General features: G+C 48.5%; 6 protein-coding genes across 7 annotated transcripts; 2 read left to right on the top strand and 4 right to left on the bottom strand.

Moving 5' to 3' along the window:
• The first annotated feature begins 12,524 nt into the window (after positions 1-12,524).
• On the top strand, positions 12,525-19,788 carry LOC122367728 (BCL-6 corepressor-like protein 1). Its single transcript, XM_043341080.1, has 8 exons — positions 12,525-13,713; positions 14,037-14,309; positions 14,582-15,137; positions 15,436-15,589; positions 15,856-15,983; positions 16,542-16,644; positions 16,997-17,196; positions 17,920-19,788. Exons 1-8 carry the CDS (start codon positions 12,558-12,560, stop codon positions 18,023-18,025), a joined length of 2,676 nt encoding a protein of 891 aa, XP_043197015.1. The 5' UTR covers positions 12,525-12,557; the 3' UTR covers positions 18,026-19,788.
• Positions 19,789-33,378: 13,590 nt separating this feature from the next.
• Positions 33,379-36,206, bottom strand: LOC122367721 (zinc finger MYM-type protein 1-like). Its single transcript, XM_043341071.1, has 3 exons — positions 35,598-36,206; positions 34,646-35,176; positions 33,379-33,717 (listed from the first exon to the last, which is right to left on the bottom strand). Exons 1-3 carry the CDS (start codon positions 36,204-36,206, stop codon positions 33,379-33,381), a joined length of 1,479 nt encoding a protein of 492 aa, XP_043197006.1.
• Positions 36,207-40,043: 3,837 nt separating this feature from the next.
• Positions 40,044-57,123, bottom strand: LOC122367725 (MAM and LDL-receptor class A domain-containing protein 1-like). Of its 2 annotated transcripts, none has more exons than XM_043341076.1 (4): positions 52,518-52,638; positions 43,469-43,646; positions 40,806-41,463; positions 40,044-40,315 (listed from the first exon to the last, which is right to left on the bottom strand). In XM_043341076.1, the coding sequence occupies exons 2-4, from the start codon at positions 43,637-43,639 to the stop codon at positions 40,254-40,256; spliced, it is 891 nt and encodes a 296-aa protein (XP_043197011.1). In that variant the 5' UTR covers positions 43,640-43,646; positions 52,518-52,638; the 3' UTR covers positions 40,044-40,253. The 2 variants fall into 2 exon arrangements, with proteins under 2 accessions (XP_043197011.1, XP_043197010.1); XM_043341075.1 differs by lacking the exon at positions 52,518-52,638 and adding an exon at positions 56,942-57,123 and having other exon boundaries at positions 40,075-40,315.
• Positions 51,636-97,533, top strand: LOC122367724 (stimulator of interferon genes protein-like). The gene is made up of 2 exons (XM_043341074.1): positions 51,636-52,395; positions 95,614-97,533. Exons 1-2 carry the CDS (start codon positions 51,682-51,684, stop codon positions 95,980-95,982), a joined length of 1,083 nt encoding a protein of 360 aa, XP_043197009.1. The 5' UTR covers positions 51,636-51,681; the 3' UTR covers positions 95,983-97,533.
• On the bottom strand, positions 97,018-100,105 carry LOC122367720 (MAM and LDL-receptor class A domain-containing protein 1-like). The gene is made up of 4 exons (XM_043341070.1): positions 100,070-100,105; positions 99,572-99,862; positions 98,939-99,070; positions 97,018-97,263 (listed from the first exon to the last, which is right to left on the bottom strand). Exons 1-4 carry the CDS (start codon positions 100,103-100,105, stop codon positions 97,018-97,020), a joined length of 705 nt encoding a protein of 234 aa, XP_043197005.1.
• Positions 100,106-102,230: 2,125 nt separating this feature from the next.
• LOC122367719 lies at positions 102,231-110,267 on the bottom strand. The gene is made up of 5 exons (XM_043341068.1): positions 110,261-110,267; positions 105,745-106,064; positions 103,341-103,374; positions 102,736-102,891; positions 102,231-102,358 (listed from the first exon to the last, which is right to left on the bottom strand). Exons 1-5 carry the CDS (start codon positions 110,265-110,267, stop codon positions 102,231-102,233), a joined length of 645 nt encoding a protein of 214 aa, XP_043197003.1.
• Between the last annotated feature and the right edge of the window lie 32,964 nt (positions 110,268-143,231).

Raw genomic sequence — 143,231 nt, 5'->3', positions numbered from 1 at the left:
CGTGACCAAAAAATTGACCGAAGTGATTTTGTCATTATTTTTTACGCTTTTTCGAACGCCGCCTTCCGCGTATCGCTACGTGGCCCAGGAGCCGAGTTAGAAGGGGGATGTTCAAACACCCCCAGCAGGGCGTGGAAATCCAGGACCCCCAGCCGGGCTCGGGTTAACTTTAGAGCCATTTTTCGGCCGGTTGGAAAAATCATAGAAACGGGAAACTGAGTGAAAACCTTTTTTAGACATTTTACTTCCATTTGCCAGAAGATGAGACTTAGAGCTGATTCAACAAATAAACTACACCTATTTTTGCAAAACCTTGCAAAAACCCGTCTTGCCCCACCCCATGGGGCAAGACGGTCACATGGGTAGGGCAAGACCAGGCGCGTAACCACGATTCTGAAGTTACTGGGGACCACATGGAGGGCCGCGAAGACCAAATATTATATTTCAGGATCAGCCTTCGCCCAAGTGGGGGGGGGGGGGGGGGGAGGGGGTGTTTCTGGCCACACCCGCCAGTTTTTTTTTGCGCGTGTAAGGAAAACCGCGGCGCGCACCGCCGCGAAATTTAGTATGGCTTATGATACCTCAATTTCGCATCATGTGTGAAAATTTTGACACCAGGTCACCTAAGGTCAGGTCACCAGGTAAAGTAAAGTAGCCATGCCTCCAAAAAACTTTATGACTCTGTCATTCCTACAGTTTTATCCCAGAAGTTTGAAACTCGAGCTTTTGCATGAGGAAATCAGTATGAACAATTCGTATATCTCAAAGTTTCACATCGGTGACCTAATGTTTAAAAAAATTTAGTCCGAACCTTCTGATAGGAAGGACTCACAAGGACAGAGCCACCGCTAAGCGAAGCTTGTTGCGGTGACCCTGCCCTCTACCCTCCGATCGCGCAATTCCAGTTCTATGGCAAAATTTAGAGTCCAAAGTTTAACCCTTGCCGGCACAGGGGGGGGGGGGGTTGATTCAACCCCCCCTAAGGTTTTTTGCGAATAACTCGCGTAAAAAGCGGCCGATCGCGACGAAACTTTCAGTACCCTCGCATTGATCAATTTTACACCTACCCTGAAAATTTCATGACCCTGACCCCAATGACCTTTGACCTGTGACCTCTTTGCTGTGACCATGTTTGGCAGAAATCGCGGTACGGCGCATGTCGGCTCGCATTAGCCGCGCGTTTGCAAGCTTTTCGTGGTTTCAAACGTTCAAACATGTGACTTGATGTTGCTCCCATGCATTAGGGTTGGTGTCAAGGTCACCTGAAGGTCAGGTCAGGTCATTGACCTTTGGTGACCTCGGTTGACCTCGGTTCACTTTTTCAAGTTTTACATGTTTCTAGGCTAGTTTTTGGAGCTGAATTCGAATTTAGCAACCATTTGAACATTTACGAAGTAGTTTCGGTGCCTTCGTAACATGTTACGAAGCTGTCCGAGGCGGTTGACACGTATTACGAATACCCGTCACAACCCCTACCGGTTGACCTGACCTGACCTGACCCGACCTGGTCTAAATGCTTAAAGACATCATCTCTGATCAAAACTAACACGATATTCGTGATCAGCACCCCGGAAAACCACATAGCAGCCACACTTTACGACTTTCTAACAGGTCCCGATTTTCCCGGTTTTCGGGTCATTGACCTGACCTGGAAGGTCACCCGATGACCTAGGACCTTAAAATTGGGTATCATCGGCTTCGTCTCGTGACGGGCAACACGCTCGTTTTTTCCGCGAAGCTCTAGCTCAATCAGGGGCCAAACGCGAGGGGGGTCGTACCAACCCCCCCCCCCTTGTGCCGTCGAAGGACTCAAAATGGCCTGTGCCGGCGAGGGTTAACGTGCGCACATAGCCACGCACGGCCGGTCCCCTCACTGACTTCGCCTGGCTACGGCCTGCCACCAACCGCAACCATACCTATCAGGAGGCTAAGGCTTGCACGGAAATTTCACGTGAAATTTTACGGCTCAGTCAGCTGATGCGTTCTTTGCCGACCGCACGGGAATTTCACGGCGTAATTGTCGCAGAGGCTTCATAAATGTAATATGCCCAGATTTGTGAAACATGCATTGAACCAAGGCATTGAACTTAGCGTTGCTTGTATTGTCGGTAAGTTACATGATGCATCTTAAGTGATAAGAGGCAGATGGAGTTTTTATAGAAAAGTCTCTGGTGTGCACACAGCTTGTAAGAATACCTACCGGTTAATATTTCCACACCAGTTTGCTGGTTAGTAACAGCGGAAACAATCCCTAAAAAGGTTTTTGGCAAAAACGGTACCTAACATTTTAGTGACATATTCCGCAAAACCAGTCCATATCATACGCACACATTCACATTCCCTCCTCCACTGGGCGTCGCCATCTTGAAAAAAGCGCTCGGGACAAGCTTTTCCAATTCCCGTATTTCACGTGGAATTCCGCGGGATTTCACGTGAAATTCCGCGTGGAATCGGTAAAGAACGGCTTGACTTCCGATTCCACGTGAACTTTCACGTGAAATGAAATCTGTTCAAAGAACGTCATGGGAACGCGTGCTCTCACCAAGCGGAGTCCCGCGCTCTACCAACTGAGCTACGGAGTCGCAAAATGTCAGGTCAATTTTGCGACATACATTTATAAGTCATTGGGAGAAAATTGAAATGCTTTTCTTTACGCTCTACCAACTGAGCTACGGGGACGCAAAATGTCAGGTCAATTTTGCGACATCCATTATAAGTCATTGGGAGAAAATTGAAATGCTTTTCTTTTGGCCGAAAACACATTCAAACCACGTGACACAGGTAAACATGACAAAATGAATCGGAAAATTGCACCTATGACCCCTTCTATGCCCCTGTGGTCATCTCAGGTCATGAAACATCTCCAACAGTTTTTAACCATAACTTTAGGTAGAAACAAGTGATAGAGCGCTTATAGAACACCATGAATGTGTTCAGCTCAACAATAACTATTGAATGACATGCAACATGACCTTTTTCGTGACCTAGACCAGGGGTCAAATTTTCAAGTTGATCATTCAGGTCAACTTATACCTACTTACCTAGTTCATTCCACCCGTCTCGACGAAACAAACGCGATGCCGGTAAAATCAGCGTCATAACTCATACAAGTTTCAAGTCAAAAGTTATGATACAAAAACCTTTTCCGCAAAAACGCCAACCTGGAAGCTAAACCGTTGACCCTAGGTAAAATCTGAGAACATTACTCAGAAAGGCCTTTGAAAGAGCTATCGAATGCGCTTTCCAGCAGCAGCAGCACTGCAGCTCTACCTATTTGGTTCCTGACTTATGCACCGGTTTGTGAAAAGTTGTCAAAATTGGGAGCAAAGGTTAATTAAAATTTTACTTTTGGTGACCTTCAAAGACCTCAGCGATGGCCTGATCAAAAATGACATAGGTGCCTAATTCTGAAAGATACTGTAGCGAGCTATCTGTTGCTTTTCACCGCGCCTTTCTAGCTTGCTTACTTTCCGAGATAATCTGGTGTGGCCAAAAGCCCCCCCCCCCCCACCGTGGCGAGGTTGGCTGAGAGGCCCACCCGGGCGCTGGCTAAACAAAACATCCATAGTTTTATCTTCCGTTGACTACATATTACTCTTCACGTCGATTTAGAGACAATTGGCTATTTAAGCAAATTCAGGAGGTCGTCGGTTTACTGGGGACGGTCCCCAGTATCCCAAAAGTTACTGGGGACTGGTCCCCAGTGTCCCCAGTGGTGGTTACGCGCCTGGGCAAGACGGCCAGCTTCTTTCACCGACAGCGCAGCTCGCAACAAATGCCCGAGAGTAGCCGCGTTGATACAGTCGCTCGTTGGTCTCAAGTGCTTCGGATAAGGCAGTATACGAGATTCGTGCAGAAGGCGTATGCTCGTATATAGGACCTAGTTCAGAAGTTTTGTAGAGCCGTTTTTCACGTTCATTATTCGAGAATAAACTGTGCCGGAGGAATATTGCTAACATGTCTGTGAGTATCGAAATCGAACATATTCTTAACAGAAATGCTTCCTTTTTTCCTACAGCAACAAAAATATTTTCACCATTACAGACCCATTGGATCCATTGGTCTTACCCCAAACTCAATGTCAGAAGTTCAGCACTATCATCATCATCATCATATTTATTTGACATCCTTTGAGGACAAAACAAGGAGAACATATCTTCATATCTTCACTATATTTTTTTCTATGTGGACAATTTGATGCAGACAAAGCAAATCCGCGGTAAATGAACACTGGTGGCTGATATGTGTGTACCACAAGTCAAGATTACTTTACTACTCCCACAAGTGATTGCGCGTTTTTAACTCTATAGTGCTGCACACAAAAGCTTGCACAACCTCATATGGATGTTTTCAATGAAATGAGTGTTTTTAAAGAAATCAAAATAAAAGATTATTGACTGAACACAAATTCATCAGACTTCAATGGTGGTGTGTAGTGGGAAAGGCAATTCTGGTCCTAATTTTCTCGCTCGTAGTGCTATTGGTTTGGTCTGCAGAAGGGGTGCCCGTCTTACGCTACCCTGACCGCCTTACCCCACTTTCCCCAAGGTATAGAAACTTAACAAACCATGATGTGCGCCGACCCCCGACGCCCCGATGTAGGCCACATGCCTACCTACTCGTAGGCCTGTAGATGCATACTTTCGACGAACCACGCTCCTCTCCTGATATGGTCTCGACTCTCGATGAAGTCATATGTTATGGGCTACGATTCAGGGTCATACCATTTTTTGGTACCGAGTTGATCAGTCGAGCCGAGGGAAGGTACTGGAAGATTTGTCGCTCCCTCTCGCTTTTTTCATGCGAGTATTTTTTTTCATGAAAACCGGACCGTCAATCTGTGATCTTTCCAACTTTCCCCACATAAACCTCTAGCCCTATTCCTGGCAGGGGGGGGGGGGACTTTAAGGCCCCCCTTCAGGTTTTTCTTGTGCCATTGCCAAACGCTGCAAGACTGAAAGCTCATTCTCGGTGACTTTTTCTAAACATTCATTGCGCACATTTTGACAAAAAAAGTTGCCGGGTTAGGTCAGGTCAGGTCACCAGAGGCGGTTTGGTGACCCCACCTCAGAAAAGTTTGCCATCACGCCAGAGCTAGAGTTTTTGACCGATCAATTTCTTCTCTTCAGGTTTTAGTTAGGGTACCAGTATGTGCAATTTGTATATCTCAGAATTTTCATATCTGTGACCTGAGGTCAGGCCAGACTCGTGACCTTTACCTACATTGCAAGCCTATGGGAAAATATTGAAACGCCTCCTGCTTCGTGTAAACGAGTCAAAACCACCCAATTTTTTCAGTATTATGGAAGATTATCTCATCGGTGATGATCCTGGTGCCGCTAATTGACAGGGGCACCGGCAAAGGTCATCTGAGGTCATGTGACGTCATAAATCGTTTTTCTGTCAATAAATCACGACATGATGGTGCTAAAGACTTGTAAGTGGTACCAAACTGCTCGACTGGTCAAGGCGCGTCGTTTGGTATGCAGCATGACCATACCCCACAACCTCATTGATGAATGACCTGACCTTAACCTCAGGTCAAATTTCAAATTGACCTGTGAAGATCATCACATACTTATTTCGCATCGCCTCGGCGAGAGCAGCAAAAAATGTATTGGCTTTATGTCTCTATGTTTCTTAGTTTAAAAGTCATATAGGTAACTAATCCCAAAACATTTTATCGTTGATGACCTCTGGTGACCTCAATATTGACCTGACCTGAAAATGTTTTTTGTAAAAGTTGTGGATCTTTAAACGACCCATCAAACGCCGTTTGCCGTTTGTCGCTGCGATGTGTAGTTTTTGAGATCTGAAGGGGGGCCGATTCGGCCCCCCGCCAGTTTCTTGTCCCGGCGGAGCCCGGCGCCCGCCAGGAATAGGGCTAGGGAAGGCTAGGAAAAAATAGCGGTGATGATTTGATAAACCCATTAATAAAATATTTATCAGCTAAAAATCAATCGGCTCTGACACAATTGAAAATTTACTTCATTTGCCATACATCACTCCAAGGTGTATATGTTACAGGGAGTATGCGATTTCAGTTAGTTTGCAACGACCCTAGGGTGGTTGTAACCTCCCTGAACGATCAGTTTGTTTGCAACGACCCTAGGGACGTTACAAAATAACTGCTCGTTCCGGGACGTTGTAACGAAACTAGGGTCGTTGCAACCTCCCTAGTTAGTATGCAACGAACCTAGGGTTGTTACAAAATAACAAGGGAGTTTAAGAATTCATCGAGTCTTGTTTCACAGGAGGGCCGTCAACAATCTTGACCAATGAAAATCTTGTTCAATCTACATAGTTCAGTTTAAAAGAAAAGGAGAACAAAATTTGAACATTCAGCCAAGGAGTATATGTGGTGCCCGGGACAAAGCACGAAACTGTGATAATTTTGGCTGCATTATATCGCCAGCATATGCTTACATGTAGAAAATATAGTTACTGGGGTAGGTGTGATGGATATCCGTCGCTATCCGTTTGAGGGTTATCCCTCACACTTTTAGGGGTGCGGGTCGGATAAAACCCCTCGTTTTATTTCGCGATTATCTCGCGCTAAAAGCGGCCGATCGTGACGAAACTTTGAGTGTCCTCGAACTTATCTACGTTACTGGTTACACATTCCCTATACAGTTCATGATCCTGAAACCAATGGCATTTGATCTTTGATCTGATTTCTGAGACCATGGCAGACCGAAATTATTTGCCATATATGTTAGCGCACATAAAATTGCGTTTCCGGACTTCTATTGTGATTACATATAAACGTGCCAACATGTGAACTGATGGTTGTCCCATGCATCATGATGGGTTTCAAGTTGAATTGTCAGTTGTCGGCCAGGTCAAGGTCATTGACGTTTGGTGACTTCGGGTGACTGTTTCAAATTTTACGATTTTAAGGGAATTTTTTTAGCTTATTTTGAATCCAGCATTCGTTGAGACATTTGAGAAGTACGTAGGTATAGTTGTAACGCCAATGCAACTTGCTACGAAGCTGTCGCTGGTGGTTTAGGTACACCTGCTAATATAAACAGGTTGTGCGGGTGGGACGCTTCTACTTGACCCAAACTTACCCAACCCAGCCTGGCTTTATCCTCGCCCCCCCCCCCCAAGTTTTTTTTTCGCGATAGCTCCGAACACGCCAGCAACAGAGAGCTGAAACTACGCATACCTGACCTTTGATTCAAGCCAGATCTCGTGATATCAACCAGATTTTCAGGTCAGGTCAGGTTACTGACCTATGACGTCATAAGTGGACGGTCCTCAGATGCCGCAACATCGCAACGCCCTCAGTCCCAGAGGAGTTTTTACAGGGTGATGAAGCTTACAGTACGTGCATCTTCTAGAAGTCTCACATTGTACCTCTAGGATTTTTCCTAAAGATCACATGAGGTCAGGTCGGTCACGTGACCTCACCACTAAAAGTCCATTGAGAAAAATGAAAACTGCTATTCTGGCGCCGGGAACGATCTCAAACTATCTCAAGCACACGGATCGTGATTTAATGCACTCCTTGCAAGGTTAGATGCTTCAATTTTGCATTTTTGACGTTGCATGACGTCATTTATGACGTCACTAGGGTCATACGAGCTTTTCGTCAATAACTCCCGATCAAACTGAGCTAGCGAGACGGTTAAGCCACCGATGGACACAGGAAGACCTGCCGAATCGAATAATATGCAACATGACCTCCTTTGACCAATTTCGCGACCTAGAGGTCTTTGACCTGACCTTGACCCGAGGTCAACACCTCAAGTTGACCTCACCCGAACAAAAAGTATACCATTCGATGTGCGTAAGCAAGGCGAGCACGTTGATGCTAAAATCGCGCTCAGCGACTGTTTTTTAAGAAGTTATTAATCAAAAACCGAACCCGTGTCTTGGGTCACTTGACCTGACGGTCACCGGTTGACCTGAGACCTTAAACTCGGGTACTAGTTGCTGTGTCTCCTAACGGCACACACGCTCGTTTTTTCCGCGACGTTCTAACTCCATCAGGGGTGAAAAACGACGAGAGGGTCGTACCAACCCTCCCCCCGGCCGGCGCGTATGTAGAAAACCAGGTCCTGCGGTGTTAACTCTCGCCCTTATTGGTGTTTTGCTAGCCGCAAACGCACAGGGCGGGGACAGGTTATGGGTTGACCTTCCAGGTCAGGTCAGTGACTCAAAAGTCGGGAAAATCGGGACCTGTTAAAACTTTGGAGAGTTAGGTTGTTTCGAGTTTTTTTTCGGGGCGGTGATCACGAATTTCATATAAGCTTTGATCACCGATAATGTCTTGATGTTTTTAGGCCAGGTCGGGTCAGGTCAGGTCAGGTCAACCAGTAGGTGTCTTGCTAGCTGTCCATAGTAGGTGTCAATCATCACTGGCAGCTTCGTGACATGGTACGAAGGCGCCAAAATTACTTCTTTAATGTTCAAATGGGTGCTAAATTCGAAATCAGCTCCAAAAACTAGCCTAAAAATATATGAACCCAGAAAAAGTGAACTAAGGTCATCAAAGGTCAATGACATTGACCTGACCTTCACGTGACCTTGACACCCACCATAATGCATGGGACCACCATCATTTCACATGTTTGAACGTTCATAATCACAAAAAGACTGGAAACGAGCGGATAATGGCCGTTTTTACGAAGGGCTTCCTGGCGAATGTCCATCTAATTTGCACAAAACTGCACCAACTGTGCACCTAATCTGCACAAAATGTGCACTAGATGGCCGTCGTGAAATACTCCTAAGCTGAATGTTTAAATTTTGTTCTCTTTTTCTTTTAGACTGAACTAGATTAGATTGAACAAGATTTTCATTGGTCAAGATTGTTGACGGCCCTCCTGTAAAACGAGACTCGATGAATTCTTAAACTCCCCAGTTATTTTGTAACAACCCTAGGTTCGTTGCATACTAACTAGGGAGGTTGCAACGACCCTAGTTTCGTTACAACGTCCCGGAACGAGCAGTTATTTTGTAACGTCCCTAGGGTCGTTGCAAACAAACTGATCGTTCAGGGAGGTTACAACCACCCTAGGGTCGTTGCAAACTAACTGAAATCGCATACTCCCTGTAACATATATAAAAACGTTGTTCCTGATAAAAACACTCCTCACTCTAGATTGTTTGTCGTTTTTCATGGTTCCTAAAAAATAGTCACCTCTTTGCGGATTAGAATTATCTTTAGATGAATCCTTGAATTACTGTGAAGAAGGAGGAAAAAAATAGGATGGTAATTTTCTCAGCACTAAAAACCGGTCATTTTGTGGTATTTTCGGCAAAACTAGGCATTTCCAGTTAATTTGAGGTATAACAGGGTCATTTAGCACCTAACCAGTTATAACACCTATTTAAGGGACTTTAGCACTGCTTTCAGTCTAATTCGCAGTACTTTTAGTTTGAATGACACCTAATGGTAGTCATTTCGCACTATTTTTGGTAGATGTTTAGGCATCCCTACTAAATCTAGAATGATTTTAGTATATTATGGAGAAATAAACTACAATACTAGTCTGTACTAGCTACAGATTGTTTGTTGCCAGGTCGATTAGCGTCTGTTTCGGCGCATGCGTTTTGAGAGGACCGATAGGACGCAAGGCGCGCTTCTTGGACGGATTTGGCAAGGAATTTGGATAGATTGATTTACGTACGGCCTCAGCGTGTGCCGATCATCCTGCCTTTTCTTGTCCAAGAGTGAACTGAGCCTACCGTCCGCCCAAGCGTACTGGTCCGCCAGTGCTGCTGTCTTTATTCTGTCAGGTTATCTAACGGCGCTATGGGCATGTAGGTACAGCATTGCAGTAGCAAATGCTTAATCTAAATGTGCGGTGGCATTTTCCCATGCTTAGTAGGAAGCGCTCGACGTCCCTTCCGTACGTGTCGTGGAAGGGACGTGTCTGACTGTTATTGACGCACATCAACTAGATGGATCTTGATTGTAGCATTTCGCAGCAGCGTTTCGTCGTTCAGCGGCCTAACGCCTAGCCAGCTCTCATTTCGAGGGGGTGGTACTTTGCTGAGGAGCATGAGTGGTCACGCTGCATCGTGAGCCAGATGAAGCCGGAGGGCAGACCGTGTACCGTACATTTGCGTACATGATTTTGTCCCAGTTCCCACGAACCTAAGCGATGCGCATTTTTGTCCACAAATTTACCTAATATATACCCAGCATGCCTATTAGTCGTTAGGGGGCAGCACCGGGCGTGGTGTATTGCGTAGAGGGCAGGACCTATGCAACAAAACTTGCTCCAATTCCGTTTTCATCGTGGAAGTAATACGCTGAATGGAGGATCATACTTTGATGTCCAACTTGCGTACAACATAAAAAATAAATACCTCAAGGCTCAAGAATACTGTGAACATAGCAGTAGCTCGTGCTCGGCAGTGAAATCATGAATAGTGCTCATATACCGGATTTAGTGCAAAATGAGCTACCACACACCCATTTATTATGCCAGATCTGGCATCGCCTCTATACTAACTAAAATAGTGCAGAATGACCGGATATACCTGTGTTTGACAGGAATTGCCTGCGAAAAGACGATAGTGCAAACTGAACTTATGATAGTGCAAAATAACTGAAATTTAGGTACTGAAAAAATTATCCCCCAAAAAAATATAGTGAATGATATCTATTATACTTTCAGTCTGTCATTTTCTGCTCATCCTAGTTGGTAAAGCTCATTTAGTTTTGGGTCGTCTGTTTCAGACATACATATGCAAGGGGATTTGGGCTTGGGCTGGGTCGGATGAGTAATGTCTTTTCTGGAGTTCTCAAGGCCCAAGGGTGTAATCGTGATCCATTGCTTTTGCCATTTTTAAATTCCTTATTTTGTTCATGTATATCCATGCAAATATCTTTTGGTAAAAGTATACATTGAGTCCAAACTCCGAGTGACTGTTAAAAGATAAAGTTTTCATATTCTTACATTATTTGACATCCTGAATCCAAAAATGATACTTGTATGTCCTGGAAATAGAAGAATAAACATAATCAAACCTGACCTAACCTTACCTATTTACCTACAACCTACCAACCTACAACCTTCAAACCTACAACCTAACCTAACCTACAAACCTACCAACCTAAAACCTACAAACCTACAACCTAACCTAACCTGAAACCTAAATTTTTTGCTGTTACATATTTGTATCAACAGCGTCACAATTGTCCACTCGGACCTAATATATACTAATACCTATTTTTTGTGGTTAACATAGAGAAGATACAATAACATATTGTTTTAACTTTAGGCCTTGCATTGCGGTTTTTGCTGTATTCTCGCAGGCTAAGGCACATTTTAACATTTACAGGCTCTGATAAATGATGAATTAATTATAAATCATGCTGTGTTCTGATAATTTCTTTTGTTTTTATTAGTTTCCATTCATATTTCATAGCTATTTCACTTTTCAGAGTTGAGAACGAAATCCAATTCAATTCAGATGCCAGCCGCCAGGTTGAGGTGGCATAGTAAAAATGCATTGCTATTTAATTGCATGTCTTTAGGTACCTCATAAATATTGAACTCAGTTTGACTACTAAAAACAATTATACTTGAAATTGATGGTATTATGAAAATTATTTTATGAAACATTTTTACATTATGCTTATGATAGGCATCTTGAATTAACACATGGGAATGTGGCACAGGAGTCAGTATACCTAATCATGAATGTTTTAGATTTTACTTGACTTAACCTACCTAATATTTGGGACAATGATTTTTTGAAAGACAAGGTAAAACTTCATGGGGATCATGTTAAGTTAAGTTATTTACAACTGCTAACAAATATCAATATTGATCAAATATGAGTATCAGTAGAGCAGACATCACACAAAGGTTTCCAACCAGGGAGAGGTGCTATAGGTACCTACCCAGAGATGTTTCTTCCTAACCAAACCTAAACAAACCTCACCCAGCCTGAGCTAACCTAACCTACAACCTTCAAACCTATAAGCTTACAACCTACAACCTAGAAACCTACAGCGCCTCTCCTTGGTTGGAAAATCTATGAGTGATTTCTGCTCTACTAAGGTCCAAATATGGGTACCTACATACCTGATACATGTCCTTTGCATTTCTGTGTACACTCATAAATGAGTTGGTATGTTTTGTTTTCAAAATGAGGCAGGATAATTCTCAGATATAGCCAGTGCAATCAAAGACTATTGCTGTCTTAACAGTTTTTTTCAGGCTTACAACTACCAAGTCTGTCTTACCACTGCCTGACCATTTCAGAATCTTCACTGTCTCAATTCTAAACAAGCCTGAATGCCTCACTGCTTAGAAACTGTGCCATCTAAACCTATCTAGTCACTGCTCACCAGACCTCATTAGTTACTGCTACTCACTGCTCTCTAGTCACTGCTCAACAATTTTTTTTTGTCATACTGCTAAGCAAATAGGTATTCCTCATTACTGGATTACTGCTGTGCAGTCCTGTCTTGCTTCTAAAAAAACTTGGTCACTCCCAACATATTTCACCATAACCCCTGATTATAACAAGTTTTTTTTTACATTTCCCAGGCTTTGCTGTCTCAGAAGTGAAGCAATCAAGTGGCGATGGAATCCCATGGTGACCTGGAGCGCCGCGACTCCATCAGTAACCTGATAGAGCGACTGACTGCGGAGCTCGGACCGGACGGCTCCAGCGACGGCCAGTACTCGCCGTTTGGCTCTGCGAGCACCGGCGCGGCGGCGGCCTGGCAGCCGGCGGCGCCCTCACCGCACCCGCTGTACGGCGGCGACCGGCACCAGCTGCACTTTGGCGGCCCGCCGCCGTCGCCGCCCTACCAGGCCGACCCGGTGGTGGCCGGAGCGGCGGCACCGGACGGTGAGCTGGGCACGGCGCACCTCAGCGACAACCTGGCGGCGCACCTGGCCGGCTTCGACACGCCGCTGTTCGACCCGCTCCAGCCGCCGCCGCCGCCGCCGCCCGGCTCCTTTCTGAGCAGCTGGCTTGGCGGGTGGCTGGGGTACTCGGCCCCGGCGCCGCCAGTCGAGCTCACCCCTCCACCCGTGCCGCACCACCCGCCGGAGCGCTGCTCCCCTGCCAGAACCGCCGAGCCGCCGCCCGCACCGCACTCAGCCGACCCGGCGGCCGCCCCGGTAGTGGCATCGATCACCCCGCCGGCCCGACAGAGTCCATCGCCGGCTCACCCGATCCCGCCGCCGGCCCACCAGGGTGTCCCTTCCTCTCACCAGAATCCGTCGCCGACTCACCATAGTCCCTCGCCGACTCACAGGAGCTCACCTCTGGCGCATCAGAATCCATCAGCTCACCAGAGTCCTCCAGCTCATCAGAACCCTCCAACCACTCACCAGACGCCGCCGTCACCCCAAAACTCACCATCGGTCCAGCAGAATCCATCACCAGCCCCGGCTTCGGCAGCCCCTCCATCGCGGCCCAGCTACTCGGCAGTCCTCGCCAAGCCAGCGCCGGCGACGGGACCTGCGCCGAAACCGGTGGACTCTGCCGCTCGACAAACAACGAGTCGTGGTGACGCTGATACTCCCGGTGGGGGAGGCGGAGGGGGTGGAAGGAGAGGTGGGCGAGGTCGGAGGAGACGCGTCTCAGAGGCTGAGAGTAAGACTACCAAAGAGGAGACGACCCCACAGCCAGCGGTCAGCGATGGGGAGCCGACGCCGCCGGGTCAGGTCGAGCAGGAGCGGGATAATGAGCAGAAGAAGGCCAAGAGCAAGAAACTTACACGAACAGGTGACCACTGGGCAGAGGGCGTTCCTCTAGGTAGGCGAAGGGCTCAGATTGTCTGCCCCAACTGTGACCATGTTGGTTAGCTCATGGATCTGATTATTTCGTGGATATAATGGCTCTTATGGAAGTTATTGTTTGCCTTGTTCTATGCTACTGTGTGAAATTCTGTGCTATCTTGTCAAAGTTTGCCTCTGATTGTTATCTAACCCACATGAGATTACCATTTTAATGACTGTTTCGTCGCGTTGAACTCCTTTCGCCACTGATTTTCTGACCCTCTTCTTGAAAAAGTTTTGATCCTGACCCGCCGCTCCCACCTCCTCCAGTATCCGCCGGAGAGGTGCCCGGCTCTGCCTCTGGCCGGCGGTCCGAGACACTCAACAACAACCCAGACCGGGCGCAGCCGACCGTCCAGCGCCGGCCGCTCAACTACAACAACAACCTGGGCGCCTCATCCACGCTGGGGCCAGCACAGACCCACGTGCACACGCCGCCCGCTGCGGCGACTTCCTCCGACGGAGACACCGCCAAAAAGGTGGACGTCAACGTCGGAAAACAAAAGAACTGCGGCAAAACGTCCAACGAGACCAAGAAAGTCGGTAAGTTCTGTGTGAAGTTAGAAGACCCTGTGAAAACTTTATGGAACACCCCTTAACGTCTTTGTGAGCTACTGGATGAAATCAAGAGATTCTGCATTAAATGATACTCCATGATGTGAACTGTTGCCGCAAAAAATTAGGTAATATGAATCGAGTGACTTTTTCCGTCGTTTTGCTAAGCCAAATTTCTTCTCATACATTAGCTACCTACCATTTTATTCAAACTCTGAACTGTGTGATAGTTTCGCTGAGCATGTTTCTTTTTCCGCCAGACATCACGCTCAACAAGCCGGACAACAAGACACTATCCCAGTCGCGGGGGCCGCCTCCCGTTAACCTGCTGAGTGCCGGCGGCGGGGCCAAGTCAGAGCGCGTGGCCAAGGAGCTGGCGTTCCGTGGCCGCGGGTCGGGCCGGTCGGGGGGCCGCGGCCGGCGCGCCGCCGACGACTCGGGCGCCGGCGGCCGCGGCGGGCAGCTACTGCGCAAGGTGCGCGCGCAGCTGGCGCCGGGCGCGGCGCTGCTGGCCGCGCTGGTCTCCTGGCTGCTGCACCTGGTACTGGACGTGGCCGCCATGTCTGCCGACCTGCTGTGGACGGCCGTGCGCAGCGGCGCCCTCTCTGGTCGGCAGTGGGCGGCGCACTGGGCGGCGGCCGGCCGCGCGGCGCTGTCGGCGCGCCTGGCCGCCGTCCGAGCCTGGCTGGCCCGGCCCGGGAAGGGCGCCGCCTCCTCCGGGCCCCAGCAGGGCCTCCAGGCGAATATCGCGCTGCCGGCCACCGGGGACGAGGCAATGACCAGACTGCTCGCCTGCAAGGACTCCGACCCGTACAGGTACGGATAGCAGACATGATGGGCGATGGCCCGTGGCTGATGAACCGCCGCCGATTATTGCTATTGATCTAAATTTTTACCTCAATTCCCTATATTTATAAGTTTGATTAGTAATATTCAATTCCCACTACTGCCTACCTTGCTCTTTATCTTTACGCTCTCGCCCCTTTTGCACAGTACCAACCAATTTACCTCGTCACCCTGCTTCTGTTCAAATTAACGTCATCTAGCTTGGCTGACGTTTCTCATCATTCTGATGAGAAACAGAGTTTTTACCCCTCCACCGTCATCGCCTCAGCATCCTGGGTGTAACACACGACTGTTCGGACGCCGACATCAAGAAGTACTATCGGCGTCAGGCGCTGCTCGTGCACCCGGACAAGAGCCGCTCGCCGGGCGCCGACGAGGCCTTCAAGATCCTGCAGCGTGCCTTCCAGCTGGTCGGAGAGCCGGTAGGTGGCAGCGAGGGGCGGAGGACGGGGTGTGGACCAATTCTTACGTTTTATGTCTCTTGGGATGAATTTTTTTTTTTTTTGCTCCGATTTATATTTGTCTTGTATAAGGACGGGCTATTTTTTCATCATATTATATTTTTGTGTATTTGTGCGAATTTACAACACAAAACTTTTGTTTTATAACTGTTCTTTGAGGAAGTCGTTTTTCACTATAACAATCAGCTCACACCACCCACTCTTTTCTCCTTTTTCCCGGTAAACAGGAGAAGCGGGCAGAGTTTGATTCTGAGGCGCGAGAAAAGCACGAGGTGAACGAGGCCTTCCGACAGTATATGGACGAGATGATGACACGCCTGCGAGAGAAGATGGAGGAGACGCAGAACACACTCAGGTGAGGATATTGGAGGCTGGGAAACACGTGTGTGAAAATAACTAAGTCATTGATGGGCCTAGCACAGTCAGATGAGGATAGAGGGAGGCTTGGAGACATGTTATTTACTCCGATGAGGCTACGAAAATGCAGTGACACAGATGCTCCGGTTAGAATCATTGGGAAGGCAAAAGACTAGCGACTGGTTACGGGTAACCTCATAACCTGGTACAGTTACGATAAAGTATTTGCGAGCAGTCGGTCCCTTATGCTCCCCGCAGTTGTAACAACTATAACCGCCGTATAGTAACCGTTCCCTTACCCTCATCACAGGTGTAACAACTACCCGCCGTAGTAACCATTGCCTTACTCTACTCTCCTTACAGGTGTAACAACTACCCGACTCTCCCTACAGGTGTAACAACTACCCGGCCGTAGTAACCAATGCATTACTTTACACTCCTTGCAGGTGTAACAACTGTAACCGCCGTAGTAACCATTGCCTTTCTCTACTCTTCTCGCAGGTGTAACAACTGTACCCGCCGTAGTTACCACTGCCTTACTCTACTCTTCTCGCAGGTGTAACAACTGTAACCGCCGCCACCGTCGGACCAGAGTGGACCGGCCCGTGTACGCGGCTCGTAGCTGTGCCTCGTGTCAGATCCGGCACGCAGCGAGGGAGGTGAGAGGAGCGACTGAGGCGGGAGAGAGGGGTGAGAGGGACCGGACGGACGGGGTGGGAGGGCCGGTGGGGGTTGGCAGGAGAGACTAGAGAGGGAGACTCAGGGATGGGAGGGGAGAATTGACGGGAGAGATACGCTGTGCCTGTCTTACTCTGGGCTGTCTTGGTAGCCCTTATCGTTTGAGTGCGGTAATGCATTTGTTGATTGTTCATATGTTTGCATGTCTTATCCTGCTTATCGCCTATGTACCGCTAATGCACTACCTTGATCGGTGGAGTGTTGATTGTTGATTGGTCTGCTGTGATTCCACCACGAATCTGTCCTCACTGTCCTCTTTGTCCCCGATTTCAGGGCGACATTTGGGCGGAGAGCCGGTGGCTGGGCCTGCTCTGGCGCTACTACGCCTGTATGGACGGCGGGGTGTTCGACATCAGCGAGTGGGCCGCCTGCCAGTCGCAGTCGCTCAAACACCTGCAGGCCAACCACCATACGGTTCAGTACCGCATAATATCGGGCGCCAAACGGCACCGGCCGCCCGCCGACGAGCCATCGTGAGTACACAATTACCCCCTACGGGAAGGATGGGGTCTATATGGCTCCGGCCGCCCGCCGACGAGCCATCGTGAGTGTCTGCTCCCTGTCCCTGGCACCGGCCCGCCGACGAACCCTCGTGAGTTTCCCTTTAACATCGGCGGCCGCTGACGAGGCGCCGTGGGTGTCTGGCCACCCTCGTCGAAATATCGCCGGTCGCCCGCCAGTACGAGCCCTTGGTGTCTTTTCTCCCTGGCCCTCCCCTGTCCCAACGGCACGGCGTGATTAATCACCCCAGTTTTGTATGCATATACGGGATGTCTTGGAATTAATTGCCCCTTCAGTCCTCTGCCATAGCATGAAAACAATCACAGATCCACTCACGGTTTATTTCTCGATGAATTCATCACGCCTTCCCACACAGGCCCTCTCGCGCTCGGGGTCTCACGGATTACGCTGCCCAGCGTTCCTGCCGAGTGCTGCACCAGGCCAAGCACACATTTTCAGTGAGGGGTTTCCTCTGGTTAGGAGAAATTAGGCGCCCAGTCTTAACCCGCCCCTCTCGTTCCAGTAGTTTCTCGCTGTGGTTCACCCCTCCCGTTCTGGTGGTTCCCCGCTCTAACCCGCGCCGTTCCGTTGCAGAGACCGAGACCTGGAGGAGCTGCTCAATAACCTGTGCAGCGGTGACTTACGCTTGTCTTTGTTTCTACGGCAGTGCTCTAACCCGCGCCGTTCTGTTGCAGAGACCGAGATCTGGAGGAGCTGCTCAATAACCTGTGCAGCGGCTCCATGTCTGGTGAGCCGGGACAGCATAGTCGGCGGCGCGGCGCCCGGCGGAGACCGCAGTAGCGCGACTCTCCGCTGCCCGTCCGCCCCCTCGGACCGCGGCGCAGCGGACTGGACGGTACGGTGTCCTTTGGTCGGCCGCTGGGTGGATTGGGGGGGGGGGGGGGGCGGAGTGTAGTAGTGTCGCGTCAGGTGGTCGGTGTGTGTGCCTTGTCGAGGCAGCGTGTTAGTGTGGCATAGGGATGTGGGAAGGTTCGTCTTGGGACGTCTCCGGGTGGAAGCAGGAGATGATATCGAGGATGGGGCCTCATGGTGGTTTGCCGAGACCCTGAAATGGATCCCGAACCCTCAGTGCTGATCGGCTTGGCATCTACAAGCAAAGCCCCAGGTTTGGCAAGTCTTGAATATGAAGTTGTTTTTCTCTAGCGCAAGTGCCAGACAGTATCTCACAATATGCATACTAGAAGCGGTGACCGTTATGCATGTGTCTAACTGCAAACTGCCAATGGAGCATGATCTGAATCGCTGCGACGCAGTAGCCTGCCTCGGCCCCCATGGGGCCTCAAGGAGGGGGAGTCCCGGGCTCCCGAATCGGCTTCGACAAGCCGCGCTATCGCTGCGGCGCTCGGCGGCGACTTCCTGGCGCCCGGTATCTCTCGCCTTCCTGACTAAACGACTGATGTCAGACACTCACTTATCAATGGCGAGCTGCGCAGAACTGGGGGCTTTTTATGACACAGGCGCTTAGCTAAAAAAGGCTTATCTACCGGTCGTAGTGACTTGAGCCCTGAGGCATTCGTTGAAAACTGCTCCTCAGTATTTTGAGGTATTGAAGATGGAAATGGAGAAGAGGATGCTTCATGAGCTGTGCCTTCTCGTTGTATGAAGAGCGAACAGTTAAACGTGTTGCTGTTTGCTATCGCTATTTAACCAAACTATCAGATTAATGCGCTATTTGAAGATATAAGTGCTCGTGTAGGATTTCGAGCTTCGTTCAGAAGCTGCGATTGTTGGAGGCTTACGAAGTGGAGTTCGTGATCTTGACCAAGCAGTGGGCGTACTCGTTATACATGATATCGTCTCTATTGACCTGTTGCGTGTTTAAGCCGCCTATGGGGACTGATGTGATAACAATAACATACGTGGCTGCTGGTGTCCGCGTTATGGGGATACGCCTGCTGTGTTCAGTGGCGCCGCTGCCTAAGCCCGTGTTTTACCCGCTGGCGACTGTGTCTGCCCGATGGGAAGGGCAGGGCGCGGCTCAAAGGGGAGGGGGAGAGCTGTCTGTCGGTCAGGGCGGTCAGTTCAGCCGGGGACGACGGCCCACCGATCTGAGCCCTGTGGTTGTTTGGGCTGACTCGTCGGTAGTGATTTGACCTTCGGGCAGGGCGCGGGACAGACTACGTTATCTGCTGTGCAGGTTCACAAATATAGGGTATTCTGTGCCTGATATTGTCTATCGTTTCGGATTGCAGCCGCTTTTTGCAGTCGTACTTTACATAGCTGTCGTGTAATGCAATGCCCTGGGCGTCCTTTTATTGGGGTCTATTGTGTTGTTTCATTTTGCTACTTATAACGCGTGACGCGATGACAGCTGCTTCCAAAACTTCCAATAGACTGGTATGCTAATGTGTTTGTGTACTTTGAACAGGTCGCAAGGGTGCTGTCAGCTGGGACGAGGTGTCAATTTGTGGCCAAATAAGTGGTGGCGTAGCGGCACCACGATGCAACAAATTTCATTAGAAACTTGCATCGAAAATGCTTCAATATCGTCCTATATCGATTGTTCATGGGTCGAAGTGTCCAACTATTAGTATGTTGTCTACTGTAGGAGGGGCATTGCTCGACCGAACTTGACTTACCAACCTACGGCGACATTCCGACCTCCTTCTATCGTGGCTTGTCGACTTGACCCACTGTGGCTCCTCCTTCTGCCGTGCCGTTGACCTACCGTGACCTCTGGATCTGTTATAACCGTCGAACCGCCACACAGGTCAGCTCGGCATACCCCCTGTACCACATATCCGAGTCTGGGCTGGTCATTCTATCGACAGTAGTCACTCAGCACAATCGCCTGAGCCGTTTTATCAAATCTGTGTTGACTCAACAGAGGCTTAGCCGATAAAGGCATTTGTTGGTCATTGGGCGGCTCCGGACTACAGAAACGACTGTCCGCTACACTGTATTTCGGTAGGCGACAGTGTATGTACTGTTTGGGTTACTGTATTACAAGCGGCGACAATCTACCGTATAAAGGAGACAGTCGATTGCGTAATCGCTAGTGGCAATCTTTTGCATAATGCTAGCGAAAGTTTTTTTTTTTTTGCATTATTGCGAGCGTCGTTGGCAAACAATTGTTCATGCTGGATTATGCTGAGTGCCACGATAGGTTATCAGCCGGCCCCCGCAGGGGGCTGACCGTGGTCAGAGCCGTTGCTTGGCCGGGACCATTGGGCTCTGGCCTCGCGGCGGCTGTGACTTCGGCCAGTAAGGGGAGTAGCGCCCCCTCGGCCCCAGCTTGACTTGCGTTCGACCTCGGCTCTGATTTGATTGTCGGATGGATTTTCTGCAAGATTGGCCCCGCAGGGGGCTGGCGGTGGCCTGGGTTCCTTGGGCCCGCGTCCTGCAGCGGCCCTGACCTCCGCCAGCAAGGGGAGTAGCGCCCCCTCGGCCCCAGCTTGACTCATGCTCGATTACAACCGGACTCGACCCTGGATTGATAGACGACAAGTCAGACCTTTCTTGGTTTCTCTTTTCCCTTTGTTTCTGATGAGTGTCTTTTTTGCGCCCGGTTCCGCTCCTTCCGGGTGTTTCTTTTCACTGCCAGCTTATACTGCCTTGCCGTCTTCTCACGTGGTTTGCACTAAGTTTTTGCACTTGTCTGTTGCCCAGCTTTCTTGCGAGCATTTTCATTGGTTGCCTTTTCTGCATTCTCACGCACCGCACGGGCACACTCGGGTGAAGTGGAATAGCGCCCCCCCCCCCTCAGCCCTAGATACACATATGTGTGATCTTGACTTTGCCCACATTTGCTGGATTTGATGTTTGCACAATGCCATTGCCAGTCGGCCGCGTTGCCGTCTTCTCACGCGAATTTCTCCTGGCTGGTTTGCACTCATTTGGTTGCCTACCTCATCGGTTTCGCACGCTTCCCAGTTTTTTTTAACACTTGCTCATCTTCTCTGTGCACGATTCCATTGCATAATGCGATTCCAGTCTCTAATCGTGCCATCTTTTCACGTGAATTGCTCTTGGTCGTCTTGTACCCGTTTGTTGCCCATATTTCTTTTGCGGTCACTGGCATTGGCTGCGTTTTCAGTCTTCTTGCGCTGTACCGGTCTTGCAGGCTGCTTGCCTCACCGGTTCCGCACGCTTCCCCAGTTTTTTTTTACACTTGCTTATCTTCCTTGTGCACGATTCCATTGCCAGTTTGCTGCATTGCACTCTTTTCACGTGAATTGCTCTTGGTTGTTTTGTACCTGTCTGTTGCCTTTTTTGCGGATACTCGCGTTGATTGCCATATGTGTGATCTTGACTTTGCCCACATTTGCTGGATTTGATGTTTGCCCAATGCCACTGCCAGTCGGCCGCGTTGCCGTCTTCTCACCTGGCTGGTTTGCTCTCATTTGGTTGCCTACCTCATCGGTTTCGCACGCTTCCCAGTTTTTTTTTAACACTTGCTCATCTTCTCTGTGCACGATTCCATTGCATAATGCGATTCCAGTCTCTAATCGTGCCATCTTCTCACGTGAATTGCTCTTGGTCGTCTTGTACCCGTTTGTTGCCCATATTTCTTTTGCGGTCACTGGCATTGGCTGCGTTTTCAGTCTTCTTGCGCTGTACCGGTCTTGCAGGCTGCTTGCCTCACCGGTTCCGCACGCTTCCCCAGTTTTTTTTTTACACTTGCTTATCTTCCTTGTGCACGATTCCATTGCCAGTTTGCTGCATTGCACTCTTTTCACGTGAATTGCTCTTGGTTGTTTTGTACCTGTCTGTTGCCTTTTTTGCGGATACTCGCGTTGATTGCGTTTTCAGTTTTCCTACGCTGTACCGGTCTTGCAGGCTGCTTGCCTCATCGGTTTCGAACGCTCCCCCATTTTTTTTATTTTTTTTTATTTTTTGCACTCGCTCATCTTCTTTGTTCTCTGGTTCCCCTGGTTTTATCGGTCTAGCCGTACCTTCGGCCCAAAGACCGGGGAGAGGATGTCTGGGCGTTGAGGGGGCTGCCCTGCGGGTTAGTCGGGGCAGCCTTCCAACACATGCCTTTGGCGCCAATCCCCGGATCTGCGGGATGCCCCATGTTGGCCTCGCATGAGGGAAATCGGCCGGTCAGGCGTCGCCCTGTGCGGCACTGGCTAATCGGGGTCAAGGGGGCTGGGCGACGGGTATGCGGGGGGTTGCCGCCGGGTGCAGGGGCCGCCTGATTCCTTCAGCGCGGGGCTTAGCGCCACCGTATCCATGTCCGCGCGCGGGATCAGGTCCGGTCCCGTGCCCCATGGCTCTGCGGCGGCCGCGGCACACGCGGCCCCGTACCCGGCGGCTTCGTCTTGCTGCTTTTGGCGTCCCGGCCCCCGTATAGTCCTGCAGTACTCCTGGCGGACCACCACCCTACGGGGGAGTGTGGCCGTCCCCCAGTTGGGCTCCGAGGTGGGTGGGAGGCTGCGGGACCGAAACAATTACACTTTCCATGGATTCTCACTTGGCACCCCCACGGACCACAGCCTCGGCTGAACCCCTTGCACCTAGTGCAGTCGGTGGAGCACGACCAAAAGTTCTTATATTCACATCCGACGAACGAAAACTCGCGTCGCTGTCTCCCTTTCAGAGACGAGAGGGCTGTGACAGATTTGGTAAGATTGCGAGGTGTGAAAAACTTAGAGACGGAGGCATCGAAGTAGAGTTTGTTGACGATAGAGAGGCGGAAAGGGCCCTGAAAGCTACTCACTTCACATACACAGTTAAGGATCAGCAGAGCAGGAAGGAAGTAAACCTTTCGGTCAGCGTTTCGCCGCATCGCACGAAAAATTCCAGCCGAGGGGTCATTTTTTGCGACGATCTGGAGGGCATGCAAAACGACGAGATCGCCGAAGGCCTGTCACAGTTTGGGGTCTCCGCCGCCCGCCGCATCTACACCAAGAGAAGTGGCGCTCTCGCACCCACGCACAGTATCATTCTGACTTTCAACTCGCTGGAACTGCCGAGGGAGGTGATGATAGGATATCTGTCCGTGAAAGTTCGACCATATGTCCCGAGTCCCATGCGTTGTTTTCAGTGTCTTCGATTCGGTCACACTCGAGACAGCTGCCGGAACAGACCGGCATGCGGGAGATGTGCAGAGGTGAATAAAACTCAAAAGCTGTCACCTACGCGATGTCTAGCTGTCACCAATTTTTTACAAGTAATCTTGAAACAGAAAGTACTTTTTTGACGTTTTCTCATCGCCTTTTTAGGCCTAAAAATTTAAAATGAGGCTAGAATGTTAGAAAGAAACTGACCTTTCAAATTTCGGCCTCTGGGCATTACAACGCATCACCACATTTCAGTGACACAACAACAAAAATAAATCACTACCATCCAACTTACCTATAGGTCTGATCGACGTCCAAGCTCGTCCTGGCTTCCTGATCCAGTTCAATCAGAACTCACGAAAGGATTGTCAGTAGTCACTTATTCACTTGCCTTTACTTCAGAAGTCAGAACCAATTATCAACGCTCCTACCAAGTTTCTGGGACCGATGGTCATGGACCTCACCCCAGTTGTGGCCCAGATGTGAAGTCCCCCGTCCCAGTCGCCCGGTCCTTCCCTACTCCGGCGGCGGCCAAGGCCGCGCCGGCCGCGCCGGTCCCCGCCGCCGTTCAACCGGCGACGAGCGGAGACGAGCTGTCGCGCTGTCGCCGTTTTTCCTCCGTTGTCTATGGCGCTTCACAACGCACCGGCCGTCGCACCGGCGGGATTTTTCAGCCCCAGCTGTCTACGAAGAGATGACGCTGTTAAATTTTTGTGCCGTGGTCCATAGTGGCCCTCTATGGGAAGACAGCTCTGATTTGAGCGGAAACGGCTTGTTATCTATTTTAAATGCATTAACTGAGATGCTCGAATCTGTCTCTTTATTCCTATGGCTGTCACCTACGCACGCAGGCGAGTAGCAGGGTTTTTTCACCTCTGGAGATGTGCGGCAACTGATCACAGCAGTGCCGATTGCTCGTCGTCTGAGTTGAGATGCGTCAATTGTGACGACTCTCAGACTCCACATTCCTCGTTTGATGGGCGATGCCCGGCCTTCCAGAGAGAAAAAGAAATAATGTCTCTGAAGGTCACCGAAAGGCTGTCATTTCGTCAGGCCCGAGACCGCTTTGCTGCCCTCCATCCCAAGCGGTCTTATGCTAGTGTGGCCAACGGTTCTAGACAGCGCTGCCCCACTGAAACTGATGCCAACAACAGCATCGGTCAGCTAATAGCGATTCTGAAGTCATTCGGCTTTTGTTTTGTCCCAGATGCCAACAGTCACAGCAACTCATCAGTTCAACAGGAGCCCTCTAAAGCGTCGTCGTGCACCGCCACACAGACGTCACCAAGCAGGAAGCAGGAGGAGGAGTGGACCCTCGCCCGGGGTCGTCGCCGGGGCCCGGTCTCGCCGCTGCGCTCCGCTGAGCGGGCCCCGGGCACGTCTGCTGAAGTGCACCGACCCCCGCCAAGGGAGACTGCAGTGATGGCTGCGCTGCGCCGCGGTCAGGAGGAACGGTTAGAGCAGGACGCCAGACGGGAACGCCGGATTGCCCAGGCTCTTGAGGAGCGTCGAGTGTCTTCGGCCCATAGAGGCTCTGATGCCCCGGGGGCGGCCCCGTCGCCTCTGCTGGGACCTCCCCCTACTCCTCCGCCCCCTCCTCCACCTCCGCCTCCTCCACCTCCGCCCCCACCTCCCCCACCACCCCCTCCACTTCCTCCGTTCCCACCCCCCACTGCCCCCCTCACAGCGTCCCTCCGGTGCCCCTCCGGCGCCCTCCACGGGCGAGGTGTCGGGGTCTCGGCCTCCTCCGTGCACGCCACCTTCGGAACCGAGACCGGCGGGGCCGCCGCCCGCCCCAGGCCGCCCCACGAAGCGCACACTTCCGTGGGAGCTATCGCCGACAAACGACGGTAGCCCCCGCTCGCGGCTGAAGTTTCAACCGGGAGCTACCGGCCGTCCTAGGTCTGCCGATGGAAGGCTCCGCGAGGGCCGTCCAAAGGTGGTCTTTGGTGGTAGCTCGGGCCCCGGCGGCGAGGAGCGTTTTTAAGTCCTCGCCCTCTTTTAACACAAGCCAAAGTCTACAGTTTTAGACACCTTTCGCTTACCTAAGTGCTCAAAACTACAGCTATAGCACATTTTATCCTGCAGTGGAATTGTAGAGGTTTAAAACCAAACTTCCAGGACTTGCAATCGGTCATACGTGGGCGCAACCCCTTCATAATCTGTCTCCAGGAGACCAAGCTGGCGCCAACTATGACTTGCACCATCAGGGGCTATGCCGTCTTCCGCAGGGACCTGCATTCGGACACTATAGCACATGGTGGTGTCCTCATAGCAGTGCACCACAGTCTGCCAGTCACACCGCTCCTTCTGAACTCTCCTCTGCAAGCAGTAGCTGTGAGAGTGCACCTATACCACCGGGAAGTCACAGTCTGTTCGCTATACCTCCCTCCTGGTACAGCTTTCCCGGAGGCAGAACTGCGCCACCTTCTCTGTGAGCTCCCGGCACCAGTCCTTGTGGTGGGCGACTTCAACGCTCATAGCACGGTATGGGGATGTGATCACATCGGCCCACGTGGTCGTGCCTTAGAAAGTTTTATTTGCGATGAGTCGCTTTGTATTTTAAATACAGGGCAGCGAACCCATTTTACTCTGCCTTCCGGCCAAACATCGGCGCTTGACCTGAGTTTGGCAAGTCCGCTTCTAGCTCACCTCTTTACTTGGTCTGTACATGACGACCCACTCGGCAGTGACCACTTTCCGGTGTGGATTGCGTACCAGGATACCCCGACACTGGGGAAGCGCCCACAACGGTGGAACCTGCATAAAGCCGACTGGGCCGAGTTTTCCGTTTTGATGGAAACCTCGTTGTCCAGTGCCGACGGCTGTATTCCATCGGCGGAAGCTTTTACGTCTTTACTTTTAAGCTCCGCCGAAGCGTGCATCCCTAAGACATCAGGACAGCCCCACCGCACTCCCGTCCCTTGGTGGACGGAAGAGTGTAGGAACGCAATCCGAGCACGGAAACGCGCCTTCAAGCAGTTTAACCGAAACAGCACCATGGAGAACCTCATCGCTTTCAAAAAAGCGCGGGCTTTTGCACGACGCACAATCAAAGAGGCAAAGGTCAGATCATGGCGCACCTACGTTAATTCTTTAAACCGGTTTACTCCGACGAGCCAGGTGTGGTCACGCATAAAGCGCATCTCGGGACGGCTCAGCTCTTCTCCACTTCCGACTCTGAGTAGACAGGCATAACGCTGATATACCTGTGTGTCTCTGTTTCAGATGTGTGCCCAGCATGCAATACATTAATACATGACTGAAATGTGCAACTTGCCTATCAATGCTGGGCACACACCACAGGCGCAGGTGGGATATCAAGCATCGGTGGTTGCTGTGAGGGCGGGCTGCCGGACACCTCCCGCATCGGCGGTCGAGCGCGCTGCTGGTTTTGCGGGGACGCGGGGGAACGCGATGGGGGGCGAGGTGTGCGCACTGGGGCCGGAGACGGAGACTGCGTCGGTGATGAAGGTGTCGGCTCCATCTGAGGGGCGGCCGTCGGCCGCACGGGTGACTCCACCCGCGGAACCAGTGTCGGCGACGAGGGCGTCGTTGCCGTCCGGGGGGCATCAGGCAGCCGCGCAGGGGGTAGCTGACTTCGTTGTAGGCTGTCAAGTAGATCATCGAGACGAGCGCCGCGGCTGGGGATGACGGGGCTGTATCTCCGGAGAAACTGGCGGTTTCGCAGAGTGACCCGACCGCTCCCGTCGACACGCACGACGTACTGGTTGTGTTGACCGACCTCGATGATGCGCCCTGTTTTATCCCACTTTTTGGGATCTCGTCCAGTCTGGTTCTGTAAGCGAACTGGGTCGCCGACCTTGAGAGGAGGGAGTCGTTTGGTGTGTTCAGACCAGCGCTCGTGTGAGCGCATGTGCCGATTCCTCAGGGCCTCTTCGCGGGCGAGTAGAGTCTCTCTCCAGGTAGGATGAGGAAGGTACTGGCCTGGGTGGATGGGGATGAAATCTCGCACCGGGCGCCCGAACACGCATTGTGCCGGCGATAGTTTAGTGGAAGGATCGGGGGCGTTGCGGTACGTTAGTATCGCCCGTTGGAACTTATCCACGTCCAGCTCGCCGCTGTTGCCGGTGTTGCCCACAATGAGGCGTTTAATCGTCTTCACTCCGACTTCGGCCCGACAGTTGGCGTGAGGAAATGCCACAGAGGATAGTCGATGACGCACTCCCCAGGCTTCCAGGAAAGCCTCAGTCTCCTTTGCCGTGAATTCAGGGCCGCCGTCACTGGTGAGTTCGTCGGCGATGCCGAAGGTGGAGAACGTCCGTCGGAGACAGGCGATAAGTTGCCCGCTGGCAGTGACACTCAACGGTCCGCTGACCGTCCCACTTCCACGGCATGCTAGCTGGAAGCGCCCTCCTCTGCCCGCTAGCAGTGACACTCAACTGTCCACTGACCGTCCCACTTCCACGGCCCGCTGACTGGAAGCGCCCTCCTCTGCCCGCTGGGTCTGACCTTCCCTTCCCTTTGCTGACAAACCATCACAGAGGGAACATCTTTCCCCACCTCCTCCCCACTCCCCCACTATTACATTATCTTCCCTCCCAACCCATTGTCTCCTCCTTTCATCAGTCCGTCTCGTCTTTCAGCGGGAAATCACGGCACTGACCCTATGCAGGACGCTGATCGACAGAGGGCGTGAAAGGAGTCGAGACCGAGTCGCGCCAAAAGAAAATTTGTATATGAAGGTTACGCGTACGTGGTGAACAACTCTGATATAATACATCCTTTTGATGTCGCGGAGGCTATAGCTAGAACACTCTCAGAGCGCTGCCGGGGTGACGCTCCCTCGCAGCCCGCACTAGGGCGAGCCCGGCCCCAGCTTGGCTTGGCGGATTTTTCCACTGACGAACATATAGAATATAACGAGCCTTTTACAATGACTGAACTGAAGCACGCCATATCCTCGCTTCGAAGTGTCGCCGAGGGCCCAGACGCCATTCACAATTCCATGTTGAAGCACCTTCCTTCTATCGCCCTGGAAACACTGTTAGCGATATTTAACTCGCTATGGGAGAGCGGTTTGTTTCCTGCAGCATGGCAAGAGGCCACGGTGATCCCCATTTTAAAGCCTGGCAAGTCGGGACTTGACCCACTTCACTACCGTCCTATCTCATTGACCTCTGCCCTTTGCAAGTTAATGGAGAAGATGGTGAATGCTCGCTTGAGTTGGTTTCTGGAACATAACGACATTTTTACGGACGCGCAGTGTGGTTTCAGGAAACACCGCAGTTCAGTTGACCATATCTTAGCTCTTGACACCGAAGTGAGGACAGCTTTTACCGAAAAGAAACACCTTGGGGCTATCTTTTTTGATATTGAGGCTGCTTACGACACAGTTTTACGGCAGATCATCTTGAGGAAGCTTCTCAGCTATGGTATCCGTGGCTGTATGGGCTTTTTCATTTGCAACTTTTTATCTTATCGCACCTTTCGTGTCAGGGTTGGAAACCACTTGTCCAGCTCCCACCTTCAGGAGAATGGTATTCCACAGGGAGGCGTCTTGAGTGTGGCACTTTTTGCTATCATGATTAATGACATTGGCGACAGACTCCCAACGGCTATAGGGAGATCCCTTTTTGTTGACGATTTGGCGGTATGGTTCTCCGCCTCAAGTGTGCGGCACACGTCGCGACAACTTCAGCTTGCTGTGACGCGTTTAGAAAAGTGGAGCAAGGATAATGGCCTTAAGTTCTCAACTTCAAAGACTGTGGCTGTTCACTTTTGCCGCCGCCGCTGCCACGATCCTGATCTTGGAATCCGCCTCATACGGGCGAAATATCCCCACGCAGCCGGTTGCAAAGTTTCTTGGTGTTGTTTTGGACAGACGTCTGACGTACAACGAGCATTTTAAAACTCTTCGTGAGAGATGTTTTAAAACTCTAAATATTTTAAAATGTGTATCACGTACGTCGTATGGAGCTGACCGACGAACCTTGCTTTTACTTTACCGCTCTCTGGTACGTTCAAAGCTCGACTACGCAAGTTTCATTTATGACAGCGCCAGCGAGTCGCGTAAGAAAATGCTTGACACCATTCACCATGCCTCACTTCGCGTTGCTACGGGTGCTTTCCGTACTTCGCCAACAAGCAGCGTTCTGGCTGAGGCTGACGAGCCACCGCTATCTTTCCGTCGCCAGATGTTGGGCATGCGGTATGTTTTAAAACTTCGTCAATTTCCCTCGCACCCGGCATACCCGTATGTCTTCTCGCGAGAGATCAGTCGGTCTGACAGAGTGGCTGGTCGATCGACTTCCTTCGGTGGACGTATGCAAGCTCTCTTCTCAAAAGCAAACATTTCTCTTCGCGGCGTGAGGCGCACATGGAGCGCGCCCTCGCCGCCCTGGAGAAATGCGTATCCACGAATCGATCTTTTACTGACAGACATCAGGAAGGACGATCAGCCGCCATGCACACTACGAGCACGGGCGCTGGAACACATTGCCTCATATGATGGTTTTACCTCGGTTTTTACAGACGGCTCGAAAACAGAACATGGTGTCGGCTGCGCTTTTGTGACTGGTCATGACACACGCACATTCTCTTTGCCAACTTCTGCCTCTGTTTTTTCTTCCGAGCTCGTTGCGATTGAGAAGGCTTTGTGTTTTATCGAGGTGTCTGACAGCTCCTGCTATCTGATCTTGTCAGACTCCCTTAGCAGCCTCTTATCTTTACGGAGTTTTAATCCAGACAACCCGATAGTACAAGACATTTTATCTCGTCTTACGTCGGTGGAAAGAGCAGGTAAATTCATCCAGTTCTGCTGGATACCGAGCCATGTAGGCATAAGAGGCAACGAGCTTGCCGACGCGGCCGCAAGACGCGCGGCCGCGGCCCCCTGCCTCCGTCGTTTGCCTCTGCCGGCTCACGATTTTTACCCAGCCGTTCGATCTTTTACGACGTTTAGCTGGCAGACAGAGTGGCGTCTCCATGGATCCGAGAAGCTACGAAAGGTGAAACCTACTCTGGAGCCCTGGCAGTCCTGCTTTCAAGGCAAAAGACACCATGAAGTGGTCCTCTGCAGACTACGGATAGGGCATACGTATGCAACGCATGGCTATCTCCTCCGTGGAGATAATCAACCAACATGTAACCATTGTGCGGTGCCGCTCACAGTCACTCACATTCTCTTAAGTTGCCCGCACCTCGAACCAAACCGGACACGCTGCCTCGGCCGCATTGCCCCAGGCACCACCATTCGCCACCTGCTGGGTGATGACTCACCCTGGGTTTTATCCGGCAGCATCTTTTCTTATATTCAATCCATCAGTTTTCCTGTGATATACTCGTTTTACTAGTATAACGTATCTCAGGTAGTCCTAGTCTTCTTCAGTTCGTCAGTTCTCTGTTGACATATCCGCTTTACCAGTACAGCGTTATGGGCGCAAAATGACCACCGCAGTCGACGCGCCCGTAAACCCCAATGAACGAACGAAGGTTATCAGCCGGCTTCTGGCATGCTGCATAGATTGTCTTGTCAGCCCCTCACTTGCTATCATTGTCTGGTTATGTCTCCTATGAGTTGGTCTGCTCGAACAATTATGATCGTTATATGTGCTTGCTGTGACATGAGGTGGGCTCACACAAATAACGAGCAAGAAGGTAGTCGATTTTCGTAACTTTGTCGGCAATCTGATGGCTTTGTTTCTTTCGGAGACTGGATAAAGACAGGACAAGGTAAACAAGCAAAGAAAACATAATACGCAAGACTGTTTCGCATTGCAAAACACCTGTCGGATAACGCCTTTATTATTGGACCTTGCATTACACCAAACGTACGCTTAACCCTCGCCCGCACATGCCATTTTCCCATCCTAGAACGCACATGGGGGGGGGGGGGGGGGTTGCCACCCCCCCGCGCCATTTCGTTCCTGTTGGAAATAGAGCTTCGCGGTAAAGACCAAAAAGATTCTTTGGGAAGAGACGAATCTAATGATACCCAGTTTTACCTTCTCAGGTCAGTCATTGACCTTCCAGGTCAGGTCAAACTAAAAATGTTGCTGTTTTGGGTCACCGTTGGATATCAAGTGCGCTGCTTATCATATACCGATGACGATGCCGCTTTCTGGTGCCAAGCCAGCTAGAACCTCTTCGTTTCACTACCTGACCAGGTTTTTGCTGCTGAGGTCATTTCAGGTCAAGTTAGGTCAAGGTCAATGATATGTGTTTGTATGTCTGTGTGTGTCTGTGTGTATACTGATGTGTGCACCGATTGTTTATGTGTCCATATTACATGAAATCATGATCTCAGAAGCTCTTACCAAAAATGCATTCAAAAAACTTCACGAAAAGTAAATTTATCTTGCCTTAAACGCAATTATCTTAGATGAGCTAGGTTGACCTTGACCCTGACCTTGACACCTGTACATCGTCGAACAACATGTTCCATGATAGGTTGGAGGTAAGATTGGCCAAAAAGGCCGAAATCAAGGTGTCAAAAGCTCACAAGGCCCATAGCCAACGCAAGATGTTGAGAATTGGTCATTTGGGTCATGACATGACCTGAAAAACAAGGTCATATCTCCGAAACAAAAAACCACAGAAACTTGAAATTTTCAGTGGACATCAAGAAAGGATAGAGGAGCAGCTATACGAAAAATCAGGCTTCAAGCTCTAAAAATGTTGAGTGCAGAGCAGAAAGACTACCTGGGGGGTGGCAACCCCCCATGTGCGGGCGAGGGTTAACCTTCGCCCCAGTGGGGGGGGGCATATGATACCACCCTGTCGCGTTTTTTGCGTGTGAATAAAAAACCGCGGCGCTACGCGCCGCGCCGCTTGGAGTAGCTTTTTGCACATCAATTTTTGACAATGTGTGAAATTTTTGACCCCAGGTCAGGTCAGGTCACCAGGTCAAGTTAACTGACCAAGCCTAAAAAAGTTTGCAATCATGTCCAGCCTGCAGTGTTTGTCAGAGAGGTTTTAAACTTGTTGGATTGCATGATGTTATGGGTGCCTACAATTTGTACATATATCTCGGATTTTTTATATGCGTGACCTAAGGTCAGGTCAGTGGCGTGACCTTTCCATTACAAGGCAATGGAGAAAAATGAAAATGCCTCTAGATCCGTGTGTACGCATCGGAACAGTCCAAATATTTCAGAAGCACAATGATTTGGACCACCCGTGACGACCAAGGTGTCTTTTTTGCTGATAGCCTCTGGAAAGGTCATCCGAGGTCATTTGAGGCTACAAACAGTTTTTTTTGCCAATAACTCTCGATTGGAAAAAGGTAGAACGCTGGGGTTGGCCTTATTGTGTTTGTCTTGCCGAGACGCATCGATTGATACGCAACATGACCTTTTCCGGTCAGGTCATGACCTTGACCTGAGGTCAAATTTTGAAGTTGACCTTTCAAGGTCAAATTATAGTTCATTCGACGCGTCTCGGAGAGAGGAACATGAATCTGGCAATAGAAATGTCCTAGTTTTTTTGGTCAAAAGTTATTGTCGAAAAACACTTCGTAAAAACAGCTATTTTTTTAGTTTTTGCCCTCTGGAGGCTAAACCGTTGACCTGAGGTCATTTTTGACTATTACCTTATCAGAAGAAGAGTTCAAAAGCTATCGATTGCTTTTCCATGCGTTTTTCTAGCTATCATAGTTCCTGAGATAATGGCATGTTTTCTGAAAAATATAATGACAATCGGCAAATTTTGACCTTTGATGACCTCTGGTGACCCCAATATTGTTCTAAGATGAAAAATGACCGAAATACTTCCAAACAGCGGCGTAGCCAGGAATCAGCAAAAGGGGGGGCCATAGTGCTCGAGGGGGGCGACTTTTTCCCACGAGAGGGGCGCCATTGTCAGCTATCGAGAGGGCCGCGTCAATTCAAAAGGAACAGTCACGTCGTGTTTTTGCATGACTTACTAGGTGCTCCAAAATACGAGTATGAGACCAGATTCGCTGGGTTCTCATAAAACAAAATCCAGTAAAAACACCTTGCAACACAGTGTATTTTCCATGGGTTGATCTCGACTATTTGGCTACTTAGGATACAAGCTCAGGATGCGTCATGTGAACACTCATAAAACGCATCAATGCGACTTCTTCGAACTGACCGTTGGCCTGTCGGCTGTCGCTGGTCGGCGCGACGGCGGGTAGAGCCATGCCTAAAACCTCAGGCGCCGGTTTCCGGAGGCAAATCTGTTCAGCACGGCCTCACCGTCTAGAGGTATGTCTCGGTGGACATAGAGCATGGCCAGGCCGTTGAGGCGATCCTCCGTCAATGTGGACCGCAGGTACGTTTTCAGCCGTTTGAGCGCGCTGAACGACCGCTCGCTGGTCGCCGTCGTCACAGGCAGCGTGGCGAAGATGTGAAGGAGCCTGGCGATCACTGGGAACGACCCAGCCGTCCTCGCTTCTGCCAGAGCCTCGAGCACTGTTCGGGGCCGTTCGTGCGCTTCACAGCGCAGCCAGCGCTTTTGCCACAGGCGGAACTCTGCCTCCACCTTCGAGGACAGGGGGAAGTGCGATGTGAAAGGGAAGACAGGAAGGGGATTGGGAACGTATCGGACCTAATAAGATCTCGGAATCATGTGAGAATTGCTTCCATGGCAGATGAAAAGGAATTTAGAAGTAAAATCATAATAATAAGTAGCCCCCCCCCCCCACACACACACAAATAACGCACGCATTAAGGCACAGGCCACTGGCCACAGCATACACACACGCACTGCATACACGCGTGCACACAAACACACACAGGTGGTTTGCTTGCATTATTGGCTAGCCACGATTTAGTGCAGAGGAGGGGGTTAGGGTAAGTCCAGGTGCGGCATGGTTCCCTTAGCACGCAAACAACTCGCTAGTTTGAACCATGCCTAAAAATTTTAATGGTTGTTTGTTTTGTTGGTTAGGCTCTTTCAGTCTGACAAGACCATTTCAGAACCGGAAGGATGATAGGAACTAGGGAGAGACATTGGTCTGGGCGGGTACCCTTGTGAGTCACCGGGGCTGAACCCGTCCAAATGGATAGACCGGCCAGCCGGCAAGCGGCAGCCCCCCCCCCCCCCCCAAGTACTCACTGCACCCGGCTACGGGTGTACTCTCCTGGGAGCAGCGGTGCCACTCCAAGGAAGCAGCCTGCATGAGATAAAGTTGCCTGTCCAGCCCGGACCGAGGGATGCGGCGTGGAGGAGAAGGATTTGTTTGTCCTGAGGATGGAAACGACGGACGGGGTGAAATAATTGCTAATTTGTCTACATTACATTCGTAACGAATTCGGGCATTCAAACCGAATAGACAAACTGCGAACATTTGAGCACATTTCAATTCTAAAGAACTTTCATGCGATTTTAACTGGAAGTGGGAGCATCTTCTGGAGGTTCTCGCTCGGCTGAGCAAATGATAAGTTTTAGTCTCGTTGATCTGCCTGACCTGGTCGCTGCTGCAGTCAAGCAGACGGGAGTACATATCCACCGCTGGCCGGAGCTCCTCGAAGCTGGTCCTGGACTTGGTGCACACTGTCGGTAGCAGCGCGCTCAGGCGCACACCACGGCTGAGGTGGGAGCGGAACCTCTCGTTAATCTGTCCGAGGCAAGTGTCGATGAACGCCAAGTAGACGTTTATGCGGTAGTACTCGCGGGCGCAGTTGTTTCTCGTGCTCGCCACTTTAGCCCATCGAGGCATCGGCACGTCACCCACGGCCTCCTCCACACCGTCGAATAGCGAGTGGAACTTCTCGCTGTCTTCCCTGAGGCTTTGAAGTACTTCAACGGCGTCGGTGACACTGTCCAGAGCCTGCAGAAAGTCCTGGTTGGGGGACTGAAGACGGGCTGATAGCGGTTTGGTGACGCCGAGCACCACACACAGGATCTCCAGGCTCAGGCGGAAGCTGGGGGCGCTGACAGAGTCCAGGAGTGACGCCGCTTTGCCGGCCACAGAGCCGTCACGACTTTCGGCCAGAGTCTGCGAAACACAGCGCATAAGAAATGTAAACCGGACCATAAGAACAGCGTCATAATCACGCGGTAGTGGGTTAATTACATAGTTAAGGCGATAAATAACTAATATTTCCAAAGGACTTTAATCATGGGCCATGCACAGCCTGTACCGTTTACTTTATTGTTTAAATAATATGGTGTCAAAATACATTATCAGTGGTAAAAAAGTCACAAAATGCAACGGCAGTAGCCAGTAGCTCCGCAGTAGATCGGAACTATAATGAAAAACCGCTATATCGCATAAAGCCATCAACGAATATTGCCAACTAATTTTGATTGAACTCATTAAAAAAGATGTTATATTTAACGCTCACGTTAGTACATATTAACTCAAAGCTCTTACATTTATGGCATAATTAAGCGTAAAATCATCCATGTCAACTAACCGTGAGGGCGTGAGTTACAGCTGGCATCAGCTCTTTGAAGACCTCAGTCGCCTCCTGGTTCTCGACCCATCGGGTCTCGCATCGCTTCTTGAGCCGTGATCTTGAACTCTCGGGGCACTTCTCAGCGATACCGGCTTGCAGCGTCAGAAGCCGTTTGTTGGACTCGTTGAAGAAGTTTGTAACCGCATTCATGATGGTCACCGCTGCCCTCAACTCCTTAACTTCGGTCGCTTTGACGAGGCACAGGTTGAGAACATGCGACATGCAGTGAGTGTATGCGGCTGTGGGCACCTCTTTGCTGATGTGATGCTGCACGCCCTTTTCTTTTCCAGACATGGCGGCCGCACCATCGTACCCCTGGCCGACCATCTTGTCCTTGTCGATGTTGTGCTTGGCCAGGACGCCAAGAAGCTGCGACGCGAGACCTGCTCCGGTCAGGTCCGGTGCTTCCTCGAAGCATAGCAGCCGCTCGCGCACGCAGCTGCTGTCTGGCTGAACATAGCGCAGACAGACGCTCAGCTGTTCCTTGGAGCTGATGTCGGTCGTTTCATCGGCCAGCAGCGAGAAAAACTCGGCAGCCTGAACCTCACGGACGACTGCGTCCTTCATCACTGCATCCACGCAGCCGATCAGCTCGTTTTGAATGTGCGGTGATAGGTAAGTAGCATTCCGCCCCGCCTTGGCGAGATGCCGCTGGATGGTCTGGTCACCGCAGTCAGCCATCAGTTGAAGCGTGGCCCTGAAAGCTCCTTGCTCGTAAGCAGGAGCAGCGCCGCCGGCTGGTGGCTGGCCGCTGTCCCGGTGACCGCGAAGAGGCTGGCCGAGCCGACCCATGTGCTCGATGCATCGAAGCAGCCGCATAAGGACCCGGCGGTTGTTGTTACGCTCAGACGCCGCCGCTTTGTCTTGGATATCAGCGACATCGACTCCGGCCGCGAACTGCTTGCGGAAGATCCCAGCTCTCTCGGTGTTGGTGATGTGGTACAGCTGCTTCAGGTGATTTGTGAGGCTGCCGCTGCTTTCACTTGTCAGGTCTTGGTAGTGGGTGAGCGGAGTCCGTACTAGCTGTCCTGGGCCGATTCCCCGCGCCGCTGGCGTGCCAAACAGCACGCACACCTTGCAATACAGGCCTTGTTTTTCTGGCGAGAAGGAGAAACACTCAAACTTGCCAGAAAGATGTTGTGGACCGAGGTAGTTCCGCCGTTGTTTGCCTGAACACGTCCTCTCGGTGTATGGCCACTTGAATCCTGCAGGTGCTTCCCACGGCTTCAGAAGCGCCATGACATTAGCGCTGGAGAGGGTGGCGGCCCGACCGACCGCTTCGCCGATATCAGTTGTCCACGATGATGATACTCCGTGGAAGGTCCCAGGCTCAGGAGTGGCAATCCTGCAAACGATTTCCCTTCATTATCCAAGCGTGTTCAGATAGTGATTTCGCATTCACTAAATGCCTTGAACACAGTTCATATTGTGGTAATGAAATACTCTTTTTTTACAGCCATACAGCGGTAAGACATTAGGGCCGGGTTAAAAACGAGCGAATCAGTACATTAATTGTCCTCCCACGTGCAAGTACCGCTTCTAAATTATACGTCTTTTTATGGACATGTGAAAATTGCAGACCAGTTCGTGGCACAGCAGCCGAGCTAGAAGGTGTTAAACCATCAACCCTATCCTATCCCCTAGCAGTGCGTGGGAATCCAGGAGCCCCAGAGGGGCACCGGCCGGCTCTCGGCGCCTATCGCGCCAGGCCGGGAGCTGCAGTCCCTTCTAACTCGACACCTGGGCAACGTAGCTACACGCGGTAAGCGGCATCCGAAAGAGCGGCACTTGAAAAAGCGACGAATAAAAAGATCGAAAGAGGTCATTTCATAAAAGTCGTGCCGTCTCAAGGGCAGACTTACCCCGAGGAGCCGGCCTCTGTCAGGTCCGGCGAGTCTGGATCGGCGTCCAATGCCGCGCTCGGCGAGGTCATGGCCGCTGAGGACGGGTCGGACGGACCGCATCGGTCGGTCGGGGAGTCGGTCGACGCAGGCCCGGCCGGGACCGAGGATCGGGATAAAGGCCTGGGAAAAGTTGGTACAGTTAAGAAGACGTCAACTAGAATCATGATCTTTTCAGGCAGTTCCAGGGAGGCATACATGATGGCTGAATGCTGATGCAAATTAACAACGCTCAGCCGCCACCGTATCCGCGATGTTCGATGGGGATGAAATCAACTCACGATGATGAAAAATATGCGATAATACTTGTATATACCTATAATTGACATTCGGCCATTGCAACTCTCTCACAAGAGTGCGATTAGATAAACATTCATGCCTGGCGTTTCTTCATGCCCAACAAAAAGTTCGAAAACGCACAAATAATGCCAGCTGACTGACACACACCAAACCGCCGTTCTGGCCTAACATGGCCTCCAGAGAAACGTCACACGTCAAAAGTCATTCGGGTTCGGTTCGGGCCAGGAAATGATGAAGAATAATTGATTAGCTCTAGTCTAGGGTACCTGCTGAAGGTTCCTTTGCCATCAGCAGCTTTTAATTCGCAAAAAGGAGTCCACGTGCTACCCTCCCCCCTCCCCCCGACCACCTACAATGCGAGAACAACAAGTCTCGCTTCCTCCCACTGAAGTTCAAATTCGCCATTCTGCTCAATTATATTTAAATGATCGTTTTCACCTACCTTGCGAAATCCAAAATTGAGCGGTTCATGGACAGCAGCCGGGCGAGGCTACTGCTCTTCGCCTCTGCCCGCCGCTCCGCGCCAGATTTCTTCTTTCGCTTCGATGGCGGTCCGTCCATCACGCTTCACCAGTAGCGCCCAACGATATACGGCCTCGAACTAACGACAGAGCTCTGGACTCCACGTGCTTGGCTTGGTGCTTCGCAGCTCACTCGCAGTGGGACAAGCGGCTTTCGGCAGGGTGCCGCATGGCGCATTTGCCCGGTTACCATGGCAACCAGACGCAGGCGTCCTCAGAGTCGTGGCTACTAATTATTTTGCTCCCACTCTTGCCGGGCGGCCTCTACCTGCTTTGCTTCACATAGCCTCGACGACGTCTTAAGTCTTCCATAAACACATAAAGTCTTCCTTCCGTAAACGCATTCTGGTAGGTAAATACAAAGATCCTTGATGGCAGTGACGGGCTGCGGGGAGCCAATGATCTTATGGATTGGACGTCTGTGACTGCGCCGGTTTTAGTCAGTACTCGTGACTCTTGAGAGCTCGCCGTCAATTGTCAATTACGGATGTGGCGGATACGGTCTTCAGAAGGGTGACGATGGCTCTTGAGGGGGCGCTGTTGGATCTTGAGGGGGCGCCGTTGGCTCGAGGGGGCGCCATCGACCTAGATGTGGCGGCTGATGCGGGGCGTTCAGAACGGCGTTGTAGGGGTGCCACTTAACACAAATAGGAGCGCCCAGAAAGATGGTGCAGGGGCGCCACTTAACACGAATAGGGGCCGGGGCGCCCAAAAAGACGGCGCAGGGGCGCCACTTAGCATGAATAGGGGGCCACATCGCAAGCGGGGCTGTTCTGAAATGTTGCGCAGGGCAGGGCTGCCACCATAGGTGAAGCTCTTCTAAGTAAGACTGGTGGGAAAAGCCCTCATAATATTATGTTGTAAGCAGGGGCGTACCGAAACCACACTCAATAGAGTGGTGCGGAGGCGGACAAACTGCCAAAGGGGGGCGTCATCCTTCAAGAGGCACCCGCACCTGAGTGAGGGGATAAAAGAGGGGCGACTGCATGCGTAAGAGGGGCGCCTCAATGCGAAAGAGGGGCGCCCTTGATGTCTAAAGGGGCGCCTGTGGGGTCATAAGGGCGCCTTCACGCGAAAAAGGGGCGCATTTGAGGCATTTAGAAGCGTCTCTGATGCCTTTTGCACATGTAGGCGCCCATATGCAAAAAAGGGGCGCCTAATGAAAGCCATTATGGGGCGCCTCCAACGTCGTAACGTGGAAACGCGTTGCGGGATAAGGGTTATCCGAAGGGTCATGGCATTAAGGTAAGTGCGGTAAGGTGCGTTTACTCGCATTTCATCTTTTACTCATGTTCCCAATGGAATCACCTTGTTGGCGCTACTTTATTTTAGTTAGCGCTACTTGGGGCGCCATCGGGGCGGCTGGGCGGAAAGGGGGGGGCCATGGCCCCCATGGCCCCCCCCTGTCTACGCCACTGCTTCCAAACGTACTCATCAAGAGCTATCGACTGCTTTTTACTGCGTCTTTCTAGCCCCCTTAGTTTTTGAGTTAGAGGTGGGTGGTAACATATGCCCCCCCCCCCCCCACCACCACCACTAGGGCGAAGTTGGCTGAGACCGCCACTGGGGCGCGGGTTAATCAAAAAGACAACACAGTCTTATACATATAGAAGAGGCCACATCATAACATTTCGCATGAAAACACGCATCTCCTAAACAATGAAAGCATACCCATGTGATTCATATTTATCTTATCGGCGCCACATCTACAGGAACTGTAGCGTGTATGTATAGCGCTCACACCGGCCTCGCGCCGCGGCTGCCGGTCTCGGTACATTTTGCCCGTGTCGCGCTGCTGTCCTTGCGTTCTGCGGCGGTATCACGATGCCACGCCGCCCGTGACGGTACGTTTTGCCCCGAGTGCTCAGAAGAACTGTCTCGAAGGGGCAACGTCAGCGGATGAGCGAGCGCTGTTCCCGTGCCCCTTCATTTGGGGCGGCATTGCTCGGTCGAACTGGGAACAGAGCGAAACACGGGGGGTGATAGTCGGGCCAGAGGGCTCTGCATTGTGCAGCGTGCATGCAACTGCACAGCGCAGATATAGTTGTGAGTCAGTAACAGTAGATATCCTGCAGTCGTCGGTTAACGGCGGAAAGCGGGGACCGTGCAGGATATCACGGCGCGGATTTAGCCTGCAGCCGCTCAGCGTGACATAATCTGATGACATAGCTCCGGAGCGGTCAGGGTGCATCATGCAACAACCTCCGTCGGATGTGTTTTGTCGGCGCGATATCGTGCAGGGCGTCGCTTCCGGAACCAGCATCCTGCCTGTGGCTCAGTGACATCAAGACTGAGACTCGAGAATGTGAACGAGAAAAAATGCAGTGATTGCCGCACCCCTTTCTCCCCCATGAGACTCGAACAACTCTAAATGGTGGCAGTAAATGAAACAGTATTCCATAGTCACGAGTGTAGCCCGTAGCGCACCGGTCGGCTCAGCTTACCTTCGCAGTCGCCGGAGGTAAACGTGATGTCGTCCAGCGCGAAGCCGTACTTGCTGGCGTCGCCTTCGAACGTGACGCGGTAGCTCTGCGTCGCCCTGAAGCCGGCCTGGCCGTAGAGCCAGGTGAGCCGGCGGGCGCCGGTCTCCGAGGCACGCACCGACCACAGCACGGTCGGCTCGCCGAACTGAGCCTCATCCCCGACACCGGAGGTGACCACCTCGAGCAGCACGCGCAGCTGGGTCGGCTCAGAGGGAGACAGGTGCGCCAGCCAGAAAGCCACGCACGCGCCGCCGCCGCCGCCGCTGGTGGCAGCGGGCTCCAGCAGCGGCGACACCATGCGCAGCTGCTCGCGCCGGTCCTGCGGGCTGAACAGGTCGAAGTAGATGTAGCCGCCGGCGTCCCTGAACGTGTGGTCGGTGAGGAGGATGCGCGGCGCCTGCGCGGCCAGCGGCGCGGCCAGCCGCCACCGCTGCTGCCGCCGCTCGTCCGTCGTTGAGTTGCTCCAGCCGCACGCGTCGTGGGTGAAGTCGCAGTCGCCGGCGGCGGGCCGGCTCTGCGGCGGCGCCGGCGTGCAGTCCCCATCCAGCAGCACGATGTCGTCTACGGCGATGACGCCGTGCCGACCGGCGCCAGCGGCCCACGAGCCCTCCAACTCCAGCTGCCGGACAGGGAACGAGACAACGGGGCCATGACATAGATATTTGCAACGTACAATTACACATAAAGCAAGCACAGCGCACGCTTACACACACAAACACACATAAAGACAGTCCGTGATTCATCACTATGATCTCACTGGCGGATCCAGGCTTGCGTTTTGGGGGGGGGGGGCCAACTCATGCAGGAGCCAAACCTAGGGTACCCCCAAATCCTGTTTCTCATCGGATTTAGGCCACTTATTTTTCGTCACAGCCCTGACACTATGAATATTTTTTTTTTTAACTAAAAAGAAAAAATATATAAATGGTAGCCCACCCGAGCCATGCCTTTATATTACTTTGTAAACACTTACCATTGCTTTTGTCGACCAGTTAACCCGCTTCGAGTCAGTGCTTGGGTGCCTTTGCGGGCCGGGAGGTGGTAAAACACCCCCTGTCTAACTCGGCTCCTGGGCCACGCACTGATTGATCTATGTTTCATTATCGTTTGGGGGAGGGGGCAAACGGGACACTTTAGGCCTCTGGGAAGGGGGCATGACCCTCAATGCCCCCTCCCTGGATCCGCCAGTGTAAGAGACCATTGGAGCTGCATTTGGGTACCTCAGACGTCAGGGTACGCCCTCAGATGTATAGGACTCGCGTGGAGACCTCTTATGCTATAGTGGACTGAAAGGACCCAAAGGAGCCCGTCTAGGGCTCCCGGAAATAGACGTGGGCCCTCAGGAGCCCGCCAGAGCCCCCAATGAGGGATAAGTGAGGGATACCAAGTGCCTGCAATTGCATATTGCATAAGCCATAACGTATCAGTGGCAGATCCAAGGGGGGCCACATGGGTCATGACCCCCTTGGTGCCCGGGGGCACCACAGGCCTGTCAGGGGCACCACCGACCTAGCAGGGGCACCGGGCACCACCAGCCCGCCAGGGGCACCACAGGCCTAGCAAGGGCACCACGGGCCTGTGAGGGGCCCCACAGGCTTGTCAGGGGCACCCCAGGTCTGTCAGGGACACCGGAGACCTGCCAGGGGCACCACCGGCCTCGCAGGGGCACCATGGGTCTGTCAGGGGCACCAGAGGCCTAGCAGGGGTACCATAGGCCTTACAGGGGCACCATAGTCCTGTCAGGGCCCAGGGGCACCAGCGGCCTAGCAGGGGCATCACAGGCCTGCCAGGGGCACCACCGGTCTAGCAGGGGCACCACGGGCCTCGCAGGGGCACCATGGGCCTGTCAGGGGCCCCACCGGCCTCGCAGGCATCACGGCATCACGCAGGGGCACCTTGGGCCTGTCGGGGGCATCACGGGTCTGTTGGGGGCACTTTAGGCTTGTCAGGGGCACCACAGTCCTGTCAGGTCCCAGGGGCATCAGCAGCCTAGCAGGGGCACCCTAGGCCCGCCAGAGGCACCACAGGCCTGCCAGGGTCCAGGGGCACCACAGGCTTAGCAAGGGCACCACGGGCCTGCTGTCAGGGGCACCTCAGGCTCCCGTGCCCCCCCCCCCCCCCCTGGATCCGCCAGTGATGCCACACCACGCGAAACACCGCCAACTACCAGCTGCCGCGCCATAAACACGTGCCAACCACAGTCTTTTTTTTAAGGTGGCGACTCCGCTCGCGCAACTTTTGACTGACCCTCACTGCTACCATATTGCCTCCATATTATGCTGTGGAAAGCTTTACTTCACCAAGTGGCTAAAAACCTCCATCAAGGTATATTTTCTTAGCAATTTTTCTGACGTTTTGGGGGGGGGCCAAACAGGCCACTTTAGGCCTTTGGGGGGGGGGGGGCCATGGCCCTAAATGCCCCCCCCCCCCTGGATCCGCCAGTGTATGATCTGACCGCATTCTATTATGAATCACCCGTGACGCGTGAATCATCATCTGTATCACGCCTACCTGTCGCATATCTGCCTCCCACTGTCGCACTTCTGCAGGCTTTCTCGTGTTACTCATATTGGCAACCACCCCTCGCATGCACCTGGGGCTGGGAAGATCCCTTCCTGTCCTACCTGTACTCCGTCTGCGTTTTGTATAGGTGCCCGGGCCAGCCGCCAGCCGGCGCCCTGTGCGTTCACCAGTCGCCAGATGAGTTGACGCTCCCGCTGGGGCGAGTCGCGCTCTGTCCAGACGCGCAGGCCGCCGAGACGACCGCCAGAGCTGCCCACCACGCCCTGGTCCATGTAGTACCTGCAACACAATTACACACCGACAGTGGTAACCAGCAACCGTCAGCACATTAGGCGTAATGAACGAATTGATGCAATTTAGGAATTTTTACAGGTGCTTATTACGTATTTAGTGCTCCTTTTCTCTTAGAGGAGAACCGTGCAAAACGCCCCCCTTAACCCGCGCGGGGCTGGGGTCTCCAGCCGAACGCGCGGGGCTGGGGGGGGGGGTAAATTTTACCCCCCCCCCTGTTATCTCCCTAACTAATGGTCCGATTTGGAAAATTCAAACGCCAATCGAAAGATCTCATCACGAACAACTAAAAACATGTACTTAATTTAAAGTTTGAGGTCAAGGTCAGGTCAAGGGTACAAATTGCAAATGTCTACAGTATCGGCCTTGCACCGTAGTTGCCGGTTAGTTGCCGAAGAATGGAGTCATGGACTGAGACTGATTGCCCAAAACGTGTTCTTAGGCTACCAAGACAATATTCCTTGCATATGTTACCCATTTCATTAACATTCAGAGGTCAAGGTCAAGGTCTGGTCAGGTCAGGTCACCAAAAACAAAATATAGAAAAGGGCATGTGCGACACATGTTTTATGGGTCATTTTATTCATAGAATTCAATAGGCACACTCAATAGGTAATATGGACCACATCTGGTTGAATTTCAGGTCGAGGTCAGGTCAAGGTCAGGTCAAGTGAGGCCAAATTTTGAAGTTGGTTGTTAAGGCCTAAAAAGGTGTCTATGTGATGCAGTTTTTCACGGCGAATCGAATGGTGCTATTCTTGTTTCCGTACGAGGTCTAGAACTTCAAAAAAAAAATCATTTTTCAAAAAATTTGCTTGTCGTGACGACATAAAATTTTAAATAACTCCCACATTTTTTAACCGATTCTTCTAAAAATTGATATGCATGTGCACATGGAATACTTCTCTGACATATATGGGGTTTTTTTCGATACACGCAAAATTTTGGATTTTATAATTGTTTTCCCAAAAAAGTCAGTTTTCTTAAGAAAAAAAATTGGGCCAAAATCAAAAATTTTCAAAAAACCAAGACAGCCATTTGATAGACAAAGTAGAATCACGTATAACCTTTTTTGTTACGTCTTGATTCCCTTAAAAATGAAGATGTTAGCGGCGTTTGAAATTTTGCCGTTTTTGAGGCGAAAATGGCGAACATAACATCACTAAAACGTCATTTTCTCAAAAAATTTCCGAAGGATTTCGCTCAAATTTTCAGGGAACGTGTCTAATTGATGTAAGAAAAGGTACTGAAAGTTTGGCGGCGCTGCGCGCCGCCGTTTTTAGATATTGCAAAAATTCGCGAGGGGGTAAAATTTACCCTCCCCCAGCCCCGCGCGGGTTAACCCGCGCCCCAGTGTCAGTCTGGATTTTCCACGACCTGGTGTGTGGGGGGGGGGGGTGTTTGAACACCCCCCTTCTAGCTCGGCTCCTGGGCCACGTAGCGACACGCGGTAAGCGGCAATCGAAAGGACGTCAAAAATAAGGACGAAAACACTTAGGTCACTTTTTGGGTCAGGTCAAAGGTCAGGTCACCAGAGGTCACTTAAGGTAAAATGTTGACTATTTCAACATTTTGGAAACTGCCAACGGCTATCTCGGGAACCGATAGAGCTACAGCGCCGCGGAAAAGCGCATTCGATAGCCATTTTACAGACCTTTCTGAGCAATGTTCTCAGATTTGACCTCAGGTCAACGGTTTAGCCTCCAGAGGGCAAAAACTCCAAAAATAGCAGTTTTTACGAAAATCGTTTTTTCGGCGATAACTTTTGACTCAAAAGAGCCATGACATTACTTTTGCCAGCATCGTGTTCCTCTCGTCGAGACGCGTCGAATGAACTATAAGTTGACCTTGAATGGTCAACTTGAAAATTTGACCTTAGGTCAAGGTCATGACCTGACCGGAAAAGGTCATGTTGCATATCAGCCGATCCGCAACGTCGAGCCGAACACATATAAGGCGTTTTCAGCCCTCTAGCACGCCTCTATCAGAAGTTATTAGCGAAAAACTGTTCGATTTTGTTCGTGACCTGAGATGACCTCGGGGACATAACGAGGGGTCACAGTTGCCATTTTCCGGTTCAGTGTGTCAATTTTACCTACATCTCGATGTTTGAGATTGTCTAGAATGGCGTTCGTGCAAAACAGACGCTTTTCAATTTTCTCCCATTGACTTATAATGGAGAGGCCGCAAAATTGACCTGACCTTAGGTCACCGATATAAAAATTCCGAGATATACATTTTATAGATACTGTTACCCTCATCAATCGCTGAAAGTTTCAAAGTGATCGGTCACTCGGTGTAGCTATGGCAGACATTGAAACTTTTTATGAGGTGAGGTCACGTCAAGTGACCTGGTGACCTGACCTTGAATGACCTTGGTCTGAAATTTTCACAAAATGTGTAGAATCGATGTATGATAAGGTGTACCAAAAACGGCGGCGCTCCGCGCCGCCGTTTTTGAGATATCTGCGAAAAACCGAAAGGGGGGTGTTCAAACACCCCCCACACTTGGGCGCGGGTTAAAGAAAAACGGTGTGTCACCTCTAAACTGGTTATTTCACCATGCGTCATTAGGTATTATGTTAAAGTCTTATCTTCCGACTTAAAGGGACCCTCCCACCTTAACATTAGTTTTGAGTTGAGATAGCCAAGTTTGCGGCCAGGCTCAGAAACCACCATTTATCCTGGTCGCAACCCCCGCAGCTTTATGGTGTTCAAGAAATTTCTTCCCTTTACTTGCAGGGTGGGACCAGCGTGGTCCCTACCTCTTAACCATTACGGGAATCTGATGACGTCATCAGGCTTTCGAACGTCCGTTAAATGTTTGACTAAAACGTTTTGTAGCACGCGGTGGTATATGCTGCTTTGCGCGCAACAAATGCCGCACTTTCAAATAAAGTCGCTAGGAACAGCGGGGATCCCAAAAAGTAAACAAAAGTAAAAGTCTAATATCTTGAAAACCGGTGAATATTTTTCGATGAAATTTGGTAGATATTCGTTTTTGCTCTTTCTGAACCGAGCGACATCACTTTCATGCCAATTCATTAACTTTTTTGAAGGTGGGAGGGTCCCTTTAATTGAACCAGTATAACGCCTTTTGGGGCGACTAACGGAGCGAGCGAGAGGATAAGCCTTGCACGTGCGGAATTTCGAGGGGGTACCTCCAACTGACTTGTGCACGGCGCCCAACTAAGCGGTCTCTAGCGATGTGCCAAATTTGAGCACAATCGGTCCAGCCGTTCTCGAGATCTGGAAGCGGCACCCTGCACGTGCGCACGTGCAAAATGGGTCCCATCTGACTTTTGCACGGCACCCTACTAACTGGTCCCTAACCGTGTACCAAATTTGAGCGCCATCGGTCCAGCCGTTCCCGAGATCTGGAAACGACCCCGCACGTGCGCACGTGCAGCAGCACCCCAACTCTGGCATATGGATATATGCATTGCCTATTGGTTTCCTATCTACATGCCAACTTTGAGCGCAATCGGCCAAGTAGTTACCGAGATATTGCAACAATTATAAAACTGACACCTCTTCGTTTTGCACGTGGCACGTGCATAAGGGGTCACCCACATGCATCGGGAATAGTCCAATGCTTGGTAGAAGGAATGAAGCTACCCTACACAAATTACCGCATGTAAATCGGTCAAGTGGCTGCTGAGATATACCCAAGCCTCGCGAAAGCGTCCGCACGGCCGGCCGGCCGGCCGGCCGCTCATACTCAGAAATTTCCGTTAATCTAAGGAAAGACTCCGCTCGCTTCGCTCGCTCCATAACAAAATAATACGCAAGGCACTCGGATGTTGCATTCCAGCAAGAATGAGCTTTTGCAATACCTCTGCAAACAAGACGGTTGTTGTAAAACGCCCCACTTTGGTTGTGACCTGTTGATGAATTTCGTTTGCATAGACAATGCATTTAATATTCCGTTTTCACTTCAGCCGTACTACTCTATTGTTTAGGTAAATAGAAACGCAATAAGGTCGCGCATGGTCTTAGGAGCATCGAATTAGATGGAGTACCGTTTCGAAAACAAACGATACTTCAGCAATTGCAAGCAAAGTTGGCTGGCTCAATAAACTGACCCATTGCAAAAAATCACTGTTTGCAATGTTTTTGTCACCTCTTTACCCGACGGCAACAATACATCGCAATTAACCCACTTTTGAAATGTAAGACATTTTTACATGTGAAAATGGTATGGGCGTTTTACAAACCAGGTGCCTGGGCGTTTTGTGAATTTTACAATACCTGTGTTAAGCGGCATATCTAATCAGCAAACATTTCGCAAGCAAGCAGTCATTTCGCACTGCTTTTGGTAGACAATAGACTAGCCTTGCTTACCGAAAGCATCTCAGATCAAAGTGACGACTGAATAGTGAATAAATGTCGTTTAATTATGTCGTATTAATTAATGTCGTATTAATTATCTGTCGTATTAATTATCTATCGAACACCGTTTAAATTTTGAAAATAGGTCGGTAACTTTCCGAGATCTTAGGGGAGGGGCGAAACGCACCCCACCCCCATCCCCCACCCCCACGGATGGCAGGGCCCGCCGATAGCCCTACGGGGCGCGGGTTAACTGGGATAGCTCCGCCTGACAGCTTCGTATGACAGTTCCATCTGACAGGTGGGATAGATCCGTCTGCGGTCTGACAGTAATCAGACAGCTCCTTCTAACAAAGTGCACTTTACAGAGTGCAATGGCCTCTGGAGACAGTGCTCAGGGGGTGTGCTACCCCTGAAACGTTATTCTTATCGGGTTATCGGCAACTTTGCCCGCCGGATGCAGGTGTGCCTACGCCCTGCAGCGCCGGGGCGCTCACCTGGAGCACATTGTGGAGCGTCCGTAAAACACACACTGTACTAAAAGTATTTGTAGTGAAGACTTGAAACTTGGTGGATGTCTGCTACATAGGTGTGACCTAAAGTGGCCGAAGTTTGGTGATGATCTGAATAAAACTTCCGAAGTTATTCGAATTTTGGTGATGACCGCTTTTTTGTGTCACCCTGTAGTAGGACTGCTCCGTCGTAGTGGGACAGCTCCGTCTGACAGTAGTAGGACAGCTCCGTCTGACGGTATGGTGGGACAGCTCCGTCTGACAGTAGTGGGACAGCTCCGTCTGACAGTGTAGGACTGCTCCGTCTGACAGTAGTGGGACAGCTCCGTCTGACAGTAATGGGACAGCTCCGTCTGACAGTATAGTAGGACAGCTCCGTCTGACAGGTGGGATAGCTCCGTCTGACAGTGTAGGACTGCTCCGTCTGACAGTAGTGGGACAGCTCCGTCTGACAGTAGTGGGACAGCTCCGTCTGACAGTATAGTAGGATAGCTCCGTCTGACAGGTGGGATAGCTCCGTCTGACGGTATGGTGGGACAGCTCCGTCTGACAGTGTAGGACTGCTCCGTCTGACAGTAGTGGGACAGCTCCGTCTGACAGTAGTGGGACAGCTCCGTCTGACAGTATAGTAGGATAGCTCCGTCTGACAGGCGGGATAGCTCCGTCTGACGGTATGGTGGGACAGCTCCGTCTGACAGTGTAGGACTGCTCCGTCTGACAGTAGTGGGACAGCTCCGTCTGACAGTAGTGGGACAGCTCCGTCTGACAGTAGTGGGACAGCTCCGTCTGACAGTATAGTAGGATAGCTCCGTCTGACAGGTGGGATAGCTCCGTCTGACGGTATGGTGGGACAGCTCCGTCTGACAGTAGTGGGACAGCTCCGTCTGACAGCTAGTGGGACTTCTCCGACAGTAATGGGATAGCTCATCTGTTGATGGGGGTTAGTAGATATGTGTTACAGCGTATAGATATGTGTGTACAGCAAAAAATTGGTGGATCCAGAAACTTTGACGCTGCGGGGTGGGGGCATACTTCCAAGTTTCTCGAAATTAACCCGCGCCCCGCTGGGCTATTCAGCCATACGCGCCCTGCTGGGGGGGGGGGGGGCAGATTCTGCCCCCCCCCTGTCTAACTTCCGAACCGATGGTCGTAGAAAGACGGGGAAAACGGCAATCGGAAGCTCTCAACGAGGCGGATCTTAAGAGCCCAATTTTTTTGCTTAAGTAGGTCAGAGGTCAGGTCAAGGTCAGGTCAAGGGTACAAAATGCAAGTTTCTACAGTATCGGCCTTGCACCGTAGTTGCCGAAGAATGGACTGAGACTGATTGTCCAAAACGTGTTCTTAGACTACCAAGACAATATTCGTTGCATACAATGTCATTCAAAGGTCAAGGTCAAGGTCAGGTCAGGTCAGGTTAGGTCACCAAAAACAAAATATAGAAAAGGGCATGTGCGACACATGTTTTATGGGTCATTTTACTCATAGAATTAAATAGGCACACTCAATAGGTAATATGGACCACATCTGGTTGAATTTCAGGTCGAGGTCAGGTCAAGGTCAGGTCAAGTGAGGTCAAATTTTGAAGTTGGTTGTTAAGGCCTAAAAAGGTGTCTATCTGATGCAGTTTTTCACGGCAAATCGAATGGTGCTATTTTTGTTTCCGTATGAGGCCTAGAACTTCCAAAAAATCATTTTTCAAAAATTTTGTTTGTCGTGACGTCATAAAATTTTGAATAACTCCCACATTTTTGAACCGATTCTTCTAAAAATTGGTATGTAGGTGCACTTAGACCACTTCTTTGACATGTATTCCGGTTTTTTCGATAAACTCAAAATTTTGTATTTTATAAATATTTTCCCAAAAGTCAGTTTTTTGAAAAAAAAATTGGGCCAAAATCCAAAATTTTCAAAAAACCGAGATAGCCATTTGATAGACAAAGTAAAATCACGTATAATCTTTTTTGTTACGTCTTGATTCCTTACAAAATGAAGATGTTAGCGGCGTTTGAAATTTTGCCGTTTTTGAGGCGAAAATGACGAACATGACGTCACTAAAACGTCAATTTCTTAAAAATTTTCCGACGGATTTCGCTCAAATTTTCAGGAAACGTGTCAAATTGATGTATGATAAGGTACTGAAAGTTTGACGTTGCTGGCGTAACGCGTTTAGAAGTTATTGGCGAAAAACGGGAGGGGGGCAGATTCTGCCCCCCCCCCCAGCGGGGCGCGGGTTAAAAAACTCATTGATCTTCGATTCGTTATGAAATTCTGTGCGGTTTAACACAAACTTTTTTCATGAAAATGATTATGTTTTCGTTATATTCTCAAAACCTCAAATTTTCGTCGATTTCGGGCGCTGCGTGCTTATTTGCCCCAAATGCAATCCGCCCCTGGATCCGCCATGGGTACAAACCAAACGGGAAATGTAACTGTTCCGTCTGGTAGGTATGTGTAACGGTCAAAGCAACTCTTTTTTCAAAGGTCAAAGCAACTCGAGTAGGTAATAGGGATGTCATCGCTAACGGCTGTTGCGGATGACGATAACGTATCATATGACCAGCATGGGATGGGTGACTGCTGGCAGCCTTCCCGAGTGTATCCGTGCATGATAAGCAATCAGTGTCTTGCAGCTTACACTCTTGCCTATACCGTCGGCCGTCGCCTATACCCTTGCTTGCCATTGCTGCAATCAAATGTCCCTCTGACGTTCGACAGCGTATAGGCTACCGCGAGTCATCCATCCGGCATGACTCACGAGAGGGCCAGGGAGACGGGGGTGACCCGCCACCCGTGTCCCGTCCAACGGAACCACACTGCATATTGTATGCAGACACCACGAACGGGACTCTCATCCGAGAGGGGGCAGCATTTGACACGCACGGGTCTACCGCACAGCAGTGTACAAATAAACCACTGCACACTTAGTCCCGTACCGCGTCTCTTTGCCCTTGTCTCTGCCATTGAGCATCGCGATAAACATCTCACGGCGTCAGTTGATGAACACGAAGGCCAAGCAACCCCACCAACGATTAGAAGCATGATGTCATCAGAACTCGACACTCGCCGGCCGCCCCATGCTGATTCGCCAGGGCGCTATCGCCGCGCCACGCGGTCGGAGCGGACGGCCACTCCGTGTCGAGCCGAGCCGCACGCCGGGCGCCGGGAGGCGAGCTCCAGCCATGCCGTCGACTGAGGAGAGCTGCGGCTCGCTAATGAGCAAGCGGTGTTTCTGGCCGGGGGCGGTGGCTGTGCCTGTGTACGCCATATGGAGCTTTAATTACGGCCTGTGGCTCGCGTTCACTCAAGTGTGCCTGTGCGGTCTCTGCCTGACCGGCGCTCGCCTCCTTGTCTCGACCGGCGCTCGCCTCCTTGTCTCGAAGGGTGGCGAGTGGAAAGTGTGGCAGTGTTTGGGCCTCCCGACGGGCGCCGGGAGCCACGGCCTCCAAGAGCTTGACAAGCACACTTTCCTGGCGCTTCTGGGGATCGTTATTGTTCAGCTTGTGGTGTCGTCGGAGGTGCTATGGCTGATGCTCAGCCACTGGTTCCTGGTGCTGATCGCCCCGATACTGGCAGTGACTCTTAACTATGTCGGTACGCCGAAGGTTCTCCTGGAAGAGGTTTTGGAAAGCTCGCAAATCAGCTATGCCCAGGGCGCTGCTTGGGCCTTCTACATGGGCTATCTGACGAAGACACTGGACTACGACAACAGATCGGAGGCTAGCTTCAAAGAGCGCATGAATGACTATTTGACGAGCAATGAGCTGCAGGATGATACTCGAGCTTACACATCGAAAAATCGAATGCTGATAGTGGTGCCCATGAAGCGGGAAGCGTTGTTGAGTGATAGGGGGCTCACGGATCACGATCGCCATGGCCTTCTTACTCCGGAGAAGGTAAGCAATATACATAGCATAAGCAATTAGCACCTTGTACTTTGTAGGTAGCACCTTGTACTTTGTAGGTAGGATCTTCCTACATGGGTGGTACTGGTAGGGATTCGTGAAAATGGACTTACTGTTGACGTCACACCCCTTGAGACCCTACTTTTTTCGCGATCATTTTTGAATGAGTGGAAGAATTTCAACCGACTTTAGAAAACGGCCGCTTCAGGACCTGCCGAAGCTTTTACAATTAAGCAGGGGTGTAACTTTATGATATTGTCAGGGGGGGGGGGGGGGGGGGGCTCAGCAGTCAGCAGCAAAACTTTCCATATTTGGGATGTCTGTACGTACCTACCTACGGGTTTTCGACAGGAGGGACGGATCGGCCGGCTAAAAACTTAAACCTATAGATATTGTTACTGTTCTTTGTCAGGCCGATGCACTATATGTCTAATGGTATGGGTCAAATGCCTACACAGTACAGTCTGAAGTCCGTTTCCATTTGACATCGTTAATGGTAAAGCCTTTTGTCTTCTACGAGGTATACATAACAATTACATGTGCCACCGCAGTCTGATAGGTAATGCCATAGACCACTATATACGTATATACGATATATAGTGGTCTATGGTAATGCATATACATGCCTGCGTCTGCGTGTGAGGGTGCTTAATCACATGCTTGATGAGGGTGCTTAACGAGGGTTACAACTCCCGATCTGTTTTTGACTCGAGTATGAATTGGCGGCGCGAAGCGCCGCGAAAATTGGCAAAATCACTTGGCAAAACAGCTCTAAAACATGACTTTTGCAGCCTGTGTAACAAGTTTGATGCCAGAGGCAGAGCACCTAAGATCTGATCACCAAGTCAAGTGGCCTTGCATATAAAAAACTGAGGCCCTTTCAACCGTATAGCTTATATCCTAGAAGTTTGAGTTTGTTTTAAACTGCTCAGCACTTAGCAGTGCGTAAGGAATCGAAATCCGGCGAGTTTTTGGAAATTGGAGAAACTTTTTATGGATATCCCCAATCTGTAGCGTCCAGGACCGCTTTCTGGATCCGCCACTGGTCAAGAAACATTCAGTCAAAAGAAAAAGGCTCATAGGTACCACAATTCAGTTTTACCGTGCTGTGGGTTTTAGGAGCATATCTGTTGTCAATGGTACAGAAAGAGTCGATCAATCGACTCTGCAGCACTGCACAGTAATGTAAAGGTAACGGCGCAAGCAATTCGTGTAATTCGGATTTTATATCTGTGATCTTACGAAGGGACAATGGAGAAGTAAGCAGGACATACAAAAATTGGCCTAGGCATTGTTGGAGGGACCCATTTGTTTGGAGCAGTCGATCGCTTTTTACGAATCTTTTTATCTTAGCCTCTGAAATAATTGAAATAATGGGACGCCCTGCACGACGGTGAAGCTGACTGGAACTCAGAGACCCAGGCGCAGGTTTAACCACCGATCCACATCTACCCAGTAGCGGCGGAACACTTTCATTTAAGGGGGGGGGGAGCACTGCCGACTTTTGGTCCCATTCTTTCCATGCAACGCCCATGGGGCTCATGTTAACCCTCGCCCGTATGGGGGGGGGGGGGGTCGACAGGACGAAGCGAACCCTTCGTTTTTTTTTGCGAATACTCGCGTAAACAGCGGCAGATCGCGACGAAACTTTCAGTATACTCGCGTTAATCAATTTTACACCTACCCTGAAAATTTCATGACCCTTGTCCAAATGACCTTTGACCTGTGACCTGCTTTTCGAGACCATGTTTGGCCGGAATCGCAATTCGGCGCATGTCGACTCGCATTAGCCGCGCGTTTGCAGTCTTTTCGTGGTTTTAAGCGTTCAACATGGGATGTAATGTGGCTCCCATGCATTAGGGTGGATGTCAAGGTCACCGGAAGATCAAGTCAGGTCATTGACCTTTGATGACCTCGGTTCACTTTTTTCGAGTTTTACATGGTTCTAGACTAGATGCATTTAGGCTAGGTCGGGTCGGGTCAGGTCAGGTCAAGTGAAGTCAACCAGTAGGGGTCCTGCCAGGTATTCATAGTAGGTGTCAACCACCTCTGACAGCTTCGTAACCTATTAGGAGGGCACCAAAACTACTTCGTAAATGTCCATATGGTTGCCAAATTCCAATTCAGCTCCAAAAACTAGCCTAGAAACATGTAAAACTCGAAAAAGTGAACCGAGGTCATCAAAGGTCAATGACCTGACCTGACCTTCAGGTGACCTTCACACCCACCTTAATGCATTGGGAGCAACATCATATCACATGTTTGAAACCACGAAAAGACTGCAAACGCGCGGCTAATGCGAGCAGACATACGCCGAATCGCGATTCCGATTTACGACCAAGCATGATCTCGAAAAGTAGGTCACAGGTCAAAGGTCATTTGAGTCAGGGTCATGAAATTTTCGGGGTAGGTGTGAAATTGAATCACGCGAGGGTACTCAAAGTTTTGTTGCGATCGGACGCTTTTTACGCGAGTTATTCGCGAAAACCGAGGGGGGCGGGTCCGTTCGACCCCCTCCCCCTATATACGGGCGAGGGTGTTTACAAGTCCATGATCATCCCCCAACCTGGAAACTCATGTGTATGGTGGAAAATGGGGAAATTGGATGTTAGTGTCTTGCTATTTGTGTGTGTTTTGTCAAGAATTAAAAATTAATCAAGGGGGGCTCTAAGCTTCCCAAGAGGGGCTCAGTTCAGCACAGGGGGACTCAAGCCCCCCAAAGAGATATAAAGTTACGCCCCTGCAATTAAGATATTTTGTTGTCATTTCAATAGTTCAGGCACCTCTCAGTTCTCATTAACCCGCACCCCACTGGGGTCTGCGTATAATGATAGCCCCGGAAAACTGTCGATCGGAACCTAATTTCATTGACCTCGAGGTCACCGATGACGTCACAGGTCAGGTCAAAGTAAAAGTTATCGACAATTTGCTTGTTCACATTTTGGGCTCTGGTCACCGTCTTACAAGTCAGATCGGGCTCATTTTCGGTTTACATACTCGTGAGTAGATGCTTTAGATACCCTAAGGGTATCTAGTTTGGTATACCAAACTTGAACTTTGATTTTCAGGTCAGGGTCAGGTCATCACAGGTCACGGAAATCTAATGTCTTGCATCGGTCACGTGACACATGTTTTATGGTTCATTTAGGCCATAGATTTCTAATTCGATGTTGTTTATGTCATTCGAGGTCATTTTGAGTTGAATTTAGCTTAGGTCAGACCATTTTTAGGTAAAAAAGATTAAATTTTAAAGTTGAAAATTTTTAAGAAAAAAGTGTCTATCGTATGCAGTTGGGGCTTAGGAACACGATGGTGCTATTTATATTGGTGTACGATGTCAAATACGCACACAAAAAAAATATTAACACCGTTAGCGGTGTAATTGCACAGTACATATCTGAGCACTTGAGGAAGGTTAATTTAGTCCCTTCCCCGCTTAAATTACTCGCATTGGCTTCTAAATGAGCACCAAGAAGAAGCTAATAGAACACTGTTAGGAGGGTTGGGTGTTTTACTACACCATGATGTAACGTTAACGGTGTTAACTTACCCTGAAGCTTTTTTAAAAGTATGCTATTACCCCTACGTTACCCCATTTACGCGGTTACAAAACACCCTAGAAGACCTTTTCAACAAATAGTACATATCTGCACACAGAAAAATATTGACACCGTTAGCGGTGTAATTGCACAGTACATATCTGAGCACTTGAGGAAAGTTAATTTAGTCCCTTCCCCGCTTAAATTACTCGCGCTTCCAAATGAACACCAGGAAGAAGGTAATAGAACACTGTTAGGAGGGTTGGGTGTTTTACTACATGTAGCAAAACACCCAACCCTCCTAACAGTGTTCTATTACCTTCTTCCTGGTGTTCATTTGGAAGCGCGAGTAATTTAAGCGGGGAAGGGACTAAATTAACTTTCCTCAAGTGCTCAGATATGTACTGTGCAATTACACCGCTAACGGTGTCAATATTTTTCTGTGTGATCTACGAAAACACTCATCTACTAAAAATATACTTGTACGATTCTATTAATACAATCTTTTTACTTTTATAAACCATATTATAGCTATCAAAACACGTGCATATTAAAATAATACCGTTGACTAATCTTAATATTTCAGGATACATAACATCCGTAGCTTCCTGCAAATGTCCAAACAAAGTGCCTCAACGAATACAAGACATGTTTATTCGCATGTTTCAAACACTGGTGTCGTAAACCAAGTGTAGCCGCTCCCCGGTGCTCCACCAAAAAAGGACGTGCTCCGCGACTGGCTGTATTGCACAACGCCAACACTCGATATAGGTACTCGCCAACACACGCCTTTGCGCGACAATACTTGCCGTTGCTGCGAAAGAACAACATCGTTCAACGCCATGACACTGAAAACGACAACGAACATCCCTAAAACATCGTTTCTGAATTTTACGTAAATAAATAGCTAAATCGATCGGTCTGGCTCAAACTTTCTAACATTGAAACATCGAACATCAATATCAATCAAAAACTTATCAGTACAGATAGATTCTTACCGGCAATTGCGCCCTCGAATGATATACTGGAACTCCAGCTGCACTCGGTGAAGCGGCTCAACGCTCTCCCGTTCGTCACCTCTCTCGTCACTTATCGAGCGCTCTCCCGTGCACTCTCCCGTTCGTTGTGCGCTCACACTCGCTACGGGCCGTATAGCTCTCCCGCTCGCCACTCAGACCAGACTGGCCCCTGGCCGCCGCCGCTCTCCCTCACCGCACTGACCCGGTCCATCGCTCCCGGGCACAGACACCACGTGACCTAGCCTGAGGTCACAGACAGAAACTAAACTAGAGCGCGCAAACAAAGAGCCAGACCGAAACCAAAGAGCAGAACAGGGAAGGATAGGGCACGGTAAAGGAAACGAAAAGAAAGAAAGGAACAAAAACATAATAACGTAGTCGGCGGCTACACTCCCCCCTTGACCGCCAGAAGCGGTCAACTATCGCCGCCGCCGAGGTCTCTCCGACATATGCACACCTACAAGTTACAACTTCTCGGATCTTACCACTAAGTACTGCGCCATCTAACAGTTCCAGCTCACGCAGGCGAGCCCACCCGTGAGCCCACGCTCACAAGGACACACTCGTGAGCCCACACCCGTGAGCACACACCCGTGAGCACACACCTGAGCCCACACCCGTGAGCCCCCGCCTGTGAGCGCAATGTCGCGACCGCGCACCTATTTCTCACGCTTGTGAGTCCCTAAACACCTATACTTACCGATAACTAAATGAAAACTTCCGACTGAACTTCCGAATCGTCACACGACTCACCTGCTACAAGTCTGTGTTTGGCAGTATCACTACCAGTTTGTGAATCGGTCTGAGGAGCAAAGAGCTCGCAGTCTTTACTGCGACCTTTCTGACCAGATTGTCACTGCTCGGGAAAACTCTCTGTACTCTACCCATCAGCCACTGGCCTCTGGGCACATCTCGGTCAACCACCAGCACTACATCTCCTGGTGCCAGGTTCCTCGAAACATCTGTCCATCTTTGCCTAACTTAGAGCGTCGGTACGAATTCCCGGGTCCACCTGAGCCAAAATTGATCGGCCAAATACTGAACGCGTCGCCACTGACGCTGCGAAACTGAGTCGGCATCAGAACATGAGCGTCTCCACCTCTCCCTGCTTGATCTGAGCTCCCATCCTCTCGCAATCACTGCTCTACAGAAAGATCCTCTCCGGACGCACTCGGAAAACTTCTGAAACCATGCTACCGCCCTCTTCAGTGTCAGAAAGCTCGAATGACACTCGATCATCCTGTCGCTGGGAGATTTCACTGCAAGCTCTTCCACTGCAGTGCAGACAGGAGACTGACCCTTTATCCCGTCTGTCGGAACATCGGGTCGCTCGGAGGGCTCACTCGGCCAACAATCGAAATCCTGCTTTAGGAAGATGAGCCGATCAGACACATCTCGCCCAGCTCGCTCGGCGAGCAGCCCCAAGAGCCCGCATCTACAGGGTTTGACTCCGACGACACGTGAGCTCGCTCGGACTCCTTCGAATTAGAGGGAACAAACTCTGATCGCTCTGTACAGTATATCTAAAAAGTATGTCCCCTGGTTTGGCTCTCCCACAGGAGGCGAATCGGTAACTTGGCTGAATCCCAGTTGCGGCACCCGGCCGCCAGGGCCGCTGCCGCGCGAGCGGCCTTGACCGCTCGCATGTCATTGGCAGTTCGGTCCCTCCCCATCTATACCGAGGTGGGGAGGGGGGAAGAGGGGAAGAGAGGGGAGGGAGCGGCTTTCGCTCGGCACCTGGCTGACCCCGCGCTCCCTCGCTGACCTTTGTCCTGCCCTCAGGCGAAGACCGACTTCCTGGCCTGTAGCGGCCCAGCGGAAAACCGAGCTCGCGGGGCGCGACTCCATTGGCCCAATCTTATAAATGGAATGCTGTCGTATTCACGGCATTAGATAATATTAATAGTGATACCAGCAGTGGATGTGGTAAAATACAGTCCAAAATAAACGAAAGCACACGATTCGTGCATAATGCGCCCTCCCATCCAAATAAGCCCGCCCACTTCGATAGATGGTGTAGTTTCTTAGGGCGTAAAAGATGCAAAACACTACCGATTTTTTTTAGCTCGGCCACTGGGACCGACAATATACAATTGACTGAAATGCATGAAAACCATTTTGCATTTAGGTAATAGCCGTTTTCTGCACCCAAACTTTAGCCAGTGACACCCTGTCCATTCTAAAGCGTTTATAAGATTGGTCCCAGCACCCGATTTTACACGTATATGAGGAAGTCGTTTAAAAAGCATCTTATTTCTAACGAATTTATTATTATGGCCACTTTTTCAGGACGTCTATAGAGCTTTGACTTTCACATTTCTTCCTCGTTCAGGAGAAACGTTTTAACCCTCACCGGACCTTCAGGTTTTCTGAATACCGAGGGGACGTTGGGGGTTGGAAGTGAGGAAACAACCCCCTTCGGCGATTCGCCCCTAATTGAGCTAGAGCCTCACGAAAGAAACGATCGTGCATCGTTACGAAATGCAGCGATTGGTCTCCGATTTAAGGACCAGGGTCAGCCGATGACTTCGGAGGTCAGGTCAAGTGGCCCAATGCACAGGTTCGGTTTTTGGTAAATAACTTCGCTAAAATGATCGCAGATCCGCGATTTTAGCAGCATCGTGTTTGTCTAGCTCAGGCGTGTCGAATGGTATACTTTTTCTTCGGGTGAGATCAACTTAACCCTCGCCCGTATAGAGGGGGGGGGGGGGGTCGAACGGACCCCTTCCCTCGGTTTTTTCGCGAATAACTCGCGTAAAAAGCGGCCGATCGCGACGAAACTTTCAGTACCCTCGCGTTAATCAATTTTACACCCACCCTTAAATTGTCATGACCCTGACCCTAATGACCTTTGACCTGCGACCTACTTTTCGAGACCATGTTTGGCCGGAATCGCGATTCGGCGTATGTCGGCTCGCATTAGCGGCGCGTTTGCAGTCTTTTCGTGGTTTTAAGCGTTCAAACATGGGATATGATCTTGCTTCCATGCATTAGGGTGGGTGTCAAGGTCACCGGAAAGTCAGGTCAGGTCATTGACCTTTGATGACCTCGGTTCACTTTTTCGAGTTTTACATGTTTCTAGGCCAGTTTTAGGAGCTGAATTCGAATTTAGCAGCCATATGAACATTTACGAAGTAGTTTTGGTGCCCTCGTAACATGTTGCGAAGCTGTCAGAGGCGCTTGCCACCTACTACGAATACCCTTACTGGTTGACCTGACCCGACCTGGCCTAAATGCATGAAGACATCATCTGTGATCAAAACTAACATGATATTCGTGATCAGCACCCCGAAAACCCCATAGCAGCCACGCTTTACGACTTTCTAACAGGTCCCGATTTCCCCGACTTTTGGGTCATTGACCTGACCTGGAAAGTCAACCGATGACCTAGGACCTTAAAATTGGGTATCATCGACTTCCTCTCGTCACGGCCAACACGCTCGTTTTTTCCGCGAAGCTCTAGCTCGATCAGGGGCGAAACGGCAAGGGGGGGGTCCAACGGACCCTTATACGTTTGAGGCTGGAAAAACACCAATACGGGCGAGAGTTAAGGTGTTAACCTCGGGTCAAGGTCAGGTCACAGCCCGTCAGGTCACGAAGCTGGTCAAAGGAGGCCATATTGCATATCAATCGATTCGGCAGGTCTTTTCATGTCCATTAGTGGCTTTATCGACTCGGTAGCTTTAGTTGATCGGGAGTTATTGACGAAAAACTGATAGCCTTAGTTACGTGATAAATGACGTCACGCAAGATCAACAAAGCAAAATTGAAGCATCAGACCTTGCAAGGAGCGCATGAAATCACGATTCCGTGTGCTTGAGAATTTGAGATAGTTGTATATCATTTCCGGACCAAACTAGCAATTTCCATATTCCCCTGACTTTTAATGGTGAGAGACTGACCTGATCTCAGGCGACCCTTCAGAAAATCCGATATATACATTTATACAAGTTGTGAGACCTCTCGATCATATAACTATAAGATCCTGTAAGTTTTATCTCCCTATGAAAGCTCTGTACTGAGGGTGTTGCGAAGTTGGGACATTTTAGCACAGTCCTTAAATGTTCATTTTAGGACAGTTTAGGACAGTTTCACACAGTTCATTTTAGGACTGCTCATTTATGACGTCATAGATCAGTGACCTGACTTGACTTGAAAATGCGGTTGGCGTAAAAAAATCCGACTTATCAAATCCCGACTAAAAAAAATCGACTTATAATCCGGTTAATCAAATCCCGACCATGTTTTTACCTGGCCATTAATGTTCTAGCCTTACAGGTGATTGTTTGAACGCGGAAGGTGCTGAATCTTGGTTAACCCCATACTTATCGTATGATAAAGAACGTCAGTGTTAGAAAGTTAATTAACAATTTTATTTAGGATAGTTTAATTCAAGTGGGTATAATCCGACTTGACAATTTACTAGGAGGGTTTTGCAGCGCTATTAGTTCGGCATTTGATTATAAATCATTGCTAATTTCGATCCGGATATCGTTATTAAATGCTGGCCTTTGCGTCCTCAGAAAAGTTGTTTATAGTTATGAAGGCTTGCATTGACCCACACTTTCCATTTTTCAGCACCATTATTCGCCGTAGTTGACCAGATGTTTTTCTTCAGCTCTCCCCTGAATCCTTTGGCTTAGACCTGGCGTATCACCCGTGCATCGCAAGACGCACCTACCACACACAAGTTCATGATCCCCACGAACCCACATCAGCGTCCGTTCGCTTGGTGTGTGACCCCTTGACCTTTGGCCGCGACAACTGCCAGCTTGCTGGAGCACCCCTCCCTACACGCGCTGCCCCGCCCGCTCCCCTCCCTCCCCCCCCCCCCGGGGTCGTGTCACGAAGGTTCGGGCTTACGCTACTACCGGCCGCTGCGCAGCTGTCACCTAGCGCTTGGGAATGTGTGGTCTGGTGCGGATTCAGCCAACTACCGGCTCGCGACACCAGCGCCACGTAGTGGCGACGGTACATTCTTTTTAGACACACTGTACAGCTCACCGAAGGCCCCTCACAGTCATCGACAGCATCCTCGACCTCCTGATCAGGCCTCCCATGAATCGCGTCAATTCCCGAACACTCACCGGTCTCCTCCGGCTTCGAGTCACGTGACCCGATCTGACCCACTGACCCCTGAACCATCAAGAAATTTACCAGGTGACCCGATTTTCGACCTTCTCCCTCCACAGAGTCCATGAAGTACCACCCGAGTACGGTACGGATCCCGTACGGACCGACACCATCCGGGGGCGTCCTGACATCCGTTGCCACGTGTAGGTGGGGCGCATTTACCCCGATCAGCAGCTCGACCGGAGCAGTCACCTGCTGAGTCTGGACATCTGACAAATGAGCCCACTTTCGCACCTCCTCAATTGGACACCGATCCTCGACAGTGACCGGCAGGCTCTGCAGCGTGAACACCGTGGGAACAGGGGCGGCGCTGACCTATTGAAAGTAGGTAGGCACTTGGTAGGTGAGACAGAAAAGCTGAATACAGAATAGGTAAAAGGGAGGAAAAGACAGCCTTTTGCTCAGTCGGGATGCGTCAAGCAGCGACAGCAGCGTCATCTACAAAAACCATTAACTTAACTAGAGCTTACACGTCTGCCGCCAGAGGGAAGCTAGTGTCCCAGTAGGAGTCTAGTTCGTCCCATATAATTTTTAAGAAACAATAGAATAACACAATAGGCATAACAACGCTAGGTTCCCTAAGCTAATGATAAAAATTGATAACGTAAAATGTGTTTTATTCTATGATAAATGGACTTGATAAAAAGTTCAGTTTGAAAGCTAGAAGGTAGCACCTAGTCGATGTGCCGACCATCTAAACTTTTTCTACCAAAAGGCTCAATAGCCTCAACATGGCAATAGTCGATAATCTAGTAGGACGAGGTAGGCACAATTAGGCAAAGGTTTTTGTCAACTTGTTGTTATAATACGATCTTTGATCGATGTTTTTGAGAAGTTTAGGCAATTTTCTTTCGTTTCAACCCATTTTGAAACACGGAAAGCAAAAGATATTTAACAAAAGCAATCAAATAATCAAAAGCCACAGTCTAGTGAGGGTGTAGACGCAGGGGAGACGACAAATGACGTAGGCACTGCCTACCTTGCCTATATGGGAGAACCGCCCCTGCGTGGGAAGCTGGTGCCACGACTCTCCGCCCAGACCAGACACCTGAACATTGTCCAACATGGACGACTCGACAACCTGTCTCTGGCCACAGACTGTGTCTACAGACACTGTGGTCTGTTCCACACGAGCTCCCAGCTTCCCAGCAAGCGCTTCCGTCCCAAAGCAGCTGCTAGAGCCTCCATCCAAAAATGCGTTACAGACTACCACCTTACCCGACGGCGCCTTCAGCTTCACTGCCACGACAGGCATAAATGCCTGGCGGTCACTACCGCCCACCGCGACACCCGCAGTCACCACTGAGGGGCTCCCAGCTGGTTGCACCGCAACCTGCTGCCCCGTGGGAGCAGACAGCGCCGGCGCAGAGCGTGCAGACGGTGACAGCACAGAGCGCCCAGATGGCGCTGGCTCCGACCGCGCAGGTGGCGCTGGCGTCGACGGAGCGACCACACCCGCACCAGCGCGCACGGACGTTAAATCAGTCGGCGACCTATGCAGTAAGGTCGGGTGGGGTCTCTTACAAATCGTGCACGTCAGACGCTTCTTACACGACCTGATCAAGTGACCACTGCGCAGACAGCCCAAACAGAGCCTCCTGCTCCTGACATGGTCGTCTCGCACGTGAAACGGCTGAAATCGCAGCTGCTCGCAGTAAGCCACAAAATGATCACCATTGCAGAACGTGCAAGGCTGTCTCCCTGTCACACCGGTAACTGCATTTACCTTGTGACTCGGGAAACCAGAACCAGACGCACCGCGCTTGCCATCTGGTTTGACGGGATGAGTGTCCTCAACCTTACTGGAACCGAACAGGAGGTTCCTGTTAACCCTCACCTCGGTTTCCAAAAACTCTACTACATCAGCGAGTGTCACCCGTGAATCCTTCATCCTCTGCTGCCTGGAGTCCACCTGTCTCAGAAATCTGTCGTGCAGAGCCGAAGGAAACTTACCGAGAATCGACCTAATCGTCATCGGATGCTCGAACTCTGAACCGTTTACACCGCTCACGACGTTCGATATCTCCCGCAGAAAGAGCAGCAAGCGGTCCCACGACGAGACGTCATCAGCATGAAGCCGAGGCCATTCCCTCAGCCTCTTGGAATACTCATCCATGACCCGATACAAATCCCCATAGCGTTCCTCAAGAAGTTTGCGAGCCTGCTGGTAACCGTCCGATTTCAAAAACATGCACCCGCGCACCAACTGGTTCGGAACACCGCACGTGAACTGATCGAGATAATGGAGCTTCTCACTAGCATCCCCAATTTTTGAGTCAATGCGAGCGTCAAAGGCACTGATCCACAGACGGTACTTGACTGTCTCCCGAAAACTTTTTTAGCTCGTTGGGAGGGAGTGACATCCTCTGCAAATGAGAACTCATGAGCCCAGACTGTTCCGGGCTCATGTCAGACGCTGAGTTGGTCTGAATCTGCGTGAACTTCAGTGAGTCCAGATCAAACTCTCCCCCCGTGACCTCAGCAAGCTGCAGCTCCAAATCAATTTGCTCTGATCTAAAATTGACCCTCAATTTCTCCTGCTCTATCTCCTGCTTCTCTTTGAGAAGTTTAAGTTTAGTGACCAAAAACTGGGCTGATGGAGCCGGCTCATGAATTGCTCCTGCTTCGCCACCCTGATCGACCTTAGACTCAGCCATGTCCCCAGAAATTGACTCCCAAAGGCGCTCTACCAACTCTGGCTTTTTGCCCACAGTGCTGAGGCTACGACCCTCTAACTGACTCTGCAAGTCTGACGTTTTAAGTTTGGACAAATCTTCCTTGGTCGCCATGGCAAAAAGTTCAATTTAAAGCGCAAAATTATAAATTCACAACTCGAACTCACCGTCAGCTGGTAAGGCTGTGAACGAAGACGTCTGACTGTTGGTCGCCTAACCAATTACCTGTGTCCTGCTATAGGTACCTGAAGCCCTGACCTAATGACCGAGTAGAAATGAAACCGCGGGATCTGCTCTCAAAGGGAAGGAGTAGGACAGCCCTCTCGCCCCGACCTAAACAAATAACCTAGCGAACAATCGACCAGCCCCACGGTATCACAATCACAGTTCAAACACCCTACAATCGAGCACAACCCTTAAACACCACACAAATAAACAAACACACAACACAGGCCCCGATTGTCTCGCTTACTTTTGTGAAGGTTGTCCCGCACGCACTCAACACCTGGCCCGGCAGAAGTCCGTTGAGGTCCCGCAGCCGGCGGGCCGATGCTCCCGCGCCACGGGCGGGCCGATGCTCCCGCGCGCCACGGGCGGGCCGATGCTCCCGCGCGCCACGGGCGGGCCGATGCTCCCGCGCGCCACGGGCGGGCCGATGCTCCCGCGCCACGGGCGGGCCGATGTTCCCGCGCCACAGGCGGGCCGATGCTCCCGCGCGCCACGGGCGGGCCGATGCTCCCGCGCCACGGGCGGGCCGATGCTCCCGCGCCACGGGCGGGCCGATGCTCCCGCGCCACAGGCGGACTGATGCTCCCGCGCCACAGGCGGGCTGATGCTCCCGCGCCGAAGGCGGGCCGATGATTATCGCGACAGGCGATCAGCTTGGCCGCTACCGGAGCTAGTCGGGCAGGCCACCCGGCAGTAGACTCCGCCGCAGCCTCCGAGAAGTGCGTCTCGTTGCAACTGCGGCCGGGATGCAGGCCACACGGCAGAAGGTGGCCGCTGCAACTGCGGCCGGGCTTGCCGCTACTGGTCGGGCAGGCCACCCGGCGGAAGGCTTTGCCGCAACTGTAGCCGCTCCCCGGTGCTCCACCAAAAAGGACGTGCTCCGCGACTGGCTGTATTGCACAACGCCAACACTCGATATAGGTACAGGGACCCGCAGTTGCTATTGTACACATATATTACCAATTCAGAGTTGTGCTATTATTTGCTAAGTGCTGGCCATTGGAGAAAGGAAATGTAGCGGAAAGTATGGAGGAATAACACATGTTTGCTCATAGGACGAATGTTTTGCCTAATTCCTCTAACCCGCAACAGATATTCTTCCAAAACTAAAATCGTGCTATTTTTCTGTGCCGGTTGCCTCCCCAGAGCCCGTCCTTGGTATCGCCACTAGCTCCCGCTCCCGCTACGTGAATGAAAGTCACGTGACTACTACACGTTTGCGCTCAGTACTAACACACCTAGCCCGAGGGCCGGTCCGTAGCGGGGAGGGGTAGAACGCCAGAGCTCCAGCGCAGTGGAGGTGGTGGTGGCCCGTATCATAAAGAGGCAACCGTAAGCAGAACTACAATTACCGCAGTATAAGATTATGATAAAGTTTTCTTTAAATTTGTTGATTGACAAGAAAGTGCAATGCTTATGCGATATAATAAAACGGTGTCCAAGGCCTTGGAAGAACTGAAGAACATATTCAGGAACAGGAACTTTTCAGGAATTTATGATACAGGCCGTGACCTTTCACCTTGCCTCCGGGGAGGACCGCTCAGGAATCCACATACCGAACGAATCGAGGCCTCGCAGCGCGGCGGCAGACGGGGTGGATAAACCATCGCCAGATCTTTCGGTTACTTATGTTTCCAGAAAGAGGGGGGGGGGTGAGGGCTGTTTTCAACCCACTCACCAATCCTTTCCTTATTAAGTTATAGCTAACCGAAAAAAAATGCTTACCGAAACAAAGGTGGCCGTCACGAGTTGTAGCGAATAGTGCCTCAGCCACACCGGTTTTGAGTAAACCTTGAGCATTGGAATTCAGGCCAGTGATCCCGAATTATTATTCTATTTTTGTCGTACATAAGCTGGGATGACGTGGGTTAAGTTAATTGCGAAGAACGGTTTAGTTTCAGAACATTTTTGAGGCTGATCGCGCCAAATAGTATACGTTTGTGGCAAATTAGTATATGCCGTCCGGTGCATTCACCGATAATTTTCCGTTTACAAATTCGAAGGTTGCCGTGCACAAAGTTAAATTTGTAAACGGCTCGAGATATTTCGCCAGGCGAGCGAAAAGCGTTTCTCGAGCTGCTCTTATTGTGCCTGCTTTACTCGTCCAGTACACATTGACGGACAATATAATTAATCTGGAATATTTAGTACGTAGTGCAATATCAACATATTTATTCGTTAGCGTCCATGATGTCTCTGTCTGAAGCCAGAGAATGATGATATTTAGCTCCCAACTTGACCACAGTATGCTAAGCGAAATAGAGAAAGAGGCAGAACAAGGGCGGATAAATCAGGCGACAGCGTGGGTATTGGAACAAGTTCGACAACAGGTGATATGCTCGCGGGTATACCTACTGTATAATATTTTACAGTCCCCCAAAAAAACTTCATGCCCCTTTTTCTTCCCTCTCCCCAAAATGAGCCCTTCTAAACACATGGGAAAGCACGATAGAAGGCACCGGATGCTATATACTAATAGTTTTTGTAAATGACTTAGAGTGCATAAAGCACATTGATGCACTCGTCGGCTAATTTAAGCACTCGTGCATAAGTAGACTCGATGCGCTCGTCTTTTTGTGCACTCGTGCTTAAATTAGCCTGACTCGTGCATCAATATGCTTTATACACTCCGGGCCATTTACAAATATATCCCTCGCCCTGGCAGGGCATTTTTCATAACACGGCCTGGCAGGTCGATGCGACCCCCCCCCCCCCCTCGCGATTGGCTCCTATGGCACCTAGAAACACCTAATTTGGTAGGTAGGTGGCCCCCTGGAGTTCTCGCCCCTGTGCAACTTTGGTTGCTCTAGGTCAATATTTAGGGGGGTTTTGGGGGGTATAAACGTAAAAATTTCGCTAAAAACAGGTCAAAAGTTTTTCGCTTTTAACTTTTGATCTAAGTAAGATAGAGCAAAAAGAAAAGCACCAGTGAAACTCAGCACGTCAAGGCGCGTCGAATGATATACTTTTTAGCTTGCTTACGTGTACTTAAAGTTTTTCTTAAATTTTTAAGTTAACTTAAATTAATAAATTAAGTTCAAGTTAACCAAATTGCATCATATCGCATATCATTCGATTCGGCTGATCACCAGGAACACAATGATACCATTTTTTAAGCTCTAGCGTCATTATGTGCCAAGTTATTGGCAAAAACGTCATTTGACCTCAGTTGACCTCAATTGACCTGACCCATGGATAAGTACACCAAACAAAGAAGCACCAAGTGATCTGCTGTTAAGTACCGTGGTTTCAAAGCACAAAAGTGATAGAACGAAGCAGATATCTCCAGTATTTTCCGAATTTAGTATTTTCCCATAGGCTTAACATTACGACGTAATGACCTCTAACTGACCTCAGGTCAGTGACCTCAAAAAAGCCGGACTATATGTTATACAACTCGGTGAACTTAGCACATCCTGAAAGTTTGAAGGGAATCAGTCGAAAACTGCGAGCTGGACAGGTGCAAAAAGAAAATTGAAATTTGACCATGACCTTGTACCGGTTTTTTTGACCTGGTGACCTGACCCAAGGTCACTCGGACCTGAAATTTTCAGGTTATATGTAAAAAGCTTGCCCAATAGGCTGTGCCAAATTTGGCGCAGCGCCGCCGTTTTTACGCTATCTTCGAAAAACCTTAGGGGGGGTCGCATCGACCCCCCCCCCTGCCAGGGCGAGGGATATATTGTCAAATAGAATGTTGACATGCTATCCAGATGATGGAATGTATACCGACACAAGAAGTCAAAAAATGGCATCGTTAGTCATGCTGCATGCCTACAAATCGATTCGTCACCTCGGTTCGAACTCAATAGTTCTTTTTGCGGATGATCGGTTCGTTTTTTTTTTTGGGGGGGGGGGGGAGTTTATGAGCCAGCAACCACCCTCCCCAGTCCTCCCCCTCCCCCAACAACAATTGTTGATAAATAATGTGATGGCCTAAAATGCTCTCAATTGTGTTACGTATTTGGGGCTCTCAACTTTGATTTGTTTAAGCATAGATATCATGAATCATGATTCATGTTATCTATGGTTTACGTTATTGGTCTATTCATTATAAGAGCTGTCAAATTTGCCGTATCATTAAACTTTTATTGGGTTTGTATTTCACACTTATGTAAAATGAGCATTTTTATCGCTGGATTCTTATTTCTTTTATAAATGGATGGTCGCATGAATGAACGAATGAATAGATCTACATCATTTGAGCATCAGATGAAATCAATCCTAAAATTTGATCTACCAGTCTGCTACGAAAATGTTTAAAAACCAGTGCAACTTAAGTGCAATTTGTAATTATGCCGTTTTTTATTAAGTGTCTCACAGCTCCTCAATCCTGAACCGCTTCTCTCACGATTCATTTTATGTGATGCTTACATTGTTCATGAAGTTATTATATTCGAGCTCGTTGGTCTTAAAAACTGCTATCGAAGTAAATTAAAGTGCTTCGGCACTTAAAAACCAATCGATATTTAACCCTCACACATTTAGGCTTTTTCATCGCCTTACATGTAGCGGAGAGGCGTAGAAATCCCCAGTCGTTCGGCCCTTGATAATAGAGCCAGAGCTTCGCTGAAAAAGCAAAAAGAAAAAAAAAAGAAAGAAAAAAGAGCGTGCTGCTTGTGACGAGAGAAATCCGGTGATTTTGGAGTCCTGGTCATCGGTGACGATAAAAAGCCCATTACTTTTATGTCCTGGTCAATGTTGAGATCCTAGGTCATTGGTTGACCTCCCAGATCAAGTTAATAACCTAAAAGCACGGAAAATTGGGTCCTGCTAGAATTTCTCCAAGTGAACTTTGCTGGGACTTGGCTTGCTCCTGACTTCGAATATGCACTTGCTTTGATCAAAGATGATGTATCAAAGCATTTCGGGTTGGACGGGTCACGCCAGATCATCCATTAGGCGTTCCGCCGGCTATCCATAGAATGTTAACCAGCACTGACAGCCCTGCAACATGTTGCATAGGCACTATGTATAACTGATACCTAACATTACCTAGTTTTCGAACGCTAAAATGGGTGCTAAATTTCGAAGCAACACTACCTAAAAGCCACAGTAAAAAGGTGTAAATTTAAGGAAGTTAACCGAGATCATTTCAAGTAAATGACCTTAACCTTTCAGTTCCACGAGTTTCACGTGATCTTGGCACCCACAGCAATCAATCAAACATTTGATATTATATTTCACATGTTGTCACGTCCCTAATTACGAAGACTATGGAAACACACGGAAGATGTGCGCTGACTGACTCAATCGCTATTCTGGCCTGGCATGATCTTGAGAAAAATAATCACAGGTCAAAGATAATTTGGTTCAGGGATTTAAAATTTTCGGGAAAGGTGCAAAAATGATAAGGGCTATTTAACTTTCTGGGAAGTTGTAAAATTGATTAGCTCCAGGGCACCAAAGAATCGTCGCAATCCTTCGCTTTTTCGCGATTTATTGGTGTAAAATAGAGGCGGGGTCTACTTACCTCTCCTTGTATGTGTGGTGAGGTTTAATATTCATTTTATCTGTGTTGATGAATGTGCGACAATTTTTACATGAACTGAGACCAGTCCATATGAGTATGTTTTTCTCAAGGACAATGGCAATACAATAGCAATGTGAATAAAATCATTTTAATATGTGAGATGGTGCTTTTTGCCATGGCGAATAGATATAAATATGCATAAATGATCAATAACATGGCAGAAATGTAAAACTTTTATTGTAAAATAGGCCAAATATGAGAATGAGCTTTCGCTTTACAGCATCATCAGATTCATTCGGTAAGTGTAAAGCGAAAGCTCATTCTCATATTTGGCCTATTTTACAATAAAAGTTTTACATTTCTGCCATGTTATTGATCATTTATGCATATTTATGAATAAAATCAGACGTTTCGGAAAACAACGTGCCTTCGTCAGTGAAGAAAAATAAGTGTAGGTTTAACATTGATGAGAACTATAGGTATGCGGCACCGTCTCGGTCTGGCCAGCCGGGTCGCCGATAAAATACACAAATGTTTATATACTTCCATGCAGGGCTGCTGAGTCGGAGTCGGAGTCGGAGTCGGAGTCGGTCGGAGTCGACAGTTGTGACCGGAGTCGGAGTCGGAGTCGATTTTAGAAACCCGAGCCGGAGTCGGAGTCGGAGTCACCGAAAATCTGTCGACTCCGCAGCCCTGCTAGGTCTGCGGAGTCGGAGTCGGGAGTTGGAGTCGGTCGGAGTCGACAATTCTGCCCGGAGTCGGAGTCGGAGTCGGTGCTGGTTTTTGAAAGCCGGAGTCGGAGTCGGAGTCGGAGTCGCCGAAAATCCATCGACTCCGCAGCCCTGCTTCCATGATGTGCTTAAAAACTGCTGAAAATATATCTTTGAAAAAACAAAGCTAGCTTCTTCCTCGATATCATCGAAAGATAACACCTATGCCTAGTTACTTATTTCTTGCCACTGACGAAGGCACTTTGTTGTGCGAAACGTCTGGTTTTATTCGTATTGTTATTGTATTGTGATTCCCTGTGAGAAAAAAAAGTATAACTCTTCCGTTCTAACCATAACAGTGAATCGGCTTAATGTAACACTTCACTGTGTATACGAAACCTATAGGTCCCTAAAAATAATCCTATTTACAGCTTTTAAAAAGATACAGCTTATACAGCGTAGGCATACATTTTTTTCTGCAACAAGACAATATTCATTTATCTCCACAGAATATGTTAAAATAGTGCTGCTGAAGTTCGCTTTCGAAGCGTCTCCTCCAGGCATTCCACAGCTCTCTAGTGCCATTTTGGATCACGGAACATGGCTGGGCGCGGGACAGGTCATGTGCGAGCTTGGACGGACCACGTGACCGCCTCCTCCCCTCCCCCTCACCCCCGTCCCCTTCCCCAGCAGGGCGTCCGATCTAACCGCGCCCCAGGCAGTCGGCTCGGTCCGACCCTCACTGGTCGGGCCGCGGTGCCGCCTGAGTTAGTGCCGGGTGCAAAACTGGAGCAATAACTAGCGCCGGAACTAGTAATCAGCACGACCATCGTCAGATGGCAGGAGTGAATGGAATAAGCGGTTCCAGGTTTCAGAAGGAATGGGGCAGGAAAAAGCGCTGAAAACAATGTTTTGCTGATACAGCCATAAAAAGTTCATTGAATTAGGAGAGCAGCACATCAGTTTAAAGCCCTTCAGATGGTGGTTTTAATAAGCGCACAATCATTTCCCAATTCGCCTCCCATGGTGTAACAGGCCAAGAATACGCTGCAATACTAGTGTGTACAGAAGCAACTGCGGGTCCCTGTACTCGCCAACACACGCCTTTGCGTGACAATACTTGCCGTTGCTGCGAAAGAACAACATCGTTCAACGCCATGACACTGAAAACGACAACGAACATCCCTAAAACATCGTTTCTGAATTTTACGTAAATAAATAGCTAAATCGATCGGTCTGGCTCAAACTTTCTAACATTGAAACATCGAACATCAATATCAATCAAAAACTTATCAGTACAGATAGATTCTTACCGGCAATTGCGCCCTCGAATGATATACTGGAACTCCAGCTGCACTCGGTGAAGCGGCTCAACGCTCTCCCGTTCGTCACCTCTCTCGTCACTTATCGAGCGCGCTCTCCCGTGCACTCTCCCGTTCGTTGTGCGCTCACACTCGCTACGGGCCGTAGCTCTCCCGCTCGCCACTCAGACCAGACTGGCCCCTGGCCGCCGCCGCTCTCCCTCACCGCACTGACCCGGTCCATCGCTCCCGGGCACAGACACCACGTGACCTAGCCTGAGGTCACAGACAGAAACTAAACTAGAGCGCGCAAACAAAGAGCCAGACCGAAACCAAAGAGCAGGGCAGGGAAGGATAGGGCACGGTAAAGGAAACGAAAAGAAAGAAAGGAACAAAAACATAATAACGTAGTCGGCGGCTACACCAAGTATAACGAAATCGAAAATCACTATTTATGGCTAAGTTAGCACTTTTGCATCTCGAGATGCACAAGCTTAAGGTTTGATTATTTTGCAAAATAAGACATCCGCTAATAAACACAAAACAATTTGTCACCTATTGTAGGAGTTGGAACAGAACGTAGAACAAGTGGAACAGAACATGTGTATTCGTAATTCGAATGCCTTAAACAAAGGGTACGTCAAAAACTTAACCCGCGCCCCGCTGGGCTATTCAGCCATACGCGCCCTGCTGGGGGGGGGGCAGATTCTGCCCCCCCTGTCTAACTTCCGAACCGATGGTCGTAGAAAGACGGGGAAAACGGCAATCGAAAGCTCTCAACAAGGCGGATCTTAAGAGCCCAAATTTTTTGCTTAAGTAGGTCAGAGGTCAGGTCAAGGTCAGGTCAAGGGTACAAAATGCAAGTTTCTACAGTATCGGCCTTGCACCGTAGTTGCCGAAGAATGGACTGAGACTGATTGCCCAAAACGTGTTATTAGACTACCAAGACAATATTCGTTGCACACAATGTCATTCAAAGGTCAAGGTCAAGGTCAGGTCAGGTCACCAAAAACAAAATATAGAAAAGGGCATGTGCGACACATGTTTTATGGGTCATTTTACTCATGGAATTCAATAGGCACACTCAATAAGTGATATGGACCACCTCTGGATGAATTTCAGGTCGAGGTCAGGTCAAGGTCAGGTCAAGTGAGGTCAAATTTTGAAGTTGGTTGTTAAGGCCTAAAAAGGTGTCTATCCGATGCAGTTTTTCACGGCGAATCGAATGGTGCTATTTTTGTTTCCGTACGAGGTCTAGAACTTCTAAAAAAATCATTTTTCAAAAAATTTGTGTGTCGTGACGTCATAAAATTTTGAATAACTCCCACATTTTTGAACCGATTCTTCTCAAAATTGGTATGTAGGTGCACATAGACCACTTCTTTGACATATATTCCGGTTTTTTCGATAAACTCAAAATTTTGGATTTTATAAATATTTTCCCAAAAAAGTCAGTTTTTTGGAAAAAATTTGGCCAAAATCCAAAATTTTCAAAAAACCGAGATAGCCATTTGATAGACAAAGTAGAATCACGTATAACCTTTTTTGTTACGTCTTGATTCCTTTAAAAATGAAGAAGTTAGCGGCGTTTGAAATTTTGCCGTTTTTGAGGCGAAAATGGCGAACATGACGTCACTAAAACGTCAATTTCTCAAAAATTTTCCGACGGATTTCGCTCAAATTTTCAGGGAACGTGTCAAATTGATGTATGATAAGGTACTGAAAGTTTGACGTCGCTGGCGTAACGCGTTTAGAAGTTATTGGCGAAAAACGGGAGGGGGGGCAGATTCTGCCCCCCCCCCAGCGGGGCGCGGGTTAAGCAGCAGCAACGCGTGGAACACACTCAATGAGGTGGAAACATCCAACACCCGATACATAATCAAATCAAATTCTACTGTCTCAGTGATCCCCTAACCCGTTAATCCCACAGCAATTTCCTGTGCTTAATGACTCGCACTGCGGCACTGGTGTAGTCAACCTATACGAAACAGGAAATCACCATGGTACTACTGCAAACAAAGATCTTGTTATCGTGACAACGGCTTTTAAGAAGTGCGGCACAGCTTTTGAAAGTTTTCAGAAAATTCAGGGTTGCTTTTTCAACAGAAAAACACAACTCTAACCAAGTGCGTCCGCATTATTGTCCCTTATGGGATTATTATCCTGTATCAATCACTTCGACGCCGTCTCGTTGGAGTTCGCCACTGTTTGGCTGGCCGTGATCACTACAGCCCAAAGTCCACGAAGTGTCCCACAGCTTTGGCTGACTCTGAAACAAGCCAGAAGACCCGCGCTCATTTAACGATCCTTCATGCAATCCCTATTTAAAGGGACCCTCCCACCTTAACATTAGATTTGAGTTGAGATAGCCAAAATGGGGTCCCTGGCTCACAATTACCGGTTTCGGCACTCACAACATCGAGAAATGCCTTAAATCGGAAATATTGAATTTCAAAATTGCAGCGTTTTGATTCAGAGGGGCTAATGCATAGGAATACCCCTCTGAATGTGTGACGTCAGCGCAGATATCTAACGATTTTTAAATCTTTTACTAAAACGTTTGGTAGCACGTGGTGGTATATGCTGCTTTACGCGCAACAAATGCCGCACTTTCAAATAAAGTCGCTAGGAACAGCGGAGATCCCAAAAAGTAAACAAAAGTAAAAGTCTAATATCTTGAAAACTGGTGAATATCTTTCGATGAAATTTGGTAGATATTCGTTTTCGCTCTTTCTGAACCGAGCGACATCACTTCCATGCCAATTCGTTAACTTTTTTGAAGGTGGGAGGGTCCCTTTAAGTACTTCGTTCAGTTATTCGATACTTAATTCGCAATTTACTTTCATACCCTCCGAAAATAAAAGCACAGTCTTGACAGGTATAAAGCCTATTCCGGGCCTTTTCGGCCCTCCTCAGGTTTTTCTTGTTTCATTGCCAAACGCCTCAAGATATTCAGCTCTTCTTGGCGACTTTTCCTAAAATTCATTACACAAATTTCCGCAAAAAAAAATCCAGTTAAGGTCAGGTCAGGTCACCAGAGCGGTTTTTTACCCCACCTCAGAAAAGTTTGCAATCACGTCAGAGCTAGAGTTTTTCACGGAGCGATTTCCTCTCTTCAGGTCTTCATTACAGTACCTACCAGTATGTGTAATTTGCATATATCATAATTTGTATATCTGTGACCTGAGGCCAGGTTAGAGTCGTGATCTTTACATTACAAGCCCATGTGAAAATATTGAAATGCGTCCTGCTTCGAGTAAACGAGTCAAAACCATCCAATCATTTGGGGATTATGACAGATTATCTGATCTGTAATGACTCAGGTGCCTTTTACTGACAGGGGTACCGGGCAGGGTCATCTGAGGTCATGTGACGTCATCAATGATTTTTAGCTAATAAATCACGATATGATGGTGCTAAAGACTTGTAAATGCACCAAACCGTTTGCCTGGTCATGGCGCGTTGATTGGTATCCAGCATGATCTTCTTAGGCCCAATTTTGAAGTTGACCTATTAAAGGTCATGCAAGTGTAGCGTGTGCTCACCGGGAAAGAAAGCGAGAACCTAGACCAAGATACATGTATGTACAATAACGATAATGAGATAAGCGAAAGCAAATAGACAGTCCCTAGACAGAGAACCAAGAGCCAACGCAGCGAGCCGGCCGCAGACCCCGTCCGTCCGACTCCGCGCTCCCGCTCATTCTACTCGCCGCCGCGCAGCGCACCCCGTCCGCCCGACCGCCCGGTCACGTGACCAGTGGGCGGCCTCAGGCGGTGGCCGTTCAACGGTCGGCCGGCCGGCCGGTGGACTGCACCAGCTGGCCACCGCCGCGGCTAGCGACGCGACACTAACACTACACAAGTACCTGTTTCAAACAATCTATTTTTTATGACCTCTGGTGACCTCAATATTGACCGGACCCCCCAAAAGTATTTATAAAAGTTGCAGGCCTTTTAACGAACTATCAAACGCCGTTTACCATTTGTCGCTCCGATTAGTGGTTTTCGATATCTGAAGGGGGTCGAAAAGGCCCGATTCCGAACCTTTCAGAGTCCACCCGGAGTAGGGTTATAACTTACCTTCGCGACAAGCCTCCGCCAGTAACGTCTCAATGTTTCCGCCTCATCCTGTTACTGCTGTATCTGCAGTCTGCAACCACCACTTTACATCTATTCTCCACTTTCCACAATATGCACCGCACAATTCGATAAACATCACTGATTCTTTATGATCTGAGCACTGCCAATGCGCTCCACGCCTGAGCCGACCAGACTGAGAAAAATGGCGGCGAACGCTCACGCGCATTCGACCTTTTGCGCATGCGCGAAAGGAAACCCCCGTAAGCTACTTTGAGAACACCTCCACGGATATTTTACACACACAGAAAAATATTAACACCGTTAGCGGTGTAATTGCACAGTACATATCTGCACACAGAAAAATATTGACACCGTTAGCGGTGTAATTGCACAGTACATATCTGAGCACTTGAGGAAAGTTAATTTAGTCCCTTCCCCGCTTAAATTACTCGCGCTTCCAAATGAACACCAGGAAGAAGGTAATAGAACACTGTTAGGAGGGTTGGGTGTTTTACTACATGTAGCAAAACACCCAACCCTCCTAACAGTGTTCTATTACCTTCTTCCTGGTGTTCATTTGGAAGCGCGAGTAATTTAAGCGGGGAAGGGACTAAATTAACTTTCCTCAAGTGCTCAGATATGTACTGTGCAATTACACCGCTAACGGTGTTAATATTTTTCTGTGTGGGCACTTAGCGGTGTAATTGCACAGTACATATCTGAGCACTTGAGGAAAGTTAATTTAGTCCCTTCCCCGCTTAAATTACTCGCGCTTCCAAATGAACACCAGGAAGAAGGTAATAGAACACTGTTAGGAGGGTTGGGTGTTTTACTACATGTAGCAAAACACCCAACCCTCCTAACAGTGTTCTATTACCTTCTTCCTGGTGTTCATTTGGAAGCGCGAGTAATTTAAACGGGGAAGGGACTAAATTAACTTTCCTCAAGTGCTCAGATATGTACTGTGCAATTACACCGCTAACGGTGTTAATATTTTTCTGTGTGCAGAAAAGTTAATTTAGTCCCTTCCCCGCTTAAATTACTCGCGCTTCTAAATGAACACCAGGAAGAAGGTAATAGAACACTGTTAGGAGGGTTGGGTGTTTTGCTACATGTAGTAAAACACCCAACCCTCCTAACAGTGTTCTATTACCTTCTTCCTGGTGTTCATTTAGAAGCGCGAGTAATTTAAGCGGGGAAGGGACTAAATTAACTTTCCTCAAGTGCTCAGATATGTACTGTGCAATTACACCGCTAACGGTGTTCATATTTTTCTGTGTGCACCTTTAAGAAGTAACGGGCGTCTTTTTAAAGTATTTACAAGGTAATTGTAGGCCTCAAGGTGTAAACGTACCGCTTTGATGTCGTTTTAATACCTCTTTCGCTGTACATAAACTGATCCCATCTTTTTATAGTTTAGATATACTTTTTGTACCTCAACGGTGTTTGATAAACTAACCACCTTCATTTCTACTTCGATAATAAAAGAAGGGATGCGTTATGGAAGGGTACGATCATTCTTTTGAAAATACCACTCACTTTAATAGCGCATTCGGCGTAATTGTAGTCTCTTTACAATATTCATGAAATAGGGGAGACTGGGGAGAAGTGAGACATTATTTTGACGTCAACTTTGAAAAATCGTAAAAAATAGAATATTTAAAGGGACCCTCCCACCTTCAAAAAAGTTAATGAATTGGCATGAAAGTGATGTCCCTTGGTTCAGAAAGAGCGAAAACGAATATCTACCACATTTCACCGAAAAATATTCACTGGTTTTCAAGATATTAGGCTTTTACTTTTGTTTACTTTTTGGGATCTCCCCTGTTACTAGCGACTTTATTTGGAAGCAATAATTTGGCAGCCCTAAAGTGCGGCAGACGTTGCGCGCAAAGCAGCGTATACCACCACGTGTTAACGATGGTTTTAGTCTAAGATTTAAAAATCGTTAGATCTCCGCTGACGTCACAAATTCTAAGGGGGCATTCCAATGCATTAGCCCCTTTGAATCCGAAAACTGCAAGTTTGAAATTCCATATCTTTGAATTAAAGCATTTTTCGATGTTGTGAGTGTCCAAACCGGTATTTGCAGGTCATGGCCACCAATTTGGCTATCTCAACTCAAAACTAATGTTAAGGTGGGAGGGTCCCTTTAAGATTTAAAGGTAGTGTGCCACCTTTAAAAGATTTCCCATTTTATTTTTCCTAGGATAAGAGGCTTCTGTTTTTACCTAATATCGCAAAAAAAATCAAAAATGGGCCTGGAATAGTGCCTTTTCGCCTAAAAGTTTATCGGTTTTTCGATATGTATAACAACTGTAGGGGACTGACCTCCAAACAGGCGTCGGCAACAATCGCGAATGCGGCGCACATGTGACAATAAGCAAAGGTCATTATAGAGTTACGACGTACGGGAATGAGTTATCAGCTGTCTAATCGTAGACCACACAATGTCGAGCCTTAAACTGTAAGCCTGTATTGGTATTGTTTCTTTTATTTGGCTGTCGAACATTATTTATGGTTTGAAATATGATTTTATGTAAAATAATTGATATGAAAAAGCCGTCTCTTAAGTTATGACCCCATTTCACCACACGCAAGTGGCAGAAATGACAATGATCAGCTGACGCATTTTTCTTGGCCGAAGTCAGAGCGCGCGGCCCGACGCACCACCACCGCACCACAAAGTATGAGCAGAAGCCGCGCCCAAAGCCAGGGCCCCGGTAACGTGAGGTAGCCGAGTCGGGGCAGCGTGCGCTGACCCAAGCCGGGGCCGCAGCTTTGGGCGCGGTCTACCGCATCCCCGCGGGCAGCCCCGGGCTATCACATGACACCGGGAGGACGCGCGGCCCCGGCTTGGGTCAGCGCACGCTGCCCCGACTCGGCTACCTCACGTTACCGGGGCCCTGGCTTTGGGCGCGGTCTACCGCACCACCTAACAGGCGTGTTCGAAACCGCAGGAGATGATGATGAACGGGTTTATCGAAACTTGATTGGATGAGCATATCGGTAATAGCGATTTCAGTGTGTGCATTTATTGTTCATAGTGGTGTGAAATGTGGTTGGGGTACGACCGACAACCCGTCGGGGCGAATTTCGCACTGGGGTACTCAAAATTTGAAGAATTTAAGACGTTTCCATGAGTTTTGAAGGTATGGATAAGTTCTAAAAATCCGGTTCTCCTTATCTGGGCCATTAACTCCATACGGTCCAGGAAAGCTGGCACACTACCTTTAAGTAAATTGATTGCATTTACTAGTAAACGGTTTATTTCTTCTTCATTCTTTACTGTTTTTATGCGTGTTTGTTCACGTGTTACTTCTCAAATTTAAATTTTAGGAAAGGTTGGCAATGGGGTGAACTGGGACACGTCCAGGAGAAGTGGGACAGATGATGGGGAGAACTGGGACTGGTCGAGAAATGTGATTTAAATGGAATACAATAAAAATTTGATGACTCATCACGAAGAAGAAGGTGTTTTTAAAGTTGACACCTAAAGAAATCACCTCGATTATCTTTTTTTAATTACACTGATAGCACTGAGTATCCTGGAAAAAAATTCCCATGCATTTGCATGCGGGAGAACTGGGACAGTGTTTAGGCACGTTGTCCCAGTTCTCCCCAAGTCGTCATTTTTATTTCAGCTGCTCTCCCACACAAAAAGTATAACAGATACATAAAAAAGTGTCTCTGCACAATTAAGATGACTTCACTGATATCCAAAGGTGAGCGGCCTGAACATTTCACATCGCTGAATAAGCGGCAAATTGAATTAGAGTAAAATGCCAAAAAATCACATTTTAGACCCTAACTCAATATCTCAGAGACAGGCAACCGGAAAAGGAAACCGCTTGGCTGTGACGTGCCCCGACTAAATTCATGAGAAAATATGCAAAAAAAAAATTGTTTGTCCAATCGGTCACTAAGATATTGAAGGTGTCCCACTTCTCCCGCGTCCCAGTTATCCCCACTCTCCCCTACTTTGGTGTAAAATAAACCAGCTCGGTGTTAATATTTTTCTGTGTGCGTACTGAAAAATGATTTGAAAAATGTATAATTGTGAAATTTTTGCTATAATGCGTATAACTTAGGGGAGGACCGTACAAGAGTACGCACCTAATGCATTTTGTCGTCTCATGCCGTTCGGTTTTGGTTTACGGCTACGATCAGTATATTCCCATAAAGCCTGATCATTTGTCCACAAACTGTCATGACCACAGCGGCCTACGTCCAATTTAAAGTATGACCGTAAGCAATTTTCTAACACCCTGCATTTGCGTACTCTTGCCCGATACTCATTACAAGAGTACGCACTTCGTGCGGGTGGAGTACGCACTACGTGTATGCATTCCTACTCGCTGGAATCAATGCATTCATGCAAGTAATTAAACTATTGTTATCTTTATTGCCGCAGCCACTAAAACGGTCACTCTTAACAGAGTCGAGGCGCCCCGCTGTGGTCGTGCAAATGCATTGCCCCCTGGTCTACCAGAAACAGTGATGCTCTTCGTGGTTTCCCCAACTGCTCGGCGTCCCCCCGAGTGTCATCCACCTTGTTGGCCAATCCCGTGAATCTGCTGAGGGGTTGCGCGCCTGATACACTAAGTTGGATTACCTAATGCAACACAACCACGCACTCGGAAAACTGCGTACTCTTGTCCGCCACGGCAATGCGTACTCATGACCGACACATACGGTAGACACAAAGCGGGCTGAGAGCTGGCGCCACAGTCGTCGCGTAAACAATTGGGACTTGGCACACGCACCAGATTCCCCGTGGTATCTTGATAGGAAAAAATGAAAATTCTATTGCCACTCCCTGAGAAATGTCACACCTTTTCCTGCACCCCAAAAAGTCTAAAAGCGATGTGGAAAAACACGTCTAATCCTCTAAAAAAGATAAGTGAACCCGTAGCGCGCCCACTTTCAACCATCGAAGCCGCGTGAGAGACAGCTTCCTTAGGACTCGAGATGACGCTGATGAGGCGTTGCTAAGCAACTGAAACAGCTGCTGCGTACTCCTGTCGCCTGCGTCCTCTTACCCGCCCTTACCCGCTATTTTCGAAGATATCTGGCTAAAACTTGCTAGGGTAGGTCATAAGCATGTGTTCTATCACATATATTCCGTTTTTTTTTCGAAAAGTCAAAAACTTTTTGAAAAAAGATAATATAAATTTGTGATTTTAATATATTCAATTTTCAAGATTTTGAAAATCCGAGACAGCAGTTTGCTAGCGCAGTCTATTTTGAGCATAGGCGTAGGAACCGGGGGGGCCAGGTGGGCAAGTGCCCACCCACTTTTTGAGGTGGGGGGCCAACCATGTGTTTTGGCCCCCCCCCACTTTTTACTCGAGGCCCTCCCGTCTCGAGTTGAGAGGACGTCGTCACCTTCCAGAATAAACAAACTCGGTAAAAATAAGTTCCACGAATCCCCACGCACGGACTTCAAGGGACCCTAGTGGGTCCAAGGAGGCACTGAGGAGGAGGCCCTGATCTGAGGAGGCCCCAATATCCACACTGGTCTGGGGAGGCCCCTGACACTGGCGGTCTGGGAGGCCCCTCTATCCATACTACTCAGAATATAGGCCCCTGACACTGGCGGTGTGGGAGGCCCCCTAGTCTATACCCTCACTAGTCAGAGGAGGCCCCTCCATCCTCAATAGTCAGAAGAGGCCCCTGAGACTGATGGTCTGGGAGGCCCCTCCATCTACACTGTAGTCAGAGGAGGCCCCTGAGACTGATGGTCTGAGAGGCCCTTACACTGTAAAAAAAATCTTACAAGCCCCTTGTAGGAAAACCTCTGGCGCAAAAATGAGCATGCAGCGACGTGTAAAAATCGCCTCATATTTAGCTAGTAAGAGGGTACAAGCTTGTTTCGTTAGTAAATGACAAGCCTACGCCTCATAAACCGAGCACCCCCGTGTCAGCCCCTCGTTTCGTTATTCGGTACCTCGTTTGAAAACGAGGACAAAACCAGCAGATCGGTACGCCTATATTAGGCTCCTTAGCAGGACTCGCCTGGTAACCCAACCAGCTAGCGCCTGCTATTGATGCCCAGTAGTAATACTAGCTCAATTGCATCCCCCCCCCTTCTCCCCAGCCGCCCCTCCGACTGGTGGACGACCCGGCCAACGACAGCCACGACAGCGTGCCAGCCACGTTACAAAAAAAAAACATACACAAAAATAACGTTTATTACTTATTAGCATACGATACAAAATATCGTAATATACACATATTACAATATCATAGTGGTAAGTGGAGTGGTGCAAAAGCTGATTCGAGTCACCACCAATAACATTCACAAAATAATACGGTTGCATGAGACACGGTCCGGCACTTCCACGGGCTCTGACGCAACGGCACTTTCAACAGGCGAGTGAGCAAGTTGATCCTGCCATGTCAGGTACTTTGTGCACTGTGCAGTCCATCAAATATTTGACATACTTTGCAGATTCAAGTAAGTATTTTTTTCTGGGTGAGGCTTACCAACAGAAATATCGCTGGCTTCCGGTATACCTTCATGCCTCAGTCTCCCACAACTTTAAGCAACTCTGCAAACAGAAAAGAAAATTAACTGCTGATTTTAAAATATCAGTGAGGATGGCTTTATTATCTACATCAACTAACTTTTTTATAAGATAAATCGATGTGAGGCAATATGTGTAGCTTACACATTTGGAAAAAAGGCTAGACAGCAACTGAAAGAAAGTCCGTCTTTCAATAGTCGGAATTCAAACGAAACAGTGGCCCACAACGGTCAAGGGGTGAATTCTATGCCGCAACATGTGTTCAGAATATTACAAAATAAATAAAATGTCGCCCATTGCTACGTGAATATCATACAGTATAACGTACCTTCGAAATATCCCAGTCCGAGGACTTCACAACGCACCGTGCCACAACACAACCGCACCAACCGCCGGCAGCCGCAGAACTGAACAATGGCGGCCGGAAATGACGGCCCCGCCGGAAGTGAAGGACGCGTTTAAGAAGCAGTCTCAGACTCGTCGCTGCTCACCGTAGCAGGGATTTATGAGGCACTACCGAATCAAAGTCGTTTCGCCTCATTCGGCAACACGAAACCCTACCAGGACTAGTCCGATGATGAGTTTTCGACTACACTGTAAAAAAAAAACTTACAAGCCCCTCGTACACTGTAAAAAAAATTCACTAGCTAATTTTGAAATGAGCATTTTTTACGAGTGCCTCCCTTGCTCCTCGTTACAACATATATGGACATTAGTAGTCAGAGCCATGCACGTTAACAATGCCGCTTGTGGAACAAATGCCTACGAGCGAGAACATGTTCAGGAACCTAATTTTGCGCAGTGTTAATGAACTACGCACAGCCTCACAGTGTTACCCGCCGTTGGCTTGTTCTCGGCCAGTTTTTAGCGTGTCCCTCAATTAGGTCATTTCGCTATTAGCTCAGCTGACGAGGCCCCGGCTGGCACCTACTAAACGGATAACCTTGCGTGCAACCCCGCTTGTTGTCACGAACGCCTGCAGCTGGTAAACGTGCTGGCAAGCTTGCGTGGTCAGCGGCTTTGGATGGCTATGAGGATGTGCCTCATAGCTATCCTCGTCGCATGTTACAACCTAGGAGTCTGTGGCTGCTTTCAGAAGGAGTCCCCCCCCCCCCCGCTTCCGGGAGCCGGCGTCCATTTTGTGTTGCGTCGCCATTACTGTGTGTGTCTGCCCAACTGCTCTTTGGCTTGATTGAAGGTGAGGCATCTTGTATCATTTGCTGTGTGCTCAACAAAAAGGTTGTCCATTTGTAAACAAAAGTTATTATGTTGTTGAGCTTCTTAGAAGATGTATAGTATCGCATAATGTCGCCCGTCGTTGGCAGAAGTGCGCCGGTATCGTCTATCCAAGTCAGAATAGCTATATGTTTGGGACTTCAGCTAGCTTGTGGCAGGAATCTATCACTTTATTCAACTTTAATTTAATCATTTTCCAGATTGGTATGCCTTATGATAATAATAATGTTAATATTCGTTTTTTTCACCCATTACAGACTTCTCTGCAGGTAAAGAATGGGGCCATGTATGTCCTGGCCTACCTGCACCCCGCGACTGCCGCCGGTGCAGAGCTAATGAATGAAAAAATCACAAATGTTTGATGGTGGTTATTTAAGAAACCTTATTGAAAATTATTCAGTTAGTTGTTGTTGTTGTTGTTGTTGTTGTTGTTGTTGTTGTTAAAGTTATAGTTATTGTCCTGGCGCTGTTATTGTTCTCGTTCTCGTTCTCGTGCCCGAATAAATGTGCTGCAGCGCTACTCAGTCTGTTTACTTGCGGGTGGCGGTCAAGAGTCGGGGGCACTGGTCGACGGAATTCCGTCGACGGAATTCCGTCGACCCAGTGCCACTGTAAAAAAATGTCACGAGCCAATTCTATGACAAGGAGTGGGTTACACGGTCGTCCATTGCACCTTGCTGATATATATAGGGACATTATCAGCCTGAGAGTTGTTAGTTAAAGAGTGGCCTCGTGAAATAATTGGTTACAAACGGTAACCTAATAACTTAAATGCTTCCCTAACACCCCTTCCTGCTTATCAACAGATTTCGCGCTGTGTCGGATAACTACGCATAGTCTCATAATTAAATCCGCCAGAAGCTTGTTGCATGCTAGTTACATGCGTGTTACATTATCGTGTCATATTATTATTATGTCGGCTAATGAGGCACCGCCCTGCACGTGCTTTAAATATAATCCTGCGCACACGCCACCTAGTCGGAAACTCATCATCGGACTAGTCCTGGTAGGGTTTTCGTGTTGCCGAATGAGGCGAAACGACTTTGATTCGGTAGTGCCTCATAAATCCCTGCTACGGTGAGCAGCGACGAGTCTGAGACTGCTTCTAAAACGCGTCCTTCACTTCCGGCGCGGGGCCGTCATTTCCGGCCGCCATTGTTCAGTTCTGCGGCTGCCGGCGGTTGGTGCGGTTGTGTTGTGGCACGGTGCGTTGTGAAGTTCTCGGACTGGGATATTTCGAAGGTACGTTATATTGTATGATATTTACGTAGCAATGGGGGACATTTTATTTATTTTGTAATATTCTGAACACATGTTGCGTCATAGGATTCACCCCTTGACCGTTGTGGGCCACTGTTTCGTTTGAATTCCGACTATTGGAAGACGGACTTTCTTTCAGTTGCTGTCTAGCCTTTTTTCCAAATGTGTAAGCTACACATATTGCCTCACATTGATTTATCTTATACAAAAGTCAGTTGATGTAGATAATAAAGCCATCCTCACTGATATTTTAAAATCAGCAGTTAATTTTCTTTTCTGTTTGCAGAGCTGCTTAAAGTTGTGGGAGACTGAGGCATGAAGGTATACCGGAAGTCAGCGATATTTCTGTTGGTAAGCCTCGCCCAGAAAAAAATACTTGCTTGAATCTGCAAAGTATGGCAAATATTTGATGGACTGCACAGTGCACAATGTACCTGACATGGCAGGATCAACTTGCTCACTCGCCTGTTGTAAGTGCCGTTGCGTCAGAGCCCGTGGAAGTGCCCGATCGTGTCTCATGCAACCGTATTATTTTGTGAATGTTATTGGTGGTGACTCGAATCAGCTTTTACACCACTCCACTATGATATTGTAATATGTATATATTTAGATATTTTGTATCGTATGCTAATAAGTAATAAACGTTATTTTTGTGTATGTTTTTTTTTGTAACGTGGCTGGCACGCTGTCGTGGCTGTCGTTGGCCGGGTCGTCCACCAGTCGGAGGGGCGGCTGGGGAGAAGGAGGGGGGGGGGTGACGCAATTGGGCTAGTATTACTACTGGGCAGCAATAGCAGGCGCTAGCTGGTTGGGTTATCAGGCGAGTCCTGCTAAGGAGCCTAATCGGCGTACCGATCTGCTGGTTTTGCCCTCGTTTTCAAACGAGGTACCGAATAACGAAACGAGGGGCTGACACGGGGGTGCTCGGTTTATGAGGCGTGGGCTTGTCATTTACTAACGAAACAAGCTTGTACCCTCTTACTAGCTAAATATGAGGCGATTTTTACACGTCGCTGCATGCTCATTTTTGCGCCAGCGGTTTTCCTACAAGGGGCTTGTAAGATTTTTTTACAGCATGCCTCGACCCCGAAGGCCAGTAGTGGTACTAGTTAACCAGTGCCACTACTGGCCTTGAGCTAGTACCACTACTAGCCTTGGGGGCTAGTACCATTACTGGGTATGGATTAGTAGGCAGTGGCTAGTTACCTTACCAGGCAGGGGCTGTTATGACACCTAGTAGACGCACTACCCACGCTATTTACGTGCGTGTTGTCAAACTAGGTGGAGCACGGTGGTCGTATGCATACGAGGCACAGCCTTGTCGAACAAGCTTGTTACTCGGCAACTAGCCTAAAATTAGCCAAATTTACACGCTCCTGCAATGTTATTTTTGCGCTGAGAATTCCTCCACGAGGGGCTTGTAAGTTTTTTTACAGTGTAGGTGGCGTGTGCGCAGGATTATATTTAAAGCACGTGCAGGGCGGTGCCTCATTAGCCGACATAATAATAATATGACACGATAATGAAACACGCATGTAACTAGCATGCAACAAGCTTCTGGCGGATATAATTATGAGACTATGCGTAGTTTTCCGACACAGCGCGAAATCTGTTGATTAGCAGGAAGGGGTGTTAGGGAAGCATTTAAGTTATTAGGTTACCGTTTGTAACCAATTGTTTTACGAGGGCACTCTTTAACTAACAACGCTCAGGCTGATAATGTCCCTATATATAACAGCAAGGTACAATGCAGAGGCGGATCCAGAAAATCTCCAAGGGAGGGGCCATTAGAAACCAGGAGGCCCCCATAATCCCACCTGTTGGAGGCCCCATCTTCCCACTTGTTGGCCCCCCCCAAAAAAAACTGCGTCTATTGAGCTTATCTAGCTGTTCAGGCAACATCTCAACATGAATAGCCACTTTATTTTCAGGAGGCCCCCTTTTCAGCTTTTTAACTTTTTATTTTATTTTTGAAAAAAATCGGCCAAGGGGGGCCATGGCCCCCATGGCCCCCCCCCCTTGTATCCGCGCCTGGTACAATGGACGACCGTGTAACCCACTCCTTGTCATAGAATTGGCTCGTGACATTTTTTACAGTGTATAATCACACCAGGTAGAGGAAGCCCATGAGACTGATAAACTGAGGGGCCCTTCTATTCATACTGACCACAGGAGGCCCCTGAGGCTTGTGGTCTGGGAGGTCCCCCTATCCACACTAGTCAGAAGAGTCACCTGAGACTGATGGCCTGTGAAGCTCTATATTCACACTAGGCAGAGGAGGCCCCTGAGACTGATGGTCTGAGAGGCCCTCATATTCACACCAGGCAGAAGAGGCCCCTGAGACTGATGGGCTGTGAGGCCCTTCTGTTCATACTGGCTACAGGAGGCCCCTGAAACCGGTGGTCTGGGAGGGCCCTCTATCCACACTAGTCAGAAGAGGTCCCTGAGACTGATGGTCAGAGAGGCTCTTATATTCATACTGGCCACAGGAGGCCCCTGAGACTGGTGGTCATAGAGGTCCTATAGTGAATCTGAGGAGGCCCCTCTATCCACACTGTTCTAAGGAGGCCCCCGAGACTGATGGTCTGAGAGGCCCTTTTATTTATACTGGCCACAAAAGCCCCCTGAGATTAATGGTCTGAGAGGCTCTTCTACTTATACTAACCAGTGGAGGCCCCTGGGACTGATGGTCTTACAGGCCCTTCTATTTATACTAGCCAGAGGAGGCCCATGAGACTGATGGTCTGAGTCTGAGAGGCATTTCTTTTCATACTGACCAGAGGAGGCACCTGAGACTGGTGGTTTGAGAGGCCCTACTATTCATAATCGGCAGAGGAGGTCCCTGAAATTGAGGGTCTGAGAGCCCCTCCTATTCATAAGTAGCTAAGAGACGACCCTGAAATTAATTATCTGAGAGGCTCTTCTGTTTATACTAGCCAGAGCAAGCCGCTGAGATTGGTGATCTGAGAGGCCCTTCTATCAATACTTGCCAAAGGAGGCCCCTGAGACTGATGGTGGCCAGAATAGGCCTCCGAGACTGATGGTCTGAGAGGCCCTTCTATTCAAACTAGGCAGAGGAGGCACCTGAGAATAATAGCCCGAAGAGCCATGTGGCGGCAACTGGCCGTTGAAAAAAAAAACTCGGGCCATATTTCGGCTTGTTAGGGCCCCACAGAGCTCATGAGAGCACCGCAAGGGCTCCTAAGTAGACACGCTTATCTCCATATGGGTGCCACGCCGGCTTCTGAAGGCTCCTTGTAGGCATCTAAGGGCTCTTTCCGGCCTCTAACGGCTCCACCCGCCCGTGATGGCTCCACACCAGTGTTTATGAGCGCCACACACCGGCGCCTTTGAGGGTCATACCAGTGTCTCTTAAGGCCCTATATCGGTGGCTCTGGGGGCCCTACACCGGCGCCTCTATGGGCCACACACCTATGCATCTCAAGGCTCTATAGGTGCATCAGAAGGACCCACACCGACACCTCTGAGGGCCCCACACCAGTATCTCTGAGCTCTGAAGGCCCCACACCGGTGACTCTGAGGACTCACCGGCGCCTGAGAGCACCATGTTGATGTTTAACGGCTTCAAAGGCCACTGAAACACCACACAAGCTCTCACCGAGCTCTTATGTCCCATACCGGCGTCCCTGAGGGTCCACATCTGTCGGGCACCCATTGGCGACTCTGAAGGTCCCACACTGACACTGTCGACTCCGAGGGCCCCTCCTGCGTCTGAGAGCATCATGCGGTCTCTAAGAACCACACAGGGCTTCTGAAGGCGCCTGGCAAGCTCTATCGCTTTAGCTCTGATAAGTCTCATGCCGCCCTCTGCATATAAGAGTCCAACGCCGGCGCGTAGGTGATAAGGGCGCCTACATGCGAAAGAGAGTTGATAATTGATATGAATTCATAGGAAAAGGGGCGCCCGCCTGTATGCAAGAGAAGAGCGCCTGCCAGGGTCGTCGCCATGGATTTTTTACTGGGGGGCGGGGGGGGGGACATATCGGCAGACTTAAAACCCAAAAGTAGGTATTGTCGCTGCACTCTTAACCCGCGCCCAGATGGGGTCTGCCGAGCAACGCGGTCTGATGGGGGGGGGGGGGGGGGCATTTTGGCCCCCCCTCAGATCTCGAGAACCACGCAATATAGCGACAAGCGGTAAATGGTGTTGGATAGCCCCAACGGGGAACTACCTTGTGACCCAATTTCATTGACCTCGGTCAAACCGATGACGTCACAGGTCAGGTCAAAGGTCGAATTTTCACCGTTTACAGGCATTTCAAGAAATGCGTTGTAAAATCGAGTAAAATGCATTTCATTGAAAATCATCGGTGGAGAAATGTTCTTCAAACACATATTTTGCTATTTGAGGTCACTGATACCAGGTCAGGTCACAGAGGTCAGGTCACTGGGGGGGGTCACAATATGAAAGTGTCGTGTGATACATGTTTTATGGTCCATTTTACATGACAAATGCGATTATGTGGGTCAGACAGACTTAAGGGCCGGCTTAGGTCACGTTTTGGTCAAGGTCAGGTCAAGGTCAGGTCAAGGTCAGGTCAAATTAGGTCAAATTTCAAAGTTGATATTTTTGCATAAAATGGGTATCGATTCGATGCAGCTCGTCACGGGGAGTTCAATGGTGGTCTCCGTTTTGCGCTACCAGGTCTAGAATTGCTAAAAATTGAGTTCAAAAATTTGACGTCATCAATTTTTAACAGTTTTTTTGCTATAACTTGGCCAAAAAAAGAGGTATCGATCTAAAATTTGGTATGTATATCGAAGAGCGTAGGGACTATCACATATATTCCGGTTTTTTTCGAAATTCGAAAAAAAATTGGAAATTTTTTGAGTTTTTCTAAAAAAAATCAATTTTTTATTTTTGGGGGTCAAAATCCCAAAATTTCGAAAATCCGAGACAGCAGTTTTGTAGCGCCGTCTTTTCTCTACACACCGACATAAAGAACTTTAAAATTGCTTGTTAACTGTAGAATTGGTGAGCGTTTCAAGATGTCATGTTTTTTGCTCATTTTTGCTCGAACATGACCTCAGTTTGACCACAATAACTCCTGACCTGAGGTGACCTGTGACTTGAAATTTTGTGTGAAGGTGTTAAATTGATGCCCGGTAAGGTACCCAAAATTTGGCTCTCGCTATTTAAGAAAAACCACAGGGGGGGGGGGGGGGGCCAAAATGGCCCCCCCCCCCCCATCAGGGCGCGGGTTAAGTCTTAGCCCAATACACTATCTGTGTTAAAGGTCGTACCTACAAGCCGGATTTTTTTACAGTAGACATCCGAAGTCCGATTCAATTTGACACAATTAGGGGCAAAGCCACTGCTCTTCTTTTAGGGTGTACCAATTGTTGACGCATGCCACCAATCTGAATCTGATACATAATGCATTCATGCCCGTGTAGGAGGAGGGGAGATATTACAGCCACAATCTCTCTTTTTGACTGCTGTAGGAATCGGCGGCGCGAAGCGTCGCGAAAAATGGCAAAAACATTTGTCAAAATACAGCCCCAAAACACAAAACACAAAACACAAGCAAGCCTTGTAGCATGTAAGAGGTCAGAACACCTAAGGTCGGGTCACCGAGTCAAGCAGCCTCTAAGTTTTGTGAAAGATAAGCAAGTAATAGCCTTTGGCTCATTGTATAATAGACAAAAGAAATGGAAAAGAATATAGAAATATAGAAAAGAAAAGAAAAGAAAAGAATATGGAAAAGAAATGGAAGAATATAATATAAGAATATGGAAAAGAAAAGAAAAGAATAATGGAAAGAAAAGAATATTTCTTTTGTCTATTATACAATGAGCCAAAGGCTATTACTTGCTTATCTTTCAATAATAATAGGGCTCATTTTCAAAGAAACCCTCAACATCATTCAACATGAATCTAAGTTTTGTGGTCCTGCATCAACCGTGCAGCTTGTTTCCTAGAAGTTGGAAATTTAATGTAAGTCTGCACGACTGCGGGGTTGAAGCCGGAGACGGTCGGAGTTGACTATTCTGCAAATAGTTATTTTTAAGAATCCTCGGGTGTTTATTTTGGGGGATTTGCCTCTCGGATTCCTCAACCGAAGGGACGCGTCTCCCTGTCCCTCCGTTTTCGACGCCCATGGCGCCTGCGATGCCCATACGGCCGCCTGTGATGCTCATAGGGGTGTCTGATTGCGAAAGACGGTACATATGATGCCTACTGGGGTGTCGACATGCAGACTGCAGTTGAGGGGCGACTTTCAATGCCATAGCGGCTCCTCCGTACGAAAGACGGGCGTCTGCATGCCAAAGAGGAGCGGCTCTGAGGCAGTAAGGGCACCTATGTACATGCAATAGAGGGGCGCCTCCGAGGCCTACATATATGGGCGTCCACATGCAATAGAGGGGCGCCTATCAATGCCATAGGGGTGCATTCATACGAAACAGGGGCGCCGGCATGGCAAAGGGAGGCGCCTCTAATGTCAATAAAAGAGTAGCGCCTAAGACAAGGGCACATTTTATGCAACAAGGGGCGCCTGTTGGTCATATAGGGATGTCTCTGATGATGACTATAGGGCGCTTATATGCCAAAGAGGGGCGCCTATGGAGCTAGGGGCGCCTGGGAAACGAGGAAGACATTTGTATAAGGGTTTTTAGGGGTCATGCGCCGTTTGCGACAAATAGATTCTAAAATAAAAAAATCGGAGAGGGGAATAACTTTTAAGAATAGTGCGGACTTCCCGCGCTGTTCGCTTAACCCTCGCCCATGTAGGGGGGGGGGGGGTTGGTGCAACCCCCCCCCCCCCCGAGGCTTTTCGGAAATAGTGCAAAAACGGCGGCGCGCAGCGCCGCCAAATTTTGGGTACCTTATGGGGCAAACCTTGCGCATCTTTTGATAAAAAAAAAATTTGACCGGGTCATGTCAGGTCACGGAGTTATGACGTCACAAAGGGAACAGCCTCCGGCCGGATTTTCACAAACTGAGTGCCAACGCCCGAGGTTTCCTGCCGGTGGTACGGACATCGGTTGATGGATCGTGATGAAACTTCCCATGCATGTTGGGGCAAGTATTGGCTATCATATGGTATAAGAAACTTGACCGGGTCAGGTCAGGTCACGGAGCTATGACGTCACAAGAGGAACAGCGTCCGGTACTATTTTTGAAAAGCGCCCGAACCACTATTTTGCTAATTCTTGTCACCTCAATGGGATTATGCAGCAATATTAGCTTCTATAGGGAGCAAATGGACCTCCCAAATCCAAAAATACAATCAGATTTAAAAAAATTAAATTTTTAATTTTTCGAATTTCTGCCGCCGACTGTGACCTTGCCGACTTCCGGCGCTCCCAACGCGCCATTTTTAGAGCTAGGGAAACGAAATACATACCAAACGATAGAGAATTGATCAAGGAGCACGATAGTGAAGGTTTCAAGTCGATATCTCCCACCGTTTTGCCGCAATCGCCGCGGAAAGTTGAAAAAGTCTATTTTTCCGAAAATTTGACCTTTGACCGGTCAAAAGTAGGTCAAATGTTGACCTAGGACCAAAAAATATACCACCAATCGCGAGATCTCGGCGAGAGCAATCCGTTGGTCTTTTCCGCTAAGCTCTACGACGCTCCGTTTTCAAACGCCAAGGGGGGGGGGTCGCACCAACCCCCCCCCCCCCCTGCATGGGCGAAGGTGGCAGATCGCCGTTTACGGGCGAGGGTTAAGCGGTTACGACTTACGCCCCTGGCCCCTGGGGCCTGGGTACATCTGCCCGATCTCAGAAGCTAGATTTGGAGGTCATACTTGAAAGCAGTACGATGAAAAAGTTGGAGGCCCCTGAAAATAGGGGGCCCCCCTGGAAAAGGAGGCCCCTCAACAGGGTGGCCCACCCACTTTTCATGACGTTCCTACGCCCGTGATTTTGAGTCCTGTCATGCAAAGAAATTGGAGCTAGCTTAAAAACTGAGCTCTTGGGAATGATTCCCGTGGTTCAATGTTTTGCGTCGATTTCGGCCGAACATGACGTCACTCTGACGTCATTTCCGGCCGACCTATGGTAGCTACGAAGTTCATATTTTGACAAAAGATGTCAAATTGATGCACCCGAAGGTACTGAAAGTTTGGCGTCGATATGCCAAGCGGTTTAGAAGTTATTGCAGAAAAATGGGAGGGGGGCTATGAATAGCCCCCCCCCCGTGGGGCGCGGGTTAACTTGTAATTCTTAATTTCGGGCAGCAATTTACCCGGTGCGTTGTGTAGACTGCACAGGTGTGCCAAAAACGGCGTCACCCCGCGACGCCATTTTTGAGATACCTATCTGCGAAAATCCGCAAGGGAGTGTCCGAACACTCCCCCCGCCCGGCGCGTGTTATAGATCAATGTTTATTCCGATCCGGATACCATTATCGGCAAATGCATTATCCAATTCTGGCCTCTGCGCAGTAGCGACGGAACACCTTCAATTAAGGGGGGGGCACTGCCGACTTTTGGTCCCATTCTTTCCATGCAACGCCCATAGGGCTAATGTTAAAATGCCAAAATCAAAGGGGGGCACGGTGCCCGGGTGTCCTCCCCGTTCCGCCGTCTATGCCTCTGCGTTCCAAGACAACCTGTTAAAGGGATCCTCCTTCCTCCTTCAAAAGTTCATGAATTGGCATGAAAGTGATGTCTCGTGGTTCAGTTAGATTAAAAATAAATATCGACCAAAGTTCACCGAAAAATATGAACCGTTTTGTTTTATATAAGGCTCTTACTTTTTATATTTGCGGGGCATTCGCTGTTCATATATGACGTCATTTGGAAGCAATAATTTGGTATCTTAACCCGCGCCCCAGTGGCGGTCTCAGCCAACTTCGTCCTAGTGGGGGTGGGGGGGGGGGGCACATGTTACCATTTTTTGTCATTTTTCATCTTCGAGCAATATTGGGGTTACTGGAGGTCATCAAAGGTCAAAATTTGCCAAATGTCATTATATTTTTTCAGAAAACATGCAGTTATCTCAGGAACTATGATAGCTAGAAAAATGCATGGGAAAGCAATCGATAGCTTTTTAACTCTTCTTTTGATAAGTTCATCATCAAAACTGACCTCTGGTCAACGGTTAAGCCTCCATAGGTCAAATATTGTGAAAATAGCTGTTTTTGGATAAAAGTTTTATCACGAATAACTTTTGAACCAGCAAAGAATAACTTTTGAACCAGCAAAGATGAAGAATTGGCAATGGCACTATCGTGTTTCTCTCCTTCAGTCGCTTCGAAACATATATATTTTTTACCTGGAAAAGTCAAGGTCAAATTTTGACCTCAGGTCAAGCCTCAAGGTCACGTGGTGACCCAAATAGGTCATGTTGCATGTCATTCGATGCGTCTCGACAAGACAAACACAATTTAAGCCATCCCCACTCCCAGTGTTCTATCTCTTTCCAATCGAGAGTTATTGGCAAAAATCTGTTTGTAGCCTCAAATGACCTCGGATGACCTTTCTAGAGGCTATCAGCAAGGTAGGGGCGGGGCAAAGCGGACTTTGCAGAAAGGAGGGCTGCTAATTACGAATAGATAAGCTGCTTCAACTTGAACAACAAACGTTATTGGTATTGAAATGTATCGTCATGCGCTCACCTCGGCCACTTTTCGGTTACATGAGTTACCAAAAAATGTAATTAGGTAAATGTTTGTCTATGAATGTCCTTTGTTTACCAACCAGGGCCTCGTTTCATAAAGCGAGTCCGTTAACTTACGCCGGTTTTAGGTCTTGTATTGCAAGTGCATGTGAAGCGATGACGATAGATTGAATCATTGAATTTATTTATTTTGCAAGCAAGAACAGAAGGGAGAGGGGAAATAAATTCATCGCTTCACATGCGCTTGCAATGCAAGACCAAAAACCGGCGTAAGTTACGGACTCGCTTTATGAAACGAGGCACAGGTGGGAAGATTACAAGCTAAACATCTTGGTCTAAACCCTGTCACCATTAAATACTCCAGCCGTACACACATACACTCACTGACTTCTAACTAACTGGTTTATGTGTTTATTTGTTTGGTTTACAGAAGCTGGAAGGCATCGAAGACCATGGAAGGAAGTTCGGAGAAACTCAGGTGTACCGCATTGAAGAGGGTGGCAAAACGTACCGCGTGGCAATGGAGGAGGCCACCCCGATCCGAACGGCCGCGCACGCCGTCGATGATGCCACTGCGAAATTCGAAGCAGCGGAGTTTGAAGAGTTCGCCAAACGTTTTATGAGTCAGCTGGAGGCCATTCTGGCCACGAAGCAGGCCGTCGGAAACCAGATCAAGCTAGTTCCCATCTACGACGTCAATGAAGTTCGCAGTAAGGTGCTTGAGTGCCTAAAGAAGCTGGAAAAAGATGAGGCCGAGGAGGCGGCCCACGCGTCTGAGCAGAGCGAGACACGCTCTTGAGCGAGCGCCGACTCACCAACCCCCTAGAGCATCAGTCAGGTGGAGTCTAGGGAAACTGGGCCGAGCGTGACACGCCCAGCGCGAGCGCCGACCGCGGACTCACCAGCCCCGAGGAGCGTCGATCAGACGGAGTCCACGGGCGCTGCGCAGTACCTAGCTGGTGACAGCCACCACCGAGCCGTCCTGCTTGCATGCCTACCTTCTGCATATCCCTAGGTCGGCTCCAAAACTGCGTTCGGGAAGTAGCTTGGGGACTATTTAAGAAGTGATGTTGTGCTTGATCAAAAATTACTTGTGATTCGCATGCTTAAAATTGTCAATGAGCTTCGTTTGACGTATTTGCTTCGAATAAATTGAATGATTTTCTCCGCCATTCAATGGTTATGCGCGCATTTTGCGCGTTATTGTCCAGTACCCAGAACGCGTTGAAAAGTTGAAGTATTTCAAGTCGTCAGGAGCCGTAAAGTAATCTTCAGTCGTCAGCGCGTGATTCGGCGCCCAACAGCCACCGAAGAATCAGCTGCCTGCGATTCATCGCGCTTCCGGCGCTGAACCGCCCCAGCGCGTACTCTACCAGTGGACGGCGGCCTTTAGTTGTTGACCAATCTTAGAGGTAATTTCCGGATATAGTTCACAAGTGACACTTCATCTAGGTATTTGGTATTTGTATTTGTATTTAGTACCATTGTATTTGGCTGTCATTGTTACCATTTAGCTGCTGATAGAAAAAACGAGTGATGTCGATATACCTACCTAGAGTTGGAAATCGTTGTGTTGAAATTGTGCATGTGCGCAGCGCGACTATAATCAGCATCTTTAATAGAAATGTCTTTTGCAAATAAGCACGCTGGTGCCTGCATGACGGGTAAAAGCATTTTCGTATTCTTGTGAAACAAACTAACCGTTAGGGAGCCGAAAGCCAAGACTGCTATAATAGAAGGATATTCGAATTTTTAAAAGCTTCGGGTGAACTTCAATGAACGTGAGATGTGTTTCACGGCGGCCAACTCGCTTGAACGTCAGATGGATCTGACGTCAGCGGACCCACCTGAACGTAAGGCACGCGTCGGTGGCGGCGCCGTCGGGCCGGTCGAGCCGCGGGGAGAGGAGGCGCGCCATGTGGCCGGGCGGCGGCGGGTCGGCCGGCCCCAGACGCACCAGGCCGCCGCCGGGCCGGCCGGTCGTGTGGTCGGTGGCTGGGACGCCGTCCGTGGCCGCGGCCACCACCCGCTCCCAGAGGCCGCGGTCGCCCTCGACACCGGCCCAACCGCACGTGTCCACCTGAACATAAATTAGGGACGTCGTATGCTGTGAAATACTGTGGGGCCGCCGCTACAATCGGAATGCGAGGGCGAAATTAGCACGGTAAACGGACGGATATGGAGAAAGTGATGGTTAAATATGGTTGTAAGTCTGCTCTGTTGTGCATATTAACCCGCGCGGGGCTGGGGGGGTAAATTTTACCCCCCCTCGCGAATTTTTGCAATATCTCAAAAACGGCGGCGCGCAGCGCCGCCAAACTTTCAGTACCTTTTCTTACATCAATTTGACACGTTCCCTGAAAATTTGAGCGAAATCCGTCGGAAAATTTTTGAGAAATTGACGTTTTAGTGACGTCATGTTCGCCATTTTCGCCTCAAAAAACGGCAAAAGTTCAAACGCCGCTAACATCTTCATTTTTAAAGGAATCAAGACGTAACAAAAAAGGATATACGTAATTTTACTTTGTCTATCAAATGGCTATCTCGGTGTTTCGAAAATTTTGGATTTTGGCCCAAATTTTTTCAAAAAACTGATTTTTTTGGGAAAATAGCTATAAAATCCAAAACTTTGAGTGTATCGAAAAAACCGGAATATATGTCAGAGAAGTGGTCTATGTGCACCTACATACCAAGTTTTACAAGAATCGGTTCAAAAATGTGGGAGTTATTCAAAATTGTATGACGTCACGACACACAAAAATTTAAAAATGACTTTTTTGGAAGTTCTAGACCTCGTACGGAAACAAAAGTAGCACCATTCGATTCGCCGTGAAAAACTGCATCAGATAGACACCTTTTTAGGCCTTAATAACCAACTTCAAAATTTGACCTCACTTGACCTGACCTTGACCTGACCTCGACCTGAAATTCATCCAGAGGTGGTCCATATCACTTATTGAGTGTGCCTATTGAATTCTATGAGTAAAATGACCCATAAAACATGTGTCGCACATGCCCTTTTCTATATTTTGTTTTTGGTGACCTGACCTGACCTGACCTGACCTGACCTGACCTTGACCTTGACCTCTGAATGATATTGTATGCAACGAATATTGTCTTGGTGGCCTAAGAACACGTTTTGGGCGATCAGTCTCAGTCCATGACTCCATTCTTCGGCAACTACGGTGCAAGGCCGATACTGTAGGAACTTGCAATTTGTACCCTTGACCTGACCTTGACCTTGACCTCAAACTTAAAATTAAGTACATGTTTTTAGTTGTTCGTGATGAGATCTTTCGATTGGCGTTTGAATTTTCCAGATCGGACCATTAGTTCGGGAGATAACAGGGGGGGTAAAATTTACCCCCCCCCCCAGCCCCGCGCGTTCGGCTGGAGACCCCAGCCCCGCGCGGGTTAATGTACGAGGCGTGCACGCTAATCGCAATGATTGACATTTTGAATTGATTTGGTGCGAATCATGTGAATATACATATATGCTGATAAGGTGTGACAGAAATTGTAAATGATTGTTCTTTAAGATACGCAAATAAAATTGTCAGCATATTGCACCTATTTACATACACATTAACCATCGACATGCTGAATGCATTTGGATATGCCACTCGTGCTGGTGAGGCAACGCATCTGAGCTGTTCGGCCGGTCACACAGCTGCGAGTCAGCTGCAGTACTTGTAACTGTCCGACCCGCTCAGGGCGACTCAGGGCCCAGTGGCCACTCGCTGGAGACCACTCACCTCGAACGTGCAGCCCGAAGACCAGGGCGCGGCCGTCTGCGGGGCCGCCGGACAAATGCCGCTCTCCAGCGAGACGTCATCGACGGCGATGTCGCCGAGCCGCTCCGTGCCCAGCTCCGCCTCCAGCGCCAGCTGAGACGCAGGTCAGTGCGGGTCAGCCGGAGGGTCACAGGTCGGGATAGGTCAGCCGGAGGGTCACAGGTCAGGGCCGGTCAGTCGAAGGGTCATAGGTCATGGTATCGGGTCACTTATCGGGGAAGGTCAGGGGTCACAGGTCAGGGCAGGTCAGCGGGCAGTTACAGCTCAGAGCAGGTCAGCGAGGGTCACAGGTCAGATGATGTCAGTCAAATGTTAGAGGTCAGTCAGGTGTCACGAGTCACGTATCGCAATTCAGCGGGCCACAAGTCAGGGCAAGTCAGCGGGTCGCAGGTCATGGCAGGTCAGCGGGGTGTCACACAGCAGAACAGGTCAAAAGGATGTCGCAGCCTTCAGTGTCATAACAGGCATCCCGACCTCCTCCACCAAGACAACCCAGTGATAAGTTTAATCAAACATCTCTCTCCTCCTACCCCCGTACTGCCCATCGACCCACGTCGCCCCACGCTGCCTCCCTTCCTCTCCGCCTCTGCTCACCCTGAAGGTGCCGGCCTCTGCCGAGACAGTGACCAGTCCCTGGTGCCACTGCTGACCAGCCGGCCCGGAGAGCCGCCACAGCTCCTGCCGCCGGTCGCCAGCCAGCAGCAGGACGCGCAGCGTGCCCACGCCCGGGCCGAACAGGTACAGCCAGAAACGGAAACAGCGCGGCTGGCCGGCGGACAGCTGGGGGCTCAGCAGGCGCGCCCGGTCGCCCGGCCGGCGCGGGAACGCCGAGCTGGCGAACATGTAGCCGCCTGAGGTGCTGCCGAACAGCTCGCTGCCGTGGTCCTGTTGGTGACACGGATAGGGTGTGTGGGGTCAGGGGTTCAGTGGTCCGCCGTGGCGGGAGTGGCCCAGCGGTATTCACAGACCGGAGCCGCAGGGACGGGAGTTGGAGGTCGTGTCTTGAGGGAAAGTTTACCGGAAAATTGAGACAGTACTGCTGATCAAAGTAATGACGTTGACCAGTAACAGCGCCGGTAATCTTGAAGGTACAAAGTACAAACCAAAGCCCTCGCCTCCTCGGGCCATTATCCCCACTGAACACCGCTCGGGACCCACTATTCCGACAAACTCACCACCCTGTGTCCATCGTGACTCGCCTATTACTCCTCTTCTGTCTTACCAGACCATCTGTCCCCACTCCGCATCGATTCACCTATCTGGCCCCACTGACTCACCGCCCTCGGGCCGGTGTCGCGGCTGAGGCTGCCGCGGCTCAGCCCCCACTGAAAGTCGTCGCTGTCGTCCTGGGTCCAGCCGCACGCGCCGCCGTCGAAGGTGCAGTGTCCCAGACACCCGTCCGGGGCCAGACGTACCGAGTCGACGGCGATGTGGCCGCGGTAGTCGGGACTACACGAGCCAACACGACGCGACCGGCACGGGATCGCCTCGAACACAATCTGCCCGCGGGAGATAGAAGACGTCATCGCTGCCACAATTCAACCCCTTGTAGCCTGATTTTGCATTCGTTTCCTAAACGACGATATTTTATTCGCATGAGTTAGAAATAGCTTGCACTTTCAACAGTCAAAAGCGAAATTTTAAATACGATCCCGTCATTGACGGAGAGCATTTACATTACACTTTCGCTCATGTAAACGCCTAATGAGCGAAAGTGAAAATTTACGGTCATCATTGCACCAATTGTGTTCAGTCACCGCTCTCAGCGTTTTCCCCTTCTCACCGTGTGTCTACCGGGGTAGGTGTAGATCATCTCAGCCGAGCTCCAGGCGCCGGCCACGTCAGCGGAGCTGTGAGCCAGCACCGTGTCCCCGCTGTGATCCGCCGGGTACCCGAGCAGCTCGGCGTCACTCACCGGGTGCAGTAGGACGCGCAGCTCACCGGCGCTCAGCCCCTCGCGGTGGTAGGCGAACCTGGCGGGTAGGCAGGGTATAGTCGACTACAGAATGATGTTCCACTTTTCACAGGCAATTACTTGCCTGGAGTGGTAGGCTGTGCCGCATCACACGGGCTGAGTTCACAAATTATAGCTTTGTACACTCGGGGGCAGATTGATGTTCCACCACTCCCTACCCAATCGGGCTCCCATGGATCAGCAGTGGCTGCTGCCAGTGTTGCCTGCCCTCAGCACGGGTCAGCACTGCCTGCCAGTGCCAGTGCTGCCTGTGCTGCCACTGGCAGCAGCCAGTGCTGAGCCATGGGAGCCCGAGATAGGTAGGGAGTGGTGGAACATCAATCTGCCCCCGAGTGTACCAATGCTCACAATCGACACGCTTAATTGCGTGATAAACGGCACAACTTAGCGCTCCGGTCAACTGATAGCTTCTGAGGAGTGGAACATCATTCTGTAGTCGACTATACATAAACACTACACCACACCACATAGCGGTGCTTTTCAACAGCGTAGGGACCGGCGGTCGATATAGCACCTAGGGCAGACCAGGCCGGTTGACATTTCCCTACCACTAACGGGTAAACATGAACCATGGAAAATCGTCAATGAAAGTAAACAAGGCACCTGCTGAATATAAAAAGCACCGTGCACTGTTCATGCCTTGAACAGCTCCCAAAAGTTAGGTGTCATATGCACATTGGCACAATGCAATCCAACAAGTTGACCTACGAAGGAAGATTGACTTAGGAAGAGTTTTACGAGTATGTAATACAAATTGAAGTGCTCCATTGCGTCCATTCCAATGCTAGCCGACATAATTTTGTTCTAGAGGCGTCTTCGATGTGCCATACCATACCTATACGTGGCATCAATCAGACGCTTACAAGTAGCTTACGATAGACAATCAAGTTTGCAAACAGAGAGGCTGGATTAGACACAACCAATGGCAGCGGGCAGATAGCAGATATCAGCATATCTTAGCAAGTTGTCAGTGGAAGTGCATTCATGACTCCTATAGCTCATGCACATGTCGAAGTGCGCTGCAAGATAATGTTATAGCAATAAGGTAACTGAGCTGACAACTGTCCTCCTCGGCTGTGATATTGGCCTCTTCACCTCACAGCTCATGGCGTCGGGGTGCTGCAAATGCCAAATTGTGTTATATAATTTGAAACGTCCCGGGAGGATGCAGTGCGGCGTCGAGCAGGCTTTATTTGTTCTGCGGTCTCCGGGGAACCCCTCGCGAAGTTTCCGCGGGAGGGGGGGGGGGGGGGGAGGCCGCCCGCGGCTGCTGATGACTCACTGGACACACTGGCCGGCGGGCGGGGTTCGCGGCTGCAGGCCACTCTCCAGCATAGCCGATTCGCTGTTCACTCGCAACACGTCATCGTCCGGAAGCTCAGACGTCTCGAAAAACACGTAACCACCTGAAACGATAAGTGACAAATGTCGAACACGTTAAAGCAAGGTCCGATATCTACACGTTTAGTGATTGTGCTGGTAAGCAACATGCATAATGTTGCTTACGTTCTGAAATATTTCCATTGACACGATGCCGAGTATAAAATAAAGAAAGACAATTGCCATATTGGTCAATTGTTAAAAAAGTGATGCCTTGGCTTGTCTTGTAAAATTTCTTACGTGCATCATCCCTTGACGAATGCAATCATTGCATAGCACAACTATTGCATGCACGGTGCACCCAAATAAAATGATTGACTCAATAAATCGTTGCAATCATAATCATGTGCAATGGGATTCATCGATAGTTCTTTCTTCCGCTCTGCCTCTGTTTCCCCCTCACCGTCCTGCGAGCCGGTGGCGTCTGTTGGAGGTCCGCCCAGCCAGTTGCTCGACCTTCCCGTGGAGGCCTGCCACCGGAGCACGGTGATGTTGGAGTTGGAGTAATCACACAGCGACACGCCCCGGTCGCCCGAACCGAAATCGCACTCCAACACTCCTGTTGGTAAAGACAAAGGTTAAATTGAGTGTGATTTGGCTAAACATCACTCATCCGAAGCATTAACGTTAACGTCTGGTCGTGGGTTTTCGTATATTGGAGAGGATTTAACAGTTTCCTACTGACGTATACGAAGTCCCTTCCTCCCTTTGCCTTGAACTGTCTGTTGCGATTCTCACCAAAGACCAAAGCGCACGTTATCTAATCGTCGGCGGAAACAAGTCAACGGACACACATCGGACACACTTCAGCGGACACACGTCAGCGGACACACGTCAGCGGACACACGTCAGCGGACACACGTCAGCGGACACAAACACGCTCATCAGCGTACTATCAGACGGCCCACAAACCAGTGTAGAGCCAGCGCTCTTCGCTACTTCTACGCTATTATAACCATGATTGTGAAACTGTAACCATGCTGAGTCACACATCGTCACCATACGTGCCTGGTTCTCGTCGAGGTCCTTCAAATTGTTGACTCTGAAAAAGAGCAGAAGAATGTGTTAGACATGTGATCGTTTTTAAGACGAATCACAAACCGCTCATATTAAAATTGAAATACAAAAGCTAATGACGAGTTATAAAACACTCATCAAATTACATAAAAAACATGGATATGAACACTGAACAGCATAAAATCACATAGATGTCAAGGAGCTATCCGCAATTGCACGCAATAGGTACGCATATCGCACGATGATTTATATATTTGTGATTGTGATGCGTTAGTAAGTCATTAGCAGTGAATCGCCTATTGTTCGTCGCCACTCAGGAATAACGATGAACTGTTTCTCATCGCCCATTAGCGTTTTTGCATAGCGAGGGAGTGACTAGTTTGAATGTCGTGCATTTTGTGCCACCCTAATGTTGATCTGCATCTAACGTTTACGGGCCCAAGCTGAAACGGTTTGGAGTCCCAGGGGTAGCGAGGCTCGCTACAGTTGTGCGGTGAACCGGGCTCGGCACAGTTGGGCGTGCCCGGTCATGGAGACAGGTTTAACGAACTTCGGTTATAAATTCTGACATTGACGCAGTTTTCTTTTATCGGTCGGTATGAGGCCTGAGCGTGCATAACTGCCTGAGTAAATATTTTTACCTCAGGAATAAGTAAATCTACCAATAATAACGACTTTCTAAATTTATAAACAAGTAGAATGCATACGATGAAGACGAAGCATTTACTGACTGAGCAACTAAAAACATGCAATGGTATACACTATGCATACATGCTGTGCATTGTGCAACACACCTTTATCAATTTGTTCTCCTGTATATGAAGCATAAAATACTCCCAGCTCGCATATCACCTGATATATTTTTCTTACATTTCTGGTATTACCGCACGATAGCTGGCATCATTTTTCCTTCACCTCGGTTCCCGCGCCAGCGTCTGTAATTGCAGCTCAGGGTCGCTGCCGGTCCCCTCATCAGTCCTCGCCCCACCCGAGAGACTCACCACAATCAGACAAAGCCTCAAGTCCTAACGAGTCACGGCCCGTTCCATCTGCCATCGTCAGTCCTCAAAAGTCCCAACTTATCGTCATTTGTCTAAGGTTTCCCCCAACATATACGCCGCCATCAGCCCTCATGTCCCGTCCTAAGTCGTCAGTCCTCACGACAGTCCTTAATGTCGTCAGTCCTCACGGCCCGTCCTAACTGTCGTCAGTTCTCATGTCAGTCCTTAACCCTCGCCCTGGCAGGGCATTTTTCATAACACGGCCTGGCAGGGGGGGGGGTCGATGCGACCCCCCCCCTCGCGATTGGCTCCTATGGCACCTAGAAACACCAAATTTGGTAGGTAGGTGGGCCCCCTGGAGTTCTCTCCCCTGTGCAAATTTGGTTGCTCTAGGTCAATATTTAGGGGGGTTTTGGGGGGTATAAATGTAAAAATTTCGCTAAAAACAGGTCAAAAGTTTTTCGCTTATAACTTTTGATCTAATTAAGATAGAGCAAAAAGAAAAGCACCAGTGAACTCAGCACGTCAAGGCGCGTCGAATGATATACTTTTTGACTTGCTTAAGTGTACTTAAAGTTTTTCTTAAATTTTAAGTAAACTTAAATTAATAAATTAAGTTCAAGTTAACCAAATTGCATCATATCGCATATCATTCGATTCGGCTGATCACCAGGAACACAATGATACCATTTTTTAAGCTCTAGCGTCATTATGTGCCAAGTTATTGGCAAAAACGTCATTTGACCTCAGTTGACCTCATTTGACCTGACCCATGGATAAGTACACCAAACAAAGAAGCACCAAGTGACCTGCTGTTAAGTACCGTGGTTTCAAAGCACAAAAGTGATAGAACGAAGCGGATATCTCCAGTATTTTCCGAATTTAGTATTTTCCCATAGGCTTAACATTACGACGTAATGACCTCTAACTGACCTCAGGTCAGTGACCTTAAAAAAGCCGGACTATATGTTATACAACTCGGTGAACTTAGCACATCCTGAAAACTTGAAGGAAATCAGTCGAAAACTGTGAGTTGGACAGGTGCAAAAAAAAATTGACATTTGACCATGACCTTGTACCGTTTTTTTTTTGACCTGGTGACGTGACCCAAGGTCACCCGGACCTGAAATTTTCAGGTCATATGTAAAAAGGTTGCCCCATAGGCTGTGCCAAATTTGGCGGCGCTGCGCGCCGCCGTTTTTACGCTATCTTCGAAAAACCTTAGGGGGGGTCGCATCGACCCCCTGCCAGGGCGAGGGTTAATGTCGTTAGTCCTCACGACCTGGTCCTTACTGTCGTTAGTCCTCACGGCCTGTCCTTACTGTCGTTAGTTCTCACTCCTCACGAGTCACGGCCCGTCCATAGTCCTGCGACTCCACGACTCGTTCACTCACCACCACCTCCTCGGTGTCCTGCTCGCCGCCACCGGAGCCTTCCTCCAGGTTCAGCTGCTGCAGGGGGTCCTCCAGTGGGTTCTCCACGGCTCGCTCCCCCACCCCTGCACCTCCGGGTTCGGCGGTGCTCTGCAGGCTGTTACCGCCCTGCACCGGTCGAGCTCGAACCATCCGAGCCGACACGGGCGCGGGCAGCGGGTCCAGAAGGGCGGTGTCATGGTCTGACCTCTGAGCAGCGACCAGATAGGGAGCGAGCCACACCAGCAGACAGACGAGCGTCCAGTGAACCAGTAGACAGCGCCGGTGGACTGGAAACCAGGCTGAAACGGACACCAAAGGGAAACAACTTAGCGCGTTGCCACATTGAGATAACTGAATTCATCTTTTTCATGTAGGACTTTCATGACACGTATCTCACACCTTGGCACCATATTTTCCCCTTTAAAGACACAAACATTTTTTTTTTCATAGTGGCATGAAACATTCTATCTTTTATCTTTTTATTATCTTATAATGCCTACACCTTTTCCTAGGCCTCGCTTTCCTTAACACTTACCTATACCCAACTATTCTTTTCCACAATTTTGGGCTTTATTTTTTCAAACTAATTTCTTTCCACCTAGCCCTGTTCGGAATACCGCGGTGAGCTAAATCCCCCGTGCATAGTGGTGGATGACCCATTTCGCTCAATAGGCCGAACAATGGGCAAACAGTGAATCACGGTAAGCACAGTGCGACAAGGCCAATTAATTACATCAGACACCTATGGTGTGCTATTTAGCCACGATGAAAGGCATGCAAAATTCACTATTGAAAAAAGCATCCGCTACTAATCAGGGGTTTGATCTTGCTTCCGGTATATTTGCTTTCAACTCAAGGTAATACGAGTATGTATAACCACGGCACTCTCTAGCATGTCTATATCTCTGATCATGCATTCTGGCATGCATTTTAGCATGCTCGCAGATCATTTCAGTTTGTCTTATGACGTAAAATGCGGTAAAAAAAAATTGGAACGCCGCTATGGCATGAGGATCACCCGTTGTATAAATCTCATCGCCTGGTGATGATAAGCATGAGGGCAACTATTTGACCTACCCCAACGTGTTGCTGCATACGTAATCATGACTTGAACGGCAGTTTTCACCGTGTTACCGTGGCAGTTTTTAGTCTCTGCCGCTATTACCGAGGACGAAATGACGGGACGATGTCAGTCAGTGTGACACACAGTTTAGCACCTCCGCTCACATCGCGAAATCTGTAGGTTATAGGGGAAGCCAACCAAGCCATGTCCGATCTATATGTCTATGCTTATGTTTATAGAAAAACAAACTCCAGGCAATGGTTATTTGAGATGGAAGACGATTGTATAAAATTAACAGGATATCCCAGCATTTATGAAACACCAATCGATACGTCTGTGATCTTATTGAGACCAACCAGTCACAAGAGCCAAATACAACAAAATAAAATGTTTATTGTGCTGCCTGCCTTATTCATTCTCTAGCTAAATAGATCTGTATAGAGCTTAATATGTAAAATAGATCATTCTATATTTATTATTCTATTAATTCTATCTGCCTGATACCATTCATTACAATTTACATTGATTATCACCGAGTAAGTGAGGCATATTCTAATAAAAAGCTCGCACCTTTCAGCAACTGCATTCTGCATTTTCTTCTCACCCTGTCCTCCAGCCAGACACACTCCCCATTTTTAGTCACAACATAGGTAGTTATGCAATTTATGCGTGCAGAAAAAGCCGATTAAATTAAGTCTATATGAGCTTTTGGCATGGTATGCGCTACAGCTCACCCTTTGCATTATCCAGCATTTATTTTGCATGTGCTGAGTGTTAGTGTTATCGCCGCATTACTGCATCATGCAATATGCATTCTTAATCATACACTACTTTTCGATAGGGCTCCATTACATATAGCAGCATTTAGCAAGGGCGAATACTCTCAGCTGTTTGGTGTTCCCATGGCAGTGTGACGTGACCAATTCCTGCCCCGTCGACACTCGCGATACTGCCTCAATGCCTCATGCAGCCGATTAACCAAATATCTCAGCGTGGTCAGTTCAGATTCAGATCCCAGCTCAGACTTACGTGTTTCCAGCTCAGAGGTACAGTCCACAGCAGAAGTAATGTGGGTTTCAGTCATGGGTATGTTCTGCTTCTGAAGCTTAGGAACGATTAGCCAGACTACAATGAAACTTTGAATGTAGCTTATATGTATTGTCACCCTTGCAGCTGCAACTTTAGCTATTGACATCTTCTTTTCGATCACTCCGCATTAAACAATCGCCAGTCAAAGCCAACCGTTGAGATTGGTAAAACCCTACATTACTTTAGCGGTGGGCTGTATATACCTACAGGTCTCGCGGGTTTTAGCGGTAGGTTTTGCACCTAGAAAATTTAGTGTACTTCAGGCTATAGTCGTCTTAAGCTTTTAAGTGTTGAAGATGCGATCGACTTGTTGGGTAACAAGCCGGCCATGATCGTGTAAAATGGCTTCATCGTAGATCGATTAGTTTCTGAGATATAGCCGGAAATGTAAAAGTGCAAAACCTACCGCCTAATTTCACGAGAGCCGTACGTGCTTCCTGTTCATATTTACGTGTTCCCAGTTATGATTTACGTGTTTCCTGACCCTGGTAGACAGTAATGGCGCCGGCCCCATCGGTTAGTGAGTAAATGGTGCTCACTGCCGGACAAAGTACCGAATAGTCGGCCCACCCAGCAGTGCCGGGAGGGGAGGCCACGCCGCTGCAGCCGGGGAGGGGAGAGGAGGGGAGCGTCAGCAGTCGCTTCCGGTCCCTCTGCCCGCCGACGGCTCAGCTCATATCCGAGGTCACACACGCCGGACCCCGAGGTACAGGGGATCCTAATGGCGTAGGGGAAAATATACCCCCCCCCCCCCAAAGGTGTCTCCTCATTTCTGATACTATATTTTCATTTCAAACCGTATACCGTATCGTCTACACGATGGGCGTTGTAGTCTATCGTGATATTTCATTTTTGGGATAGATCTTAGGTATATTTCATTTTGGGAGAAGACTTACCTAAAAGTGCGGCGTTCTATGGAATGGTAGAAACTTAGACTTCAAGCTTCCCTATCGTGCGATTTAACCCTATTAGTGGCAGGCTCCTGGCTACCCCATATTAGTGGCAGGGGGGGGGGGGGCTGTTTACGACCCCCCCTTGATATCTCGAGATCTAACCGGCCGATTTTCAAAATTCAAACGGCATTCGATTTGGCTCAACGAGATCTACATTTCTATAAAATAAAAATGTCAATAGGGGGTAGAGGGGGGTAAAAACGGGCAAATTGCAGATACATTTTAGACTGTTTATCACGGCCAGGTTTCTGAACCAATCTTAACGCAACTTTTGCCGATCGATAGAGAATGAACCAGGAATTCACATGGATCCTAAAAATATGCATTTTCAAAAATCATAGGCGGATACAGATCATTGAGATTGGGGGTACACAAAAAGTATAGTAAATAAGGTTTTTGTGGTACTGTTTCTAAAAAGGGTGGCAATGGTCTTGTTATGTTACAATTTTCTTATGAGAGAACGACTAAAATTGTATTGGTCATGCATAGGCGGTGTCAGGGCACCTATGTTGGGAGGTAAAAAATAACCCCCCTTTTTGGACGCCTGGATCCGCCTATTATAGCAAAAACGTGTCAAAAGAGGATGCACAATAACTTTGTATATGTTATTACATGATACCTTTCATTCACTGTTCGTAAAACTGGTGCAGCATCGTGATCTTCGCCCAAATGACTCGCTTCACGAATAGGACCCCCAATTCCCAGTGCTCTGGAGCCGCCCCTGGTAAAGTTATGAACTTGAAATTTTCAGGGAATGTGCCCAATTTAGTTTTAGGAAAAGTCAGAAAATTTCAGCATCGTAGCTTCAGCGGTTTCGGAGATATTCCCGAAAAACCTGAGGGGTGGATAAAAACAACCCCCCCTGCCACTAATAGGGTTAAGCAGTAGGTACAAAACAAAGGCATACATGCAATATGCTGACTTGCCAAAATTAAAAAAAAACTAAGCACCTCGATTACTCTCCCTTCTCGTCACCTGCGGCTGCCACGGCGTTACTGTCCTCCCAGGCCCTGCAGGGTGAGCCGGCTGTTACAGCTATGCAGCATTTTCGAAGACACTACCGTATTTTTTACCGTATTTAACTGGTCAAATACCTTTTCCCCTTTAGCCATGGTAGGGATCTAAATTTTCAACAAAGCATTATACCTAATTTCATAATTTAGGCTGATGTTATATTTGTGCAGAAGCTGGACGATCGTATTCCCTATATAATAACAAGCCACCCCACCCTCCGGTGAAGTCACTTTATCCTCTGGCCATTGTTGCGATGTTAGATGAGATGGCCATTGTAAGATGACATGTTTCAAAATTTTCTGCAAAACGTACACGGTCTGTCACTGAATTTGGAGCACAAGTAATAACATCAAATGTTTGTGATAAAAGTACCTACTTTCCATCTCGGTGCTGCGGTCATGTGCTGCCCGATATTTTGAAATAATAAACATAATATGTTTTGGCAGGATGCAAGTTTTCGCTCAAAAAGCGACATTTTTACTTCAACAAGCTAGCAATAGGTTTGAAAGCAGATAGACATCCGGATAGAAATGAAAGTGGAATAAGAGCTAACACATAGGCACCTCTAATAAAATTCGATGATGAGAAAATCATGATGAAGCTAGGTTTTTAAATTCAACTTCATCGTGACAGTCAAGATGTGTGCTCTGATCTGGTATGGCCATCTCTCATCGTCGCTCGCGGTCTAATCTGGGCTGGTCTGGTCTGACGTCAACTAACCGATGGATCAGTCCAATGTCGACCGATCTTGTCTAATTTTGTAACTTGGTCTTGTCGATCGTATGTGGTCTGGCTGCACCGGTAGGCGAACTGGTCTGTTCTGGCGCCAGATGCAGATCTAGTCTGGTCCGGCCTGGCTAACGCCGGCAAGTGACCTGGTCAGTGGTCAACAGTCAATTCACTGGTCACAGTAACGGATTATTTGGTCGAATTTAGCCTCCATCGCAGCTGGTCTGGTCTGGTTACAGCTGCGGTCTGGTCTGGTCTAATGACAGCGGCAGCTGGTCTGGTCTGGTTACAGCTGCGGTCTGGTCTGGTCTAATGACAGCGGCGGGTGACCTGGTCGCTGGCCAGATCAGTAGTGAGGGTGACAGTCAGGTCTGGTCCGGTCTGATGAGAGCGGCAGGTGGCATGGCTTCTGATCCCGAATGCAGCTGGTCTGGTCTGATGAGAGCGACATGTGTCTGGTCTGGTCCCAAAGCCAGTCTGGCTTGGTCTGATGAGAGCCGGAGGTGTCTGGTGGGGTAACAGCTGCAGGTGTCTGGTCTGGTCCCAAAGCCAGTCTGGCTTGGTCTGATGAGAGCGGCAGGTGTCTGGTCTGATGACAGTGACAGTCTGGTCTGGTCTGATGAGAGCGGCGGGTATCTAGTCTGGTCTGATGAGAGCCACAGGTGGTCTGATCAGGTCACTGGTCACAGCTGCAGTCCGGTCTGATGACATCGGCAGGTGGCCACTAAGTACCTCCCTGTCTGGCCCGGTCCCATGTGCACGCGGTGATCAAAGCACCCACTCAGGGATGACACCCCACCCCTCCTCCCCCAGCCCACCGGGCCAGACAGGTGGGGCAGGGTCACTATCAGTCCGGCTGACCACACCCAGTATTAACCACTGTAGCGTTACTAATCAGTCATTTACCTCCACGATACACGGTGTCAGAGGACAGCGAAATCATATCGTCCACATCACTTTGGCACCACAAAATGTAAATTAGCTTACTGTTTATTGTCATTGGTCGTTCCGTTTAATGACGCCATTAAATTTTCCACGGATCATTTTTATTTGCCTTTATTACCGTATAATATTACGTCCACAAAAACGTCAGAGCTTCTGACAGAGATCCAGTCATCGAGACATAAAGTGAGTGGATTAGATGGCCGACAGGTGAGAATTCCCCAGATCCAAAGACGTCTAAAACAAAGTTGTGCAAAGGGAAAATGGATTGGATGATTGGGCCTGCTCGAATGTCACGTGCATGCGATTGAGCAACGGAGCCCTTTTCATACCGACTACCGTGTAACTACGGGAAACTTTAATAATGTATGTATGAATACTTTGAGCACATATTTCAAAACAAAACTCAGTGTTAAAACTTTTCATTAACAAGTGATGCGATTCTTTTCCAAGCAGCAGCTCATCTGTGCTGACTGCTGACTGTCAACATGAATTGTCCTGCAATGGATCATGCTGCGGCAGGAATGTGGGCTGTGCCGGCGGCCATCCCAACGGGTCCAGTGGGGTGCCGCGGGGTATAAGCGGGGCTCACGGGGACAGGCCGGTCGCTGCTCTGCACCGCGCCGCCCCACCTGACACCCTCGCTCCCCCTCCCCCGCCCCCGACTGACCAGCCCAGCCCTCCCCATCGGTTCATGCCCTGCAGTCTGCACCCCTCCCTGCGTGCCACTCCCTCTCTCGCTCCCCGTGGCGCGGCCTCTGAGTCTGCGCGAGGTTGGAGTCAGCGGCAGGGGCTGCGGATAGGGGCAGACAGACCAATTCGATGAAATATACATTATACAACTGCAGTAACGAAATGAAGCGAGCAAGTCATTCGTATGGCATCTTGGTGATGTAAAAGTGAATAACCACCTATTATATCAAAGGGACGTACTTTTGTTAAAATGTCCGATAACTCAGACTTTTTCAACAGAAAAAATACAATTCCAACGAATGGCGTTTTTAGCTATTAAAAACACAAACCTTCGGTCACCTGCATAGATATAAGAATGCTTTACTCGTCATTTGAAACGAGAGTGAGTTGCTACAGCCGTAATGAATCTACTCAAGTATTTGGCAGAAATTTAAAAAAAAAAATATCTGGCTCTCACGCTGTAAACGGGTCCATACACCAGCTAAGCTACATATTGAGGATTATCAGTTGACAGATGTGACATATTATAGTGCATTTATGGCCTAAACTTTTGAATTCATTTTAAAAGGGGAAAACGCAAGAAATTACCCAACGTTTCGCATTTATTGCTTAGTCATGGGTCTAAGAGTGCGATTGTGATATTTTAAAATGAATTCAAAAGTTTAGGCCATACATGCACTATAATATGTCACATAAGCTGCATATGCAACAATAGAGTTTGTAAGCCTACGCAACACCTTAGCAGTTCGACTAATAGTGTGACTGTTGAAAATATGGCGTCCATCGATAGGAAATGGATAAGATGGGCCCCAGGGCCTAATCTTATAAAATGCCGTACTATTCTATTTACGGCATTTGGTAACATTCACAGTGATACCAGTGCTGACAAAGGTTTATCTGAGTCAACGAAATGATTCTTTAGACCGTCAAATTACGCTGCACTGAAATGCGTGAAAACCATTTTGCATTTGATAGTCGTTTTCTGCAGCTGAACTTCAGCCAGTGTTGCCATATCCATTCCACGGCGTTATTAAGATTGAGATTTATAAGATTGAAGGATCCACAGAAGACGCTGTGGATCCTTCAAAGTTATGTGAAGAACATACAACTTTTTTACATAAATTTAGCTCGAATGTTTGAATGGACGGATTGACAGAGCCGGAGCTCACGCTATAAGCAGAGCTTGTTGCGTAAACCCCGACCCCTACCGTCCAATCACGCAATTCCGGGTAACGGGAGAATTTAGATGCCAAAGTTTAACGTGCCCTTCAAAGCCGGACACGGCCTGTCCCACTCGATTGACTTCAACTGGCCGCGGCTGCTCCCACCAACCGCAGACCATCCCCGTCAGGAGTCTCAAATATCGAGCGCCGGAGCGTCTCGAACCCGGGCTCTCACTACTGGGAGTCCAATGCTCTTCCAACTGAGCTATAGGACGGCTAAATTTAAATGTTTTGCTAATTAAAATGAGCGATGTGTAAGTATAAAACATTCCATGGCAGAACATCATGCTCAAATGTTTCCTGCGAAACCAAATGCTTAGAATAAAGTAATTATACGACTATAAAACAGCTATATACCAGTATAACGCCTTTTGGGGCGACTAACGGAGCGAGCGAGAGGGTGGGCCTTGCACGCGCGAAATTGCGAGGGGGTACCTCTAACTGACTTGTGCATGGCACCCTACTAACCGGTCTCTAGCGATGTGCCAAATTTGGGCACAATCGGCCCAGCCGTTCTCGAGATCTGGAAGCGGCACCCTGCACGTGCGCACGTGCAAAATGGGTCCCAACTGACTTGTGCACGGCACCCTACTAACCGGCCCCTAACTGTGTACCAAATTTGAGGGTAATTGGTCGAGCCGTTCTCGAGATCTGGAAACGACCCCTGCACGTGCGCACGTGCAGCAGCGCCCCAACTCTGGCACATGGATATGCAGTGCTTAGTGGGTGCCTACCTAGGCATGCCAACTTTCAGCGCAATCGGCCAAGTAGTTACCGAGATATTGCAACAATTACAAAACGGACACCTCTTCGTTTTGCACGTGGCACGTGCATAAGGGGTCACCCACATGCATCAGGAATAGTCCAATACTTGGTAGAAGGAATGAAGCTACCCTACAAAAATTACCGCGTGTAAATCGGTCAAGTGGTTGCTGAGATATAAGCCTCGCAAAAGCGTGACCACGGCCGGCCGGCCGGCAGGCCGGCCGGCCGCTCATACTCAGAAATCTCCGTTAATCTAAGGAAAGACTACGCTCGCTTCGCTCGCTCCGTAATAAATCTAACTATATATACTGTATACAGTATAACTATACAACTCTTATACATACCTACATGTTTTCTCATATAATAGCTACTCTGTTAATCGCTTTTGGCCGTCTTTACGACAGGTTATCTGGCGATTGGCGAATGCACCCAACTTGACCAAGCCTGACCAAAGCTCTTGTACCGCAAGATTACTGTTGTACCGGGCTTCTCAAAAAAGTTAGACGGATTTCTTTGCGAATAGAGGACCCCTAACAACATTTAAGTAAAATCAATGCACGTGGAAAAACGGGGAATTTTTCGTAGATTTATATGACACCATGGTTTGAGCTTAAAAGATGAAGCCGTGGTCTTAGGAAGTAAAAGCAAAACTCGTGAAATTATGCTTTCCCAGACTAAGTGGGTCGGCTCGACACCACGGAAGATCCGCAAGCACTTTAGGGCAAAGAGAGCAACATCATGAAACAAAATTTTCCACGTTATTGACAAGTTTCTGGCTCGAGGAATTGTTAACAATAGGTTCACGCAATTCAAGGAACACAGCGGCGGCCATAAACCCAATCAAAGGCTCACGGCGAACACCACTTGTGTGAGAGATGCGCTACTCAGACTGTCAATGGTCAGCGATATCGGGTGGCTCTGGCGACGTTTTGGAGGGTTCTGCAATATCAGGATTAGCAGAGATCCGGAAACGCTTAAGATCCAATGGTTCCAGCAAGACGGTGCCACGCCAATACCGCTAAAGAAAACCGGGAGGGGCTATGGGAGCGCTTCGGGCAGCGCGTGATCTCGAGGTTCGAGACACGCCCGTGGTCGGCGAATTCTCCGAACGTAACCCCACCGGACTTTTTCCTATAGGACAACCTCAAGTTCTAGGTGTACCGAAACCACCCAAAAAGTTCCGAAGATCATAAGGATGCAGTTAACTCAGCGGTGTGCCGTCTGCAGCTTTCCGTGGGTCGTGCTGCAGCAGAGGTCGCGCTGCGCCGGGCTAAACTGTGCATCGAGCAAAAAGGGAATCATCTCGAACATGACCTCGCGTTCGAGGTCATGAACGCCTCGTGGCCTCGGCCTCCTCGTGGCCTCGGCGCGGCTCAGAAAGGCGACTGCCGAGGATCGAAATCCCCTCAAACGAAATGTCTTTGATGAGGGTTTTAGGTGATACCCAATTATGTTTTGTTACACTGATACAGATACACCCTTCAATACGTTAGTTATAAAATCATCCAACTTTTTTTTTAGAAGCCCGGTATATGCAACAAATATCTTCATAACATGAAGTTATTGCAATGTTTATTCGAAGATAGTGTCTGATAATTTGATAAAACAGATTCCTAATTATAAAAGCATTTAGTGCAACATAAGCTGAAAACTACTAGAAAACAACTATAAACCTTAATTTGACCAAATCGCACCAAATGTGACCAATGTGCCGTCGTGAAAACGGTTTTTACGGAGCGAGCGAAGCGAGCGTAGTCTTTCCTTAGATTAACGCAAGGCCATATATAGGAGGTAGCGACACTGAGCGGTTTGTTTACAGCCAGTTTCGATCCCGATGAAGCAAATGTGTCGTCACGGGACAAAGCAATATGGCCACCTCTAATGAGAAACAAATGCAGGAAGTTCCCGGATGTACACAGCACTGACGTCACCGGGATCGAAACCAACGACATCAGTATTGGACCTATGGCGAAACAAAGTAGTGACACCCCCCTGGATTAACGGAAATTTCCTGTATGTTTGATGCAGTCTTGCAATGCAATCCAGCCATCCAAGAAACTTTGCGCGAGACGTTTTCTTGGATGGTTTTCTTGGATAGCTTGATTTCATCGAGGGCTTCTGTTTTAAAGAAAATTTGTAAGCTTTGCTGCACTGTGAAGTAATTAGAACTGCCAGTATTTCAGTACCTAACGTGAAGTTAATGTTACTGTATTTTATTTATGCATATTTCGGCCTTTTTTAAGCAGATAACGAGCGATATTAAGAAACATACAGGAAATAATATCTAGGACTCTACCGCGACGAAATATTTCTATCTCGAGTTTTCAAAGAATTTCATGCACTCGGCCAAGGCCTCGTGCATGAAATCCTTTGAAAACTCTCGATAGAAATATTTCGTTTTCGCGGTATCGTCCAAGAATGTATATTCTGAGTATGAGCGGCCGGCCGGCCGGCCGGCCGTGGTCACGCTTTTGCGAGGCTTATATCTCAGCAACCACTTGACCGATTTACACGCGGTAATTTTTGTAGGGTAGCTTCATTCCTTCTACCAAGTATTGGACTATTCCTGATGCATGTGGGTGACCCCTTATGCACGTGCCACGTGCAAAACGAAGAGGTGTCCGTTTTGTAATTGTTGCAATATCTCGGTAACTACTTGGCCGATTGCGCTGAAAGTTGGCATGCCTAGGTAGGCACCCACTAAGCACTGCATATCCATGTGCCAGAGTTGGGGCGCTGCTGCACGTGCGCACGTGCAGGGGTCGTTTCCAGATCTCGAGAACGGCTCGACCAATTACCCTCAAATTTGGTACACAGTTAGGGACCAGTTAGTAGGGTGCCGTGCACAAGTCAGTTGGGACCCATTTTGCACGTGCGCACGTGCAGGGTGCCGCTTCCAGATCTCGAGAACGGCTGGGCCGATTGTGCCCAAATTTGGCACATCGCTAGAGACCGGTTAGTAGGGTGCCATGTAAGGTGCAGTTTGTCAGTTGGAGGTACCCCCTCGCAATTTCGCGCGTGCAAGGCTCACCCTCTCGCTCGCTCCGTTAGTCGCCCCAAAAGGCGTTATACTGGTATTCTAAGATAATGTAAGGCGATTTTCTAACTAAGCATGTTTTGCTTTAGTGAAAATTACATTTTCATGAAACTGGTTAGTGGGTATCGTCTATCCGCAAGTTGAATTTTCGAAATCTGGCAACATATTCATCAAGTCTAAAAAATTGCAGGCTTAAATTTTAAAACATGTTCAAAATTCAAGATCATCTTAGGGCGCTTCGCGGAACTTGGCATTAGATAAGTAAGCCTAAATGACAGGCATAATAATTTTTATGATACCGTTTTTGCGCTGAATTGCACTTGAAAAATTGCACTTGCACCTGAAATTTGCACTTGCGCTGAATTCGATTCAAGTCGCAATTAAAGGAAGTACGTATCATTTAAATAGTTACATTACAGCATGCCAATAATTAAATCCTTAAGAAACGCCACGAAATTGCCTTGCCTGCAAAATGACATAGGTATCTCCTCAATCCTCACTCCTCGACTCCGCGCAGTGCGTAATGCTGCTGGGGCATTCCACGATAGATCGTACCACTTTTTTCCAATTTGACACCCTCATCTCTCGGAATTTGACGAAAATTGGTCACAAGGGTAATAAGGGGCTCTGAATCCACCTGTAACAATTTCAGGCTTATCAGATAAGTTTTTTTTGAGTTATGGTGTATAACATTTTTTGGATATTGCTTTGCAGCGCTAAGTTTGGCGGGCTGTAACTCTAAGACGGATTATCTAAATGCCAAATGTTAAATAACATTGAACTTGCAATGAAACAGAGATTAATATGTATTTTTGAAATTTCGAATAATACGCTATTTTTTATATATGACAAATCGAGTTTTCTTTCATTTGTATTTTTTGGACTTTGGGACCAAATTTTTTTGAATTTTTATTTCTTTAAAAAAATATTTAGCTCATTGTTAAGAAGTAGGGGAGATCCGTGTAAGACGCCCAGGGTCGGTAAGAGGCCCCATCGCTTTTTTTACCAAACCAATAATGTTATTTATTTTTTAATGTTCTTGTAAAGCAGAAGCCCTCTTGAAACAACAACTCACGAAACCTGAGGTATCAGGTGCGTCGCAGCGACTTTTGGTAAGCCTGTTTCTGTTTTTGCCCCTTTACTTGCTAGATATATGCATCTTTATCACCCTTATATATCTGAAAAAAACAATGACTGTTAAATGCAATCTTATCTCATCGAAATTGTCACATGTTAGCTTCAGAATAGACCATGTTCTGGTGCGCTGCAAATGTCTCATAAACCATAAATATTGTGACGTTAAAACACTGCATTTTTTCAAGAGGCCCTCCCTTCGAGGATTATAAAACGCCCCCCCGATAAAAAACGCCCCCGATGCTAAAACGCCTGCACCTGCGGCAGGCGTGGCATTCTTTTTTCAAGGAGTTTGTTTTTGTTTCTTTTTTTCTGTTTCTTTTTCTAGAGGTAATAGGTACAATTTTCGTTGGTCATCAGCGTTTGGTTGTGCTAGTTTTCGCATTGTTCGAGCGCTTTGGAAGTGTTATTGGTTTCGATAACACCGTATTTGCTTAGCTTTTCGAAATAAAAGGCCTTGCAGCTGTGTTCGCAAAACGTCTTTTACAAGTCGACTTGCCTTGTTAAACGCCCGAGGGGGGGGGGGGGGCGTCTTACCATACCCATAGTGTAAGAGGCCCTTTTGCAACTTTTTCCAAAATGTTAAAGTTTACGGTTTGTGTACCCCCTAGATTCATTTTGAATGCAAATATGTATGGGAAAATGATGCATGCTCACAGCGCATGCACACGATAGCTCTTAAATATTATCAGTTGTCTAAAAATAGCAACTGAGCTTAAGGGGGGGCCTCCTGCACCACTCTCCCCTATGCAAAAAATTAGGAAGGTGTTCTTTCTAAAAATGTATTTATTTTACGTCACTATAACGGTTTCGAATAGTGATTTCGCGAGGGGAGCTTACAAATGGCGTGGTAAAGCTGCCTTGTGACATCACGGTAAGAATGTCGCCCGCGACATTCCGCTTTTGCGGAATCTCGCCCGCCGAATGGCCCAGTGTGCGGCCGCCTTTACAGGACGCATACATGGTGTCCTCCAGAGGTCTCACAACTTGTATATCTGGGAATTTTTGAAGGTCACATGAGTCACGTGACATCACTGTTATAAGTCAATGGGTAAATATAAAATATGTTATTTTGGCGCCGAGAATGATCTAAAACTATCTCACGTACATGGTATCGTGATTTCATGCACTCCTTGCAAAGTCCAATGCTTCACTTTTGCATTGTTAGCCTTGCGTGACGTCATTTATGACGTCACTAGGGTCGTACGAGTTTTTCGTCAATAACTCCCGATCAAATTGAGCTAGAGAGTCGGGAAAGCCACCAATGGACTCAGGAAGACCTTCCGAATCGAATGATATGCCATATGATACCCTTTGCCCAGCTTCGTAACCTGAGGGGCTCTGACCTGACCTTGACCCGAGGTCAACTACTTAAGTTGACCTCACCCTAACAAAAAGTATACCATTCGACGCAACTGAGCTAGACGAACACAATGATGCCAAAATCGCGGCTCTGCGGCCATTTTTTGCGAAGTTATTTACTAAAAACCGAACCCGTAACTTCAGTCACTTGACCTGACCTCAGACGCTACCCGTTAACCTGAGACCTTAAAATTGGGTACCAATCGCTGCTACTTGTAACGGCACACACGCTCGTTTTTTCCGCGAGGCTCTAGCTCTATTAGAAGCGAAACGGCGTGCTGGAGTCGTATCAACCCCTCCGAAACCCATTTTGTTTGCGGGAAAATGAGGAACTAATAGAAAGAACACCTTTCTGATTTTTGCATGTCGATTTGCAATGACATGAAGTTTATTTTGAAAAAAATAAAAATGTGAAAAATTTAGGTCCCAAAAGTGATTAGAGGCAAATGAAAAAAGATTAAGGTTTTTGTTCAACAATCAAAATTTTTCTTTAGAATTTTTAAAAAGTAATATCAATTTTTGGTTCATCGCAAGCTTAGTGTTGCTTCCCGTTTGTTGGTTGCATAACCCGTTCATGAGTTATAGGCCATCAAACTCACCGTTACAAACCGAAGTTAAAAAATGTAACGCAATATAACTCCAAAAGTTTTGATCTGAGAAGTCTGATATTTTGCCAGGCGTCTTTGGGGCCTATGATTACCCCTAGGACCGATTTTCATTAAAATCTGAGAGATGAGGGTGACGGGCCTGGTATGTACGATCTATCGTGGAATGCCCCTGCTGTGCCGGCGCTCATGGGAGCAGTGCGGGTTAGCCTACCTTCACTATGGAAACCGCCGCCGCGTCTTCTGCTTTTGACCACAGGCATTTCCTCTTGATTCCCGTCCTTTTCGATGTGCTGAATCTCGTGCTCTTGAAAGCTACCCTCAGCAGTCAGCAGTCTGTGTTCCGGTTACGAAGTATCTGAGCGGTTCCAGCGGTTTCAAACTCTCCTCCCGGCCTCAGATTAGACTGTCCCACAGACCGCTCTCAGTTCCCTTCACGATTTACCGACAAGTCTCCGTGCCAGGCTCCGTTTGCCACGTTCGTCGGCCTCCGATCAGGGTGCGTCACACTCGTCTCGGGTGTCCGGGCGCTCCGTCCGTGCCCCGCAGCGCTCGGCAGCACGTCCGTACCCAGCGGCACCTGGCGCTCAGTCTGTGCGGGCCGCGGCGGCATCAGCGAGGGATCGGCACCGCTTTCACGGCCCGGTGAGCGCCACAGCAGGCCGCATCCCGCGCAGCCACTGAGCTGGCACTGACGCAAACTGTCAGCTCTCGGGACGAGCTGCCTGCATCAGGGTCTCGACTCTAATGAGGATTTATCCGCCTAGAGGTACGCGTTATGCAAGCAAAATGTGAAGTTGGATGCCAACAGCTGTTATTTGATCCGCTACGCAAAATTATCAAGCCCTCTCGCATTGTTATGGGAGTCGGCACGAATTTACAAGCTCATTACAAATTGATATAATTGAGAGTCAACAAAAGTTTGTGCACCATTCAGATTAGAATTCAGAAACTGCAGCTCAACCGCCTAAAACCGTCAACCTTTTGGCTTGCCATGGCTAGGCCTCTCCATTCAAGGGCTCCGCCACCGGGGGGGGGGGGGGACGGGGGACACTTCCCACCCAACCAAAATGTTGGGTGGGATATAGTGTCTTTTGTCCCCCCCCCCCAAAAAAAAATCTGTCCAAATTTCCCCTTTAGTTATTTAAAAGTATTGCAGATTTTGTCACTCTAGAAGAAAGGGAACTGCCACGGGGTAAGCCTATGAAGGAAAAATGGCTAGCAGAGGATTACTTCATATGGAAGCGATTGCTTTCAAACTCCATTGCCGCCTTTTATTTCATTTTTCAAGTTGTGGGAGGTTAACAGGCTTTTGCCGTAATACGTAATGTGCAAATATGTACAGAGCTGAAAAAAATGGCTTGGCTGTCTCCAACTGTACAATAACAGGCTCTGTCTCCCTGTCTCAAATTGTGCAGATATGACATACCACATAATACATATGTCATGGACAACATGGATTATACACATATGTACATTGGTTACATTTTTCTTTTGAACGTTTTCACCAAAATAACAGGTAACAATCGACCACCCAAATGGTAACAAAAATATCTTGATATTTTAATGCATGAACATTACAACTTGGTGTCAATGCTAACGCCAGCGGCAAGCAGCGTGATAGTGGCCGTGAAACGGACAGGCGTTTTTAGACGGTCGCCATAGTGTCCGCGCCGGCGAGCGCCAGATGAAAGCGCCCATTGTTACATTTTATGGCACACAGATGCTACCATTGGGCCCCAATCCCATACTGAACGATACGTAAGCGAATGCAGATGTCTGGGCATCGCTCCGAGCGGCGAAGAGCCTCCGCCCTACCCCATCCGGGCTAACCTGTGCCCGGGCGCCCAACATTTGTTGGGTGGCCTGTGGCCCGCGTGACGGGTCGGTGGTCAGGGGGCGCCGCACACTGGTCGGAAACGCCCTCACGAGAGGCCACGGGCGATTCCGGAGTTTCGGATTATTTTTTACATAGATCGATTTGAAATTGATCAAATTAATATACTTAGGCCAAAAAAACTAATCCGGGTGACTAAAAATAGCTGTAATCAGCCCCCGAAGATGGGGTATCCCAGAACTCGGAAACTGACGCGGAGCAAGAGGTTTCTTGAGCCGGATATTCAGAGTCTTATTGCTGATAGACACCAAATTAAAATCCCACATATTATGCATCAAAATGTTCGTTATGAAGTTGCCGACTGGTCAGTGCAAAATTTTTGGTATACTTTTTCCCTAACTAAGATGTACTATACAGCGGCGTATTTAGAAAATCGCGAAGGGGGGGGGGGCAAGGGTTTGGAGGGCGCCACCTCACCCAAGGAGGGCGCCATACGGTCGCGAGATAAAAAATCACTCAACGGGGGAACGGGGGGGGGGGGGGTGGGAGGCGTTTTTTACCATGCCACCAGTTTTTTTTTTTTTTGCGTAACCTCGTATAGGTCGTGCTGCATTGATTTTGCATCGTGTGTATTCTTTATACTCCAGGTCACAAAAGGTCAAGTGGTCTTGAAATGCTGCGCCGAAGGCGCGCGAAATTTTTGAAAACAACCTTTTCCTCCGCTTTTTAGGCACGCCTTTTATACGATCACTGTTCAAAGCTCCTCTCGCTCTTTTACCAAATTTGAAGGTATAAAAAATACCTAAGGTTTGGTCGGGCCGCTGCCACACAAACTGTATAGAAAGCTTGGCTCATGGGTGTCGATGTATAAAAGTTTATTGGCGGTGGCATATCTACGCACCAGATCACCGTATCGGATTGATACCGGAGCGCGAGATGCGTAAACATCATCCAAATTACCTCAGACCAGCCTTCATAGCCTTCTCACAGGTGCATACAGTGTACCCACATAACCAGTTTCAATCACCGAAACTTCAGATGCCTGCTGTTGCGGCCGAACCTGTTGACAATACTTAATCGTAATACATATAGATGCCATGATGCACGTAAAGTAGGATCAATCCGTTAAGACCAAAGACGTGTTTTATGCATCGTAGAGCGTAGATAGTTTTGGTAGGTATAGGTACTTCATTCATTGTGCTGAATGCACGTTCATTTGTGGCAGTTTTCACAGGCAAGACATCAACTATGTGCAATAGAACGACTAAGTTGAAGAACATGCCAAAGGAGTAAATAAATGATAGGAGGGCAGCGATCAACGGATGTTGCCAATAGGTAGAAGGGCTGCGATCCACAGGAGGGCGCTAATAGGTAGAAGAGCCCCGATCAACATCCCGAGTTTCGACAGTAGGGCACCGATAGGTAGGAAGTTGGCGAGCAGCAGGAGGGCGCCAATGGATAGAAGGGCAGCGATCAACAGGAGGGCACCAATAGGTAGGAGGGCCCCGATCAACAATCAACAGGAGGGCGCCACCAGGTAAGAGGGTGGCGAGGAACAGGAGAGCACCAATAGGAGGGTGGCGATCAACAAGAGGTCGCCAATAGGTGGGAGGGCGGTCATCAACTGCAAGTCGCCAATGAGCGGAAGGGTGACGATTAAAATGGGGGTGGCAATGGTGAGGAGGGCGCCTTTGCTCAAGAGGATGACACGAACAGGACGGCGTCTGTGCGGAGGGCGCTGGTCAACAGGAAGGTGCCAGTAGATAGGAGGGCGGTGATCAACAGGAGGGTGCCAGTGGTTAGGAGGGCGGCGATCAACACGAGGGCGCCAATAGGAGAAGGGCCCCGATTAGCATTCAACAGGAAGGACTAGGGAACCAATAGGTAGGAGGGCGGCACTGAACAAGAGGGTGCCAAAAGGGAGAAAGGCGGCCTTCAAAATTTCACATGAGGGCGCAATAGGTAGAAGAGCGCCAATAATTATGAGGACGCCGATCAGCAGAAGGGCGGCAATGTGTAGCAGGGTGGCGACCTACAGGAGGGCGCCTTCGGGTGAGAGGGCGCTTATTTACAGGACAGCGGCTTACATAGGCGACCACCGTTACGCTTAGAGAGCTACAGCCTACAAATGTGGTTGGAGGGCGCCAGAGGGAGCCCTCCAACCGTATTTGGAGGGCGTATTTGGAATGGGCGTCCTCCGAGGGCGCCCTCCATCCGTATTTTCCCTGTAAACACATTCGCGATTGGAGGGCGCCCTCCAGTCGCGATTGTTTTTCGATTCGATTATATCACAATTGCATTTGCGATTGGAGGGCGCCGAAGGCGCCCTCCAATCGCAAAGGGCGCCTTCGGCGCCCAAGGGGGGGGGCCATGGCCCAGTGGCCCCCCCCCTGCCTACGCCCCTGGTACTATAGCTTTTTTATGAAGGCTCTCCTACAGTGATTCTGGAATATAACTGCAAAGTTTAGGTAAGGAAACAACAGGTAGTCCCATCTAGTTCCACTCTGATTTTTTGTGAGATGAAGTAGGATTTAAATTTACACCAGGGCAACATAAAAGCTAACTGCGCATATTTGCGCAAAATTTGCAGGAGCCGCTCTTCCTACCCAACTACCGCCCGCCCCGCCCCAGTTTCGGCTCGGCCGCCGCGCCCGGCTTACGCTGACCTGTGTGGCCTGCACGTCCATGCGTAGTAGACTGGTCATTAAAAACAGATGCGCTTGAGGTTATGAATTTTGTGAAAAGCGCGTTTTATGTATGCATTTATGTATGTATTGACATCAAAAGCCTTCCACATATTGCGTGGCGATTACGGCTTGCATTTAGAGAGCCTTGCTATTGACAACCATCACTCGGCTGAAGAAAGTGGAAATTGAAACCTTCGTGAATATAAGACGCTGCAAATATAGGACACCTGTCACTGACGTCGGGTTACCTTGGGCCGTCTTTTTACATTAGATCACAATTCCGGTATTTAATTAACCCTGGCCGGACCGATTGGTTTTCTACATTGACCGGGGAGGGTTGGTACAACTCCCTCGCCGTTTCGCCTCTAATTGAGCTAGAGCCTCGCGGAAAAAAACAAGCTTGTGTGCCGTTATAAGACGCAAAAATTAGGTACCACCCGATTTTAAGGTCTTAGGTCAGCCAGTGACCTCTTAGGTCAGGTAAGTGCCACAAGGCACGGGCTCGGTTTTAGGTTAATTACTTTGCCAAAAATGGTCGCACTGCCGCGATTTTGGCATAATCTTGTTTGTCTAGCTCAGGCGCGTTGAATGCTATACTTGGTGTTCGGGTGAAGTCAACTTAACCCTCGCCGGCACAGGCCATTTTGCGTCCTTCGACGGCACAAGGGGGGGGGGGGTACGACCCCCCTCGTGTTTGGCCCCTGATCGAGCTAGAGCCTCGCGGAAAAAACGAGCGTGTTGCCCGTCACGAGAGGAAGCCGATGATACCCAATTTTTAAGGTCCTAGGTCATCGGGTGACCTTCCAGGTCAGGTCAATGACCCGAAAACCGGGAAAATCGGGACCTGTTAGAAAGTCGTAAATTGCGGCTGCTATGTGGTTTTCCGGGCTGTTGATCACGAATATCGTATTAGTTTTGATCAGAGATGATGTCTTTAAGCATTTAGACCAGGTCGGGTCAGGTCAGGTCAGGTCAACCGGTAGGGGTTGTGACGGGTATTCGTAATACGTGTCAACCGCCTCTGACAGCTTCGTAGCATGTCACGAAGGCGCCAAAACTACTTCGTTAATGTTCAAATGGTTGCTAAATTAGAATTCAGCTCCAAAAACTAGCCTAGAAACATGGAAAACTCGAAAAAGTGAACCGAGGTCACCCGAGGTCACCAAAGGTCAATGACCTGACCTGACCTTCAGGTGACCTTGACACCCATCCTAATGTATGGGAGCAACATCAAATCACATGTCTGAACCTTTGAAACCACGAAAAGCTTGCAAACGCGCGGCTAATGCGAGCCGACATACGCCGAATCGCGATTTCGGCCAAACATGGTCACGGAAAAGAGGTCACAGGTCAAAGGTCATTGGGGTCAGGGTCATGAAATTTTCAGGGTAGGTGTAAAATTGATCAATGCGAGGGTACTGAAAGTTTCGTCGTGATCGGCCGCTTTTTACGCGAGTTATTCGCGAAAAACCCTAGGGGGGTTACATCAACCCCCCTGTGCCGGCGAGGGTTAAGGTGTTAACCTCGGGTTTAGGTCAGGTCGGAGCCCCTCAGGTCACGAAAATGGTTGAAGGAGGTCATATCGCATATCATTCGATTCGGCAGGTCTTCCTGAGTCCAATGGTGGCTTTCCCGACTCTCTAGCTCCATCTGATCAGGAGTTATTGACGAAAAACTTACATGGCCTTAGTGACGTCATAAATGACGTCACGCAGTCAACAATGCTAAAGTCAAGCACTGGACCTTGCAAGGAGTGCATGAAACCATTCCCGTTGCCCGAATAGCAGCTCCCAATTTCCCTTGTTGACTTAAAGTGGTGCTAGATCCTGTATTATACTCAATTATGACGTCATAACTTAACAGATTCACGTCATATATTTAGTGCTTGACATCCAAATGATAGCTTACATATGACGGAGAAGGTATGCAAAGTTTTATGAAGTTTGCTTCACTAGTTGTGGAATAACAAGCAAAAAACTTTTGCGGAAAGGCCGCTGGCCTCTCGCTGGAGCGTTTCCGACCAATGTGCGCCGCCTCCATGGGCGTCGCCACCACTACGGACACTACGGACAGTGTCCGTACAAGTTTTGGAAGGCCCGAAAACTTGTACGGAATGTCCGTACAAGTTTCGACGACTGCAAAGCAGTCTTTGCACATGTTTTGAAGTAGCTTAACGCTTATCAGTCCCCTATTTGTGGGTAAAGTTACGATCCAAGGCAGTCCCAAAGTCAATGTCACGCAAGAGTATTTACTACTGGCATTTAGGGTGTAACGAAATTATCCGGACATATATTTGTTAGCCATATATGTTCGCACAGTTTCTTTTCTGATGTTAGAGGCGGGAATACTGGCTGTATAAGTGCCTCCGGTATCGGCTCTCAACTTAGCAAAGACCTACCTTTGCCAGATGACTCTTGCTCTGAGTAATTAATCGAGTCACCGATGGGTTCATTTGATAACTAGTTTTCGTCAAAGGCAATGGACAGAAAGGAGCACACTCTCTCTTTTTGTATTAGGAATCATGTTTGTGGCATTGCGGCAATGAGCCTGAAGCTGGTCTGCCAGCAGCTCCATGGACATCAGCAGCAGCCAACTGCACATCTGCCTGAGGCGTAATAAGCTGGGACTTGATTGGTGAACTCAGCCCGGCTGCGACCGCAAAAGCCACCCTTTGCCAACGCAGACTGACTTGAATTCAAGACCGATGATAAGAGGGCCCACATCATGACCCACCGCTATCCGCCCCTTACCTTGGTTCTTCTGCTCATCAAACTGAAAAAGACAACGAAATTGACGGGAAAATAGCCGGTGCACCACCTTTAGCCTCACGCCAAGACATATCCACTGGTCGAAGGAACACATAAGCAAGGCATGGTGTGGTGAAATGGGCAGCTATTCGCGCTGCATTGTCATTTGAACCGTCAAAGCGACCTTGTGTTGGCTGCCAGTAACTCAAACGTCCCGGCCGTCACCGGCGTTAAACATGCGGCCGAGATCCAGATCTGGAGCATATTCAGCTGCTGTGCGATATTTCAGATGTGCATTGACCAACCCATTGACAGAAGAGTCCACCATCAGTGACGACTGACGAGCACCTATTACCGGAGCAACATCCTGTCAGACAAATTAGTCCGTAGGAGAATGAGAAGTGACGCCGGGAGAAGCTCTTATCCTTCTGGACTAACGGACTACGGCTTGGAAATAGTTTTCATCCTAATTCAATCGAGATCTTACGGACTTTTGTCCAGCAAGAGGTGAATGAGGGGACACCCGGTACTAGGACAGAGCAACTGTATGTAGGCACATGCTAATACGGCGTCGGTCCACATCAAAACCCACTGTGCTTAAAAACCCAGTAGCTGGAATGTTCTAGGCATTTCTAAATATGATCTTATGAAAGGTGGCTATATCATCATCAAAAGGAAGCAACCTCAGGTTGTTTGTCTCTTTACTACAGCGGAAGGAAAGGTGTGCGGATAATTTAGTTACACTCTGTATCATTTTATAGACTGATATTCACTGATACGTCAGCCATAATAATTATGTGACTTTTGTCATATTGAGGCTCTAACTTAACTAAATGAATGCTTAGAGCAAAAGAAAATGACAAAATCGTGACCAGCGACTTCAAATACAGCAAATGAGACTGTTCATATGCAAAAGTCAACCAAAGGCCATTCGAGGTCACATGAGGTCAGCATAAGACTTGACCGTTTCAAACAACCTAACTATATGTCATTCGACGCATCTTGATATGACTAATGCGTTGGCACCACCTTCTCTGCTGAAGAACTCTGCAAAAAAAGCCGCAGCTCGGGGCCGCTGACCTGCCATCTACCCTAATGTAGGTATCAAAAATATGTTTGTATTTTTTCCGAAGCCCCTAGGCATTCGGGGGCTATCGCAACTATTCGTCTGGGGTGGGGAGAGGAGGACGAAAAATGCCCTCCACGGGCCCGCGTGGGTTTACACCTCTGACGAGTGTTACGGCTGACAGAATGTGTCCGTACAAGCTGGGGAGCCGTGGCGACGCCCCTGGCCGCCTCGCGTGGGTAGAGGTGCGAGGCGGCGTGGGAGGAGGCCGACGCTATCACCTGCAGTGTAGTGATACCCTAGATTGTGAATATCTATATTTGTGATGTATGAGTGTCAATCAGATGAAGGCATTGAAGCTAGCTGCAATAGTTTGAGAATGTTTGGGGCAGGGTAACAAACGTTTGCATTGAAGCGCTGTTCTCGTAATGGCCAGCATAATATGGTGAATAGGTACATATCGTGGTATCGACTGGTCCTTGTGGATGATGCATGTAGAGTAGCTGATTAATTTATCCCGAGTGCAATAACTATATAGCTCTTTGCTTTTGTATAAAAGGTGACAACAACATTGTTTAAAGGGACCCTCCCACCTTAACATTAGATTTGAGTTGAGATAGCCAAAATGGGGTCCCTGGCTCACAATTACCGGTTTCGGCACTCACAACATCGAGAAATGCCTTAAATCGGAAATATTGAATTTCAAAATTGCAGCATTTGGATTCAGAGGGGCTAATGCTTTTGAATACCCCTCTGAATGTGTGACGTCAGCGCAGATCTAACGATTTTTAAATGTTTGACTAACACGTTTTGTAGCACGTGGTGGTATATGCTGCTTTGCGCGGAACAAGTGCCGCACTTTCAGCTGCCAAACTATTGCTTCCAAATAAAGTCGCTAGGAACAGCGGAGACCCCAAAAAAGTAAACAAAAACGATTTTTAAATGTTTGACTAAAACGTTTTGTAGCACGTGGTGGTATATGCTGCTTTGCGCGGAACAAGTGCCGCACTTTCAGCTGCCAAACTATTGCTTCCAAATAAAGTCGCTAGGAACAGCGGAGACCCCAAAAAAAGTAAACAAAAGTAAAAGTCTAATATCTTGAAAACCGGTGAATATTTTTCGGTGAAATTTGGTAGATATTCGTTTTCGCTCTTTCTAAACCGAGCGACATCACTTTCATGCCAATTCATCAGCTTTTTTGAAGGTGGGACGGTCCCTTTAAAGGAACTATCCCACCTTCTAAAATGTTGTTAAAACCAATTAAATTGTGCCCGACTTAATAGATTGGATGACCAGGAACACGGTTCTGGCATTTATTTTTCATTAAACATCTTAGGCTTCCCATATTCCAAACACAAACTTTCAAATATGTGACGTCACAGCCCAAAATTACCGCCTTCCCCAGGCCACATTACTGTCATAAAGCTGATTCTTTTTACTCTGTAGGCACCACAACAAAGTTCAGACCAAGTTTTAAGCGATTTTTCAACGAACAAACCCATTTAAATCAGAATGACTAAACGAGGTGACGTCACACTAACGGTCGCTCCATGTTGAAGATAGGGCCTTGCGCAAGGCCCATTTTCAAATGAAGGGAACGAATTTCTTCAACACCAAGAGGCCGCGGGGGTTGCAACCTAGATAGATAGTGGTTTCTGAACCTCGCCGCAAACTTGGCTATCTCAACTCAAACCCCATGTTAAAGGTGGGATAGTCCCTTTAAAGGGACTATCCCACCTTCTAAAATGTTGTTAAAACCAGTTAAATTGTGCCCGACTTTATAGATTGGATGACCAGGAACACGGTTCTGGCATTTATTTTTCATTAAACATCTTAGGCTTCCCATATTCCAAACACAAACTTTCAAATATGTGACGTCACAGCCCAAAATTACCTCCTTCCCCAGGCCACATTACTGTCATAAAGCTGATCCTTTTTACTCTGTAGGCACCACAACAAAGTTCAGACCAAGTTTTAAGCGATTTTTCAACGAACAAACCCATTTAAATCAGAATGACTAAACGAGGTGACGTCACACTAACGGTCGCTCCATGTTGAAGATAGGGCCTTGCGCAAGGCCCATTTTCAAATGAAGGGAACGAATTTCTTCAACACCAAGAGGCCGCGGGGGTTGCAACCTAGATAGATAGTGGTTTCTGAACCTCGCCGCAAACTTGGCTATCTCAACTCAAACCCCATGTTAAAGGTGGGATAGTCCCTTTAAAGGGACTATCCCACCTTCTAAAATGTTGTTAAAACCAGTTAAATTGTGCCCGACTTTATAGATTGGATGACCAGGAACACGGTTCTGGCATTTATTTTTCATTAAACATCTTAGGCTTCCCATATTCCAAACACAAACTTTCAAATATGTGACGTCACAGCCCAAAATTACCTCCTTCCCCAGGCCACATTACTGTCATAAAGCTGATCCTTTTTACTCTGTAGGCACCACAACAAAGTTCAGACCAAGTTTTAACCCTAGAACGCCTAGGGGGGGGTTGTATCAACCCCCCCCCCTGAGTTTTTTTCGAAGTGCACGCTAAACGGCTTGTCGTAGCGGGCTGAAATTTTCAATACCCTCTGGGGCAACCTTTGCGCATCTTTTGCCGAAAAAAAATTGATCGGGTCATGTCAGGTCACGGAGTTATGACGTCATAAGAGGTACAGCCTCCGGCCGACAGTTACCAAACGTGTGCGCCGAATCCCTAGGTTTTCTGCCGGTGATACCCACATTGTTTGATGGATCATGATGAAACTTCCCATGCATGTTGGGGCAAGCATTGGCTATCGTGTGGTGCAAGAAAATTGACCGGGTCAGGTCAGGTCACGGAGTTATGACGTCATAAGAGGAACAGCGTCCGGTACTATTTTTGAAAAGCGCCCGAACCACTATTTTGCTAATTCTTGTCACCTCAATGGGAATATGCAGCAATATTAGCTTCTATAAGGAGCAACTGGACCTTCCAAATCCAAAAATACAATCAGATTTCAAAAATTTAAATTTTGATTTTTCGAATTTCTGCCGCCGACTGTGACCTTGCCGACTTCCGGCGCTCCCAACGCGCCATTTTTAGAGCTAGGGAAACGAAATACATACCAAACGATAGAGAATTGATCAAGGAACACGATAGTGAAGGTTTCAAGTCGATATCTCCCACCGTTTTGCCGCAATCGCCGCGGAAAGTTGAAAAAAGTCTATTTTTCCGAAAATTTGACCTTTGACCGGTCAAAAGTAGGTCCAATGTTGACCTAGGACCAAAAAATATACCACCAATCGCGAGATCTCGTTGAGAGCAATCCGTTGGTTTTTTCCGCTAAGCTCTACGACCTTCCGTTTCGAAACGCCAGGGGGGGGTCGTAACAACCCCCCCCCCCTGGTCGTTCGTGTTATGAGAAATGGCCTGGTCGTGCGAGGGTTAAGCGATTTTCAACGAACAAACCCATTTAAATCAGAATGACTAAACGAGGTGACGTCACACTAACGGTCGCTCCATGTTGAAGATAGGGTCTTGTACAAGGCCCATTTTCAAATGAAGGGAACGAATTTCTTCAACACCAAGAGGCCGCGGGGGTTGCAACCTAGATAGATAGTGGTTTCTGAACCTCGCCGCAAACTTGGCTATCTCAACTCAAACCCCATGTTAAAGGTGGGATAGTCCCTTTAAACTAAGATGTTATGTATATCTTACCACCAGTATAACGCCTTTTGGGGCGACTAACGGAGCGAGCGAGAGGGTGGGCCTTGCACGTGCGAACTTGCGAGGGGGTACCTCCAACTGACTTGTGCACGGCACCCTACTAACCGGTCTCTAGCGATGTGCCAAATTTGGGCACAATCGGCCCAGCCGTTCTCGAGATCTGGAAGCGGCACCCTGCACGTGCGCACGTGCAAAATGGGCCCCAACTGACTTGTGCACGGCACCCTACTAACCGGTCCCTAACTGTGTACAAAATTTGAGCGCAATCGGTCGAGCCGTTCTCGAGATCTGGAAACGACCCCTGCACGTGCGCACGTGCAGCGGCACCCCAACTCTGGCACATGGATATGCAGTGCCTAGTGGGTGCCTACCTACATGCCAACTTTCAGCGCAATCGGCCAAGTAGTTACCGAGATATTGCAACAATTACAAAAGTGACACCTCTTCGTTTTGCACGTGGCACGTGCATAAGGGGTCACCCACATGCATCGGGAATAGTCCAATACTTGGTAGAAGGAATGAAGCTACCCTACAAAAATTACCGCATGTAAATCGGTCAAGTGGTTGCTGAGATATAAGCCTCGCAAAAGCGTCCGCACGGCCGGCCGGCCGGCCGGCCGCTCATACTCAGAAATTTCCGTTATTCTACGTAAGACTCCGCTCGCTTCGCTCGCTCCGTAATCAACAAACGATTAAAAAAAAAATAACTGAATTCGCAACTGAATTCGCGACAAGTAGATACATGCATGTACCTATTCATGTCTGGGCATCGCTCCGAACGGCGAAGAGCCTCCGCGCTACCCCATCCGGCCTAATCCGTGCCCGGCCGCCCAACATTTGTTGGGTGGCCGGGCCGCTGGCCACCCGCTGCCTATTCTTACAACCGTCTTTGATTTGCGAGACCGCCCCCCCCCCCCCTCCCTTAACCTGAACTCCGTGGCGGAGCCACTGGGCAAACCATTTTTTTTTTACTCTAATGACGAAAAATAAGTGTATGTATGTATGTATGTATTGCGGATCGTTGTGGGTTCCAACATGCAGTTGGCTCTTACTCCCACAGAGTCATACATTGTCACAATCATCCACAGACATGGTCAATGTCATGAGAAAAGCAAATAAGTGCACACTGTCAAAAACACTACTGTTAAAATGCATCGGGCTCCAGGTAAAAGCTATAAAGATTAAAGGCATCGCTCATCGCTAGACGGATAAAAATATAAGTGTTGGCACGAGTGGCAGCTCGCCATCTACGGCGGAGAGACGAGGAAGGCCGTGACACCGCTCGTGAACGCCCTCCTGCCCGTCACACGGCGCAGCTCAGCAGGGAGCTCGTTCCACTCCCGGATCGGCCGGACCGGCACGGAACGGCGAGTTGCTTCCAGCCTACAGCGGCGAGTGTGGAGGACTGCGCTGCCTGACGCGCGGGTCTCTCGCTCTGAGACGTCAGCCCGATGCTGGACCAGTGATTTGAGGGTTGCGGGGGCCTGTTCACTGTTCAGCAGTCGGTGAACGAGGAGACAATCCCTCTCTCGAACCACCTGCTCAAATGACAGCCAGCCGAGCTGCCGGCGCGTATCCGAGATGTGGTCGTGTTTACGTTTTCCCGACACAACCCGGGCGGCGAAGGCGAAGTGGCCTAAATCCGATGAGAAAACAGGATTTGGGGGTACCCTAGGTTTAGAGGACACACAGGGCGATGAGCGAAGAATTGTCCCCCGTCCCCCCCAACCAAAAGTCCGTGGCGGAGCCCTTGTCTCCATTACATTGTCTCCATTTTCAGCGCTCTTTTTCTATACGGGTGGGCCACGATCTGCTGTGAAAATCTCAGAAGGGCCCCATGGGTCAATTTTTCGAGTTTGTTTTTAATGTTTCTAGGCTAGTTTTTGAAGCTGAATTCGAATTTAGCAACCATATTTACATTTACGAAGTAGTTTTGATGCCTTCGTAACAGGGTTGTACTTGACTCACATGAGTCGAGTCAGAAATTTGACTCAACTCTGAGACTCAAATGAGTCAGATTTGAGTCGAGTCGGATAAAATGTTGAGCTGTTGAGTTGACGGTCAGAGTTGAGTCGGACAAAAATATTAACCCGCGACCTGGTGGGGGGCTATTTTTTGCCCCCCCCCCCTCCAGACTTTTCGATATATCTCCAGAACCGCTGCACAGTGGGGATTTTTCCGATCTAGCACGTATTTATTCGTAGAGGCCAAACCATAGGTAGAATTGTAGCCAGATTGTGCACAGATGTTGGCTGGTGTGTCCTGGTGAGAATTTTACCTGTAAATGTGCATAATCAACATAGTATAGGGGTTCAATTGGACCCCCCGCTCAGCCGTTTGGCCCCTGATCAAGCTAGAGCTTCGCGGAAAAGTCAGGCGTGCTGCCTATGACGAAATTAGGCCGAATATATCCAATTTCAAAGTCCAAGGTCATAAGCTGACTTTCCAAGTCAGTTTAATGACCCAACTAAAGTTGGGAAATCGAGACCTCTTGAAACTTCGCAAAGTTAGGGTGTTACGGGGTATTTTGGGGTGCTGATCACGAATTTCATGTTAGTTTTGATCACAGACGATGTCTTTATGCATTTAGGCCAGGTCGGGTCAGGTCAGGTTAGATCAATTAGTAGGCGTCCTGCCGGCCATCCATAGAAGTGTCACCTACTACTGATAGCTTCGTAACATGGAACGAAGGCACTAGAACTACTTCGTAAATATTCAAATGGCTGCTAAAATCGAAATCAGCACCAAAAACTACCCTAGAAACAAGTAAAACTCGAAAAAGTGAACCAAGGTCATCAAAAGGTCAATGACCTTGACTTGACCTTCACGTGACCTTGACACCCACCATTATGCATGGCACCAACATCATTTCACATATTTGAACGTTTAAAACCACAAAAAGACTGGAAACCGCGGATAATGTGAGCTGGCATACGCCGAATCGCGATTCCGGCCAAACATGGTCTCGAGAAATATGCCACAGGTCAAAGGTCAGTTGGGTCAGAGTCATGAAATTTTTAGGTAAGATGTAAAATTGATGATCTCGAGGGTACCGAAAGTTTCGGCGCGATCGGCCGCTTTTTGCGCGAGTAATTTGCGGAAAACCATGGGGTTTTATCCGACCCCTTCCCCCTCCCCCTCCCCACAAGTGCGATGGTTAATAAGGTTACGGTATGTATAATTTACGCTTGTCATCCTATTCCTAATGAATGTGTCTCAGAAAATATGCATCATATAAATCACGAAGTAAAATTATTCGCCTATGTCCGGAACATACCTATATCGTCAGGGGCGGATCCAGCCGATCCGTTTGGGGAGGGCAAAAGTTTAGCCGACCATCGGCGACCCCGACCCACCACCGCGCCAGTGACCAAGTTACTTCACAACGCCAGTTACACCATATTACCGTAAGATGGTGTAAAATGTCTTATGTTAACCCGTGCCGAGCCGCGCTGGGGCTCCTGGATTTTCACGACCCTGGGGGATGTTTGAACGCCCATATCCCTTCTAACTCGGCTCCTGGGCCACGTAGCAACACGCGGTAGGCGGCGTTTGAAAGAGTGTCAAACATAATGACCAAATTACCCCAGTCACTTTTAAGGTCAGGTCAGATGTCAGATCACCATAGCCCATCAAAGGCCAAATCCCGATAATATTTAGGTCCAGTTTCGACAATTTTTGAAGAACTGGCGCATAACTCGGAAACGAATAGAGCTAGAGCGCCCCAGAAAAGCTAATTTGATAGCACTGTAACTGCTCTTTCTCGGTAATTCGCTCAGATTGGACCTAAGATCAACGGTTTAGCCTCCAGGAGAAACTGCCATAATAAATACTACTTTTACGGGAACGGATTTTCTGTGATAACTTTTGAATCAAACCTTGTGCGATCTTACTTTTACCGGCATCGTGTTCCTCTCGTGAAGACGCGTCGAATGAGTTATAATTTGATCTTAAAAAGTGAACTTACAACTTTGACATTTGGTCAAGTCATGACCTGACCGGAAAAGGTCGTGTTGCATATCAGTCGATCCGTATCGTAAAGCTGAACACATGTAAGGTGTTTCTATTGCTCTAGAATGCCTCCAGCAGAAGTTATTAGCGAATTGCTGCAAACTATTGCATATCTTTCGTGACCTGAGATGATCTCAGGGACATAAGGAGGGGTCACGGGTGCTATTTTCCGGTTCACTGTGTGCTGTTTAGGTTGTAACTCGGTATTGTTAAGAGTGACGTTTCTTATAAATTTAGCACGAATGTTTGAAAGGGCGGATTGACGGGAGCTGTCCCTACGCTAAGCAGAGCTTGTTGCGTAGAGCCCGACCCCTACCGTCCGATCGCGTAATTCCGGGTGACAGGAGAATTTTGTTTAACGTTTAACGATGTCAATGTTTTACGTGCCCTTCGAAGCCAGACACGGCCTGTCCCACTCCTGACTTTGAATGGCTGCGGCTGCTCCCAGCCTTCCACCAACCTCAGACCATCCCCGTCAGGAGTCTCAAATATCGAGCGCCGGAGCGACTCAAACCCGGGCTCTCACTACCGGGAGTCCACTGCTTTACCAACTGAGCTACCGGACAGGAGGTTTGCCCAAAAAAGGTGCCTTTCAATTTTCTCTTATTGACTTATAGTGGAGAGGTCGCAAAAATGACCTAGCCCTAGGTCATCGATATAAAAATCATGTGACTAACATTTTGTACATAGGTACTGTTACCCTTATTAACTGCTGAAAGTTTCAAAGCGATCCGTCACTCGGTTTAGCTATGGCAAGCATTGGAACTGTTTTTAGGTTATGTCACTTGACGTACAGCTTAGTGACTTCGTGACCTAGAGAGACCTTGGTCTGACATTTTCAGAACATATGCAAAAAATAGGTATAAAATGGCGGCTAGGCACGTCGCCGTTTTTTTACGCGGAACGCTCCACAGCAATGAGGCTCCCAACAAATGACAAAACTGTGAATTGCTTAGGTAATTTCGAATATAGGGTGGTGGGCGTCTTACCCGACTGGGCATCTTGCCCCGTGTTACCCCACACCATGGCCATTGGCCACACTGCATATGCTTATGCATACATTCAGTTCAGGGGGTTCAATCTAATATCAGCATATCGACCCAAAATATCAGCAGACAGTGGTCAGCTCCTTCCTTCGGAATGGCCGTCACGGAAAGAAGCCCTGCTTTTCGTCCATATAGGCATCGACGCCGTATTAGATTTGCTCATCGCTACATGCTTTGGGAGGGGCAAAAAGATAGTCTTGCCCACACGATTTGGCTTTGGGGAGGGCAAATGCCCATTTTGCCCTCCCCTGGATCCGCCACTGTATATCGTGCTGTTTGCCCTAGCGCTCCTCGAGTGGGGTGTTAAGATACTCTAATGTGAATATTCCGTGTTCAGGCAAGTTTCGGCAGCCAAACTAGGCGTTGTCTTGTGCAGAAGAAAGTGGCGAATTCGATAGGATATATTTCGGAGTGGAAAAGTGTGGAGAACATTGTTGATTTCCTACATTTATTTAGAATACCATTCCTTCAATATGGTGTCTGTAAGGTTTTTTTGTAAAGGGCATTTTTGTGACCTTAGTAAGGTTGTGGCATACTTTCTGTTTGCCATTCCATTCCTAATAAAGGTGCCTTTCAGACGATATGCAGCTTTAAGACCTCGCAAGATTAAAACCAACAGGACAGGACAATGAAATTGAGCTATACTTTCGGGCCTTGCTGAGCCCATTGAGTAATCAGTATCACGCATGAGTGTGAACTTTGGGCGCATTTTTCCTAGTTTTGCTGTGGACATACAGATAAAACAATGCCATATATGAAAAATTCAGACATTTCTTAGCCCTACTGACACAAAAAATAAACCAAAATCCAAAAAATATTTTTTGAATTAATAGGCGCTAGATCGGAAAAATCCCCACTGTGCGCTGTGCCGATCGTCACCAAACTTTCAGTACCCTCCCGAACATCAATTTTACACATTGTGACCAAATTTTTCTTTTTCCAAAAGCTATGGTAGGTTTGCCGGAAATGACGTCAGAGTGACGTCATGTTCTGCCGTTTTCGACCCAAAAAAGGGTTTCGCGGGAAGAGCTGTCAGGCCTATAGCTTTGCAAATACAGAAAAATAATAAAGACATAAAAGCTGTAGAATTGTAAGGGCTACAAAACTACCATTTCGGATATTTGAAATTTTTGGATTTTGACCCCCAAAACTCAAAAAATAGATTTTTTGGATATTATAGTCTTAAAATCCTTTTTTTTTTAATTTCGCAAAAACCGGAATATATGTGATAGACCTTACCGCCTACCATCCACATACCAAATTTTAGATTGATACCTCTTTTTTCGCGAAGTTATAGCGAAAAAACTGTTCAAAATTGATGACGTCAAATTTTCAAACTCTATTTTTAGCAATTCTAGACCCCGTAGCGCAAAACAAAGGCCATTATTACACTCCCCGTGACGAGCTGCATCGAATCAATACCCATCTTATGCAAAACTATCAACTTTAAAATTTGACCTTTTTTGGCCTGACCTTGACCTGACCTTGATCTGACCTTCACCAGAAAGTGACCTAAGCCGTACCTGATAGTCTTATAACCAACACCATTGAGTTGGAAATGAAAAATTGGCCGTAAAACATGCATCACACAACCTTAGTAAAGTTAGGTTCATGTGACAGCTGACCTGTGACCCTCGGTGACCTGACCTGTGACCTGACCTGGTATTGTCAGTGACCTCTAATAGCAACATATCTACTAGGCAACTGGCGCCCTATGGCTGATTCTCGAAAAAGTGCGTTTTCCTCGGTGTAATAGCGCATTCCCTAGTAGACCCGTGAACGGTGAAACATTTCATCTTTGACCTGACCTGTGACGTCATCGGTGACCCCGAGGTCAATAAAATTTGGTTTCCTTCGACAAATTTGCCAGGCCTTTCGAACGCCGTTTGAATTTTGCGGATCCGTCCAGTAGTTTCGGAGATACGGGGGGGGGCAAAAAATAGCCCCCCCCCCCAACAGGTCGCGTTATAAACAGACCCCACCAGGGCGCGGGTTGAGGCGTTGAGTTGAGTCAGAGTTGAGTCAGTAAAATTGCTTTTGACATTGAGTTGAATCAAACATTTAGGAACATGAGTCAGCTGACTCAACTTTCTAGAAACTATATATATACCTATATATATATATATATATATATATATATATATATATATGTATATATATATATATATATATATATATATATATATATATATATATATATATATATATATATATATATATATATGTATATATATAAAAGCTTTTCATACCCCCCGCTTACTTACCTATCCCTGGCTCTGCTGGCGGATGTTTTTTTTCACCCCCCCCGCTCAACAACTTTTTTATCTGAGTCAATTTTGAGTCAACTCACTTGACTCAACAAAAAATTTGAGTCAAGTTTGAGTCGACTCATATTTTCATTGAGCCGCTTGAGTCATGAGTCGAGTCAAGGGAAAAAATCAGCTCCTTGTTTGAGTCTGAGTTGAGTCAGGGCTTTCTGGAGTTCAATGATGAGTCGAGTCGGCAAATTTTTTTGAGTCGAGCACAACCCTGCTTCGTAAGATGTTACGAAGCTGTCAGGTGACACCTACTACGAGTAGGTACCCGGCAGGATCCCTACGGGTTGACCTGACCTGACCTGACCCGACCTGGCCTAAATGCCTCAAGATATCATCTTTGATCAAAACTAACACGATATTCGTAATCAGCACCACGAAGAACTCCATAGCAGCCACACTTTACGACGTTCTAACTGGTCCCGATTTTCCCGCCTCTTGGGTCATTGACCTGACCTTGAAAGTCAACACTCAACCGATGACCTAGGACCCTAAAATTGGGTATCATTCATCGGCTTCCTCTCGTCACGGGCAACACCAGTAGCGGCGGAACACCTTCAATTAAGGGGGGGGGGGGGGGCACTGCCAACTTTTGGTCCCATTCTTTCCATGCAACGCCCATAGGGCTAATTAGTGTTAAAATGCCAAAATCAAAGGGGGCACGGTGCCGCGGTGCCCTCCCCGTTCCGCCGCCTATGGGCAACACGTTCGTTTTTTTTTCGCGAAGCTCTATCTAGCTCGATCAGGGGCGAAACGGCAGGGAGGGGAGTCTAAAGGACCCTTATACGCTCGCGGCTGGAAAAACACCAATACGGGCGAGGGATAATCGTACCTGACAGACGTCGTTTCGTTTGAAAAAAAAATCCCCAAGGTTTATCATTATCAAACTACCTTAAGATTGACGAACGTGCAGTAGCAGTACCGCATATTTACGTCTGGACAACGAGTTGCGTTGGAGAGGCCGGAAATAGTGGCGATTTCAGGACCGCAAGAATGGACCGTTATTGGAATGATTCTTTTTTAAACCGTGCACTGTTTTCGGCCGGAATTTAATAGTTACTTCAAAATATTTTGTAATTACGTTTCCACCAAGAATAAATGCCATCAAGGCTAAATTTTTAATACTATTGCATTTTGTCAAGAAGCATATAGTGCTGTTATATTGCAGTTTTAGCGCGTTTGTTACAAAATATGAAGCGAATAAGCGTCAGTGTATGCAGCTGCCGGACATTGGTCACGTGACCACATTTTCCGTTTGACCTTGAGTTGGCACCAGATTTTGTCGGCAGATGTGGCGCAGCTTATTTTACTGCATTATTTTAGATGCTAAATATTTAGACGTGTGGTGGTTAATGATACCGTGCAAATAATATTGAATCATCGGTGACATAGTTACCATTGAAACTTGAATAGCATCAATAAAATACAATTTAACTATTATTACTCTTCCATTGATTTTATTGTGTTTGCATGCATAGGTAGAACAGAAACTGAAGAGCTGAGCCTGCAGCTTACAGTCGTTCTATAACTCCTATTGCATAAATCAAGGCTACTGAGGGCTGCAAATTTGTTTCACTTATCTTTAATAGCTTATACCCTACCTTCATCAACCATTATCTGTAAGAAACTTGCATCAATCATCACCAGACTTATCAGTTTTTTTTTTACATACCTACCGCAGAGTGGGCGGCTACGACTCCCTCGCCCTAATTGAGCTAGCCTCGCGGGAAAAACGAGCATGTGTGCCGTTACGGGACCGGGGACGCAGCGATTGATGCACGGTTTAAAAGTCTCAGGTCAACTGGTGGCCTCTGAGGGTCAGGTCAAGTGCCCCGAGGGCCAAAATACGATTTCGAGTTTTAAGAAATAACTTTGCCAAAAAACGGCGCAGAGTCGCGATTTTAGTACCATCATGTTTGTCATGCTCCGGTGCGTCAAATGGTACACTTTTGTTTGGGTGGGGTCAACATATGGTGTTCACATCGGTTCAAAGTCAGGTCAGAGGCACTCAGGTCACGAAGTTGGTCGGAGGAGGTTATATCGTATATAATTCGATTCGGTAGGTCTTCCCGAGTCCATTGGCGACTTTTTCGACTTGCCAGTTCAATTTTATCAGGAGTTATTGACGAAAAAACTTGTGACCTTTGTGACGTCATAAATGACGTCACGCTAGGTTAAAGATGCAAAAGTGAAGCATTGGACATTGCAAGAAGTGCATGAAATTGCGATTCCATGTGCATGAGCTAGGTTTAGATCAATCTCGGCGTCAAAATTACAGTTTCCATATTTTCCCCATTGACTTGTAATGGTGACGTCACGCGATCGGTCTGACTCTGACCTCATGTGACCTCTAGGAGAAATCCGAGATATACAAGTTTTGAGACTTCTAGAGGATACTATGTCCTGTAAGTATCAGCTCGCTGTGACAACTCCTCTGGCACCGAGGGCATTGCGAAGTTTCGGTATTTTGGGACTATTGCAGAGGTTCACGTGTGACGTCATAAGTCAGTGATCTGACCTGAGACGGAAATGCAATTGGTTTCCAAAGATGCGTATGGAAGCAAAGATAAGGTGTGCCAAATAGCAGCCCTCTAGCTGTAAGGTGTTTTGAGCTATCGCCATAAGTCGTGAGTGGAGCGCTACTGACTCCTCCGGTCGGCCGCCGGGGGTTAGGAGGCGTGCAGGGTATCGGAAAACCACCTGGTACTTAGCGAATTTTGCCGATAAAAATACGTTTCTTATGCCGACGTATAGCCAAAAGACTACTGAATCTCAAACCAGTCGTATCCTTGCACTAAATGGCTTGGTTTAGACACGATAGGTCTGAAAAGAAAAGGTCCCATGTATTCTCTATGGGCGCCGCGAGGCCGTTGGCACCAGAGTTTCGGGAAGTGCCCTCGCCACAACCGCACGTGCAGATTTGGTCACGTGACCAAGCGCATTTGCCGCCACTGTATTTATATACACTGTGAGTGTATGTAATTCATCGACAGTGCCAGAAGTTAACTTGAGGGAAAGCTATGCTAATTGCTCTTGTCCATCCACTAAAATTTATTAAATATTTTGCTTTGTGTATTCCAAAAGGAGAGGGAACTATTTCATTTGTGCCTTCATGTCAGAATTGAAGGTGGATCATTAAATTTTCAACGCAGTTTACAAACAAGCATTTGGTCTTTCTCGTTTATAAGCAGTGGCTAAGAAAAGGTTGATCAATCCTGAAGTTCAGTCATCGTAACTCAACTTGGCAGCAAGATCCCCCAAGGACAGAGGATATATTGTATACATGTCCTGTAAATCAAAACAAACAAGCATTTGGTCTTTCTCATATATAAGCAGTGGCAAGAAAAGGTTGATGAATCCTGAAGTTCGGTCATCATACCTCAACTTGGCAGCAAGATCCCCCAAGGACAGAGGATTTATTGTAAACCTGTCCTGTTAATCAAAACA

This window comes from Amphibalanus amphitrite, unplaced genomic scaffold (genome assembly GCF_019059575.1).
Source record: "Amphibalanus amphitrite isolate SeventyFive unplaced genomic scaffold, NRLGWU_Aamphi_draft 000892F_arrow, whole genome shotgun sequence".
Lineage (NCBI taxonomy): Eukaryota > Metazoa > Arthropoda > Thecostraca > Balanomorpha > Balanidae > Amphibalanus > Amphibalanus amphitrite.
Note: the sequence above shows the minus strand (reverse complement) of the source record. Positions and strands in the feature narration are given on the sequence as shown.

What these genes read in the sequence shown, in the direction of transcription:
- LOC122367720 (XM_043341070.1), bottom strand. Translation starts at nt 100,105, where the DNA reads ATGGCCCGAGGAGGCGAGGGCTTTGGTTTGTACTTT. An exon ending in AGGGCTTTGGTTTGTACTTT is followed by an intron (nt 99,863 to 100,069) that starts GTACCTTCAAGA and finishes TGTCACCAACAG; the next exon opens with GACCACGGCAGCGAGCTGTT. An exon ending in CTTCGGGCTGCACGTTCGAG is followed by an intron (nt 97,264 to 98,938) that starts GTGAGTGGTCTC and finishes ATTTATGTTCAG; the next exon opens with GTGGACACGTGCGGTTGGGC.
- LOC122367728 (XM_043341080.1), top strand. Translation starts at nt 12,558, where the DNA reads ATGGAATCCCATGGTGACCTGGAGCGCCGCGACTCCATCAGTAACCTG. An exon ending in CAAGAAACTTACACGAACAG is followed by an intron (nt 13,714 to 14,036) that starts GTGACCACTGGG and finishes CACCTCCTCCAG; the next exon opens with TATCCGCCGGAGAGGTGCCC. An exon ending in AAGGACTCCGACCCGTACAG is followed by an intron (nt 15,138 to 15,435) that starts GTACGGATAGCA and finishes TCATCGCCTCAG; the next exon opens with CATCCTGGGTGTAACACACG.
- LOC122367724 (XM_043341074.1), top strand. Translation starts at nt 51,682, where the DNA reads ATGCCGTCGACTGAGGAGAGCTGCGGCTCGCTAATGAGCAAGCGGTGT. An exon ending in GCCTTCTTACTCCGGAGAAG is followed by an intron (nt 52,396 to 95,613) that starts GTAAGCAATATA and finishes TTTGGTTTACAG; the next exon opens with AAGCTGGAAGGCATCGAAGA.
- LOC122367719 (XM_043341068.1), bottom strand. An exon ending in AGGACCTCGACGAGAACCAG is followed by an intron (nt 102,892 to 103,340) that starts GCACGTATGGTG and finishes CTTTACCAACAG; the next exon opens with GAGTGTTGGAGTGCGATTTC. An exon ending in CGCCACCGGCTCGCAGGACG is followed by an intron (nt 102,359 to 102,735) that starts GTGAGGGGGAAA and finishes TTATCGTTTCAG; the next exon opens with GTGGTTACGTGTTTTTCGAG.
- LOC122367725 (XM_043341075.1), bottom strand. Translation starts at nt 43,639, where the DNA reads ATGGACCAGGGCGTGGTGGGCAGCTCTGGCGGTCGTCTCGGCGGCCTG. An exon ending in AAAACGCAGACGGAGTACAG is followed by an intron (nt 41,464 to 43,468) that starts GTAGGACAGGAA and finishes CCTGTCCGGCAG; the next exon opens with CTGGAGTTGGAGGGCTCGTG. An exon ending in TACCTCCGGCGACTGCGAAG is followed by an intron (nt 40,316 to 40,805) that starts GTAAGCTGAGCC and finishes CTCTGTTCCCAG; the next exon opens with TTCGACCGAGCAATGCCGCC.
- LOC122367721 (XM_043341071.1), bottom strand. Translation starts at nt 36,206, where the DNA reads ATGAAGGACGCAGTCGTCCGTGAGGTTCAGGCTGCCGAGTTTTTCTCG. An exon ending in CTGTAACTCACGCCCTCACG is followed by an intron (nt 35,177 to 35,597) that starts GTTAGTTGACAT and finishes TGTGTTTCGCAG; the next exon opens with ACTCTGGCCGAAAGTCGTGA. An exon ending in TTGACTGCAGCAGCGACCAG is followed by an intron (nt 33,718 to 34,645) that starts GTCAGGCAGATC and finishes CTGTCCTCGAAG; the next exon opens with GTGGAGGCAGAGTTCCGCCT.